We start from the raw sequence: 127,304 nt of genomic DNA on the forward strand, positions 1-127,304 counted from the left end.
CTGCTAATAACTCACTTGTTTTGATAGATAATTTAAATCGATTTGCACAAATAGCTAGAGCACACTCCCAGCTTTGTGATGCATGTAAAGAAGTTTGTCTGGAAGCGGTTTGAAACGCAGAAAAATGCGAAAATGGGAGAGACAGAAATTTTTGTCGTCGTTGTGCTCGAGTACTGGCGCTCTCGAGCTTGGAAACCGTTTCGAGGAAGAAGGCTGCAGGAAAAAAAAATGTTATGACATTTATTTTTCGAACAGTTTGAGTTTGGCTGGGCTTGTGATGTTCGTGTGGAAAAATGTCAAATGTACAGCCGGTTACCGTTTTTTCCAGTACATTTCTCATCCCTGGATTAGCGTGCAACACGTGCGGTCTGTTCCCGCCACCCGGCTGGAAGACGACCGTAGTGACAGTTGTTGCTCGCAACGCACATGTGAGGCAGCGATTGAATATGAACGTCGCTAACGCCATCTGTTCGCTGATTGCCACTTGGCAATTTGTGGCGGCCATGTTTTTTACACAAGCTGCTGAGTCAAACTTGAACGTCTGTCTGCGGGCATAGTATGTGACTATTGTCGAAACAACACTATTTTTAGTCATTGTCCAACCAAGCGCATAACTATGTTAGGGTCAAGATTAAGACTATTTTTGGTCATTGTCCACTAAGCGCATAACTTTGTAAGGGTCAAGATTAGGATGAAATCATTGGTAAAATATAATAACACTTTTTAGTTTGTGTAGTTAGTTGAACTAGTGTTAACTTTTTATTGGGATATTTTCTGTAGGTTTATTCTGGATTACAATGCATTATTTATTTATTTATTTATTTATTTACTGATCTCTTCAAACTTAAGACTGCTGTCTTTTATGTTTAAGTGCTGAGGACAAGAATTATTTGGTTGCTAGAAAAAAAAACTCATAAGAATTACAAAAAAAATCAATTTTTAAATTACTTATTTAACTAATTAACTAACTAAAATGCTCAATACACGCCCTTTTAAACCCGCCTGCTGAAACAATCGATTGAATTCCAGAAGGTAAATCATTCCAGAAATGTACACCTCTTACAAAAAATGAACTCCCATATTGTGATGTTCTATATCGGGGTATTTGAAACTTTCTGCCACGCTGACTTCTGAAAGGGACTAATTTGGAAAATAAATAAGGCGGGGCATTGGGTTTCAAAATGCTATGGAGAAGAACAGTGCTTCTCAATTTAATAGAACTATCCAATTTACAACCAATCAAGAAATGCTGTAAATGAGTCACGCTAGAATATCTGTTGAGATTAAAAATAAACCGGACACAACAATTTAATGCCACTTTGAAGCGGTTTATAATGTAAGCTGAAGCTTGTGGTAAAACAAAATCACAGAACAAAAAGTGTGGGTAGATTAGTGTTTTGAAGAGCATCAATTTGGTTTGGACATTAAGACATGCTGCTTTCATTCTTAGAGTTCGAAGAGATGCATATACTTTCCCGCATTGTTTCAGTAAGAATGAATCCCATTCAAAATTATTCTGAATGGTGATTCCTAAGCTAAGGACTTCATTCGAGAACTCTATTTTACGGCCATTCAAAATAATGTTTGGTTGATTGATGTTTCTACTACGTGTTATTAAAATGGCCTGAGTTTTGCTTGTATTTAGGATCAGAGAGTTTTCTTTGGCCCAACCGGCTACATCTGCAAGGCATTTATTTATAAGATTTTCAATTTCAAGCTGTTCTAAGTTAGAGCAATCGAAGAAGATTTGCACATCATTAGCTGCCCTTTAACTGAATTATTTTATAACAGTAAACAACATTATTCCTTCTTGATAAAAGATGTATGGACATATTGGGTTTCTCATTGATGTTTAGACTACTGTGATAATTCGATAATCCATTAGATCATCATTTTCCAGCGACATTTTACACTAATCAAACTTATTTTGTTTACTTGTTGTGCATCCGACGCCCAAGTCATGAAATCAACCGAAGTTGTGTACGCTAGCCGCTGCGAAGTCGTGTGCGAAATTGTGATGATAATGAATTCGGGCCGAGTCTAAATGGGTGCAAATGTCGCAATAGAATTGCCAAACTATACATCTGATCAGATATTTTTCCGGTATTAAATTTGGGGTAGAGAGTTAAACACCTACGGAAAATAGTTTTTCAATGTCAGACAAACATCACATGAACACAGCTACCAATGTACCAAACCTTCTCTACTGTCTTCTCATTGCGCCGCTTCCTATCCTCAATTGAACTTATCTGACACTAGTTAGGACTGCCTGTGGAAGATCCGGGTTTCTAATTCTGTGTAGGACTTGTTAAAACGGGATGCCTGATATGTACTGCGGATAAAAGGGCCCATATAGCCGAGGCGGTAAACGCACGGGTATTCAGCATGACCATGCTGAGGGTGACGGGTTCGATTCCCGGTTGGTCCAGGATCTTTTCGTAAAGGAAATTTCCTTGACTTCCTTGGGCATAGAGTATCTTCGTGCCTGCCACACGATATACACATGCAAAATGGTCATTGGCAGAGGAAGCTCTCAGTTAATAACTGTGGAAGTGCTCATAGAACACTAAGCTGAGCAGCAGGCTTTGTCCCAGTGAGGAGGTTGCGCCAAGAAGAGGAGAGGACAAATGGGCTGGAAGTACTGAGATCACAATTACTGTCGTAATCATATTAAATGCATGCTTTTCTACTTACATCCCGAACGTCGCCAACCGGCAAAGAGGACATGACGAAACGCGAGATGGCGTTAGCGTTAGCGTTAGCGTAGTTACGGTATACTTCGTAGATTGGATACTAACAACATTCATGTACCTTTTGCTAATCTTGCATGGATTGCTTTTCGGAACAAGGCTGGGGAGTTAACTTCGCTCCAATCTTATACAAGAATACCAAAAGCACAAATGTCATTATTCCCGGCCACGCCCATCTTTACCGTAACTTGGGATAGGGGAAGGAAATGTTGATGTAGCACTTATATAAGAGGCCTCCGACTCAGTGACACTCCCATAAGTACTACGGAGTGGGTGGTTGGGAGATGTATTATGTAGGTCAAGGATTCGCCTGAAAAGCTGGCGATGGACCCACGGCATTGGTTGTTTAGTTGGTTAAAATTTAATCTTTTGAAAGCCGGCAATCAAAAGAGATTTTTTTTCTATTTATTGTTTAAATAATTATGTTCCTGCTCAGTAAGAGGCTCAATCAGAACCGATCCCTCCAGGGTCATCGGAACATCACAGTAAATGTTTGAAACGCGTGAAAAAAAAACAAATTTGGCGATCCGGAAAAAAAAACTCAATTACACTGAAACCTCCATTTAAGTCGATGCATGGCTGATCGAAAATAATTTTTACCGTGCCGGCAATGACTAAACTATACAGTTTTATATTTTTTGACAAATCTCCTTTGTCATGCGAAGTGTTAAAAAATATAAAAGTCTATAGTTTTGTCATTGCTTGCACGGTAAAAAATATTTTCGATCAGCCATGCATCGACTTAAATGGAGGTTTCAGTGTATATAAAAAAAAACGCGAAAACAACGAAAAAAAAACATCTCAATTTATTAAAAAAAACGTAAAACGAGTTGAAGAAAATAAAATCAAAAGATATTTTTTCTATTTATTGTATAAACAAGTATGTTTCGGCTCAGTGCGAGGAACAAGCAGAACCGATCCCTCCAGGGTCATCGGAACTTTGCAATAAATGTTTAAAACGCAAGGAAAAAAAATTGGTGACTCGAAAAATAACAAAATAAAAGAATTTTTTTTTTTAAATCGCGTTACACAACAACAAAAAACATCTCAATTTATCTAAAAAAAATAAATTAAACAAGATCGCGTGAAACGAGTAAAAAAAACCATGGTTGGCAATCCGAAAAAAAAAATCAATTTTTCTAAAAAAAAAAAAAAAAAAAAAAAAAAAACGCGTCCACACCCGCGACATTACGACACTCGGCTCGAAGAAAAACGACGCGGATAACGTGGTCTACCCGCCACCGAATGATATGGCGATCTTGACCCTTAAAAAAATAAGAAGGATGTTTCGTCGTCCCGACTGCAGGGTTGCCCGCTTGTACATCTGAAATAGAAAATAGTATTAAAAGGTGATAGGCTCACAACAGTTACATAATTTTCGAAAATAAATCTCTCTGTGCATAGACAAAAAATACCTGAATCCTCCTGAAACAAATGGTTTATTAGCAATAGAAAAACATAATACAAAAAAAAAAAAAAAAAAGTAGAACAAATTATGATCTTGGATTTTTTTTTTGCATTTAAATTGACAAAGCTAAAAAATTACAAGATCAGAATTTGTTATGGTAGATCTTACACCGTAACGCACCATTATAAGGTGATCTACCCACGTTACGGGGCTATGACGAAACGCGAGATGGCTCTAACAAAAACTAGAAAGGCGATGAAAATGGTCACCGATGCAACGATATGGAAACAAAATAGATGAGAAATTATCGACCAAATCATAATCTATGAACTTATCGCTAATGTTCTTTATCATTCTTTCTTTTTCTCGTTTCAGGAACAAAATCGAAACCTCTCTACTATCTCTTCATTTTCTACCTCTTCCCATCCTATTCCCACATCTTCCTATATCCTCTACCCCATCTATTTAATGTATCTGACACTTGTTTTGGGACTGGTAACGCCAGCGCCTGCCTGTGGAAGATCCCGGTGTGCTAATTCGGTGTAGGACATGTTAAAGGGGGAGGCTTAGTAGGTCCACATCTGCCTACAAGCAGATGGGTTGACAGTTATCGGCCTGGGTGTGGACTGACCAATTACAATTACAATTACAATCTCTAAAGAAACATTTGCACGGATCCTTGAAACTTCTGAAGGAACTCCTGGACTAATTTTTGTAGGAACTCCTAGAATAATCTTCAAAGGACCTCCTGTAGGAATTCCTGATGGATCTCTTGCCGGTATCCAAAACTCCTCCTGAAAGAATCTCTGAAAAAAATTTCGGCAAGAATACCTGATGGAGCTTCTGTTGGAATACCTTAGGCAACCCGACGCGCGTCGTTGTACAAAGTACAACACCGCCAAAAAAACCTCGCTCGTCGTATACAGCGCGAGCGCGGTGCAGTTTCAGCTGCTTGATGACGCTCGTTCTGAAAGGTTAAGGAACCTATGGGGCAATCACTGAAAGAACTACTGTAGTACTGCAGAATGCTTCGAAGGAACTCCTTAAAAAATCCAATGAAAAAAACTACCGAAAGAATCTCTAAAAAATCTCTATGAGGCATCCTGAAGTACTTCCAAGAGGATTCCCTGAAGGAATTTCAGGATGGACCCTTGAAGAAATTCCACAAGGGATCCCCGAAGGAACTCCAGGGTAAATTTATGAAAAAAAATCCTAGAGGAATCCTTGAAGGTAGCCCTGCATAAATGCAGAACTCATGATATTCTCCTGAAAAAATCCCTGATGAAACTCCTACACCAATCCCTGAATCCTTCTTTGTGATTTTTTGAAGGAACTACTGGAGACATCCCTGAAGGAACTCCTAAAAACAGATCTCTAAAGTAACTGCTGGAGAAATCCCTGATTGGAATTTGAGAGGAATCTTTGCATGATTCTTAGGAATTATCTTTGAATGAATCCTGTAGAAATCTATGAAGAAACTCCCAACTAACATTTATTGTGAATGTACCTAAACGTCAACAAAGCGTCCTCAATCAGTTTGATGCTGAGTTACTGTGTTGTACATATGGACGGAAGCTTCTATGCAAGCCCTATACCAATGAATTCAACTTAATCCACATGTATATGCTGTGCGAGCAGCATCTATGTCACGAAGTCATTGCTCTTTTCTCGGTTCCTATGTAACCACTAACTGAATAACATCTTGAGAAGGTGCTTTTTCGACCTTTTCGCAGTTGTTAAATAATAGTTATACGGCATCTTCAAATTAATCTATTACATCTGGCGTTCGATTTGAATAGGTCGTATGTTTGCTGTGATTCCTATGTTCATACGACCTTATTCAAATCGAAAACCAGATATATAATTAGGTTATGGATACCGTCACGCAATACATGTGGAACTGGAACTATCGCTTTTAAAATTGAATAATTAACGTACTTGTCGCTACTTGGAATCTAACTCCCGAGTGTCATTTCATTTTTACTGAAAGTAGCTAACACAGGGTGTCTACTACCTGGAAAAACCTGGAAAACCGGGATTCCTCAGGGAATTTTATTTAACTGGGAAAACCCTGGAATACTCAGGGAATATTGTGAATACTCAGGGAAATTTTACACCGATAATAAAAATAAATAAAAAAATGGGTCGTAGGGTATTGTACCATTTGGGCAGGTGTACCTATTTTGGGCACTTGCCGCTATAACTAAGTCAATTTCAAACCGATTGATTTGAATTTTTGTACAGAGTTAGATACTGTACGTGCCTAACTCTATACAAAATTTCAAATCAATCGGTTTGAAATTGACTTAGTTATAGCGGCAAGTGCCCAAAATAGGTACACCTGCCCAAATGGTACAAGACCCTATGAATGAAAAGTAACGAATTTTATTAAAAGAGTCCACAGAGTTTACTACATCGTGGGTATGAATTAAATTTTTTTCGATTATGTAGTGTTAGTGTATCTAGAAAATCGGCTACAACGATTGCTCCAGAAATTCCGTTAAGATTTCTTTCTGGAATTTCTTTACATTTGCCTCCCAGGGTTTTTGACAAGATTCCTTCCGTATTTTTTCACGCCATTTGTTTTAATTCCTTCCGGAGGTTCTTCCGAATTCCTCCAGCATTTTTCCAAGGCTCGAAAATTTCTTTCCGAGATTCTTCATTGAGAATATTCCAGGTTTCCGGAACTCTAATCAATTGCTTCTGGAATTTTCACGGAGATCTTTTCTCTAGAAGTTTTTCCAGTATTGTTCCCAGAGTTCCCATAGGTTAATACCAGGATTTATCACGAGATCTCCACAAGAGTTTCTCACAGGAAACACCGTAGATGTTGTCACGGAATCTCTGTCGGGCTCTTGGGGGATTTCTACAAAAGCTCGTGCAAGTGTTTTAAAGAGTTGTTTATGCAGGAATTCTTTCCGAAACTTCTTCCAAAGTTTCTCCTGTGATTTCTTTTATACATTTCCGATGGCTTTCTTCGAGAGATTCTCCTTAGATTTCTACAGAAGTTTCAGCTGGTATGTTTCCCAAAGTTTCTTCAGGTGTTGGTCCTGGGATGTCTCTCAGAGTTTGTCAGAATTCATCCTGGACTTTCTCCTAAGATTTTTTGGAGACGCTTTTGGGATTTCTACAGAAGCTATGGGATTCGTCCCGTGATTTTTTTTCGGATATTTTTCATGACTTTTCTTTGTAGTTGACTATCTAATTTCTTGCAGTGATCCACCTGAGATTATTTTCTTACAGATTTTCTCGCGAATATTCTCAGAGCTCTTCCCGGAATTTCTACTAGAAACTACCACAAGAATCTAGATGCTCCTTTTTTGGGATTTATTTAAAAATTGATCCCAGAGTTCTTATAGGATTTCTTCAGAATTTTCTCTTATTGTCTCCTGGAATAATTTACGAGTTTTTTTTTTTGTAAGAAATTGCTGGAGAAATATCTGAGAGAATCCCGCTCCACTTTTGCGAAAATCTCCGCAAAGAGTTATTGGAGAAATCTCGAGAGGAAATTCGAAAGATATCCTGAGAGAAACTGGAACATCTCGGAAAAAAAATCTTAGACTAATCCCAGGAGGATATATTGAGGAAATTAAAGGAAGAACTCTAATAACCTCTAAAAGGAGTCCTGCAAGGAAACCCACGAGAAATATCAGAAAACTGTCTCTGGAAGAAATCCCCGGAAAAGCTTCTGCAAAAATCGCGAGAGAATAGTTTGTGGAATTTATACTGATTGAACTCTCGATTTTTTTTTTCTGATTTGGATGTCATTGTAGGTGGAAATGTCAAAGCAATTTCTTGAAATAACTCAAAAGAACTTTGGGAAAAATTTAGAAATATTCAATTACCGATTTTTCTATTATATTCGAAAGAGTTTTGTTAAACAGTTCTTGGAAGAATTTGGTGGAATCTCTTAGATAGTAAATCTTGCGATTTTTTCTTAAAATTTTTAACTTAAGTTTTGAGCACATTTTTGTACACTTTTTGAGAAGTATACAAATTTTATAAAATTTGGGCTATTTTTTAACTATTAACATTTCAAAATCACCCTGGAAAACTCAGGGAATTTTATTTTGTCTTATGAGTAGACACCCTGTACACCAGGTCTCCAGTTAGCCCAGTGGATAAGGCTATGGATCGCCAATCCGGAGACGGCGGGTTTCGATTCCCATTCCGGTCGGGAAAGTTTTCTCGACTTCCTGAACATAGAGTATCATTGTACTTGCCTCACAATATACAAATTCATGCAATGGCAGGCCTTTAATTAATAACTGTGGAAGTGCTCAAAGAACACTAAGTTGAAGAGAGGCAGGCCAAGTCCCAGTGCGGACGTAGAGCCATAAAGAAGAAGAAGCTAACACCAGGTCCACACGGTTACCTAGATACATAGAAGTTCCCCTTAAGCCTGGAGCACATAGCGTCCGTTACGTCGAGGTTTGCGTTTTTTTGACAGTTTTCCCATGCGAAATGTGTCAAACTACTGTCACGCACACGCAAACGTATGCATTGTGCGGGGCACTTTACGAAAGTAAGGTTCTAGAACTCTGTTGCTCCAGTTGTGTTGACCTTAATCATCCCTCGATAGTGCTATGTACAACGCCTTTACAAACCTGTTTCCATCCACTCAGTCTCCACACGAACCGCCTGCCGTAGAGGTCTCAATCCGACGAATTCACCTTTCACCGGTGCCCGTTCCAACGCCGGTACAATCCCATGGCATCCCCGTTTGATCGTCTCCGTATCTTCCTGCCGTGCCTCCAGCTCATAATCGTCAATCTGCTTTATTCCACCCATCGTAACACTTCCGGTGTTGGGAATAACGTAGGCCGAGTCGTTGCAGAACACGTGGAACATCCAGGGAGCTTCAATACGACGAACCTGACCTCGACTGGGACCGATTTTGCTGTCGTTGAGTAACTCACGCGATCCGATCCCCAAACAGTTGATCACGACGACATATGTGGAAGTTGATGCTTCCCGGGCTAGATCCTGAATGGATCCGATCTTCTGTTGACGGAAAGTAATACCGCGTGATTTGAGGACAGCGGTGTAGACTCGCATCAGCTTAGTTGGTTCGCAAGTGAACGTTATGAATTCCGTTCCGGACCTGCAAAATCAACATATGTCAGAACTGATCTAAAGAACAAATTGTTCAGGATTTTCAGAACTCGCACTCGAGTATACCTACTTGTACTCTTCGCCATGCTCTTGACTCAATTGCTCCAATCTTTCCCGCGTCAAGTCTCCGTAATGGAACACAAAATCCTTCCAAAAGATGTCATCTGGCTCTGGGCCTTTAGAGCATGAGATAAACGGTACCAAAGAAATCCCACATTCGTCAGCACGGCCAGCCTTCCACAACCGGTGGAAATATTCGTAAGTCTCGCGAGACCATTTTCTAGAAAAAAAATCTCATCAACTCGACATTGTGCCAAATCAACGAACATGCGCTGTGCTGTACACTCATACCTCAACATCTGCTTCGAAGTGTCCCCGCTGAGATAAGGTTCCCAAAGCCCTGCGGCAACATCGCTGGTTGTATTGGGACTGAATCGTTCGCTAATTATCTCAATGCGAGCGTCCGGATAGTGCTCCGCAAGACGGAAAGCACACGACAAACCATTGATGCCGGCACCCAGCACGATAAACTTCAGCTGCTGACGCTTCATGAAACTATTTTTAGCCGCGTCTGATTGGATGGATTTGAGCCGTGCGTCCTCCCAAGATGAGCGAGATGCGAAACGAAACTGATTGGTTGTGGACGATGCAAATTTACCGCAAGTAGGTAGGTAGATTGGCTTAGTTGAAGAGCTTGTGAATATCATTGTTATCAAATACGGGCAGTGATAAGACATATCTTTTTCCACTCTCGTATGGTCATTGTATGAATTGAATAAATGACTTATCGGCTCAAGTTAGCTCCAGGATTCTTTTCAGGAATTCCTCCGGCATTCTCTCATGCATTCCTTCAGAAATTGCTCTAGAAAATTCTCAGAAGATTCTTCAGGAAGTTCTTCCCAGGGGTTTCCCAGAAGATCATCAGGGCTCCTAGGGCTGCATCATAAACTTCTCTTGGGATTAATTGAAATTTGTCTTAAAGAAATTATTTCAGGGATCCCTTCAGAGATTCCAAGAGTTCTTTCAAGTATCACTTTAGGATTAATTTCTTGGTGTTACTTCAGAAATACATCAAGAAATTGTTCTTGAATTATTGCACAGCATACTTCAGTTTTCCAGGCTTTCTTTCAAAGTTTCCTTTAAAAATTCGTTTTCTTTAGAACTTTATTTTGATAATTCCTTCAAGAATTCTTCACGATTTGACACCTCCTCTAGCAGGGGTTATTTCAGAAATTGTTACAAAGCAGCCTAGGGCTGAAAATCTCTATAATAAAGAAATAATAATAATAATTGTTACAAAGATGTTTGTACACTAATAACTTTTAGTCATTTTGCAAGAAATTCTTTCAAAAAAATTCTCCAGAAGAATCTCCAGGAGTTCTTCCCGGAATTGCTACAGAATATCCTCCAAGAATCCCTCTAGAAATTTATTGAGAGATTTATTAAAGAAACCCTCAAGTCCTTTTGATTTTTTGCAATTTCTCGAATAACTCTCTCCAGAGAATTCTTAAGAAATTCCTCAATGGAACCCTTGAAGATTTTCTCCAGCCGTCTTTATGTAATTTCATAAAATACTCCTGTAAAATCCTAAAGAAATTCTGGAGGGATCTCAGGAGATATTTGGGAAGAACCGAGTGAGAAATTTAAAAAAAAACCTTCTAGAGATTCCTTCAATTATCTCTGACGAAGTTTATATGCCATTATTGGAGGAGCCCTTGGTAGAATTTTCACAAGAAGCGTTTAAAATTATAATAAATCTAGATGAATTTCTGAAAAAAGAGGGAAAATTTTCTGAAAAAAATCCTTTTTTGACGTTCATGAAGAAATCCTTAAACTACTGAAGGAGTCTCGAGAGATATTTCTTAGGAAATTCCTTAGAGAAATGTCTGAAGAAATCTTTGGAAGATTTTTTAGGAAATCTTCTGTTTAATTCCTGTTAAAATCCCTGGAGGAATACCTGAAAGAATCCAAGGAAAATTCCGTAAGGAATTCTAGAGACATTTACTGAAGTAATTCTTGAAGGAATACTTAGAAAAACCCTCCTATTAGAATTTATAATAAATCTTTTGTTTAAAATCCCTTACCAAAATTCAAGTATTCTGAAACAGTTCTCGAAGGAATTTGTGAACGTAGTTTTTAAGAAATTCATGGATGAATGTCTAGAGAAACACTTTAACGTCTGTAAAGATTTTCAGAAAAATCTCATGAGAAATTTCCAACGGCATATTCGAAATTAGTTCTGAAGAATTTCGTAACGAATCCGAGTAAAAACTCCTTAAGGTTTTTAAGGTATCCTTTGAATAAATCCTGGAGGAGTTTCTGAGGAAATATATGGAGGAATACCTGGAGGAACTTATGAAAGAATTCTTGTACGAATTTCTGCAGGAATCTCTGGAATACCTGCTGAAATCTGAAATCACTTAAAAAAAACATGAATGAACTTCTGAAGGAAATCCTTGGAGAAGTTTAGGAATTTTCGGAGCAGTTCGTGAAAAAATATATTATACGCATTACTGAAGCAATTCCAGGAAGATTTTTTGAAACAATCGCTGGGGGAATATCTGGAAGCAATACTGGAGGAACCCCTGAAGATATATCTGAAGAAATCCGTAGTGATTTTTCTGAAGAAACCTCTGGATATTAGGCCTGTCCACTTTTTCAAAAATGTTCTCTGATTCTCAAGTCCACCCCCCATATTTTGATTGGCATCCAAGAAGAAGTAACTGGTCAAAATTTCCAAATCTATTGAATGTATCAAATGTGGTGTAACAAATCAATTTTGTGTTTTTCGACTATTTTAGAACTTCAAAAAAACATAACTACACTAAAACTTGTCGAAACTCAATTTTTCCGGCAGAATTTGGAAGACATACTTGTTTGCTACAAGTTCTCCGAACAGGGTTAGAAGCAAAGGGGTGTAAGTGACGAAAACACACTTTCGAGTAAATGAGGTTTGAAGTTTTTGATCAATTTTGCATCCCATACAAAATATATGGAATTTCAAAATGAACCCAATTTTCTCCGATTTATTGTAATTTTTCCAATCATCGTAGAAACAATCTTTAAAAAATCATAAAAGCTTGAAATCTGAAGAATTTTATGATGTGCTCAGCTCAAAATCGACAAAATGGTCACTTACACCCCTATTGCATCTAGGCCCCTCATATGTAGTTATCACATTTGTAATCAGAAAAAACTTGAAAAGTTGAATTTTTGATAGATTTTGTTCTGGAACACCCGAATATACGTAATAAGTTGGATATTTTGAAAAGGTATTATATTCTCCATTGTTTTCAAAAATTATTAAAATTCGTGAAAGCCAAAAACATCCCAAAAACTAGTTTTTCGGGGGCAATCACGCTGTGGCGCGAAATTGTACCGAACGTAGTAGGTTTACTTCCTTGTAGTTTGCCTTAGCTACCCCTATAGGGCACTGCATGAAATTCTATCCTTCTCTTTCACTTTTACAGAAATTTTGTAAACAAAAAAACCACGAAACTTCAAAATCCCATACAACATCAAAACTGTGCAATGCCCTACCTTACCTTGCCTTACCTTGTTGGCTACAAAGTAACTTTACTCCAATGCCGAGCGTATAGTAGAGCACCATCTTCGTCGGTCTTGGGCGATGTTCCTCCAGTTTCCCCGAACGTGTAGGGATCGTAGATCTTCTTCAACCGCGTGCAGCCAGCGAGTTCGCGGCCGCCCACGAAGTCGCCTACCTCTACCGGGTTCTCTGCTGAATATTGTTTTCGCTATTCTTTCTTCCGACATTCGCACTACGTGTCCAGCCCACTGAAGTCTGCCGTATTTTATACGTTTCACAATATTCGCATCTTCGTACACTTGGTACAACTCGTGATTCATGCGTCTGCGCCACACTCCATTTTCTTGTTTCCCACCGAGAATTGTCCGCAGCACTTTGCGCTCAAAAACTCCAAAAGCTTTTCGGTCTACCTCCTTTAACGTCCACGCTTCGTGACCGTAGAGGGCAACCGGAAGAATCAGCGTCTTATACAGAGCGAATTTTGTTTGCGTTTGCAAGTTACGGGACCTAAGCTGGCTACGCAATCCGTAAAAGGCCCTATTCGCAGCTGCAATACGCCTTTTCACTTCACGGGAAACGTCATTGTCACATGTCACAAGTGTTCCAAGATAAACAAATTCTTCAACAACTTCAAACACTTCCCCATCAATCACTACCTCAGCACTAACACCACTAGGCCTGCTTCTGTCTCTACCCGCTATCATGTACTTCGTCTTGGTAGAGTTAATCGTCAAGCCTATCCTCGCTGTCTCTCTCTTCAGAGGAGCATAAGCTTCCTCCACTGCCCTACGATCGATGCCGATGAGATCAATATCGTCCGCAAAACCGAGGAGCATGTGCGACCGTGTGATGATAGAGCCATTCCTCTGCACGCCTGACCTCCTAATCGCTCCTTCGAGTGCAATGTTGAACAATAAATTTGAAAGAGCATCCCCCTGCTTCAATCCATCCAAGGTCACAAACGACGTAGACACTTCGTCCGCGATCCGAATACTTGATTTTGATCCATCCAGCGTTGCGCGTATCAGCCTAATTAGTTTCGCCGGAAAACCATGTTCTGACATTATCTGCCAAAGCTCATTTCTTTTCACTGAATCGTACGCTGCTTTAAAATCAATGAACAGATGGTGAGTCTGCAAGTTATATTCCCGAAATTTATCTAGGATCATCCGCAGGGTAAACATTTGATCCGTCGTTGATCGGCCCTCACGAAAACCAGCCTGGTATTCGCCGACGAAGGACTCCTCAAGAGGTCGCAGTCTGTTGAACAGGACACGCGACAGTATCTTATACGCCGAATTTAAAAGGGTAATCCCTCTGTAATTGGCACACTCCAGTCTGTGCCCTTTCTTGTAGATTGGGCATATGAGGCCATCCAACCAACTAGTGGGCAATTCTTCATCCTCCCAAATCTTTATAATAATCTGATGGATTGATTGATGTAGCTGCTCGCTTCCGTGCTTAAGAAGTTCGACCGGGATCTCGTCCTTCCCAGCAGCCTTGCTGTTTTTCAGCTCCTTAAGGGCCTTTTTAACCTCATCCAGTGTTGGTGGTTCCACTGCTTGACTGTCATCCATTATGTTAATCCTGTTCCTGGGTGCTCCTTCGCTGCTACCATTCAACAAATCTTCGAAGTGCTCCTTCCACCTGGCTGCCACCATTGTTTTGTCTGTCAGCAAATTTCCTTCCCGGTCATTGCACATGGCGGGCACTGGCGCAGTCTTGTGCCGCGCGCCATTGACAGTTGCATAAAATCTCCGCATATCGTTCCTGTCCATACTTTCCTGCGCTTCAGCAATAACACTCTCTTCGTGTTGTCGTTTTTTCCTGCGGTGGATTCGTTTCTCTTCTGCTCTTGCAACCCTGTACCGCTCTCTGTTCTGCCGGGTACCGGCCACTAGCATTCGACTTCTGGCGGCATTCTTTTCGTTCGTCGCTCGTTGGCAGTCCTCGTCAAACCAACCATTACGTTGGCGTCGCTGAGCGGTACCAATCACCTCTTGCGCTGTGGTTGTCACTGCTTCGTGGATACTTCCCCATAAGCTGTTGACATCTCCAGATCCGTTGGTCTCTCCTATCCTCTCGTCTAGCTTCTGATGGTACTGTGCAGCAACCCCTTCGGCTGACAAGCGCTGGATATTGAAACGCATCGTCCTGTTGTTTCTTGAACTCGTGACGCTGGATAATCGCGCCCGAATTTTAGCGGCTACAAGATAATGATCCGAGTCGATGTTCGGGCCTCTGTAGGACCTCACATCTATGACGTCCGAGAAATGTCGCCCGTCGACCAGCACGTGGTCTATCTGGGAGCAAGTGTCACCACTCGGGTGTCGCCAGGTGTGTTTTCGGATATTCTTACGTGCGAAGTAGGTACTGCTGATTGCCATCCCTCTAGCAGCAGCGAATGTCACAAGGCGCAGACCATTATCGTTGGTAACAGAATGAAGGCTTTCCGTTCCAATGACAGGCCGAAAGAAACTTTCTCTGCCGATCTGCGCATTTGCATCTCCGATGACTATTTTGACATCTTGTTTTGGGCACTCTCCGTAGGCCTTATCAAGGCTCTCATAGAACTCATCCTTCATGTCATCGGGTTTGTCGTTCGTTGGCGCATAGATGCTGATCAGGCTGTAGTTGAAGAACTTGCCCTTCATCCTCAACACACAGATTCGGTCGCTTATCGGCTTCCACCGAATAACTCGCTTCATCTGCTTCCCGATCACTATAAAGCCAACTCCGCGTTCTGCCTTATCGCCGCCGCTGTAGTAGATGTGGTGCAATGCCCTACAAGGTTTTTATATATTCTAAGGTTGTCTTAGATGTCAAAACTGGCTGAGCGACCCCCGCCTCCTCCAATTCCTTTGAAATTTCGCTTCCTCTACTTTTCTCCACAAACTAAACGTCATGCTCAACCTTACAATATATAAAAACCTTGATGCCCTATGGGGCACTGCATGAAATTCTCTCCTTCTCTTTCACTCTTACAGAAATTCTGTAAACAACAAGGCCAAGAAACGCCAAAATTCCATACAAAATCAAAATAGTGCAGAACCCTATCGTGGATGTCAACAAACAAGCTTGTTGGTCATCAATATCAGTGCTGACGCGATTCAACTTTCTGCGCACCAAAGCATGATTGCCCCCCCGAAAAGTTAGTTTTCGGCTTTCACGAATTTCAATATTGTTTGCTCAATGGATCATTGAAGCCGACTTTTTCGCTACTCACCGCATCAAAACAAAAGCGCCACCGTATATGGACGATAACACAGTGACAGCAGTCGAGTTACGTCAAACACACAAGGCTACGGTGGCGCCTTCTGTTCATTTCATAGCGGCCGTTTCAGTTATATTAGTGATCCATTGGGTTTTTTAATTTAGAAAAATTCACTGATTTTTTCAGATTTTTAGAACTTTATTTTGATACCTAAAATCAATTTCAAAGAGATTTTTTCAAATCACCTTTTGACAGCTGGGCAACTGCTTGACAGCTCCGCCCAGTACAAAATCCGACGAGGGGTGATTCATCAAATCGCTCCCATATAAACTTCAAATCAATTTTAAAATAAGTTCCCGGGCATCAAAATTCATGAAAATTTGGGTTTCGGCTCAGTTTGGCATGCAGATTCAGAATATGGAATTATCTCAACACCGCTAAAGAAGCCAATTCGTACAGCATTGATGCCAAAGAAGCAAATAACCACAAAACAATGGAGAATATAATGGAGAATATAATAATAACATCCAGCTTCTTACGTATATGAGGGTGTTCCAGAACAAAATCTATCAGAAAATCAACTTTTAAAGGTTTTTCTGATTACAAATGTGATAATTATAATAATTATAATAAAAATAATCAATGGAATTCCAAATGTTAACGCCATTGCTAAAATCAAAATCGTAAAACATAGCTTTGTTCCTTATACCGTGTATGTGACCCGCATACATTGGTGGGCTTTTGAATCATCTCTATAGGCATGGTACACAAATTACGTAACGCTAAAATTAGCCTTTTCAGACCCCCTCCCTCCCCCCATGTAACGCTTTTTGTATGAAAATGCAAAACTTTTTGTATGAATCGTAACGCTACGCTGGACTGTTTTTGTGTGCAAAATTCGGGCAGGATCGGTTATGTCTACGTTTTGCGCATCGCGTTTGAAGTTTGTATGGAGTTTTACATGGGAAAACACCCTTTTTTGCATTCCTCTCATAACAAGCTCGAATTTTTCTAAAACCATGTAACCGATAAAAGGTAAACATAGCCTAGGGTGTCTTGAAAAACCTTGTCGAAGACCGCGAAGGGATCTGATGCTTATGAAAAAAGTTATTGCGTTGGCATTGCTTGGCGAAACAGCATTAATTTGGTTGCTATTGTTATTCCTTTACATGTTAAAACATAAACACATGCATGCGGTTCGCTGGTTATAATTATTATAAGCATCGGATCGCTTTGCGGTCTTCAACAAAGTTTTTCAGAACATCCTAAACTATCATTTTACATTATTGGTTAAAAAGTGTCAGACAAACTTTTTCAACTCGTGCTCAAATTTTGCACAGAAACCCGAAACGTGACATTTGGAATTTTTCACAGGTAGTCCGTGACATTTACCTTAAAGATTCGAAAAATAGCAGTTTTTCCGTGACTAGCCGCACAAGTTTTTCATATACCATATTCTCAGGTTCAGTTTCTAAAATGAACTGTAGGTGATTGAATTTAGATTTGACGAAATGAAATTTTCAGCACTGATTATAACACAACTTTTATATCCTTCAAAAGAAGAATAATAAAGATGTTGACAAGTCCAAGGCTTGTGCAGTCTCTGCTCTGTGGTCCAATGACCGCCAGTATTTATACTACCTTAGGTAGACAAAATGAATCATACCTAGGCATTTAGGTACTGTACTACCTAAAGACTACCTCTGTTCACTAACAAAATTTGTAAATACAAAAATCACAAAAACAAAAGGACAATTTCGCTATCGCAACTTTACCAAAAAGTACACATAACACAATTTCATACACCATAACATAATATATGACAATTCCGCCACAAAAGAACAATTTCGTTCACCACAAAAAAATAACAATTCGTTATCACCAAAACAAAAAGACAATTCCGTCAATGCAACATCGGCCAAAAAAGAACATTCTGTTCACAACATAATGGCAATTCTACCATAAAAGAACAATTCCGTTCTCCACAAAATAACAATTCGTTATTACAACAACCTGAAAACCAAAAGGAAAAATCTCCGAATAACTCAATCACACGTTCCTTGATCCTCGTCGCCACTTTTATATCCTTCAAAAGAAGAATAATAAAGATGTTGACAAGTCCAAGGCTTGTGCAGTCTCTGCTCTGTGGTCCAATGACCGCCAGTATTTATACTACCTTAGGTAGACAAAATGAATCATACCTAGGCATTTAGGTACTGTCATGAAAAGTATTTCATGTAGGTAGATATTATATGTACACAAATTCGGTAGACACTACAAGAACAACAGAAGGAGAAATTCCTGAAAGGATCCTTGGATTACTTTATGAAGAAATTCTTAGATTTTTTCTGAAGGGGGGACGTTCATTAATGACGTTACGATTTGACTAGGGAGGAGGTTCAGCACGGTGTGAATACCCATGTAAACATTTCAGAGGTCCTATACAAAAAGTGTACGATTGAGACGAGTGGGGTTCAAAATGGACAATATTTGCGTGACGTAATTGATGGACTTTCTAATGAATCAATGGAGCCATTTATTAATGAATCTATAAAAGGTTCGCTTTGGAAGGTGTTTTGAAGAAATACTTGGAGAAATTTTTCAAAGAACTCTGTATTTTTGATACTCTACTAAAAAACTAAGAATTATTCTACGGGAATGAATGTGGTAGAATCACGGGAAGAATGACGAGCTCGAAACCTAACGTTCATTACAAGTCAACAAAAAGTACTAAATCCACCATAGAAAAACAAATCGTTTATTTTTTTCAAATATTACCTAGTAAAATGCAACACAGAAAAGCTTCGTCCAGGAGAAGTGTAGAAAATTAGCAGGAAAACTATGATGTTACAAAGGTGAATGGGCGTTCATTCAATAACTGAAAATAGTTTTACCCTTAACGACTTTTCCATTTATTCACAATTCTCTATTAATCCAGCAAGAACCTGCAATTACTCAATTCCCAACTTCTGCTTGATGATAAACTGCGGCAACCGTTTGCCCTTCCAGAAACGAGGAATTGGTGTATCGTTGGCTTGTCGCAGCTTCTCCGCTACATACATTTCCGCCGAGAACCGCTCCGCTTCCTTGATTTGACTGATTAGACCGGCTTGGAAGGCTTTCTCTTTACGCAGCTCCCTCCGTTGGCGGACCTGTATCAAGGTAAATGGAGAAAGTGTTGACAAAATGAATCAAATTAAATTTATCAGATATTCTTTTAGTCCTCTACTTTCCATGGTTTCACTATAGAATCAATGATTTTCGACAAACACGAGACAAACGGAATTAGATGATAATATCATATTATGATAATCATATTATGATAAGGTAAACGCACGGGTATTCAGCATGACCATGCTGAGGGTGACGGGTTCGATTCCCGGTCGGTCCAGGATCTTTTCGTAAAGGAAATTTCCTTGACTTCCTTGGGCATAGAGTATCTTCGTGCCTGCCACACGATATACGCATGCAAAATGGTCATTGGCAGAGGAAGCTCTCAGTTAATAACTGTGGAAGTGCTCATAGAACACTAAGCTGAGCAGCAGGCTTTGTCCCAATGAGGACGTTATGCCAAGAAGAGAGAGAGAGAGAGAGAGAGAGAGAGATCATATTATGATGGAATAGTAAAATAATAAAAATAAAAGAATAGGTAAACTCAACTGCCAACTACTTGTTTCAATAGTGAAATTGTTGATAAACAATCAAAAAACTATTAATCTTGTTTCGTTGATATCGAAAAAATTGCCCAAATTTTCAATAACTCTCGTTTAAGCACTTTTTTCTGCAGTAACGTGCTAAAAACATAGCAAATAGTCGTTCTAAGTCTTAACAGGAAAAGGGCTAAGAAAGATTTTTTTATAACTGATACATTTTATAATGCATCTCGGTCGCGACCCACAGTTTGAGAAACCATGTCCTAAGGAAGATCTAGAACCGTACCGTAAAACGGGGTGACCTGCAATATTTAGTTGTCTTTAATAATAAAAAGCCGACATTATTTAACATTTCAAGAGTAAAACATGAAATGCTCAAAAAACATTAAAATGTAGGTTTTGTCTCTTTGGGAACATCACGTCAAGAAGAATATCAAGTATGGTACCGAAACGCAAATGTCGTACAACATATTTGCTTTAAATCTCTGATTACCTGCTAAGTACCGGTTCCACCACTTACCTTAGCCCATTCATACTTCATCTTCTTCCGCAGCTTCTTCAGCTTGTGCTTCCGCATCTTCCGTCTTCGGATCACAATCAGTCGGGCAGCCTGGATGCCATTGTCGTCCACTTTCCCACTGCTGGTGGGGGGAAGGTCCACTGCCGGAACCCCCGTCGGCGAGCGATCACCGATTTCCGAAATGCGAGACTGATTGGGATTCTCAATGATCCGGCTGATCAGCGGAATGTCGATGATTTCCTTCCGTGGAAGGAACGGATTGATGCCATGAGGATGACCGATGTCCAAGGAAATTTCCCGCGGTAGGAAGTTGATCCGAAGGGGAGTGGCCGCTTTCGGTTGGCTTGATAGGGCTTTCGGCGAAACGACAACGGATACCTTAGTCGATTCTCGAATTGAAATGTTGGAGAAAGCTCGCACCAGGCTCGAGATGGCTGAAACATCGAAAATCAATGCCAATTCAGTTGGATTATCAACGCAATCTTATTCCCCTATACTTACCCTTTATGGGACGATGCGGCAGCATTTTTTAATTATTTTAAAACCCGGCCAAATTTACGAAAATTTAATTTCAAAGTGTAGGTCACAAAAAATCATGCATTCTCGATTATACAATGTTTTCATTCTGCAAAACAAAATAACCTCACTTCAGATTGAGCTGTCAGAAATTACGGAGCGTTTGAGAATGCATCATGTTGTCTGAAAGGCCTACACTGGACCAAAAATTCACGCCACGAAGCAGGGGTTTTCATCACGCAGAGATTATTTTTATAGGCCATTTCATGCAGGACCATGTACACTCAGAAATAAAAGAAGTCATTAATGCATATTTTTCATGCAAAATGTAGGTTCGGCTGGGTTCATGCATTATGTTACTAAATAGCGAAAAGTTACTGTCGTGTCCGAAACGAGCGGGATCTATTTTCAGGCCTCAAAACTGTCTGGGGTTGGTTCTTTCGGCCAATTTCCACCGCGAAATAAAACACGTTTGTTTCCGTCAAAATAATTCACAAGACTGATTTATTAGTTCTGTTTACCTGCCTTCTACCCTGCGTCCCCATGGCAACCCCGTTATTCTCTCTTTCAACTTCTACCTTTCTCGCATTTTTCAGTACCTCTTCTATTCTCTACATTATCTCTTTTTCCTACTCTTTACTGAAAAAATATTGTTCAAAACATGTCTATAAATTTCTGCAGTTTGCGAGTTCCCCTCGTTGGTCTCAGTGGTAATATTTTTTTTTTTAACTTAAAATTTTGAAAGAGGGAAAAGCCCCTTTGAGTGATTTCCTCAAATTCGAAATCTTTCTTAAAAAGGCACAGAACCTCTTTATCTTTTCTTAAAACATAACAATAATATCTTAAGACTAAATGCTCACACGTTAGTGACCCATAGCAGAGCCGTGATCTTGTGTAAAGACAGCGTACCATATCGTGAAACGTCCATCATCTCTAGAAATCCAAGGGTGTGGTTGGATCAGGGGGTCATGAAAATGAATCTTCAAGGCTGAAAATAAAGAATTCCAAACAAAACGAACAGTATCAAACAAAATAACAAATCTAATTTAGAAATTTGTATAAAAGTTTTAAATCAGGTTCATATTTTGAGCAAAAATATCCCGTATAGGTATATGAATAGGAAGACCTGCAGCGTTTATGCTATCCAATAATTTCTTCTTCGGTTCAATGAATCGAGATTCTCAATCTCCTGGATTCCTCGTTCGCGCGATGATTAATCATAATCCCATTTTCTGAAATTGAAAAAAAAAATTAATACCATTTTCAATCACTGGAAGTTCAAATGTTATTAGAAAAGACTGTTATAGTATCATCATCGTTATTGAGATTACCCAAACCTGCAGTTGCATTGTTTAAACTATCCATTCGAAGTTTATTGTTGATTCTACATTCGTTTCTCATTCTAAATTCTGATGCTTGTATCACGTCCTGGGTATAGATAGCGTGTGTATTCGCTCCAAATAATAACTTTTGCTCTTTGCGTCGTAAGAACGTTGAATCGTTCGTTTGAATACGTTGGACCAGTTTTTTTTTTGTTTTGGTATAACCACAACAACTTTATTTCCGGCTCTAATGGCTGAGGGTTGCTCCTCTGTGATTATCAACGTATTTTTGCTTAATAATTTTGATTCAGCGTCCTTGTTTCGATTTGATCACAATCAACAGCTTCCGACTCTTACAGGCTAGAGAAACTTCCTCGGTACTCAAATGGTGTGACTCCGTGTTTTGAATGTGGATTTGAAGTATTGTGGACATACCAATATCAAGTTTATTCTATTCTGCTTAGAACCAGAAGCTGCCTTTATCACACCTTTTTTTTAAGCTTTCTACTGAAAGGTTTAATTGAGGTCTATTTTCATAATACCATCTTGTTCTGCCAACACGCTAAGAGTTCATTACTTTTGAATGACGGGTCATTATCGCTCTTTGCAGGGCTAAAGTTAGTTCCCACTGATGGAAGATTTTGTTGCGATCTGTGTTTGTGGTTTTGGCATCCTCGCACCTCTTTTCTACAACTTTTATATATCTGGAGTAAGTGTCCACTATGAGTAAGAATTTGCCCGATTTATGGTTGGATTCTGAGGTATCAGTAGGTCGGCTCAAGAGGCACGTTCTCCTCTATTTGGGAAATTTGTGCCATTCTGAGGTGAAATCTATTAGTAAGATTTCTTGAGTTTGGTAATTGTCGGCAAGCTAATGGTATTGACGGATTACGCCCAAAAAATATCAGGCCAGAGTTCTTATTTTTAAGCAAAGGCTACGACATCATTTCTCATTATAGGCTCCCAAAAACTTTTCTCAGAATCACCAATGTGAGCCATTGGTAATTGTACCAGCAAGAGTACATGTCATCTCTTCTTCAGATGTGAACACATAAAGATGTTTGACTGATCCAGTAGTTACGCTATATATAATGGAATTGAGTTAATCATTGTTTGTTAGTAAATTGAACGTTTTTTTTTTGTATAGACAATCTTTCGCTCCTGAATCAATAAGGAATGCTACCGGTAACCCTGCATTATAACCCACAATGGAAACATTGGTAGCGGCACGTCGCTCAATTAGAAGAAATTACTATTTTAAATTCAGCATGTAAAAAAATAATAAGAACAATTCAAGTTTGATTATATAGCTCAGCGAATTGGTTTAACAAGAAAAAAATTTAAAAAAAAAATAAAACCCAGAACGCTTGAAATCAACGGATGAAATCAACATTTTTACAGGACATATTTATATTTCTGAATGCTGATATTTTGAAGTCGATAAAACATGAATAGGAAAATACTATGATTTTGAATATTTTATCACATGCTTAACCTACAAATTACCACACGGTCAATCCAATAGCAAAGCGATCTGATCGCAGCAAACGGATATCAATTTTGACCAATCAGCGACTGGTCCCCGTTTGACAGCAAAATGGTCTCAAATCGGCTGACTACGTGATGCATCCTATCCTAGCTTTCAATCTTCGTTTTTTTTCATCGGATACGGCATCCAGTTTACTGACTTTAGTCACTCCACCACTGTGTAATTTACTGCCTACGTCGGATGCATGATGAGTAACTAAAAGCATATTGAGTATGAGGATAACACAGAGCTCACGAGCGTGTTAGCAATTCATGGACAACACAGAATTAAAATAAAACCATGAAGAGTATGAGTGTAACGCGAAGTCACAAGTGTAGTGCCAATTAATGAACAACACAGAGTTCTTTAACATAGAGGCATAATGAGTATGAGGACGCATACCCAACAATCATTTTTGCTGCATAAGAGTGGAACAAACCATTCTCAAGCAAACTTTAGCTTAAGAAACTGCTGTTCAGCTAGTTCTGTTTCTTGGGTTGCTCATGAAGGTGATAGGGATTTATTATAAAACAAAGTATGTATGAACAATACAGATTTCATGTAGTGAGCAACTCAGCACTCAACTATCTTGGTTAATAAAAGTATAATGAGTATGAGGACAACACAGAATCAGCGAGTGTGACAGTAATTCATGAACAACACAGAGTTCTTGTGATGAGTAACTCAGAACTCAACTTTGATAGTAATTAATTAACAACATAGAGTTTACGAGTGTGATAGGAAATCACGAACAGAGTTCATTTCCACTTGGCTACTAGAAATATAAAGAGTATGAGAAAACACAGATTCCACGAGTGTGATAGAAAATCATGAACAACACCAAAGTTCGTGAAGTGAGTCACTTAGGACTCAACTATCTTGATGAACAACTCCGAGTTCATTTCCACTTGGTTACTAGAGGGCAACACAGAATCCACGAGAGTGATATGAACAACACAGGGTTCATGTAGTGAGTAACTCAGAACTCAACTGTTTTGATAAACAACTCATACATACAAAGTGTGAGGGCAACACAGAATCTACAAGTGTGATAGTAAATCATGAACAACTCAGAGTTCATGCAGTGAGTAACTCAGAACTCAACTATCTTGATGAACAACTCAGAGTTCATTTCCACTTGGTTACTAGAGGGCAACACAGAATCCACGAGTGTGATAGTAAATCATGAACAACACAGAGTTCATGTAGTCAGTAACTTAGATCTCAACTATCTTGATGAGCAACTTAGGGTTCATTTCCACTTATTTACTAGAGGGTAACACAGAATCCACAAGAATGATAGTAAATCATGAACAACTCAGAGTTCATGCAGTGAGTAACTCAGAACTCAACTATCTTGATGAACAACTCAGAGTTCATTTCCACTTATTTACTAAAGGGCAACACAGAATCTACGAGTGTAATAGTAAATCATGAACAACACAGAGTTCATGTAGTGAGTAACTCAGAACTCAGCTATCTTGATGAACAACTCAGAGTTCATTTCCACTTGACTACTAGAAGCATAATGAGTATGAGGACAACGCAGAGCCCACAAGTGTGATAGTAAATCATGAACAGCACAGAGTTCATGAAGTGAGTAACTCAGAACTCAACTATCTTGATGAACACCTCAGAGTTCATTTCCACTTCGTTACTAGAGGGCAACACAGAATTCACAAGTGTGATAGTAAATCATGAACAACACAGAGCTCATGTAGTGAGCAACTCAGAACTCAACTATCTTGATGAACAACTCAGAGTTCATTTCCACTTGGCTACTAGAAGCATAATGAGTATGAGGACAACGCAGAGCCCACGAGTGTGATAGTAAATCATGAACAACTCAGAGTTCATGTAGCCAGTCACTCAGAGCTCAGCTATCTTGATGAACAACTCAGAGTTCATTTCAACTTGGTTACTAGATGGCAACACAGAATCTACAAGAGTGATAGTAAATCATGAACAACTCAGAGTTCATTTCCACTTGGTTACTAGAGGGCAACACAGAATCCACGAGTGTGATAGTAAATCATGAACATCGCAGAGTTCATGCAGTGAGTAACTCAGAACTCAACTATCTTGATGAACAACTCAGAGTTTATTTCCACTTGGTTACTAGAGGGCAACACAGAATCCACGAGTGTGATAGTAAATCATGAACAACACAGAGTTCATGTAGTCAGTAACTCTGAACTCAACTATCTTGTTGAACAACTCAGAGTTCATTTCCACTTATTTACTAAAGGGCAACACAGAATCCACGAGTGTAATAGTAAATCATGAACAACACAGAGTTCATGTAGTGAGTAACTCAGAACTCAGCTATCTTGATGAACAACTCAGAGTTCATTTCCACTTGACTACTAGAAGCATAATGAGTATGAGGACAACGCAGAGCCCACAAGTGTGATAGTAAATCATGAACAGCACAGAGTTCATGAAGTGAGTAACTCAGAACTCAACTATCTTGATGAACAACTCAGAGTTCATTTCCACTTGGTTACTAGAGGGCAACACAGAATTCACAAGTGTGATAGTAAATCATGAACAACACAGAGCTCATGTAGTGAGCAACTCAGAACTCAACTATCTTGATGAACAACTCAGAGTTCATTTCCACTTGGCTACTAGAAGCATAATGAGTATGAGGACAACGCAGAGCCCACGAGTGTGATAGTAAATCATGAACAACTCAGAGTTCATGTAGCCAGTCACTCAGAGCTCAGCTATCTTGATGAACAACTCAGAGTTCATTTCAACTTGGTTACTAGATGGCAACACAGAATCTACAAGAGTGATAGTAAATCATGAACAACTCAGAGTTCATTTCCACTTGGTTACTAGAGGGCAACACAGAATCTACGAGTGTGATAGTAAATCATGAACATCGCAGAGTTCATGCAGTGAGTAACTCAGAACTCAACTATCTTGATGAACAACTCAGAGTTTATTTCCACTTGGTTACTAGAGGGCAACACAGAATCCACGAGTGTGATAGTAAATCATGAACAACACAGAGTTCATGTAGTCAGTAACTCTGAACTCAACTATCTTGTTGAACAACTCAGAGTTCATTTCCACTTATTTACTAAAGGGCAACACAGAATCCACGAGTGTAATAGTAAATCATGAACAACACAGAGTTCATGTAGTGAGTAAATTTAAATCGTTATGCAACTTGAGCTAGGGGGAATGATAAAAAAATGAAAAAAATATATATATTCAGACTCGAACCATGGACACTAAAAGCTACTGAAGTTACGCGTTACTTCATTGTACCGTCTTTGCCACAAGTTAGAAAGCTGTCAAAATGAAAAGACGCGCAAGTTTTCCGCAACACATTTTGAACCTAATCTGAACAAACAAACCAGAGTAAGATGTTTCATGTGTGTTACATAGCACATTTAATGCAAGCTGACCGTATTGCCACTTGTGAGGAATATGTGAGCTCCGCCTCCATAAATACGATGTTATTTGTAATTCCTATGAAACAAAGCTGCAATTTAACGATACTCGGAGTTTAAATGCAACTCAACTGACAAGATGGAAGTTGCGTGCGCTTTTATTGCAACTCTTTTAGACCAAACCATAGAAAACCACATTTTGAATGATGTTGCAAGTGCTGCTTGGGATACTGAGTATGAGGACAACGCAGAGCTCTCGAGTGTGATAGTAAATCATGAACAACACAGAGTTCATGTAGTCAGTAACTTAGAACTCAACTATCTTGATGAGCAACTTAGAGTTCATTTCCACTTATTTACTAGAGGGCAACACAGAATCCACAAGTGTGATAGTAAATCATGAACAACTCAGAGTTCATGCAGTGAGTAACTCAGAACTCATCTATCTTGATGAACAACTCAGAGTTCATTCCCACTTATTTACTAAAGGGCAACACAGAATCCACGAGTGTAATAGTAAATCATGAACAACACAGAGTTCATGTAGTGAGTAACTCAGAACTCAGCTATCTTGATGAACAACTCAGAGTTCATTTCCACTTGACTACTAGAAGCATAATGAGTATGAGGACAACGCAGAGCCCACAAGTGTGATAGTTAATCATGAACAGCACAGAGTTCATGAAGTGAGTAACTCAGAACTCAACTATCTTGATGAACAACTCAGAGTTCATTACCACTTGGTTACTAGAGGGCAACACAGAATTCACAAGTGTGATAGTAAATCATGAACAACACAGAGTTCATGTAGTGAGTAACTCAGAACTCAACTATCTTGATGAACCACTCAGAGTTCATTTCCACTTGGTTACTAGAGGGCAACACAGAATCCACGAGTGTGATAGTAAATCATGAACAACACAGAGTTCATGTAGTCAGTAACTCAGAATTCAACAATCTTGTTGAACAACTCAGAGTTCATTTCCACTTATTTACTAAAGGGCAACACAGAATCCACGAGTGTAATAGTAAATCATGAACAACACAGAGTTCATGTAGTGAGTAACTCAGAACTCAGCTATCTTGATGAACAACTCAGAGTTCATTTCCACTTGACTACTAGAAGCATAATGAGTATGAGGACAACGCAGAGCCCACAAGTGTGATAGTAAATCATGAACAGCACAGAGTTCATGTAGTGAGTAACTCAGAACTCAACTATCTTGATGAACAACTTAGAGTTCATTTCCACTTGGTTACTAGAGGGCAACACAGAATCCATGAGAGTAATAGTAAATCATGAACAATACAGAGCTCATGTAGTGAGTAACTCAGAACTCAACTATCTTGATGAACCACTCAGAGTTCATTTCCACTTGGCTACTAAAAGCATAATGAGTATGACGACAACGCAGAGCCCACGAGTGTGATAGTAAATCATGAACAACACAGAGTTCATGTAGTGAGTAACACAGAACTCAACTATCTTGTTGAGCAACTCAGAATTCATTTCCACTTGGTTACTAGATGGCAACACAGAATCCACAAGAGTGATAGTAAACCATGAACAACTCAGAGTTTATTTCCACTTGGCTACTAAAAGCATAATGAGTATGAGGACAACGCAGAGCCCACGAGTGTGATAGTAAATCATGAACAACACAGAGTTCCAGTAGTCAGTAACTCAGAACTCAGCTATCTTGATGAACAACTCAGAGTTCATTTAAACTTGGTTACTAGATGGCAACACAGAATCCACGAGAGTAATAGCAAACCATGAACAACATAGAGTTCATGTAGTGGATAACTCAGAACTCAACTATCTTGATAAACAATTCAGAGTTCATTTCCACTTGGTTACTAGATGGCAACAGAGAATCCATGAGAGTAATAGTAAATCATGAACATCACAGAGCTCATGTAGTGAGTAACTCGAAAGTCAACTATCTTGATGAACCACTCAGAGTTCATTTCCACTTGGCTATTAGAAGCATAATGAGCATATGAGGACAACGCATTGCCCACGAGTATGATAGTAAATCATGAACAACACAAAGTTCATGTAGTGAGTAACACAGAACTCAACTATCTTGTTGAACAACTCAGAATTCATTTCCATTTGGTTACTAGATGGCAACACAGAATCCACAAGAGTGATAGTAAACCATGAACAACTCAGAGTTCATTTCCACTTGGCTACTAATGAGTATGAGGACAACGTAGAGCCCACGAGTGTGATAGTAAATCATGAACAACACAGAGTTCAAGTAGTCAGTAACTCAGAACTCAGCTATCTTGATGAACAACTCAGAGTTCATTTAAACTTGGTTACTAGATGGCAACACAGAATCCACGAGAGTGATAGCAAACCATGAACAACATAGAGTTCATGTAGTGGATAACTCAGAACTCATCTATCTTGATGAACAATTCAGAGTTCATTTTCACTTGGTTACTAGAACCATAATCAGTATTGAGGAAGTAGGTAATAATGTGCAAAACTCTATAGTTTCTTAGGTTACGACCGCAAAAGCATTCTTATATTTTTTTTTACAGATAAAATAAAGATACTTTGTTGTAACACAGACATTATTGAACTATTCAATTTAACAATAAAACAAATAAATTGACGAATGGCACCTTACTGTAGTGGAAACTGTATGATAAATTCTTCGAAAATTCCAGCGCATAAGGAACTATACGTACTCGGAACGAGAAAGAGAAAGTCGCCGTACTATGTGCTATGCTTTCCAAAACGTGCCTTGGGCGTTGCGAGCGTTATTAAAGACAATTTTTAAAAGTTCTTAATTTTTTTTTTTAATTAGTTGTGCTTCCCATTTTTTAGTATTTGCTTGAACGCGCTTTGTATTTTTTAATGAATGATTGGGTGTGAGCTCCGTGCACACTTGCGATACTTGATTTGCAGCGCACTCAAACAAAAATAAAACACATCTTATTCCCTCCCGACATCTGATGCTGCGTGCAGTAGACAACATGAATGAAAATAAAACACACTTACTACGTCCGACCGATATCCTATCGGAAAATGTACTCCGATATCCAATTGGAAAACTAGTATATCATCTCTGTTTTATTCCAATAAGAGTTTTGTTTTTGAAAATTCCATTTGACAGAACGACTCGAACATGTGATGTGATATCTCCCAGGCATGGTTTTGCAGCACATGAAGCAAATATCAATAATGCAATAGGAAATTCTGCAACGATGAAAATACCAGCAACATTATCAAAACCGGTGGGGAAATAACCAAGCCAGTGTATGCATGTCCTCCATCGACTATCAAGACAAATAGCTTGATGAAAACAAAAAGTGATTTCAACTTGTTATGCTGCACATCAGTATGCATTCTTTTACCACTTTTGCCTCTATGTGTGTGTGTTGATTGACAAGTGGCAAATAACGGTTGCTAAGTTACAGTTATTTCCCACTTGCGAATGAAAACCGCAGTGAAATGTTTTTCTCTCTCCCACTCTCACACGGATAACTCTCGCAACTAAATGAATGTTGGAGAAAAAAAATGGAACATTCTTGAACAATAATTGTGTTTGACGAACTAGGCCAAATGAAAATCTGAACTTTTAAAGCATGAATACAAAATCTCACTGGCACTTCATGCATGAGCAGAATATGTGTGTGTACTTACTTTACTTGAAGGATAAATTCTCGTGTCTTTTTAGTCTCCAATCTCACCCCACGATGGGCATATTTCTTTATTCAGTCCCATCTGTGCACGATGCACGGCATTCCAACTTTCAATCAGCATTGAAATGCAAATGTACACCCGCGGAACTTACTTTTCGGGAGCTAATGCGCCAATGTCGTGTCCGAAACGAGCGGGATCTATTTTCAGGCCTCAAAACTGTCTGGGGTTGGTTCTTTCGGCCAATTTCCACCGCGAAATAAAACACGTTTGTTTCCGTCAAAATAATTCACAAGACTGATTTATTAGTTCTGTTTACCTGCCTTCTACCCTGCGTCCCCATGGCAACCCCGTTATTCTCTCTTTCAACTTCTACCTTTCTCGCATTTTTCAGTACCTCTTCTATTCTCTACAGTTACTAAAAACTAAATTTCATTTAGTATGCCAATGCATACTTTTTAGTATTTTTACTATTTTTGTGAAATTGACAGCTACTACAAATGCATGTTTTTATGCATTAATTTGACTAATTTAAGTAAATCTCAGGCTTCTTTAAAGGATTTACACCGTGTCCAATAAGTTCTCATACAAAATGCAAATTTAGAAAATATCATTTTATTTCTCACATGTGGTTCATATTTTCAAAATGAATACATGTATTGAAAGGCCACATAATCCTGAATAAATATTATGTTTCCAGTTCAAAACCGAATTAGCGACATTTTTTCTTTTACTTCCGCTGCTTTTGCCTTACGTTAAACACAATGTCGGAAGTGGGGCGCTGTATTGTACACCTGGTACTCTATACAGCGCCCCACTTCCGACATAGTGTTTAACGCAAGGCAAAAGCAGCGGAAGTAAAAGAAAAAATGTCGCTAATTCGATTTTGAACTGGAATCATAATAAAGCATACGGTTTAGAATAACTTTATTTTCTATTTGTTTTTGTAAGCCTAGCAGTACACTTCCGTTTTCTGAAATCCGTTTTCTCCGGCACGCAAGAAAAATATCCGAAAAGTTTTTCATTCTACGGTAGCAAAATAGAGTCCATATGGATAAATTTTGAGTTTGTATCCCAAGTGATGTACCAAATGGATAAACTAAGGCTAAAACAATACAGTTTTAGTGATGATATGGTAAAAAATTTGCAAGTAAGCTCAACTTGGGCTGATTTTCATGAAAATAACCGTGATTTCAAAGATAAACATAAAAAAACGTAAATTTTGGACAAAATTTACCACAATAGGAATACAAGCATGTTTTATAAGTGAGAATTACGTGATGCAACCAGATAAGATACACCCATGCTTCTTTAACCAGACAAATCTCATTGAAACAGATAAATGGACGTTTTTATTTAATTTACGTTTTATTTTGTACAAAATTAAACGGCTCAGTACATTACCGATACAGGATCTCATATTTTTTCTCTTCTGGTCATAGTTGCTACTAGCAATGGGGACGACAAGAATCTAATTTGTTTCACTTTAAATCCATTACTCGTTAAAATACGATGAAATACCAATGGAATGGCGTGCGTGCCAGCTGAAATTGACTAACGACACATAAGCGATCAGCAGAGAAGGATAAAGTACAGTTAGTTCCGAAACATATGCTGTATTTGGTGTATGTTAGTTGGCCTTTCAATAAATATATTTACTTTGAAAATTCTAATTACAGATGTGAAATGAAATGAATTTGATTTTGTATGAGAACTTATTGGACACGGTGTAAACCATTTATTTGCATTTATTATTTCATTTGTGTCTACTTCACAAGTTATAATATTGTTAATGGTGTTAATTCGTGCTTCTGCGAAATCCTTGACGAAGCCCGAAGACCGGAACTTAGACCCGAAGTCCTGTCTCGATGACGCAACATGGAATGAACCACACCAGAACTCCTAACCTGTCGATTTTAATTATATATTAAGAAGATTATTCTTTAAGATGAATAATATATTGAATATTTACCTCTGGAATGTCTAAAAAAAATCCATTCTTATGGAATGTACAAGTTCTTTTAATAATTTTCACTAAATCACTTGTTCAATCATGCACAATTGCTAATCCGAATTAAAGAAATTTGATAACTAAACTCTATTTACGCATTGAAATACTAAGTTCTCACAGTAAAACCGCTCAGCACTAAAATGTGTAAGCCCTACTCATATGTGCATAATTTCCAGACCACACAAAAATGTGTTACAGTTACACATTCTCAAAAAAAGCTCGTACACTCGTCTAGATGCGAAAAGTTGATATTTTTTTTTGTTTTCCAAGGTCACTAGTAAACCTAGCTAGATTGCTGAACAAAAATTTTTGCGAATTTAACGATTTTGCGGACACAGGAGCTGATTTTGTGAATGTGCAAGGGTTACACATTTTTGGTGTAGTCTGGAAATTATGCACTTTTGTGCTGAGCGGCGTTAGCGTGCTATTTTAATAGCGCGTAATTTTCAGCTATATGTATGCATAAACTCAATTTAGTTATCAAGTGAATAAAAAATAGTCATTCCATGACTTTCTCGTTTTCTGAGTGTATGCATTTGTTTACAAAGGTCGAACAACAATTGCTAACACGGACTTATCATCTTCTAATCTAATCTAATACAAACGCAGCCAGTACGAGAAAGCGTCCTGGAAAGTAATCAGGTTAGATTAAGCCAAACTACCCAACAAACATTTTTTGCTGAACAAGAATTGAACAAACGGCTCTCAAGCAAATTTCAGCTTACGCAGCTTAAGAAACTGTTGTTCAACCACTTATGTTACTTGGGTACTTTTCTTGCCAATATTTATTGAGGCTTGTAACATAGGGGTCGTGCATAAATTACGTCACGCTTTTAGGGGGGGATTTGCTGAACGTGACGACTCATACAAAAAATATTGAGGTTCCATACAAAAAGTGTGACTTATGGGGGAAGGGGGGGGGGGTGTTGAAAAAGGAAAGGAAAAAGGTCAATTTTTGCGTGACATAATTTGTGCATCACCCCATATCAGGGATATGATGCAAGTGCCAAAGCGGCCAGGCCTACTGCGTTGTATTTGCCGCAAAGATGATTCTTGGAATTGCCTCGAGTTTAAAAATAGAAATACACTAGAACTTCAATGGCGCTGTAGTCACATTTCGTATTTAATTAATTTAATAACTTTAATTTCAATAATTTACTATTTTCAAGTGTCCATCTTGTAGAGGACCTTTTGTTATTCTACTAGTTTAAACGATAGTTTTCCGTCGAAGCAATTCTAGAATCTACAGGGGAGGAAGGATGCGCGGACATACCGTACCAAACGCTCCAATGCATTAATGACTAATCCGATTCGCCTGGCTTCACTTTTTAGTTGGATGTACGTTTCCGCTATCGTCTCAAATTTACGAGCTATAACATCAATATCATCAGCGAAACCAAGCAGCTGAATGGACTTCGTGAAAATCATTCCACTCGTGTTTATCCCCGCTCTGCTTATTACACCTTCTAACGCAATATTAAACAGCAAGCACGAAAGACCATCACCTTGCCGTAACCCTCTGCGAGATTCAAAGGGACTCGAGAGTGTCCCTGATACTCGAACTACGCGCATCACTCGATCCATCGTCGTCTTCGTATCAGTTTATCCGGGAATCCGTATTCGTGCATAATCTGCCATAGCCACTGGCGTAGCCACGGGGTTGGTTTTGGGGTTAAACCCCCCCCCCCCCCCCCCCAGAGCCAAAATTTGTGGAACAAATTTTCAGTATAAAGCGTTTTGCGACGAAAAAATTTTTCGGCTGCGCCGCTATTTTCAAACTACGAATTCTATTGCTCATTACTGTTTATAAAATGTAAGTGTCAAATCAAAAAAGGTATCATTGACCGTTGAAAACCCCTCCCAGAGACAATTCCTGGCTACGCCACTGGCCATATCTGTTCTCGATCGATTGTATCATACGCCGATTTCAAATCGATGAACAAGTGATGTGTGGGCACGTTGTATTCGCGGCATTTCTGCAACACCTGGCGGATGGCGAACATCTGGTCCGTTGTAGCGCATTCACCCATAAATCCAGCCTGATATTGCCCCACGAACTCTCTTGCAATCGGTAATAGACGGTGGCATAAAATTTGAAAGAGTACCTTGTAGGCAGTGCTCAGTAGCGTGATCGCTCAATAGTTCCCGCAATCCAACTTATCGCCCTTTTTGTAGATGGGACACACGATACCTTCCATCCACTCCTCCGGTAATACTTCCTCCTCCCAAATCTTGGTAATGACCCAGTGTAGTGCTCTTACCAGTGCTTCTCCACCGTATATAGTAACTCCCTTGGTAGTTGATCTACTCCAGCGGCTTTGTTGTTTTTCAACCGGCTAACATCGTCTTCAATCTCTTGGTTGGGGCTAGAAATCTTTCGTCCTGCGCACGTACTCCAAGATCTGTCACCGCGCCCCCTTCGGTGCTTGCAACGTCGCCACTGAGGTGCTCATCGTAATGCTGCCGCCACCTCTCGATCACCTCACGCTCGCTCGTGAGAATATTCCCGTGATTATCTCGGCACATGTCGGCTTGTGGCACAAAGCCTCTGCACCTATCAAGTTCAACATAATTAGAAAACGCTTTGGGAATTCTCCAGAGCGTCTTGAACAACCCTTCATATATAGGATCGCCCTCGGGATCACCCATGCTAAGTCTGAGTAGTCTCTGAATGCCTTAACAGTTGAAGCTTGGGCTCCCATGTACCACCAGGCAGATAACCGGGTTTTGCAATCTAAGCATTATTTGTGGCAACACTTTGAGCGGCATGATGGAACTATGCCGAGCGCGCTAAGTGTTATTAGACCACTAATGTAGTTGCATGAAGTGGGTGACGAGGTACATAAGTATCATTACAGCGTGCTTAACCGTTATTGCAATATTGAGGCTCCTGTTTGACTAAAGTTTGAAATACATAACAACTCATGAGAAAACTGTCAAGTTCGATTCAAATATAATTTAGGTTAAAAAGCGAACCCGAACCCATATGTTACAGATGGCTCTACGTCAAAGATAAATTTCGTCAATTGCATTTCATTCGGTTGTGGTCGAAGGTAAGTTCACACTCGAGTTCACAATATAAGAGAAGGGGAGAAAACTCCCCTGAATGCAGATACAGAAAAAATAGTGTTGAAGTCATCCACTGATTTACGGTAATCTGACCTGCGTCTTTCCGGGTTGACCTACATACATATTCCTCTCATAGCACTCTACATACCTTGCCCGCCATATCTCTTGAATCTGCAGTCATTAGGACACCTGGTTCACCACTTATTTAAAAATTTTATTGACTTTCAATTGATGTTTCAACTTATTCACTTTTAACTCTTTCCTTTCCTTTGCATCAAAAAAGTCACGAACATCAACAAAACAAAACACGGAAAAAATCTAAAACTGAATGAATAATTAAAAATGCACGGAATAATAATATTTCGGAAAAGTAAATGGTTTAAACTTAAGAAAAACAGTATAATATATAGCTACATAAAGATCGGATGTAAATGTATAGCAGCTACAATAAGCAAAGCTTCTGGCGAACCATTCCATTACAATACACTTTATTGTAGCTGGTACACTGTATGGTTTTCACCAAACACCCTATGGTTAGTTTTTATCCGGGTTGCGCAACATACCCAGTCTTATCGTGCAAAGATTCAAATTCATAATAGTTTATTTATCATATAGGTATTACATAAAACAAAGTGTGAATTTCAAAAATTGATTTCTGAAAAAAGGTCAATTCTGTCACATAAGTAGGTAGTAAGACGTTTGTAAAAAATGTTTCTCATTTATACAAATATAAAAGTAAATTAAAAAAAAACATTGTTGATGATCAAGTTCATATTAACAGCTGTTGATACATATGGGCAAAGATGGTCTATCTCACTTTCGCCAGCTGCATGTCGTCGTTTCTCCAAATGAATACATTAAATCGCATTACGCGCGAAAACAACAACATTAGCAATCACTTTGCTTTAACCTTGTTTCTCCATAACCGCTGAGCTGAAACGCGTAGAATCTGTCTTGCAAGTGGCTGCGCCTATCTACAGGGGATACTCAAAATAACTGAGACAAGTAAAATTTTCACTTTTCAAAAAATATTCAACTCGCTGTAACTTTTTGAAAAAGGCATCAAATATGCTCAAATTTTTGCTGTAAGTTCACCAACTAGTTGTGTATCAGTGGTTCAAAGTTGGAAAACATCGGGCCATTCTACACGAAGTTATAAAGATTCTAGGAAAAAGGCATAATTATCCGATAGCCAACTTTGAGCTGTTATATCTCCGGATTCAATGAACCGAGTGCAATGAAATTTTGATCATTTATGACTTATATAATGAACTTTGAAAAACAGTTTACTTAATTTGAAATTATTAATGAGAAAAAAAGTTATGGCGGTTTAATTTATTCCATGTTTTTTTAGTAATTTTATCTATTTTTCATATGCATCCCATTACTTTTTCAATTTGATGCCGGTTATTTTGTTACTTCCTTTCAAAACATATTCATATTGAAGTCAATTAGAGGGAATTTAAATGAACTATAATTACTATCTCGAATTTTGAAACGATGATAAAGTTTTGGATAAATTGGTGGTATATTAGAAAAATAATCCAATCGTAATAATTTTCTTTCGTGTAAAGAATTTTAAGTTTAGTCAAAAGTTTTTGATAGCTCATTATATAAGTCATAAATGATCAAAATTTCATTGCATTCGGTTCATTGAATCCGGAGATATAACAGCTCAAAGTTGGCTGTCGGATAATTATAGCTTTTTCTAGAACCTTCATAACTTCGTGTAGAATGGCTCAATCTTTTCCAAATTTTGACCACTGATACACAACTAGTTGATGAACTTACAGTAAAAATTTGAGAATATTTGATGCTTTTTTTCGAAAAGTTATAGCGAGTTGAACAGTTTTTAAAAAGTGAAAATTTTACCTATCCCAGTTATTTTGAGTATCCCCTGTATGTATACTTGAACAACTTGATTCACTAACAAAACACAAACGGAAAGAATCCCTCCACTGAGCATTTTGTTTTCTCTAATCTGTTTGATAACAACAAGACATTCCCGACGTTCTCGCACACGAGAAATAACCCGACCCTTTCCGCGCTGCTCATCCTCTGGTGTGTGATGATAACCTAATCGAAAGCAGAGTGGCAGCGTGGCTCATCGGTATCAGTGAGATGAGTCTCAGAGTCTCTTGAATCTCTCGTTCTCAACCCATTGATTGATGCACCAAGCGGTAAGAAGAAAAATTTTGACATCCAAGCGGTGTGCCGTTTACATCCATCGACCAATCAGCGACGAGGATCTAATCGACGGCACACCGCTTGGATGTCAAAACTTCTTCTTCTTTTCGCTTGGTGCATCTATCAATACCCTCATTAAATCAACTTTGATTCTGTGTTTAGCTGAGTAACGGAAACTGGCGCATGGCAGAAGGATCGGTCTCTCCCACGCTCCGTCCATGGCGGCCCTATCGAAGATCTATATTTCCTATACGGGCCAACGCACGAACAACGAACGGAACGAGCGGCTGATAGACAGATGACATTCTAACCTGTTGAAGGATGTGTAGTTCTACGTAACAGACTGTCGGCGCGGTATGAACTGAGACACAGATGATACAGACCTGCTCCGCTCCACCAGCAATAAATCATACCAGAGGCGCGGTTGTTTGTTTGTTTCAGCGCGTTGTTCGGTGATAAAGTGGCAAACGATTCACGGAATTTTCCGGTTATTTTCTGCTCTGCTGATACATTTTGGTTTCTTTGTAATTGAGTTGTAATACCTAAGTAGATGTGATAATTATGTATACAAATGTTGCAGGGGTGAAATATAAACATTCAATTTCATTCAACTCTGTATATTTGAGTTCTTTGACGCAATGCTATGCTCTATGCACCTGGGTCAGTCAGGAAGTGAAGTGAGCTAATAAGAACCCTGTGAATATGAGAGCTACCATGCGTCTCCACTCCACAATTTTGACTATTTTTTTGAAGTTGTTGAAACTAAATGGCTCCATCGCTAATGGCCTCCACCCCAAATCATTCAGGAGATCGTTCGACAACGAAATTGTTTGTCGTGCACTGTAGTATAGCGCATTGAATTGAGAGTAGGATATGACTGGAAATTGACAGACTGAAGTATGAAATAAAGATTATTGTAATTTTGTGCTACATAAGAATGATGTTGCATCTCAACACTGTGGTTGCTGAACTGCACACTCTGAATGAAGTGAAGGTATGAACGATTCGAGGAAGGAGGCATCACAGTTCGGGTACGTTGTGGAGCAATCGCGACTTTAGCTATCATCGTTGGTGGAAACTAGTGGCAAAATACAGGGGATACTCAAAATAACTGGGACAGGTAAAAATTACACTTTTTATAAATGGTCAAGTCGCTGTAACTTTTCGAAACGGGCATCAAATATTCTCAATTTTTTACTGTGAGCTCATCAACTAGTTGTGTATCAATGGTTCAAGTTTGGAAAAGATCGGGCCATTCTACACGAAGTTATAAAGATTCTAGAAAAGGGTATAATTATTCGATAGCCAACTTTGAGCTGTTATATCTCTGGATTCAATGATCCGAATGCAATGAAATTTTGATCATTTATGACTAATATAATGAACTTTGAAAAACAGTTGAAGATGGCGATTTCATTTATTCCATATTTTTTCAGTAAATTTATCTATTTTTCATATGCATCCCATTACTTTTTCAATTTAATGAAGGCTATTTGGTTGCTTTCCTTTGAAACATAAATTTATTCAATTCAATAAGAGGAAATTTAAATGAACTATAATTACTATCTCGAATTTGAAACGATGATGAAGTTTTGGATAAATTGGTTTTATATTAGAAAAATAATCTAAACGAAATAATTTTCTTTCATGTGTAGAATTTTAAGTTTAGTCAAATGTTTTTGATAGCTCATTATATAAGACATAAATGATCAACATTTCATTGCATTCGGATCATTGAATCCGGAGATATAACAGCTCAAAATTGACTATCGGATAATTATACCTTTTTCTAGAACCTTTATAACTTAATGTAGAATGGCCCGATCTTTTCCAAATTGTGACCACTGGTACACAACTAGTTGATGAACTTACAGTAAACATTTGAGAATATTTGATGCCCTTTTCGAAAAGTTACAGCGATTTGAACATTTTTTGAAAAGTGAAAATTTTACCTGTCCCAGTTGTTTTGAGTACTTATCCCCTGTAGAGTAATCTCAGCAGTTTTTTTTTTCGAACCAATTCGATAAGATTCAGACCAATTTTCGACAATTCAAGGATGATATGGCAGCATTGAAGGCGAAGAATTGCAAATTTCGGAGTGAACTTGCAAGTTGCCAAACAAAACATACCAAGATCTGACAGCTGAGGTAGACTCCCTGGAGTTCGAACTGGATAAGGCAAACCGCCAACTATTAGCGAAGAATGCTGTTGTACTGGGCCTACCTATCCTAGGACCTACCTCTAATCGAATGCGAGAATATCATCAAGCTTGTCCATGAAATATGCTGCGCTGTTGGTTATTTGCTTCAGATATCACCTCTGAAAGACGGATGTCTGGAAAAACTGCGAACAAAACAGATGTCCCAATTCTGGTGTCATTCAGAGAAGAAAAATGCAAGGAAGATTTCTTCGAGCATAAGAAGAAACATGAAGTACTGGAAGCGTCCACCGTCTCGGGAGTGTTTAGTGGATCGCCTGACCGTGTATCAGTTCGAGATGAAATGACTGTCTTCGGACGCAATCTTCTGCGCTACACTAACCCAACAAACATTTTTGCTGCACACTATGATCAGTTCGGTATTTTTCCCAACTTTTTACTGAGTTCTCAACAGCAGATTTATCTCGAAACGCTCGGTTATTTCTTTTGCTGATATTCTGTAAATGAGTTACCGAGCTCAGCTAATTGACTGTCAAAAGTTACTGATACACGGTAAATATCATTACTGGTGAACGGTAAATACGATTACCGAGCGTACCGAGATAAATCTGCTGTTGAGAACTCAGTAAAAAGATGAAAAAAAAAACTAAACTCAGTGAAAAAAATACTGAGCTGGAACATCAGAATCTGTGTAAAGGAAGTCATGTTAGGATTTGACACAAAAAAAAACTCTCAAAAATACACCGGGCTGACAAGAGAAACATATTTACAAGTAGTGGTCTTACAGAAGCGGCTTCTTGTCTGAATCCTGCAGTGATCAGTGGAGATCGAAAATTGACAAAAAGACGATTCGAAAGCATGTTAACTAAACTGAGTGACAGTGGACGAATCGGCGGATCTACGGCAGATATGGCAGTGAAGCAATACCGTTCTGTCATCAAATCAACGAAGCACTCTGAAAAGTTTGATTAATATGACCGTAAAAGAGAACGACTTAACGTATTTTGGTGCAGTGTGTTGATTGGAGATGCTTATTCAGAGCTTCTATTCATCGTCAAAATGATCATGCGCGAGGAGTCCGTCGTAGCTCGACGACTGGTCTATGATGGTGTCTATTAGCGTGGGTCATACAGGTCGTTTTTTTCGATCAAGGTTTTTTTTTATTCCATTTCGGGTCCTGAGTGACTGTACAAAATTTGAGCACGATCAGTTATGCCTACACTTTGCGCATCACGAATCAAATTTGTATGGGATTTTACATGGGAAAACTCACTTTTTTGCATTTTGTTCAGAAATGAAGAATAAAATTATTCTGAAAGTACAGGGGATAGACAAAATGATCGGGACAGGCAAAATTTTCACTTTTCAAAAAATGTCCAATTAGCTGTAACTTTTCGAAAAGTGCATCAAATATTCTCAAATTTTCACTGTGAGTTGATCAGCTTATTGTGTATCAGTGGACAAAATTTGGAAAAGATCGGGCTATTCTGCACGAAGTTACAAGCATTTCAGAAAAAGGTAGAATTATCCGATAGCCAACTTTGAGCTGTTATATCTCCGGATACAATGAACCGAATGCAATGAAATTTTGTCCATTTATGACTTATATAATGTGCTCTGAAAAACGTATGACTAAACTTGTAATTATTAACAAGAGGAAAAGTTATAACGATTTCATTAATTTTATGATTTTTAAGTAAATTGGTTTATTTTTAATATGCATCTCATTACTTTTTCAATGAATTGCCGCCTATGTTGTTATTTTCTTTCAAAACATATCTGTATTCAAGACAATCGGAGGGAATTTAAATGAACTATAATTAGCATCTTGAAATTTGAAACGATTTTGAAATTTAAGAAAATTTGATGTTTTATTACAAAAATAATCTAATCGTTATAATTTTCTTCCGTGTTAAAAATTTTAAATTATGTCAAAAGTTTATCAAAGCACATTATATAAGTCATGAATGGTCAAAATTTCATTGCATTCGGTTCATTGAATCCGGAGATATAACAGCTCAAAGTTGGCTATTGGATAATTCTACCTATTCTATTTTTTAGAATCTTTATAACTTTGTGCAGAATAGTTCGATCTTTTCCAAATTTTGTCCACTGATACACAAATAGTTGATGAACTTACAGTAAAAATTTGAGAATATTTGTCGTATCCTGAACCCACCTTCGACTGGCGACCTCGTAGCAGAACTCGCCTGGGCTCCAGACAGCGACAGCCAAAATATAACTGGTCTCGACGGGACGTCAATTCTCCGCACCAAGCAATGCACCACCGGTCACACACAATTTTCTCGCAAATAGTAAGGGTAACTCGACCTTCCAACTGGTCTAGTCTACCGCGGCGAACTGGGTATTCTTCCGGAGAGTAATTAAAAACCCGAAGTCAACTTCACTTGACTTATATTAACTATAACTTAAATTACGAAAAACTTGGTGTGATGATCGACTTATCTCGTGGTATGGTTGTATTATACTGACTCTGATATTGCTCACCAGCTCAAGCCAACCCTCCTCCGTTCTCTGGTGAGCAATATCAGTGACGTCATTATGGGGATCAACGGTCGGATACGGAGCTGTGCTCTAACAGTACTCGAGCCGACCATCGTCCAGTGGTTGTTTGTTGATAGCCGTGCTCGTAGACTCGACGATAGTAGGTAGGCAGCATGGGTGCGGTGGAAGGCACCCTATTGTTTGTCCATCGTCAGCACCACCGTCCAGTATATAAGTTGCGTAATGCTTTCTGGCTAGACCTGTTTTGGCTGGGCAGCAATGGTATATCCAATCCACTGGTGTGTGCAGGGGTGAGTGGCCCAAACATTCTCACCCACCCTGAAATTATCCGAATTTCTGCAAGAGAAAAGAGAACTCCTCTTCGGCTGGGATAGGATGTGGATAGGGATTGGACAGGGTAAACTTAATTTTGAAAATGGGAGTAGAATTCGTGCTCCCTGATCGGTTCCGGTAGAAGGCAAACCTTTTCCACTGGTCGTTTGAGCTCCCCAGTAGCTGTCCGCAGAGTTACTACGCGAACTACACCATCTGCTCCGGGATGGATTTGCTCGATTCGGCCGAGCTTCCAGCGCATTGGGGGTAGATTATCGTCGCATATCACCACCATTCTGCCCGCTTCAATTTCAACCGGGGGCCGCCAACGTCTGTTCCGCCCTTGGAGCTGGCTCAAATACTCCTGTCTCCACCGTTTCCAAAAATCTTGGACCTTCCGTTGGACTAGTTCGAACTGAGTGAGTCGATTGGTAGGAGTTGTGGTAACATCGATCTCCGGGAGTGCTTGTAGTGACCCTCCCACAAGAAAATGCGCAGGTGTGAGAGGTTCGAGGTCTTCAGGGCTCTCTGAGAGCGTGGTGATGGGTCTGGAGTTTAGGCATCCCTCAATCTGAACAAACAGCGTAGTCATATCTTCGATTGAAACCGGGTTATCTCCAATGACTCTTTGGAGGTGGAATTTGGTGGAACGCACTGCAGCCTCCCAAAGTCCACCGAAATGAGGGCCACTTGGAGGACTAAAGTGCCAGCGTATGCCTTCGTCAAGACAGTAGTTGTTCACCTTCTCCTTATGGTCCTTATCCTTCAGCAGACGAAGCAAATCTTGCAGTCGATTTCGGGCACCGACGAAATTGGTGCCATTATCCGAAAATATATCAGCGCATCTTCCCCGCCTCGCCTCAAACCGCCTTAACGCCTGGATGAATCGATCTGTCGACAAGTCTGAGACTAGCTCGATATGAATTGCTTTGGTTGACAGGCATATAAAAATGGCTTCATAAGCTTTTACCGCCGTTCGTCTGGGACCTGGCCTAACGTAAAGTGGCCCGAAGAAGTCTATGCCCGTTCGGGAGAATGGGCGGGATACCGTTACTCTTTCCTTAGGTAATCTCCCATAAATTGCTTCACCGCAGACGGCTTCGCTCGGAAGCACCGGTAGCAACGCTGGACAACCTGTCGAGCGATGTTTCTCCCTCCTAATGGCCAGAATTTCTGCCGAATAGTGCTTAACAGCAACTGTGGTCCGGCGTGAAGTAGTCTAATGTAGTAGTGTGTCACAATCAAGTGGGTGAAACGATGACCCTTAGGTAGGACGATTGGATGTTTGAAGTCCTCAGGTTCCGCAGAGTGACCTAATCGTCCACCGAGCCGCATCAATCCCTCAGACGATATGTAGGGGTGGAACCAACGTAGCGGAGATTTCCGGGACACAGGTTTCCCTTCTGATAGATCCTTCCATTCATCGGTGAGCGATACCCTTTGCACCATCCGAATGATTGTATGCTCTGCTTCTTTGAGCTCTTCCGACGTAAGAAACCCACTTCTCCTTTCTGCTTTCGGTATCTTGAGAAGCTTGATAAGACGTTGCCAAATTGCTGTTGTCCGAATCAAGTCCGAGTATGTCGAAAATTTGGCGACGTATTCCTCAACGAACACGTCTGTGGTTGCCATTGTAGCCGCGGTTGCAGTGCGACGTCTTTCCTTCTCTACTTCTTCGCTGTTCCGCAGCTCTGCCAATTGTGGCCATTCTTCCGGATCTGATAGCAACCAGTCCGGCCCATGCCACCAAAAGTGATTAATCGCAATATTCGTCGGGGTTATTCCTCTAGAAATGAGATCAGCGGGATTCTGTGATCCAGGAACATGTCGCCACTGATAGCCCTCAGTTAGCCGCTGAATTTTTGCGCATCGATTCCCAATATACGTGCTCCACGTGTTGGGAGTAGCTGCTATCCAGCGCAGCACGCACGTAGAATCCGTCCAAAAGTGTACATTTACCGGTAATCTGATGGATTGTATAACCTTTCCGTACAGCTCCGCAGTCAAAAGTGCGCCACACAACTCTAACCTCGGAATGGATTGGCGATTCAACGGAGCCACCCTAGACTTCGAAGCAAACAGTCGAACTTGTACATTTCTGTCGGAATCCTCACTTCGTACATAAATGCATCCTCCGTAAGCCTTCTCCGAAGCATCCGAAAAGCAGTGAAGATCTATCCGCTGCGCCTCAGGAATTAAAACGCACCTTTTGATCCTCAGCTGGTTGAGAGTTGGAAGTTGCTGATGATATCCTTGCCACGTCTCACCCACCGTTTTGGGCAGTGGTTCGTCCCAACCGATCCGTTGTTCATCCTCGTTCTTCAGTGTCCACAATACCTGCATGAACACCTTGAACGTTGTGATTGCCGCTCCTATGAGGCCTAGCGGATCGAATAGAGTAGCGATTATCGAAAGAATCATGCGCTTGGTCAACAACTTCGTGTCTTGCAAGTTTGGAATGGTGAACTGGAAGCGTAGAGTGTCGGTTCCTGGCATCCAGGTTAATCCGAGCGTTTTTACTGACGGATCTGGATCCAAACTGATTTCCTGAGTTGACGGGATCGCTAAATCCTCTTCGAGGACTCCCATCAACGCGCCGGGATGCTTGGAAGCCCATTTGCGTAGTTTAAATCCTACAGCTGTCGTAAGCCGCTGCAACTGGACTCTCAATTTCAAAGCTTCGTCCACGTCGTCCGTGCCCGTTATAACATCGTCCATGTAGGTGTATTCTCTTACTGCCTTGGCACCAAGTGGAAACTTTCCTTCTTCGTCATCCGCCAACTGCTTCAGAACTCTCGTTGCTAGGAATGGTGCCGGTTTCGTGCCATACGTGACGGTGTTTAGCTCGAAGGTGTTGATTTCCTCCTCCGGTGACGATCGCCATAAGATGGACTGCAGTGGTCGGTCCTCCTCATTGATCCAGATTTGGCGGAACATTTTCTCAACGTTCGCTACCAACATTACTTGTTTAGTCCGACTCCTCATGATTATAGAACGAAGATCATCTTGGATGATCGGCCCAACCAACAGCGCATCGTTCAACGTCACCCTGGTAGTCGTTTCACTGGAAGCATTGAAGACAACGCGAACCTTTGTTGTGGTACTGGCTTCCTTCACAACTGGATGGTGGGGTAGATAGCAGTGATTCGATGGAACGGTGATGCTCTCGACCTTCCGCATATGGCCGAGCTGGAGATATTCTTCCATGAATGCGCAGTATTGACCACGAAGATCCTCGTTCTTCGCTAATCTGCGCTCCGTACTTTGAAGCCGACGAACGGCGATATCCCTTGACTCGCCAATTCGCTTCAAAACCTCTGTATCCTTTGGTAAAGAGACAGTGTAACGTCCGTCTTCTCCTCGACGAACGGTGCGAACAAAATGCTCCTCGCAACGCGCTTCTTGTGGCGAATAGTTTTCGGCAGACCCAATCTCCTCGCAGGACCAAAATCGGGCTACCAATTCCTCTAAACCTTCTGAAGTCGACACGTTGCAGCTGATGTTCAGCGACTGACTGGAAACCGATGATCCACCACATACTACCCAACCGAAAACGGATTCGTTGAGCGCCGGTAGTCGTTCTCCTAATGAAACCTGCCGTCCGTTTCTGAAGAATTGGAAGAACGACTGAATTCCCAAAACCATGTCCACGTTCATGGACACATTGAACGATGGGTCAGCCAATTCTATGCCCTCTGGGATGTTCCACTTTGCGATATTGATGGAAGACGTCGGTAGATGGACAGTCACCTTAGGTAGGACGAGGAAATTCATCCGTTGAGAGAACTCAGAAACTCGTGATCGAATGGTGGCTTCGATTTGCTGCTTAACATTGGTTACCGCTTGACCGATACCGTGAATCTTGACTTCTACCTTGTGGCGGGTTACCCTTAACCGCTGACTGAGTCTTTCAGTTACAAAGTTGCTCTCCGATCCCGAGTCCAGCAAAGCGCGCGCGGGATAGCGCTGCCCACTATTGTCCTCAACGATCACGATAGCCGTCGCCAGTAACACCTGGGAATGCTGGGCTGAACCATGTGCCACCACAGTGTCAGTGGACGCCATATTGGACACTTGGGGAGTTGATGAAGTGGGCTGAACCTGAGTGTTAGGAATTGATGCTTCCGTGGGGCTCGAAGGATTCGACGAATTTGCCGCAACCGCTGACTTCGAAGATTTATCCTTGCCAGGTCTGAAGCACACCAGCGAATGATGACGACTCTTGCAATGCCGACAAGAGAATTTGGACTGACAATCCTTCGCGTGATGTCCTGACTTGAAACAATTCCTGCAGAGAGAGTGACTTCTCAGGACTGCTTCCCTTTCCGATAGCGGCATCCTTTGGAACACACCGCACTGAAACAGTAGATGGCTTGCACTGCAAACGGCACAGCTTCCTCCGAGTGTTTGAGCAGTGTTGAAGCTGGACTTGACTGACGATGCCTTGTACTTCGTCGATAGCGGTTGAGCTGCGTTCCTGGAGTCTGCGATTTTCCCTGGAAGCGATTCCAGCATACGAATGCGACGCTGGAGGTACTCTGTCAACTCCTTCACCGTATCCTGTTGCTTTGTAGAAGATATTTCCTCCCACCCTCTGCGCGTCACAGGATCCAATCGCGCAGAGAGAATATTGACCAACAAGAGATCCTTGTAGTCACACGGCTGGACGATGTTGTCCAGGGTCTGCACTATTTTCTCGAAACCCTCCACGAGTGTGTGCAGATCCGATGAAGACTCCTTCACCAAATTAGGAAGCTTAAATAGCGCTTGAACTTGGAGCTTTTTCAAGTGTTTGCTGTTATCATATCGCTTTTGCAAGAGGTCCCAAGCGACCTTGTAATTGGCACTAGTAATTTGCAGAGAATCGATCAAAGTCTTCGGTTCTCCCTGAAGGCACCCCTTCAGGTAGTAGAATTTTTCTACCTCCGGAAGATCAGCCTTGCAATGAATGATAGAGGAGTAGAGATCTCGGAAACTGAGCCACTCCTCGATGTTCCCACCAAATGTTTGGAGTTTGATCTGTGGTAGACGCACATGATCAAGACTTCCAACACCGGAAGCGTTCGGGTCCCTAACCGATGTATTCAAATTCACTGGCTCCTGCTTGATTTTAATCCGATCCAGCAGGGTCGCCTTCGCTTCGTAAAAGCGATCGCTAAATTCCTTCCTCTCCCTCGTGTACGGGTTTGTTTCACTGTCATGGAGCTCGTGGGTTTTGATCTCGATAAGATACTCGGAAAATTTCTCCCACAAATCGTCGAGCCTATGCAGTCGTACCGTCATTTGACTAACGGTGGCATCTTCCGGTAAATCTTCAACGTAGTCCCAAATTTCGTTGAAAGTTTGTTGCACTTCGGACAGCTTCGCGACCAGCACCTTGTATGTTGCCCTCGACATGATGGATCTCGCAGCAATCAATCACTTGTTGAACGGATGAAAATAGTGGTGTAATATTCTGCGTATTTGCCTAGCTTCGGAAGGACATATAGCAATGTTCTAACTGACCTTAGGAAGTGTTAAGCGATTCCAACGCAGTCGGCAGTAAACGTCCACTCAATGTTATTCAACCAATGTTGATTGCTCGGGTTCACCAGGGTTGTTTGACGTTGAAAGAGGAGAAAATCGTTGCGGTAGTATCAAAAAGGTTTTGCTTCGGCTGCACATATACCGTTCGACTCACCTGACCGAGTGAACAGCGATACGGGTGCAGCAATAGGGTTAAATTCTCCGATTTCGTCGCAAAGTATAACCAGAAACCGATCAAAAGCTCGATAAATTCATCAATCGACGTGAAGAGGAGGGATAAATTATGTAGTTTCCAAATAATTAGCTTCGACGGGACATATACCGTGTAACTCACCCGGAGAAACCAACGGTGTGGCAAATGTCCGTGCAAAATAAGCTGACCGTATCCAAATCCAACTCCAAATGTGATTATGTAGCCTCAATAATCCGTTATTATACAGGGAGGGATATGTGAGTAGGAGTGCAAGCCAAGGAGGATGATTTTATTAAAATGGTGGAGTATCCAAAGTCCACGCTTCGGCGGACATACACTAAATGTTCACTAACCTGGACAACGATCCACGTTGCGGCCTCCTTGCTTGACGAGTCCACTCGAAGATAGGGAACGTTCACAAATTACGTCCAACGTTTGGGGGAGGGGGGGGGGTTAGAAAAGTGTGACAGTACGTGTATTGGGTATAGGAAAATTGCGTGACAGAGGGGGGAGGGGGGTCTAGAAATCCCGAAAAACCATGGACGTAATATTTGAATCTTCCCATAGCAGCGATCAAAATGCTTGGATGTTTCGATGTTGATCCCAATGCCGATCCGGAACGGTTGAAAATCTTCGCCGATCGCTTCGGGTAATTGAAGTCCTAACCAGAGCTCCGTATCTGATAGAACGGACGACGGATCCTCGTTGAGAGCGCCGATGGCTCCGTAATGGCGATGTGCAGTGCAAAGTGAATGAAAGGTGGTGTTAGCAGAGGGAAATGCCTAGCTTCGGCAAGACACACACTAAGTATCTATCTAATAATTACCTGGAAACCCACAGGCGGCGCTAACTTAGTGCTGTCCTCTGGTCCGATGCTAGCAGGAATCGCCCCAAATCTTCAGTACAGGATACCAACAGGGCGCGGTTGACCTCGCGGCTTGGCTTGATTGTGTGCCAACAGCCTTCCTTTGTCCACGAACTCTCTTTCATCCACGGCACGATGGCGACTCACTATTACAGCGTGATGTAACAAAGCGACACAAAGCGACGATCCGCGATAGTACAATGGCGGAATCCTAATCGACCTTATCCGTGACCAGTCCAGTTCTTTGGGTATCCGGCTCGAAGGACCATATGTCGTATCCTGAACCCACCTTCGACTGGCGACCTCGTAGCAGAACTCGCCTGGGCTCCAGACAGCGACAGCCAAAATATAACTGGTCTCGACGGGACGTCAATTCTCCGCACCAAGCAATGCACCACCGGTCACACACGATTTTATCGCAAATAGTAAGGGTAACTCGACCTTCCAACTGGTCTAGTCTACCGCGGCGAACTGGGTATTCTTCCGGAGAGTAATTAAAAACCCGAAGTCAACTTCACTTGACTTATATTAACTATAACTTAAATTACGAAAAACTTGGTGTGATGATCGACTTATCTCGTGGTATGGTTGTATTATACTGACTCTGATATTGCTCACCAGCTCAAGCCAACCCTCCTCCGTTCTCTGGTGAGCAATATCAGTGACGTCATTATGGGGATCAACGGTCGGATACGGAGCTGTGCTCTAACAGTACTCGAGCCGACCATCGTCCAGTGGTTGTTTGTTGATAGCCGTGCTCGTAGACTCGACGATAGTAGGTAGGCAGCATGGGTGCGGTGGAAGGCACCCTATTGTTTGTCCATCGTCAGCACCACCGTCCAGTATATAAGTTGCGTAATGCTTTCTGGCTAGACCTGTTTTGGCTGGGCAGCAATGGTATATCCACTGGTGTGTGCAGGGGTGAGTGGCCCAAACAATATTTGATGCACTTTTGAAAAAGTTACAACTATTTGATTTTTTTTTTTGAGAAGGGAAAATTTTGCCTGTCCCGATCATTTTGTCTATCCCCTGTATGCAACCGGTTATGTAAAAGTATGCCTCAGATGTCCTGAAATACTTTGTCGAAGCGATACGAGTCTTGTGACAAAAGTTATCACCTACTGATCGTCTAAGTGTGCTTAACATTTAACATGTAAAGGAATAGCATCAATAATGAAATCTCAAGTTTTGGCCAGAATTGCGAAGAGAAAAACCTTTTCACATGCATCGGATCGCTTTGCGGTCTTCGCCAAAGTTTTCGACACATCCTGGGCTATAGTTTTACATTAACGGTTGTATGGTATAGGACAGTTTTGAGCAACTTTTAACAAAAATATGAAAAAGTATGTTTTCGATGTAAAATCCCATACAAACTTCATCGTGATGCGCAAAATGAAGGCTAAACCAATCATGCCCAAAATTTTCTCAGTTGATTGGGACCTCAAAGGGTATCAAAAAAACTTTGATCTGATGAAATCTGATCAGTTTTAAATTTTCCCATACAACGTTGACCCGCCCTAGTGTCTATGTATTACGAAGGTGGATTAGAAAGCGTACAAATCTCGAACAAACTCATTCAGCGGGTTTGAAATTCACATGCGCTTTATCTCGAAGATAAAGACCGTCGTAGAAAGGAGGATTTGGATTCCGACAAAGCTAAGATGATGAAACGACAACGAGAAGCAGAGGTGAAGTCTCTCGAGAAAAAGCGAAGACAAATACTGGAAGATGCACAAAAGGAAGCCGTGAGTTTGCAGGAGAAGACATGCTTGAAGAGTTTCTGATTTCCAGTACCTACAAATAAATTTTGTAATGCGTCATGAAAATGTGAAATAAAGAATAAAACATATGTTTCGATAATATGACGCTGTTCTCATTCAGAAACAAATATAAATTGATGTATGTATATTTTTTAAATTGAGTTACTAGTTTGTGGAAAACACTTAGTGACATGATGAATAACTTTTGGGATATTTTCGTTGTTGTAATTATCATCATAATAAAGCTGATCGTAATTTGTTAACAAAATCAATTGAACAAAGTCCAAAAAGCCACGAAAGAGTCGTTGAAAATTAATTATTGAAAATTGAAATAGTCGTCATGGGTGCAGGTTTACTGTGCACACCAAACGCTTTCAGCAATATTTTGCTGAATTTTGCAGAGCTGAAGGGTCCAGCAAAATTATTATCGATTGGTTTTTGGTGTGTGCACACAGGCCCGGATTTGAGGGGGGGCATTGAGGGCAAATGCCCCGGGCCCCCCGGTTAGGGGGGTCCTCCAAGAATTCCGAAACATTATATACTTTTGCAACGAAACCGTATAAAAGGCACTTTAACAGACGTTTATATATTTTGCATATCTTTAATTGAGTTCTTTAAGGGTATCTGGACTATTTTTGGATGTTAATCTTGATTTCCACTTAAAATTAAATCAAAATCCAAAATTTGATAATTTTGGTTCAGTTTTCAATAACTATTACGCTTCCGCTGGACTTAAAATTGTTACACAAAAGCGTCTCTAAATAGAGTGCGGTAAAAATAATGTTTTGAGAGTAACTTAAACACTACTTTTACATCTCTAGAATTTTCAATTTTTCTTGTAGTTTCACAATTTAATAAAGTTTATCTATTGATCTCACGATTATATCGTGAAAACAACTGCTTATATAATACCGAATGCCCGTGTTAATATTCATCTCCATCAGTTTCCTAAAGACAGATGTTATTATAAGAAAAAGGAGGTAAGATATAGAGGTGTTTGGGGATTTGGGGCTGTTTTGAAAACCTAAAGTCCAATAACATCTCGAAACAGCGATTCAATATATTAGGCACTATCAAAGTTTATGAACTGTTTTCCTAACTCGCCACTTTTTTTTTCAAATGAAAAAATACGAATAACAAAAAAGTTAAAAAAAGATAATGCATGGTTTGTTTCATTTAAATTTTGGTTTAGGGGCCCCACTTTACAGGGTTTGCCCCGGGCCCCCCGAAGCCTAAATCCGGTACTATGTGCACAACAATCTTAATGAGGCAGTTTGAAAAAAAATATATATATTTATTTGGTCTAGAATTTTTCTGGAAAATGTCTGGAAAGTCAGGGAATTTATTTTTCTAAATTGAGTCGACACCCTGAATTGGCTCCGGCTCTCTACATGATAAATCCTTATAAAGATGGAGACGCTTGGTTGTTGATACCTATTTTACCAACTGATCAATGGCGTTCTAAGACGATGCCCACCAATGCGTGAGTAAACCCAAATTGGCAACCGCCTTCATAACGCACGTACCCTACCAAGCGTTGCCAAATCGGTTTTAAAATGACAACCTACCTTACCGGTGAACAGTGGATTCATATATTTAGCAACCAGACCCAACCGTTGCTATCGCGGTTGATATCACTTTCTTCATGATTTCAATCTGACTAACTTACAAAGCGAGACAGTTTTCTACAAGTAAAATATAATAAAGTGATTATCTTTGTTAATTTTTGAAACAGTTGTTCTTTCATGCATTTATGATTGCGTTTGTCACTTGGTTTGTCACAAATGGACACATATTGAAGATAAAGCTTAATGCTAGGCGAGGTTTGATGTGCCGAAAGACTCGATTTTCCAAACGAACCGAAGAACGGTGATTTTTTATAACTATTATATACGAAAACTTCCTTAAAATTTCCAATGGGAACGTGCAAATGGCTTCGGCAATCCGCAAGCCCCGAGTGGAATAAAAAATAGGTGACTTTCAATTAATAAAAGCGTCAGCTAATTTACTGACTGCATGGCTCCAATCAACACTCGTTCGCAAACAAGAATTCCTTGGTGAATTTCTCCAGGTGTTCCTTAAGGTTCCTTGAGATTCTTCCATTCCATTCTTGGATTACAATGGGAGTTCCTTCCGAGAATTCGTCAGGAGTTCCCTCTGAAGTTTCCTAGTCATTTCACCAGGAAAGCTTTATCCGTCCGTTTATATCCATCCGTTAGAAGTTCTATCTGGGGTTCCTCCTGAAGATTTTTCAAGGACTTTTCTAGAAATTTCGTCAGGAATACCTTCGGAGCATCTTCTAGTATTTATTTTTCGGAAAATCCTCAAGAAATTCGTTGGAAGAATCCTCCAGGAATTTCCCCGGGGAGTCTTCTAGGAATCTAGCAAAACTTCTGGAATTCCCTCAGGGATTCCTCCGAGAATGTCCTCGGGGATTCATCCAGCAGATTCTTCCGGGATTCCCCTTAGATTTCCTACCGGGATTTCTCCGGGAATTTCTGCCGAGATTCCTTCGGTAATTCTTTCCGGGATTGCTCCGGGAATTCCTTCCGAGATTCACCGAGAATTCCTTCCGAGATTTCCCGGGAATCCTTCCGAGATTCCTCGGGAATTCCTTCCGAGATTCCCCGGTAATTCCTTCCGAGATTCCGCGGTAATTCCTTCCGAGATTCACCGGTAATTCCTTCCGAGATTCCACGGGAATTCCTTCCGAGATTCCCCGGGAATTCCCCGGTAATTCCTTCCGAGATTCTCCGGAAATTCCTTCCGAGATTCCACGGGAATTCCTTCCGAGATTCCCTGGGAATTCCTTCCGAGATTCCCTGGGAATTCCTTCCGAGATTCCCTGGGAATTCCTTCCGAGATTCCCTGGGAATTCCTTCCGAGATTCCCTGGGAATTCCTTCCGAGATTCCCTGGAAATTCCTTCCGAGATTCCCTGGGAATTCCTTCTGAGATTCCCTGGGAATTCCTTCCGAGATTCCCTGGGAATTCCTTCCGAAATTCCCTGGGAATCCCTTCCGAGATTTCCTGGGAATTCCTTCCGAGATTTCCTGGGAATTCCTTCCGAGATTCCCTGGAAATTCCTTCCGAGATTCCCTGGAAATTCCTTCCAAGATTCCCCGGGAATTCCTTCCAAGATTCCCCCTGAATTCCTTCCGAGATTCCCCGGGAATCCTTCCTAGATTCCCCGGGAATTCCCCGGTAATTCCTTCCGAGATTCCCCGGTAATTCCTTCCGAGATTCCCCCGGGAATTCCTTCCGAGATTCCCCCGGGAATTCCTTCCGAGATTCCCCCGGGAATTCCTTCCGAGATTCCCCCGGGAATTCCTTCCGAGATTCCCCCGGGAATTCCTTCCGAGATTCCCCCGGGAATTCCTTCCGAGATTCCCCCGGGAATTCCTTCCGAGATTCCCCCGGGAATTCCTTCCGAGATTCCCCCGGGAATTCCTTCCGAGATTCCCCCGGGAATTCCTTCCGAGATTCCCCCGGGAATTCCTTCCGAGATTCCCCCGGGAATTCCTTCCGAGATTCCCCCGGGAATTCCTTCCGAGATTCCCCCGGGAATTCCTTCCGAGATTCCCCGGGAATTCCTTCCGAGTTTCTGGGATTTACCCGGGCATTTCTTTTGGGATTTCCCCGGAAATTCCTTCTGGGATTTCCCCGGAAATTCCTTCTGGGATTTCCCGGAAATTTTTTCCGGGATTGCCATGGGAATACTTTCTGGGACTTCCCCGGCAGTTTCTTCAGAGATATCTTCTGAAATGCATTCAGGGATTTCTCCAGATTTTCTTTCAGGGATTCATCAATGAGTTCATTCAAGGATTTATCTAGTTCCTTTAAAAAAGAGTTATATCATGAATTCTTCTAGGCGTTTTTTCAGGAATTCCTTCAAAGATCCCTCCTGGAATACCATCAGAGATTCCTCAAAGAATTTCTTCAGGGATTACTCTTGAAATTTCTCCAAGGGTTTAAAAAATTGAACGAAATACTTGAGGAATTAATTATCCACATTCTAGAACTTTCGTACAATCGAATATTGCTGTGTGCATTCGAAATGCAAATATCAAATGCGGGAACACCTAATGCGGTAAGATTTTCTAACAAGTAACCCGATGTCAGTGGGAGCTTTTGAATCCTAGGTTGGCGGTGGTTTTGACTATGGTTGCAACATACTTTGGTAACATTGTGTTACCGCGTTTGGAGCGCATTTGGCCACCGTTTGCATCTTGAACGCACACAGCAATATGATAATATAAGGAACAAAAAAATGATGTTGTCATTTATTTGCTTATCTGTACTTTGTTTACGATATGAAGTACTACTACCTACCAGCGGTGGGGAGATGAGGTAGTATTTTACCAACGATGATGTGAACGCACGGTGCGAAAACGGGTGGGTATCAGAAATAGAACCGATTTGCGCACCTCTACTACTCACCGACTTACTACGCATTGGTGGGGATAGTCTAAGTAAGTCAATTGTTGTTGTTCTGAAGATCACTTTTGATCGTTTAACATTTCATAGTACTTAACACACTCATTATGACTATGTGTTGATCATTCTACATGTGATTTCTGATTAAAATCAATAATACTTCAATGGAAAAATAAATACATCATGCTAATTCACCGTATGGCAATAGTCAAAAGTTAATCAAACAACGCATGTAAGACGCATTTGATTTTCCTTTTAAGCATTCAACAATCGAACACCAAAAATATCGTTTTCCACAGCGCATTAAGACTCCGTATTGCGTCTCCATCCCAAAGCGGAGTGCTATTCGTTTCGTTCGTTACTCATCAATGGGAAACCCGCTGGCAACGCTGGCTGCTGCGCTGTTGTTGACTGTTCCGTTCCCTTATATCTGTTATCAGCTCAGTCGTTTTAGCTCTTACTTGATTATTATTGGTGATCGTAACCCAATATGCATGCGGCCCCATACTGAGCCGCTTGCTGTCGCTCGCACCATGGGATAGGTCGTAAACTTCTTCTCTGCTCTGCTGCTACCATTTTCCCCGAGAACCGCGTGCACACACTTTTCCACCATCGATTTTTCCCTTTATCACGGAGATGCTCTTCTCGCGCGGGCTCTCTCCTTATATCATTATCGCTCTTGTTCCACGTTCATGTGATGATGTTTGAGAACGTTGGCTGCGGTGGAGACGAAATGAGGGGCAGTCGGTGTGAAATGCGCAATTTGGTGTAAATTGGCGTATATACTTGAATGTTTTGTTCACACTATTGACAAAGCATTTCATAGATCCAATGAGTTTATCGAAAAGCGAATTGAAGCGTTTTTATTAACTTCCAAGAATTACCAAACCAAATTCTTTATTTAAATTCCCGGAAATATTCATCAAGAATGATGCATTTCATCTCGCTCGCCCCTTTCATACACCACCATACAAAACAATTGGGGAGCATCCAGAGCGCCAGACATCGTTGTTACATGGAAAGTACGACGACACCCACCGACCATCGTCGTTGTCGCCGCGCCACCACCGTGCTCGATTATTATAGGGAAAAATCTCCGGAAAGACGTACTCAGTTCGCGTTAGAATTCCGTACCATGAGCATCGTAACGAACTGTATGCATCTGGGACACACGACTAGCTCTGGCTGAGAAGTTTCCATTTGAAAGTGAATGTCGCGTTAACTATAGTACTGTTGAATCGCCAGTGAGTGACGAAACCCCGTGAAGTGTGACAGGATTGGGCCCTTTAAGGACATTGTGTGGTCTCAAGGATTTTCAGTGGGAAATGACACGTCGCGCGTGTGATTATTAGTGGTGGATTGATTTTTCTTGATTGGAAACTACATTCGTTATTAACAGTGAGTGACGACGTGAAAAGGGTGAATATTTGGTAAACAGTGTACCTACCTCCTCCTTGGTGGATGAAAAGGATAATCGAGAAGCTATGCCCAAATACGGAGAAGGGGGTGGTGTTGACCATGTTTTAGACTAGGAGACGGTCTCGTCAACATCGACGACGACGACGACAACGGCTACAGCTCCGGGTAACTAACGGGTGGCGAAAAGTGGCAGTGTTTGACACATAATTATACATGTACGTTAGGGTGCGGCTTAATTTGCGTGTGAAGCATCAAATTACGTGTTATTGTTGATATGAAGGGAAATGTGTGTAGCTACAAAATAAAGTTTCTTCTAAAGAAGATACTAGTGGGTAACTTCAAATTTAACTGATAGTTGAAGATCGTGCTTCCAGATGTATCCGGATGAACATTTAGCATTGCTTTGGTAACATTGGCATCAACAACCAAGCGTCTCCATTTGTTTCGCCATCTCCTTGAAAACGAATGATTGATTATAACAAGCATCAAGAAAAGGCAACCCTTTGATTGCGCATCAAAGTTATAAAACGATCCATGCAAAAAATGCCAAACTAATCATTGATAACTTTTTTAATATTACATAGAATAGTGTAGAATTAGCGTTATGTTAAAATACACATAAAAAAATATTATATAGAATCATACCAGAAATCCAAAAAGCTGTAATTAGTATTTATATTAAAAATATCACCTTTTTTAAATATCGATATCAAATTAAAAAAAAGCTTTATAAACTGTCAGCTGATTCGTAAAATTTTGGAAATGATCCAATAAATGTAGAAAAGGTTCCATAGAATCTTTATTGATTTTATCGGTTATTCTTCAGTGGTTTGATGAACTGTTTCCGATATTTCATGCATCATATCTCATATAATTGATTATTGATTTCATACACTACATGCATCCCCAGCTCCTAAAATAAATGTACAGTATCCACCTGGTGGCTTTTGTGCACTTGAGAATGTGTTTATTATCCCGCTTCAAGTAATGCAATCAAAATGCAATAAATTATTTAAAAAAAACTCAAGTGCCTTTGAAAGGCAGTGAGATAAAGGCAGAGAATGCATTTTGGCATTAGCACGCTTAAACCGCTAAACACTTAATAAGTGTATAGTTATACTACAGAAAAACAGACTTAAAACTTAGAACAAATTTCATTAATAAATATCGTCACAAAAACGTAATCGCCCAATGCTAAATGTATTGTACTATGTCGGGCCTCCACTAGATGGCTGTAGTGAGCAAACATCAAGCAGGAGTTAAAACGATACCTGCGCCGCGAGTGGCCAATCGACCTACTACTGAATATTTGAATCAACCGTTAAAAAGGTGATCGATGGGAAGTGATGATAGTGTGATGTCTGTTTCTCTGTGGTTATACCGTCGCACAGTGATGCGAGGACGGAAAAAAGTCGAAAAACAAATTGTGTATTTTGATTCAAACGTATTTTCTTATTTCTTTCTCAACGTTTGAATAGTCTATTTTCAAAATTTTGTGCTGATTGAACGAAAATTGAGGCTCAAAGTGTGTGTTCATCATGCTTGAAATTTAAGCTGAATGCATGGGCAAACTAAAATATACGTCCATTAAGTTTACAAATATTAGCACACCTTCGCATACATTTAGCACTATATTCGTTTTAAAGATTTTTTTGTCAGCTTTCAGGAAACCTAGGGGTTATTTTGCGGAAACTTGCGCAACATTGTTTTCTTGTTTGGCAAAAAAATAAGTACATAGAAAGTCCTTATGCTGTATGCCATTTTACCTTCTGCGTATAATTAGTGCATTTTTTTCTAATTTTATGAATAAAAAGATGCAAGGATGGGAACATTCACTTGCAAAGGGTTACACTCACTTGCTAATTTCTGACCTCAGAAGCGTGCAATCGAGAAACGATGTATGGACGACTTTTGCCTTGTGGTTTGTCTACAAGTTTGCCGAATAGAGTAGAGGTCGCACACACATGCCAAAATCGTGAGGGAGCTGCGAAAACAACTCTCCACGAGGTGAGTGTAAATTACACTCACCTCGTGGAGAGTCGCTTTCACCGCTCTGTCACGACTTTGGTATGCGTGTGCGACCTTCACTCTATTCGGCAAACTTTTAGACAAAACCACAAAGCAAAAGTCGTCCATACATCGTTTCTTGATTGCACGCTTCTGAGCTGAGAAAATAGCAAGTGAGTGTTCCCAATCCATTCCTGAAAGGAGGTACACTTTTATCTTCAAATTATTTGGATTATATTGGTTCTATTGTTTATGTTTATCTTTTTTATCGATCAATTTTTGTTTTATGTTCAAGGCTCAGTCGTCATAAAGCAGGGCCGGCTCACGAGGTCTTTTTGAGCGGCCCGCGGAACGAATGAAAAAAAAAAGAATTTTACTCGAGGAGTTAAAATTCCTAATATACTTATTCCATTTTGCACATGATGTATATGCAATTAACAAAAATACAGTTTGGACATTACTAAAGTGTATTTTGAAAGGTTTACACCAGCTTTAATAATTATTGTCACACTTATTTCCTACAGATTATGTAAATGCATTAGATTCTCAGCATGAATTATAAAGCTTTGGCGAAATTTTGAAAAGTCTTGCCGATATTGTAAAATTACGTTAAAAAAATTGAAAAACAACTTCGAGTCAACAAAAAAAAGTTAACCACAATTGTTCTAGCGAATGCCATTGAATTGTTGTTCAAAAATATTAATATAATCTGGGAAAAGGATTTTGTCATCAATAATGAGTTTTAAAAAAAGTTTTACAATAGTCTTACATGCACTATATTAAACTAATCTATAATCGAACTATCAAAGCACTATGTAAATTAACCTGTACACTATCTACAGTATGACCCATAAAAATATGCAACAGTTTTCAAAGTCACCGTTCCCCTACTTCGAACTGATTAACCTTGTATGTATCTATTGGATAGTATAGTAGAGCCACTTATCTGATAATGGCAAAGGAACATAGACTGATTTCATTCACATACCTTTGGAAATATAACGTTAACATATGGATGTCGTTTTTTAACGATATAATTTTCTTTCAATTGCTTTCAGTCACATTCAATCAAATTTTATTTTCAAAATAGTACTTTTATGGCTGGATAAGGTCTTCAGGGGTTTGTTGGTTCATCGGACAAGAACGAAAAAAATATTAACTTATGAATTAAGAGACATTTTCTGAAAATTGAATTATTTGACAAATGTTAATTTTTAGAAAATATTATGTTTTAGGCATGAAATTGTTTTTAAGTACTTAGTATTTGTACCTATCATAAAGGTAGGTTTATATGCCTTCATCGACAAAAAATTGTTTTAAAAAATGTTCAAACAGTGCTAAGTTTTTTATTAATTAATCTTAACCCACGAGCGATCGCGCTGTTGTATTTTGTACAACACGTTGAAAAAATCTCGCTTTTTGTACTCAGCATTAGCGTGGTGCTGACGCAGGTAGTCGACCGCGCGAATTACGGAAGGTTAAATACGGTTTTTAATATGTAGCACCTTTTTTAGTTTTTGTTTCCTAAACATTTGAAATTATTTTAAAATATTCTTCAAACATGGGCGTATTACAGAGTACATATTTCTTCATGGTTTCCATGTGTTTAAAAGTTTTTATCTTATTAGAGGATTAGAGGAAAACTTGATTTTATTTAGAAATTTTTAACAATTATAAGGTATCCCATATACGTAACCAATGAATATTTTGACAAGAAAAATTAGAGATCCTTTATGACAATGACCTCCTTATTGTATTCTAATCCAAAAAAGTTTAATTCATTAGGATTATTTCATTAAAAATCATCATAAACCGCAAAAAAAATGGAATGTCGCATTTTTTTATGGGTCATACTGTATACCGTGGAGAGAAAGAGGCCGAGCCGCATGGCGTGAGCCCCTTTTATAACTTAAAACTGCTTACACAGCAGTACTATGTGGCAATATGGCGTGATACCAGCAGTGGTTGTATTGAAATAAGGTGTTATCCCAAGGAAAAGAACTAGCTGAAAAACAGTTTCTTAAGTTAAAGTTAGCTTAAGAGTGGTTTGTGCAATTATTGTACAGCAAAACGTTTTGCATCTTGGGGTGAAACTGGATGCACTTCCTCATTTCTGGTCTCAAATTTCTTCACCAAATAGCGAAGCAATACTCTCCAAATCAGCATCCACACACAGCTAGAAGAAGGATCACGGCATCTAATGCATTTTTTCCTGGTGAAAAACGTTTACCAGCTTTACAAAAGCCAGTTCAAAAGAAATTTTGGAAAAAATGGTATGATCAACCGAAAAACACCTTCCTTTCTTCTGTTCACGGAAACCGTCCCAGAAAACACTGCTTCGTTACTAAAAAAAATCAGAAACAAAAAAATAATTCCAGCTTCGAACTGCAATGTTCAAAGATTTTGATAAAAAAAAAACAAGTAAGATTTTCGAATTCCAATGTCTAGTCCGTCAACTGGTATGGAGTATCAGCAGTGGCCCGCGGCCATAAAAGGTTGGGCAAGCCTGTCATAAAGCTTTACAGAGTCATGCATGCAACTCATATATAGACGAGTGGGAATGAGAATAAAATATTACATTTACGAAATTTTTGTTTGTTTTAATTGCTTATTTTCAGGGCTCAGATACCATAGAGCATAACAGAGCCGATCCCTGTATTAGCATGTTTACATTTTTAATGTATGGAAAGTATAGGAAGATAAGGATAAATAACCCAAGAAACACAGACAACATTTTTGAAAATGACATTTGAAAAAGATTTTGTACTACAGTACTATAATCATATCTGTACCCATCTTATGTTGAAATGCTTAGCAATAACAAGGTATTGAAAAATCTTTTCAACCTCACCACAAGTTACAGTAACGTAAATTCAACGTTGGTTACACTCAAGGATGGGAACACTCAATTGCAAAGAGTTACACTCACTTGCAGTTTTCGCAGCTCAGAAGCGTGCAATCAAAAAACGATGTATGGACGACTTTTGCATGGTGATTTTGTCTAAAAGTTTGCCGAATAGAGTAGGGGTCGCACACGCATATCGAAGTCGTGAGAAAGCTGCGGAGGCAACTCTCCACGAGGTGAGTGTAAATTACACTCACCTCGTGGAGAGCAGAGATGTCCATATCCTCAGTGTGGGAAAGAGAAATAGAAAATACACCACTCACGCTGTGCATCTGAACAGGAGCCCTTCTCTTATATGTGGATCCACCACTGCGATTCGGATGCGCGCAAGCTTGGTGGGTAGAAATAAATCTCTTAGCCACCTGAGCACTAGGCCACACAACAGTGCGGCGAGAGCGATTTAAAATTCTCTTCGGTGAAAGTGTAAAAAATCACCCGGGCGCGCGCTCCAGTGAGATTTTTGCGCCAGAGTGCGCGCTGCGGTGAAACACCGGAGAGTTCTCGCCCCGGCGACACCATGGTGATAATTCGGTGACTGCTGGGTGAAAACACGGGAGAGCGCCGGAGAGCGATGCGCGCGAAAGAGTGAGCCACACTCGGTCCAAGGCGGACGAGCAAGAGCACTCACTAGCGCTTGGTCTACCTACCACCCAAAACAAGAGAAACTGGCTTCTTGGTGTGGTGAAAAATGTTCCTATCCCCAGTGTGGTCGATAAACTGACGCCGCAGTGAATCGCTACGGTGAAATGCCATCCACTGGAGAGTTGCTTTCGCAGCTCTGTAACGACTTTGGGATTCGTGTGCGACCCCTACTCTATTCGGCAAAGTTTTAGACAAAACCACATGGAAAAAGTCATCCATACAGCGTTTCTTGATTGTACGCTTCTGAGCTGAGAAAATAGCAAGTGAGTGTAACTCTTTGCAAGTGAGTGTTCCCATCCCTGGTTACACTACATCTTTATCATTATCTTCTTTCGATTATAGATGATATGTAAAACATCAGTTGCACATAGGTATAACCCTTGGGCTCTAATATGTTATATAATTATGTTAGAGCAAATCTGAGCCCGGATTCGGATTCAGCGGCCCAAAATCCTTCGGAGACACATAAGTTTGCTCTTGAGACAAAAAAATGTTGCGCTGTGTAATCGTTATTTTTTACATATTCAGTACGTTAATAATGTATACGTTTATCAGATCGCTGCCTCTCCTCACTCACTGTAACATTATTCATGAAACATCTCTTGCACGCGAGAGCCAAAACTACAAGGAAATCCAACTATGATAGCATTCAGCACTTTATGCTTTGCAATTGTCCGGACTTGATATTTCATTGTTTATTGCTTAACAGGTAATCACATAGGAACATTAATATGCTCTAAAAAGCTTGGCGGCTGTGGAATTCACTTTAGGCCTAAATGACTCGGAAGAAAGTAGCCACCTTTGAACTTCACTTGATTGGCAGGCCTCCTGTTATTTAATAATCACTTTGGGTACTTAGGCGGCGGACAAATATCACTTAGAAAGGGTCCCGTACCGCTGTAAATTCGTTGCTTGCTACCAATCTTTCGACATGGCTGAAGCAATGAGCGGCATTGGAAAAGGTAGAATGACGGAATGTGGGAAGATTAGAATTTTAGCGGCCATTGCCTTAATGCGGCAGCTATTTTAATCAGGCGTCCGTGTGCTGTAGATCAGTTTTGTGCAGTGGAGAAAATTTTACATTTTGATAAACTAACCGGGAACGGTTCCCGCGCCTAACCGTCAAGGAACCTCAGTCCTCATAGGAGGACGTACAGCTCGGGCCGAAGGCCCTAATTACCAAGGAGCTTTCCCCTCTCGACTTCCACAGTGACAGTTATCCACTGGATAACTGACACTGAGGAAGATTACAAGTGGTAGTCGAAATACGCGTATCTGTCAAAGGATAAGCAACATAGGGCGGAATTAAAAAACGAAAACTGATACGAAACTGATTACACTCATTCGAAGAGAGTATTCTGCTTAGAGGGTTCGAAAAGTCGGTACAAGATAAGCCTTTGGTTTAACACTTTTTGTTAGGTCAAGAAACAAACATACAGAAAAAAAAATAGTGGATAACTAAATGATACTACTTATAACATTACTTATAAAAAGAAACGCAAAAATTACTCGTCTTGAAATCGTAAGTATGGTAAGGTAGTCTAGCGTTCGTTTAAATTAAAACTTCAGTCAGCTGTTTTTTGAAAGAATTTAGAGTAGGTTGTTGTTTTGCTGCTAGTGGCAATCCATTCCACATAATTGCTCCACCGATCAGCAGGCTCTTCCGTGATAAAGTTGAATGGCGGGGGATGATGAAGAACCGAGAGTGCCCATGTTGACCTTTTTGATTTATCTGGGCAGTTTAACGTAGTTGCCTTTTCGTACACAAATGTTACAGTCAAAATAACATCGTTGATACAATATAATTAAAAATAGCATTCTAAAACTAAGAACAGCTATGGCAGATTATGCACGAAAACGGATTCCCGGATAAACTGATACGATTGATCAAAGCGACGATGGATCGAGTGATGTGCGTAGTTCGAGTATCAGGGACACTCCCGATTCGAGCCCCTTCGAATCTCGCAAAGGGTTACGGCAAGGTGATGGTCTTTCGGCTTGCTGTTCAACATTGCTTTAGAGGGTGTAATAAGGAGAGCGGGGATAAACACGAAGTCCGTTCAGCTATTTGGTTTCGCTGATGACATTGATATTATTGCTTGTAAATTTGAGACGATGGCGGAAACGCACATCCGACTAAAGAGTGAAGCCAGGCGAATCGGATTCAGTTTCAAGGTTTCAAGTTAAAAAGGTGTAGTTTTTACTCAAAAAGATTAATTTTATCACTGGTTTCCGTTTATCATCAAACTCTTTCTAACGTGGATTGCATTGCCGACTTTAGTCCGAAACTTGTTCATTACAATTAGCGGACAATGATTTTTCCTCGTTTTATTCAATATCGATTATCTAATCTCTTTTACGGACCATCTCAATATCTTCCAAATAGTTCTGTTTAAGGTCCACCTCCTGTTTTAGGATCATCTAATTCATTGCCTCTCGAATAGCTGAAAACCATGCATGAGTTGTTCGATAAGGATTTTGTTCTGTGTTGCCTGCTAAGGACTTTGTTTTCTCTTGCCTTCTCCGAGCCAACACTTTGCCGTTAAGAACTTTAATTATGCCTTCTCAGGACCAACGTGTTGGCAGCACGTTGTCAGCAAAGGTCTTTGACACGTCGTACCGAGCCAATACGTTTCTAACATGTTGCTCGTTAAGGATTTTGTTGCGTGCCTTCTCTAGACCAACGCAGCACCACGTTGTCTTTTAAGGACTTCAGTTGTCGTCTTATTTATATTTACCTATTCTCGAAGCAAAGATACCTCAAAGCGTACTTCAACTGCAAAAGCTCCCTTTTCTGCTCTTCTTGGTTTTCTCCAATCATTGGCATTGTGTAGTAGGTCTGTTCCTAGATTGCGACATCTTAAACTTCTCATTCTTTGTAATTTGATAGCTTAGTGGCCTGATTTTTTCCGCATTGCTATTATTGGTCTCCAAACAGTCTTGTAAACAGTTGACACTTTTCAATACCTTCATTTCGTTGCCGCGGTCGGATGTCAGCTTGCTTTGTTACATTGGTGTGCTATGGATTACTGCACGAATTTATTCTGCACAGAAAAAAATAATTAAGGGCTGTTTGCAGTTCAGAAGGAATTTCCCAGCCTATCTTGATGCATGGGAAATTCCTTGCCTGAATTGCTCAAGAAACCAGTTTTTCTTCGATCGCAGTACGCAGTAGCGAAGAAATGACAATTCAAATGGCAGTCACCGAAGAAAGCTTCTGCCAGGAATCACTCAAGAAGTTTCTTGTGCGATTCCTTTAGAACTCGAAACTGCGCTTTAAATTTAAGCGAGATGTAAATCATGTGAGCTGTGAAATTAAACGAATTTAAACAAGCAAATGATTTAAAATTGAGTTTAAATTGATGCACAAAATTGGAGCATTGAAAAACACACAATATTACATTTTTATCTGCTCAATATTCCATCACAATGTATTTACAGCTTATATTGTAAAAAGAAATTGAATGACACCCGATTTTCCGTTAACGAAACTACAAATTGAAACCGTCGTGTAAATTTACAGCATTTTTCGATTTACAAATGGCGTCACTGTTTCAGTTTTGTTTTGCTAGCGACCGGAAAAGTTGTTCGTACGAAAAGCATTGGAAGACACATAGTTTGTTCGGTTTATTACATGGTGTTTCTTATTAATAATGAACTATCTTCAATACGCGAGTGCATTAAAGGACATAAATGGAATATGTGGTATCAGAGTGAATATAATTTCTGATACAAATTTGTCGAATCACACAGAAACATCTTCTTCAGCGGCATCTCCAGCTCCAATCGCCCGTGTGTCTTTCGATGCTCCTTTTTCGTACGGCTGCGTTAAGTACGGCTTTGGGTTAACTGCAAAACAAACGGCAAACAGTTTGGACAGCTTCTACAGATACTACAATGACAGTGCCATAGCAGAGCGATGATTTTTTATAAATTTAAATGAAAACAGGCAATTGCGGAATTATTTGGCCGGAGAAAAACAAACATTCGTGTAAAAATACAGCGGCGCTAGAAACAAATGCATCGTTTAATTTTAAACGAATTTAATTTTACACGACTCGAGTTTCAAGTCGTGTAATTTTAAAATCAAACCTAATTTTGCATTTATTTATATGCTCCAAATATGTGCATCGAATTAAATGAAAAATTACACGAAAATTTTAACTGTGTGACCTGCTTACTCTTACAGAAAATTTGACGTTTGGGAGGTGCCGGCACCGCTCAAACGTCAGATTTTCAGTGAGAGTAAGCAGGCTAGCATAAATTCATGCAGCGGACCATCGTTACCGATTACATGCAACACGAGCGGTAGAACGAAGGTCAATAAACATAAGAAAGAGACATAAATGCACCCTTGGTGTAAAATGTCGTTAATAAATAAAATAAAAATGAAGACAAAAATAAAATAAAAAAAACATAAGAAATGATCAAATCAATAAGGAAATTCACTAAACAGCGTAAATTGATTAATCTAATTAAGCGTCGCAATGACCAAGGCAACTTTTGATTTTTTAATTCGCAATTTCATGAAACATCCCAAGTAACACAACTTGTTCCATAATTGTTAATAATTCACTTTTAATACTTAATCAGAAGTATTTTTCTGGTTATATTTACTTAAAATCAAACACCTATATATTTAAAACAGCGCAAAAAATGGCGGCTTATAAAACATCTTACAAGTTATATAACATGTATTCAAATACACTTATTGTGCTAAAATTGACATCCACGGTACGCACAATTCAACGTTTTAGTAAGTATTGGTTATACACTAAATTCTGTTTTTACGCGATGGATGCGTTCGCGCAAAAAAAGATCGTGTAAAAAAAGTTCGTGTAACTTCGACAAATCGCGCAAAAAAAATCCAAAGGAAATTTTTTTTACGCGATTTGCCCTCCGCAAATGACCAAAATCGCGTAAAAAAAAGTCGCGTAACTTTGAGAAAATCGCGTAAAAAAAATCGTGCAAAATAAAATCGCGTAAAAAAAGTCGTGTAAAAAAAGAATTCAGTGTATTTATGTTATTCGTCTGTAATAAAAACTTGGAAAACATGCTCATAATACAATCATATTTGTGAGTTGAAATTAAGCAGCTTTTAAGTTATTTAACCTAAAGAATACACTTATATATCATACCATATGCAGATGTTGAAATCAAGCTAATTCTAAGTTATATTACTTTATTTCAACGTGCCATGAAAAGAACCACTGTGAATTGTTGAAGCTGTCAGAAAAAAAAAACAAATCAAAACAAATTGGTTTTATAACTATACATAATCTCTTCAACCCGAAAAATATCTTCCAACTGATGGATTCAATGGGTTTTAAAGATTTATTCAGATAACAAATTCTGAAATGGGCTTTACTCAGTAGTAGTAGAGATTTATCGTGAAACCACTGATTTTACTCGCCCGTAAATTAGGCGCCATTGAATTGAATTGAAAGCGTTGCATGAATCAACCAAATAATACTGCTTTGTGGAAATTATTTGCAAATCCACGTGATGATTCAATATGGCTGCTTCCCAAAAGAGTGACAGTGCTGTTCAAAATGTTATGAACTATTACGATCACAATTTTATTTAATCTGAGTCCTAACAATTATTATTACTGATAATAACTCAAATGAAATTCGATTTGCAAAAACAATGTCAACCTATTTAACATTTTTGTTTATATAAATTATACGTATGCATGTTTATGAACGGTACTGTTATGTTAAACATTTCTTTGAAGAATCTAGCCATTTTTACAATCTTTGATTTGAACTTGTTGTAATAACGTTAAAAATTAATCATTCTGACAACAATCCAACAATGGATTGTGATTGTGTTTCATTAAAGTTCATTATATGTCTCGATAACATTTCTCAAACATGCACACATGGAAAATATTACTTTTGTCTTTGGACAATCTGTACAACATTGAAATAACTTTATTACAACTTCTTCTTGAGTGAGACTAGATCTGTCAAATGTCAAAGTCGTATTGTCAAAATTCACGATGTTTACTTATTTGATGATCTAAACCCTCGTCGGTTTTTAAGTTTTCACTGGATTTCGAATGCTTTTTACATAGCAATCGATGATAAATGGTCAGGAAACTGTCTAATAGCTTAAGGGCGCTTAGTATGACGATAGAGCATCGGATGTCTGTGACAGGAAAAGTTCACATCTGCCGGCGGATGAATTGTGTAGAACTATCGGCAATCAGAATTGTTAGCAGTGGAAACCAAATGCTGAGGTGAGAAAATGTCCACATGATCTGGAAGCTGACAAATCCACGGATTATCGGGATGTGAGGCGGTGTCACTAAAACTAGTTGGTTCCATGGTGAGAGGCACAAATACAAAATTAATGATAAACGAAGCTAGTTTGTGGCATTGAGTGGAACTTCGGATGACGCGGGTGGATTGCCGATTGGTTTCTTGCGGTTCTTACTGCCACTGATTTGGCATTTCGATTGAGCAAAGTGTTGAGTGTGTTCATTGAACTAATGTAAAAGTTGGTCGGTAACACGATTACCTCTTGTTTCAAAGCTCGAATATTGTTATTGATTAGTATAAAAACCATATTTTATACATGGTGAAGCCTATGAGCGAAAAAACAAATATTCTTGATGTTTGTAATTAAAAAACATAATTATAGCTTCATAATTACACAAGATGTATTCTGGAACTCATATATGCCTTTTATAATGCATCTTTGGAACAGTTGATTTGAAAAGATGTTTTCTGTGTTACTTGGGATTTCAATAGCATGAGCATAATCATGAGCATAGATGACCGCACAATTCGTAGTTGCTACTCCGTGATTGACCACAGAGCAATCGAAATTGCACAAGGAATCAATGAATAGGGCTTGGGACTAGCTTACTATTCTCAATGTGCACAGTTCGAGAACTCATAAGTAATGTCAATAACGGCGCTGGCCACGTCCTTACGGTCATCGAGGAGGGAAGGGAATGTTAGTAAAACAACCGTTGTTATAGAGACCGGGAATCCCAGTGTTTGTCTTGGGAAGGATTTTTTGTTAGTAGAGTAGGGTACATGGTCAGGTCTAGGAGTCACCTGTGGTTGGTGATGTTATCTGACAATGGATCAATAAACACTAACTTTCGCGCACAACCGACCACTTTTCTATACGAGAACATGTCTAATAAAAGGAATCGTGTCGCACGTCTCCACCCCATTAGGGAGCAGAAGCTTTAAGCCCATCCACACAGGAATGAACTGAACGCTACAAAGGACAAACCAATGGTCCAAATCATATGCATTCACAGCAAAGAACAACACAATAATAAACACCCGCGCATCTATTGTTTTCGTTTCCGCGCGAGACAATGGCGAATGCGATCGATTATGCTGCAATATTTACTCACCCCATTAGGAGTGATGCATGCACAGCAAGGAACAACCAAGGGAACAACACAATACTCGCAATTTCATGAAACATTTCAATAGTCAGATAATCATGGCTTACGCAGTCATTCGTTCTGTTTAGTTAATACCCCTAATGTAGTCTGACACGATGACAATCTAATCCTAGCTTTTCACATAGATTTTAGACAATTCTGATTAGGAATGTTAATATTATAATATTAATTATAATTATAATAATATAATTATAATATAATAACTATAGTTTATTCTTCCTAGAATACGACACACATATGGCCGAAACAGCTCTTATTACGGAAGAAGACAGGAATAACAAAAGCCGAACCGTCTCCCAAAGACGCTATCGTGATCGAGCGCATTCGTTGGACATTTTTGTTTCGTACAGTAGTTTTATTGTTGGTGGTGCGAATATCGGAGACAAAAGCAACCGAATATCGACGAAAATGTGTCAAAGACTGTGATCTCTAACAAGACTGATCCCCAATTTGATCCCTTGTTGGCTGCTTAGTTGTATTATTCTACCCTAGGTATGTTCTAGTACTATAACTCTTAAGCTTTAGGATTCCTGCAGCATAGATTCCTACTCCACCCTGCGCCCTACTAACCGTGTAGTGCCCGAGTATGGCCAGAGTATAGTGTTTAATATGGTGGAGCCGCATGGTTGATGGTAAAATTCCCCATAAAAAGTATAATAAGCGGACGTACCGCTAAGGCCACCTAGCCACCATTACCGCCGATTTCAGAGTTTATATGCATTTTACCTGTCACATATCGACAATTCTTCGAGGCTCTGGCCAGTAGTGGCCTCACAATCATTGGTTCGCTGCAATTCGAAACTCCAAGAAAAAAAAGAACTAATCAGATTACATGCTTCCATGAACCTTTAGCAACATTACAAGCCGCACCCTAACGTACATAAGCCGTATCTACGGGTGGTACTACTACTGGATACATACTTTCGACTTGGTAAAAAGCATTTGGGTTGGGCAAGGAGAGGCGAACAATCTCAGTCGGTGCGTCGTCGCCGTGGAAGAAAACATATCCCAATGTTTGTTTGTTATAGTTTCTGTTTTGCGTATCCGTAGCTATAGTTGTTCATCGCAGTGAGATGGTTCATATCTTCAAATTACTAACAGTGGAAAAGTTTGACTAGTTAAAAATAAACGCATTCGGTTTGTGAACTGCGACACAGCAGCGACGACGCGGTTTACATTGTGTGGAGAAGTGGACATATCCGAAGATTGATCGGTTACAAAGTTACAAAGCGGCGTAATTTTGGAGGTGGTAGAGAAATGGAGTAAAAAACAATTCAGAACCAAGTGGAAAGTTCCCACAGTCGATGGGAAAAGTTTAATCGGAAAAAGTGAAAACAATTTAGGACAAAAGAAAAGCAAAAATTTGATGTAATACACTCGGTTTTTCCTTTTCCCTCGATGCCTTTGTATGGTGCACCACCCGGAATAAGGTGGGGGCACTCGTCGTCAACGGGACGTGCCCTTGTGTTGGTGTTTGTCGGAAAAGTCGGAAAAAGGATCCTCATGTAAAGTAGTGACTACGTGTCTGTAGATGAATACTCATATCTCCGCGTGTGCATCTGTGTTAGTGAGTAGAATCCAATATTCAGCGTTTATCCTTTGTCATTGCTCTGTTTAGTGCTCTCCTGAGTATTGCTACTGAGTCTCCATCGCAGTGTTGGTAAAAAATTGTAATTCAATGAAAGTACACCTTCTGCATTATACATAACACTGCGTGTCTCGGAGGAAAGCCAAGTCGTAAAAACCCAATATACGCGCGCTTGAAACGCACATCGGGCGCTCCCCAGAACCCACGTCGTCATCGGCAGCCACTACATATTCGGAAAAGCGGCGCAACCACGTATATTGACAGACAGCTGAGCAAACTCTTCTCTGACTGGAGAGTACATACCCGTGCAACAGCTTTCCCCAGTCGTCCTTGGTGACGTGGTTTTGCGAGCATTTATTTTTTGCGTTTGTGTTGGCCAACAGCCATCAGGCAACGGTAGTGCGCGAGGAGAGAAGGCTAAACGATCGCGTGCCAGCAACAACAACGGCAACGACGACCACAACGTCTCAGCTGTAACCAGCTAACAGGTACGTTGACTGTCAACATGCTATCGTCTATTTCATAATCATTAGTGTATTCTGCATATAGGTATGAAATGGGAGTTGGTTTATATGTTTAAGGATAAATCACGAGGAAACTTAAATTATTAGTGCAAGATTTTTAAAAACACGATAAATCATTTTTGGAATTCTTCCAGAATTTCGGGAGTTTTCGTAAAAACCCTTCAGATATATCGCAAAGATTTTTACCAGTCATTCCTCCTGAGCTAATCGAAAAGTATGTATTCACATTTTCTAAGAAACTCATGCTGTATAAACTCAAATTCCTCTAGAATTTCTTGCCGGTCTACGTACTAGACGTTTTCCCAGGTATTTATACTAAAATTACGCTATGGCTGTGTCCATATATTTCTGCATCGTTTTTTGCAATGAATACTTCTAGCCAGTGTGTAATAAATTCGAAGGTTGAAAGTGAAGATTGACATTCTCATTTTTTCATTCGTGTTTGGCCTCATTCATTGTCAGCGCTGAATGCCTCTCTTTTTTTATTCAATTCTCTGTCACGAATATTTTTTCGCACGTTGTAAAATGTCCAATTTCTGTTAACAGACGCACAATCCGACTTAATGGACAAATAGAGCAGTTATTTATGCCGTTTTTCTTTATTATCCAGTTCCAACCTGGGTTGGAACTGGATCAGATCACAGTTTCAACCCCAACCCGACTTCGGTTTCGCTTGTACTAAAGTTTGTTAGACGTTGTTTGTTTACACATTTTCCGCCAATCCAGTTCCAACCCAGGTTAAAAAAGAAAAACGGCATTAGTGTTCCAATTAACTACTATACACAAGTTTTGAGATGATTGGGAGAATAATCGGGAGTTACGGTCTACTTATATTTCTCAGTGAAAATAGTCAGTGACAGACAAATGAATGAATAAGTGAGAAAAATCATTCATCAAAATGAATTTTATTTTGATCCCTCAGTTGAGTATTTTCAAGATTCATGTTGAATTTCACTCATTGAAAATGAAAATTTTAAACTCTGCTTCTAGCATTACTTTAAGGGTTTCTATCAGAATTTCCTTTAAGTATTTCTTCGGAGATCCCTCAAGCGATTTGAAAACAAAAAATAAGAATGCCTTTGGTTATTTCCCCAGAGTTACCCAAACAACTAATGCATGAGTTTCTCAGAGGATTTTTCCAGGATTACTCTTAAAATGTTCTCGTAAGGCTTCTTCTATGGATTTCTCGGGTGTTCTCGCGGGAATAAGATTTGGTGGTTACACTGTAAATGTAAAGAAAACCCTGAATCATCCATCTAGTGGTGATGGTGCCTTTCTCGTACCTTCTTGAAACCATATCAACCAAGCTCAAAGGAATATCGCACTTTTATCCATTCGAAAAACCCTGTTCATGGTACAAGCAATCGATTAACTGGTTTCTGTCTTCGGTGATAATCTTTAACATTATCACAGGCACTTAAAAATTGTGCATATGGAATGAGGCGCGGAATGATAAAACATTCTTCGATTTCATCGATTGTCACAGTAATATATTAGGCTTATGCTGCTTCTCCATATTTGCAAGATCCAATTCAATTACTTTCTCAGTGAACTGTAAGCTGAACGTTGCTTGTTAAGATTACCCTCATGGTGGCTTTGATCTGTTTTTCTGTTTATTTGACCTGCGCATTAACGTTAAGGTATTTTATACACTGCTCATGTTCATATAGTCGACTTAACCACCAATGACAAAGTCAGCATATATTGGCTAATATTTAACGCATGGGCATATTTGTGACAGATTTTATTCAATAGAGTACAACATCTAACCATTGGGTTTCAGTTAACGTGGAAAAAATCTTTAACCTCTAACTATTTCATTGTTAAAATTTAAAAAAAGTGAGCTGAAAACTACAGTGGCGGTTACGTCAACTATGTGAATATGGGCAGTACAGTCCACCTTTGTCCACTAGACTTTAACAAAACAAAAAAGCAACAATGCAGCTGTTTTTCAAAACCACGCAATATGGGTACATTTGATTCAAAATATAAAATACAAAACGCTTCCTTGAATTTTAAGCTAACATCTTGGATTTTTTATCATAAGTTTCGAGCTTTTCAAAAATGTTTTCAAACATTGTACAACACTTTTACTGCCGTTCTAAGCATATCTGTACCATGTTCAAAAATGTGCAACTGAGAAAACTGCGACTGAAGTTAATAATGCATTTTTCTAATTGACCAACAACTACAGTACCACAACGGCACACGCAGCCGTATTGCTATTAAAATGGATTACAGGTCGGACTCGATTATCCGGAGACTCGATTATCCGGAGACTCGATTATCCGGGGTTCGATTATCCGGAATTTTAGACTCGATTATCCGGAGAATTTTTATAGAGATTTATTTTTATATTGTTATGCATAAATTTGAAATTATTTAGTATTTGTATTATAATAAGGTCCGGAACTAAGGCAGGGGGACCTATTTTGGGCACTTGCTGCTATAACTCAGTTAATTTTGAATCGATTGACTTCAATTTTTGAACATAATTCGATACTGTACGTACCTGATCGTGTTCCAAAAATGAAGTCAATCGATTCAAAATTAACTGAGTTATAGCAGCAAGTGCTCAAAATAGGTCCCCCTGCCCAAATGGTATCAGCCCTACTATGCTGCCCCGATTTCTAGGCCGATTATGTTTAACACCAAAGTGTTTTACACTAGACATGACCATTTCACAATCAATCTTAACAGCAGTTGATATATTTTGGCATCATATACAAATTACGTAACAAACAAATCTCGCGTTATATTTAAAAAGGGCCAATCTATTTTAAATTTTGTTTCAGCGAAAAATAAATGAAAAATTTGATGCAATGAATGATATACGGCATCCTTTGAAAACAGACGCAAATCAAGGCATTTTTCAAAGGACGCATTGGATGGATTTCTTCGGATATTACTTCTGAGAATCCTCCAGAATTTTCAAGGGCAAATACTCCAGAGATTTTGTTCAATGATGGATTACCAGTACTACAAACTCCGAGTAGTCGAAAGCTTCCAAGTTTGATAAATTCGGTGTCCGGCCATTTGGCCGAATGCCATTTGGCCAAATCATGATCAAAAGAATTCAGAGGATGTTTTTGACACTCTAACTGCCAATATGATCATCAGAAGTATCTCCTACTTTTAATCATAAGCTATTCTTTATAGTTTTTAAATTCAGGAATTAGATGGCGTTAAAACTGCCAATATTTTCCCTTCCTAAAATCAATGGCTGTTCTTTAGAGTTATACTGAGACGGCGGACATTGGCATGGCCACTTAAGTTCATCATTCATTTTTCGGCCAAGCGGCATTCGGCCAATCGACACTTTCGGCTCCATGGCGTTCGGCCAAATGAACCAGAACCGATGAATTGCTGGGTATTTCTCCTAGAATTTCGTCTGGGACTCCTTCAGTTCTTCTGGGATATCTTCAGAAATTTCTTCTTCAGATTTTTCCCGAGGAGTTTTAACAAAAAATTCTCCAGAAATTCTTGTTGGGATTGCATCAGGAATTTCTACTGGTATAAGGGGATCGACTGTGATTGGTATTATGCTAGCGGGGATTTTCTGCTTCCAGTCTCTATGTAATCGGATATCCGTTTATGATCACATAGAGACTGGAAGCCGAAAATCCTCGCTAGCATTTCTACTGGTATTCATGCACGGATTTTTCCTCCGAAGAATCTCTATGGATTCCTCCTAGGATTTATCGTTGAATTTTACCTTAATTAAGATTTCACCATGGATTTCTTTAAAATTTCCTCCAGAATTTTCTATTGATATTCCACCAGAAGTCCTTTAGAGAGGAAGTCCCAAAACTACTGCTGGTATTTCTCCAAGGATTCTTCCGTGAATTTCTTTTCCTTAAATTTCTGCAGAAACTCTTGGATTTCTTCAGAAATTCTTCTAGACATTCCTCAGGATATTTTTAAGGAGTTCTGCAGGAACTCCTACATATAGCCGAAACTTGGCTTAGCGATAATACTGTATCAAGTCAGTTGTTCGACAATTCGTTCACAGTCCATCGTCATGACCGTTCAGCCTCTAACAGCAGCAAAAGCTCTGGCGGTGGCGTTCTTCTAGCAGTTCGTTCCTCTTATAAATCTCGTATGCTGTATCCTCCAGAACACTCGTCCGTTGAACAATTATGGGTAGCTGTAAGTGGAAGTGACAAAACCACCTTTTTCTGTGTTGCTTACTTTCCACCTGACCTGGTGAATGATAGATCCTTAATTGACAAACATCTCCTCTCACTTGATTGGATAGTTGCTCAAATGAATGCGAATGACAACATCATCATACTTGGCGATTTCAATCTTCGTGCTGTTACATGGCTAAGAGACTCCAGTGGGACGTATTTCCCGGATGCATCTCGCTCCTCGATATCATCAGCATCGCTTGCTCTGTTGGACGCATATAGCACTGCCGGTCTCAGGCAGATAAATTCGGTTCATAATGATAACAACCGGATACTCGATCTGTGCTTCATAAGTGAAGATTTGCGTACAGATTGTTCTGCAACTCGTGCACCATCGCCATTAGTGAAGGACATACAACATCATCCACCTTTGCTTGTTGCATTAAACAACGGACCTCGGCCACGTTTTGTCGAACCTATGGACCGCGTCTCGTACGACTTTGGTAGGGGCGATTTTGACAGTATGAACGAATTTCTACAAAACCTCGACTGGGCAGGAATTTTTCATGGCAGTGATTGCAATCATGCTGCTTCGACGATGTCAAACATTTTGCTGTATTCGATTGATCAATATGTACCAAAAAATACCACAGGGCACCTGCAAGCCCAGTCTGGTCAAACTCGGAACTTCGTCATTTGAAGAGTGCAAAAAGAGCCGCTCTGAAGAAGCACAGCAAATATCGTACAGATTCGACAAGAGCCGCCTATTCAAGGATCAACGAGCAGTATTCCAGGCTGAACAACCAGCTGTACCTAGCGCATTTGGTGGAAACTCAAAATCGTCTTCGATCCGACCCTAGAAGCTTCTGGCGCTACGTGAATGACCAACGAAAACAATCAGGACTACCCACCACCATGACCAACGGCGTATTGGAAGTCAATTCAACACCAGAAATTGCTGAGTTGTTTCGGTCTCAGTTTAGTAGCGTTTTCTCCAACGAGGTAGTTGATAACTCCGACATTGCCGCGGCTGTTCAAAATGTTCCACATGTCTCCTCTACTGCTTCACAACTTACAGTTACTCCTGACACAGTGCTTTCAGCGTTGGTGAGTTTGAAATCTTCGACGGGATGTGGCCCGGATAATATTCCATCCTTGGTATTGAAGCGATGTGCCAGCGCGATCGCAGCACCACTAGCTACGGTTTTCGATATCTCACTATCAACAGGCGTTTTTCCTGACTGCTGGAAGGACTCTTTTGTATTCCCCGTCCATAAAAAAGGTTGCAAACAAACAGTATCTAACTATAGGGGAATCGCTGCTTTGAGTGCTACGTCCAAGCTATTTGAAATCGTTGTCCTGGAGCATTTGACCCAATCCCTCAGCCAGCATATATCGCCCAATCAACACGGGTTCATGGCCAAACGGTCTACAAGCACTAACTTGGTAACATTCACTTCGTTTATCACACAAGAAATTGAAAAGGGGCACCAAGTTGATGCGATATATACAGATCTCTCTGCTGCGTTCGATAAAATGAATCACGAAATTGCTCTTGCCAAATTCGACAAGCTAGGCATTAAGAACAACGTACTTGCCTGGTTACGTTCGTATCTAGTTGGTCGCACAATGTCCGTCAAGATAGGTGATCACGAATCATCTCCCTTTACCGTTACCTCTGGTGTTCCTCAGGGCAGCCATCTAGGTCCGTTCTTGTTCCTTCTGTACATGAACGACGTCAACTCTATCTTGGAATGCTTCAATCTATCATATGCTGATGACCTGAAGCTTTACTACGTTATCCACGGACATCGGGACACCAGTTATCTTCAGCAACAACTTGAAGCATTCGCTGACTGGTGCCGCCTAAACCGGATGGTGTTGAATGTAACGAAATGCTCAGTCATCTCGTTTGGACGAAAACGATCACTTTTACATCATGACTACTGCCTGGATGACACCTATTTAAAGCGGCAAACTACTGTAAAGGATCTGGGTGTTATGATGGATGCTAAACTTGATTTCAAGGATCATGTCGCTTATATCGTTTCTAAGGCATCCTCACAGTTGGGCTTTGTATTTAGGTTTGCAAAAAAGTTCAAAGACGTATATTGTCTGAAGTCACTTTATTGTTCGCTGGTTCGACCGATCCTTGAATATTGTTCTGTTGTATGGGCCCCTTTTTACCAGAACGAAATTCTGCGTATTGAGGCTATTCAGCGCAAATTTATCCGCTTTGCGCTACGGCACCTAGGTTGGCAGGATCCTTACAATCTCCCTAGCTACGAAAGTCGTTGCAAGTTGATTCGTCTTGAGCTACTTCAATCTAGAAGAAGTGTTGCGAAAGCTTGCTTCATAGCCGACCTATTACAAGGTGATGTTAGTTGTGCTTCTCTTCTTGAACAAGTTGGAATTCATGTCCCTAGTCGTAGTCTTCGTTTTCATAATTTTCTGTACATTCGTCCCGCTAGAACTAATTATGGACAAAATGAGCCTTTACAGAGTATGTGCCGCGTTTTTAATCAATGTTACGATGTTTTCGACTTTAGTGTTTCTCGTGTAGTAAATAAGAATAGATTTAAGAATGTATTGTGTTAAAGTAAGATGGGCGTACATGTCATTGGGGTTTGTATTTTAACCTGTTGACGAATAAATAAATAAATAAATAAATAGTCCTTTAGGATATTTTCCATTGATTCCTCTAGGGATTTCTCAAAATTTTTTTAAAGAAATCTTTTATGAATTACAGTGATTTCTGTAGTGATTCAGGAACCTTTTTCAAAACTCTTTCAGTGGCTCTTTTAGGGATTTCTTCAAAAATTTCCCCAGGGGCAAATCTAGGAATTCTTTTAGAGATTTCTACAAGGATCCCTCTACCACTCCCAGTACCACGTGTTTATTATAGACACAGCGCAGAGGCTGTTCCTGGATTAGAATACGTTCAGCCTGTGCAACCTCTGGTTGAAGACGGTGTAGTCATAGTGTCTTTTCAAAATAATGCGGAAAGGAAACGGAAACGGATCCTGCTCAGGTAGTAAGAGCCAAACTTGTTGATCAGACCCGTTACACTTCACTTATCCACTATCTGTTTTTCGGGACGCAAAACTGATAAGAGAAGGCTGTGTTGTAGAAGAGATATCTTGCCAACAAAAAGTAGAAACAGCAAAAGTACATTGTTTTTACTACTGCCTCATTCATTACATTTTTTCGTCCATACACACTGACACAAATTTACATAAACCACACTCCTTCCCCTTCACCATCCCTCATCAACTGTATATTTTGTTTGTTTTATAGAATCAGAACCTTTTTTTTATTTAGCTCAAAATTCACAAAAAAAACTGTGCCGATTTTGTCAGCCCAAAATACTATCAGGGGCCCACTGTATACAATATTCTGAGAAAACGTCCATAAATTGCGTTACGTTTTGAGAGGAGAGGGAGAATTCAACATAGGTGACCAATACAAAAACTTCAGAAGTCTTATGCGAAAAGTATGACTATGGGGGAAGGGATTTTTTTGCATTACGTAATTTATGGACGTTTCCTAATTCAAGTTTCAGTCTACGCCACTGCTTCATACACATAAGCATAGGGAGAAAATCCGTTTTAATACATTTTTAAATTCCGATCTAATTTTTTTTTTCGTGATTCGATTATCCGGAGAATTCGATTATCCGGAGTGAAATAAAAATCAATACTCCGGATAATCGAGTCCGACCTGTATATCTGAAGTGGAATCAGTGGAGTTGCCTTTTTTAACGCAAATAAACATATTTTACTTTTGAATAAATACTTCCCAGTGGGACAGTTATGCTGTGAAACACAACGCAATTTTGAAATTTCTGCGCTTACTTTGCGCAGTTTTTGACTGTAATTCTTGTAGTGGGACAGATATGCTTGGAAATGCAACAATGGGACAATATGGCTTGGTATTTATTTATGAAATTTCAGAACAAACTAAGGACTTTTACAAGTTTACATAAAAATACACATAAAATTATACTGATAGGAGGAAAAAAGTGAAAAATGCTGAAAATCAACATGGGACAGATATGCTTAGAACGGCAGTTTAGTGCTGCAAATCGCGATTTGAATATTTATCTTAAAGAAGAATAGGGGCAGATATCTTCAAATGTAAGAAAATTATTTGAAAATTAAGATCTGTCGCGCAAAGGCAATGATTAAATCGGAACATTTATGTGTACATTACATGGTAATTTTTCATTTATTTAGTTCACATCAAATTCATGATAATACTGAATCAACAATTTGCCGCCATATTACTCGATTTGCAGCTGCAGCTCTCCATCCTCGGTCACGCCCAACACTCGCCAGATCACGCTCCACCTGGTCCGCCCATCGTGCTCTCTGCGCTCCACGCCTCCTTGTACCAACCGGATGGTTAGCAAACACCAACTTTGCAGGGTTGTTGTCCGGCATTCTTGCAACATGCCCTGCCCACCGTATCCTTTCAGCTTTGGCCACTTTCTGGATACTGTGTTCGCCGTAAAGTGCAGCGAGCTCGTGGTTCATCCTTCTCCGCCACACACCGTTCTCCTGCACACCGCCGAAGATCGTCCTTAGCACCCGTCGCTCGAAAACTCCGAGTGCTTGCAGGTCCTCCTCGAGCATCGTCCATGTCTCGTGTCCGTAGAGAACCACCGGTCTTATTAACGTCTTGTACATGGTACATTTGGTGCGGGGGTGAATCTTTTTTGACCGCAGTTTCTTCTGGAGCCCATAGTAGGCACGACTTCCACTGATGATGCGCCTTCGTATTTCACGGCTCACGTTATTGTCAGCCGTTAGCAAGGAACCGAGGTAGACGAATTCTTCTACCACCTCGAAAGTATCCCCGTCTATCGTAACATTGCTGCCAAGGCTTGTCCTGTCTCGCTCAGTCCCACCTACCAGCATGTACTTTGTCTTAGCCGCATTCACCACCAGTCCGACCTTTGCTGCTTCACGTTTCAGGCGGGTGTACTGTTCTGCCACCGTTCCAAATGTTCTGGCAATAATATCCATGTCATCCGCAAAACAGACAAATTGGCTGGATTTCGTGAAGATCGTACCCCGGCTGTTGAGCCCGGCTCGTCGCATAACACCTTCCAGGGCGATGTTGAATAGTAGGCAGGAAAGTCCATCACCTTGTCGTAGTCCCCGTCGAGATTCAAATGAACTGGATAGTTCACCCGAAATCCTTACGCTGTTCTGCACACCGTCCATCGTTGCTCTTATCAGTCTAGTCAGCTTCCCGGGAAAGCTGTTCTCGTCCATAATTTTCCATAGCTCTGTGCGGTCGATACTGTCGTATGCCGCTTTGAAGTCGATGAACAGGTGATGCGTTGGGACCTGGTATTCACGGCATTTCTGGAGGATTTGCCGTACGGTGAAGATCTGGTCCGGTTACATGGTATTAGAGATTAAAATTCCTTGAAACAGCCACCATTTAGGATATTTTGGTCGCAATCTTAGATTGGTCGCCAGTTTTGGACTCATACGTTTTCCCCATACCAAATTATCCCAATACCGCACAATTTTAGAGCCCAAAACTCCTTGAAACAGTTCCCATCATGAAATTTTGGCCGCCATCTTGGATATTATGGTCCCCATGCCAAATATACCCATTAAGGTGGCCCACACTTATATGAAAAAAAAAAAATATATGTCGAAAAATACCAAGTCTTACCTCCTAAATCAGTAGTTTTGGACTCCCAGAAGCTACGTTTTGCCGCTAGATGGCGCTGTAAGCGTCCAGCAATTAAACCCTTTGATGTTATTGTAGGTGACTATATACAAAATAACTTTGTCGAAGACCGCAAAGTGATCTGACGTCTATGAAAAAGGCTATACCCTGAGCAAAGTGAGGCTAAATATTGAGATTTCATTATTGATATTATTCCTTTACATCTATTGGAAAAAAACAGCAATAATGTTTTGCCTCACTTTACCTAGAGTATAACTTTTACACAAACGTCGGATCACTTTGCGGTCTTCGACAAAGTTGTTTGGCATATAGTCACCTACAATAATACCAAATGGTTTAATTAGTGAACGCTTATACCGCCACCTAGCGGAAAAATTCGAAAACATAAGATTTCTGCATCCATTTGGCCAAATTTTCCCATACAAACTTCAAGCTTGTTGAGCACCCCCTTAGGCTTCAACGATTTTGCTCGAATTTCGAACGTAGCTTCTGGGAGTCCAAAACAACTGATTTAGGAGGTAAGTACTTGTAGAGGTTCGACTGGGAAGTTGACTTATTTCTCGGGGATTTCGGCTTTCAGCCAAAGAAAAGCGTTGATTTTCTTATCTCATCGCCAACGTTTCGAGCCCTGAAGAAGATCCCAACATCTGGATCGAAACGTTGGCGATGAGATAAGAAAATCAACTTTGACTGAAAACCGAAATCCCCGAGAAATTAGGAGGTAAGACTTGGTATTTTTCGAAATGTTTGTTTTGCATATAAATGTGGGCCACCCTAATACTCATATTGCATGGTTTTAAATTCCTTAAGCCAACTTCCATCTCGAATTGTTGGCCACCTTCTTCTGGTCACCATTTTTGAACTCCGTACATCTTCCTCTTACCAAATATTCCCAAATTGTATGTTTTAGCCTCTAAACTCCGCCATCTTGAATGTTGAGCCGCCATTTTGGGTCGTCATCTTAGATATTCTGGTTGCCATTTTTGGACTCCGGCCATTTTCTCTCTACCCAGTATACCCACATTGTGTGTGGCTTTTGAGTCTTAAACTTTATAAAATAGATGTGACGGGCTTGGAGGTCGTTTTTGCTCGACATCGCTTATTCGATTCATAACCAGATTCTAAGCCTTCTCCCAAAAAATGAGCTGATTTGGTTGAAAATTGAGAGTGCACAAGCCCTTCAAAGTTTGTATGGGAATTACTATGGGAAAAGGACGTTTTTCATTCAATTGACCGTAGCATTTCCTCAAGTGACCTAGAGTGTTAGTTGACCCTTAGTACTCCTAGGCTTCTTTATCTGCTACAACTTTGCCGAAGGCCACATTCAAATCGAACGCCTCATTAATTAGTTATAGTTTTTTATCCAACTGCAGAAACTTTAACAGTGATCGTTCAGCTTTCCAACAGGCAACATTGCTGCACATGGCGCCAAAGATAGCACACATAAATCATGGCTGCTATGCTTCAAGGCAAATTGCAATGATGCCCATCGAATAGTGTAATCATCATGATCGAAGATTTTCATTCTGGATAAAAATAAAAAAAATAATGAGGCGTCCGATTTGAATGTGGTCTTCGGCTGTAGCTGATAAAGAAGCCTAGGAGTACCAAGGGTCAACTAACATTCTTGGGCACTTGGGGAAATGCTACGGTCAATTGAATGAAAAACGTCCTTTTCTCATAGTAATTCCCATACAAACTTTGAAGGGCTTGTGCACTCTCAATTTTCAACCAAATCAGCTCATTTTTTGGGAGAAGGCTTAGAATCTGGTTATAAATCGAATAAGTGGTGTGGAGTTTTCAAAAAAAAAAAACGATTTTTTGAACCACGCTAGTGGCTACCGCTTCTGATTCGTATGCAGAAGGTCCTGGGTTCAATCCCAGGCCCGTCGAGTTCCTTCTACTATCGTATCTATCTATATACTTTCTCTCCTGTCAACACATGCAACTCATGTATAATCATCGTTCATAGCCATCGTTAGAATCAGAACCTAATAAAAAGCCGTTTCTTCATAGTAATAATAACACAAATCTATCATCTTACGCCTGGCATCCACGCACCAATGTGTGAACCCTCTGCCGACCGTATCCAACCAACAGTCCGACATCCGCATGAATTTGTGCAGACGCAGAGGTCTGCTGTGGTTACAAACTACCAGTAACACAGGTAGTGTTCGGGTAATGTAACGTGCGCGTACATGCAACACCACTAAAAGCAGAAACCATTATGCAATTCGAAATAGATGCCCATAAATGATGGGAAGTAATTTTATTCATTAAGGTTAAATATGGAAACCCATATTCCTTGAAAAAAGAGCGGAATACTGTCATTTGAAACTCCAATCATTACAATGATTCAATAAAGCCAAACAGTCTATAAATTAGAAAAGGACAAATCTCTGGGTATTATAGGGGTGATCCATGAGGTACGACACAATGATAGGGATTTGGGGTGGGGGGTGGTGGGTTTGCAAAAGGGGATCGAAAATTCTCAATTTTTGGCGTAACGCCTGTATAAGCAATCCAAATGAAATTATTTACTTATACAGTATAAATATTAGGATCTACCTATCAATCTAAGAGGGGATGATCACTAAGCACAAGTAATCAATGAATATTTCTGCAGTGCAGTTAGAAAGAACAGCTATTGAAAAGAAGAAGGCAAAGTAACTGATTGAAAAATAAGTCCCTAAGGAGTCAATAGTTATTCCAGCAACAAAAGTTAAAAGAACAATTAAAGAATTAAAAATTCCCGAACAACAAATCAAACAAAACTGTCATTAACCTTCCTTTTGCATCAACTTAGGAGCAGCTCGCTGGCGTAGTGTACGGTTTGGGTCAAAAATGACCCTAATGCCAAAGGAGGGTTAAATAAATACTACATTAACCCAACTTGAAAGAACAGCCTATAAACAAAAGAAGGAAAAATTTCCTGTAGAAATGTTAGTGGCTGAAATGCATATGATTTCTATAACAGCACTACAACGTTTTCCTCAATGAGCGGCAACAAAAACTTCTCAAAAAATTTTGTCTTATGAGCGATACACACCAGCTGATGAATTGGTATACTAATTTTTTTGTTCATTCGGCCTTTTGTCCCATCCGACTTTTTCTCCCTTTCGGCCTTTTGTCCCATTCGCACTTTTGTCACATTCGACTTTTTGTCCCATTCAACATTTTGTCCCTATGACCTTTTGTTTATTCGACCTTTTGTCCTTCGACCTTCTGTCCCAAAGCCGTACTGCCTGCCTACTGTGTTTTTTGACATACAGCTCCATAGGGACGTCATCCGCAAAGTCATCTGTATGGGAGCCCCCCGTTCCAGGGACCGGAGAGATTTCACACTAAGCTAAGAACCTTCCCCGGTCACAAAAATACCCACATACAAAATTTCGCACCGATCGGTTCAGTAGTTTCCGAATACATAAGGGCCAGACAGACAGACAGACAGACAGACAGACAGAGATAGACAGATTAGCGGTCTCGGCAAACTTTGTCTTGCCAAGATGTGGTAATTTAACTACTGTTGGGGTCATCGTATCACCGCACTCTAGATTGGTTTCATTTTGATCCTGCTGAATATCTTCCTGGCTCATAGAAAATCAATATTTTCACAATTTTCATCGTTTTTCAGATGATTTTCGTAACTTTTTCTACTTATAGACACAGCCACCATGTATACGAACCGAACCGTGAAGTTTCTAAATAGTATACATAGTGTGTTGTATACTCGAGGATACAGACGAAAAAAAAATCTAGATGTTCAACTTATTGTAATGCATACAAAACTGAGTAGAGGAGTTCAATTAACGTCCAATCGTATACAAGATAATTTATTTTGTTTATTTGCTGATAGCAAGATGCAAGATAGTTAATTTGCCTTGAAATATAAATATTCAAGGTTTAACGGTTAAACTGATCGTTTTCAAAACATATGAATTAAACTGTTTTTGTTGTTCATTCATAAAATACGTACCGTATTGATGCATCCTAAAAAAACGGCTGAGTAGAGAGCTGGTATCCTCAGCAATAACATTTGTATTGAAGTTATCTGCAACTATACTTCCAGTCGCAATTGCAATCGTGACTATTGATCTCAATTAGTATCACACTGTTGCTGACTTTCTGTTTTATGTAAATGTTTTTACAGCTGAGCATTTTTTTATTACCGTACGGAATTGGGCCGAAGGGTCTCAGATTTTCATGAAACTTTTTCCACAGGCAGGGCTCATGGATATATGAACAAAAAAAAATTGAGAAAAATTCAGGGTCGCCTATTTTCCCGGAAAACTCAGGTGGAAATTCTTTGTTTTTCCCTGACACTACTTTCTTTGAACAATCATAGCTCAAGAACGAGGCATCATAGAAACAAAGTTGTTTTTTGAGAAAATGAAAGCAAGAAAATGAAATTCGAAAAAAATATAAACTGGAAAAAGTTTTCCAAAAAATTTTCCATCATTGAGGAAATTCATGAAGAAAAGCCGAAAAAACTATGCCCGAACTCGCGAGAAATTTTCAAAAAAATATTTTTGCAAGGTAGTTTCATAAGCTTTAATGGCAGAAATTAAATGACCATAATATATGCGTACACGTATTTTTCACAAAATTGACCATAACTCAAGAACGAAAAAAAGTCTATTCCAAAAAGTTCAGCGATCAAAGCTTATGAAATTTCCTTCTCAAAAATATTTTTTTGAAATTTTTCCGCGAGTTCGGGAATAGTTTTTCCGGCTTTTTAATAAATTTTCTCAACAGTGAAAAATTTTGCGGAAAACTTTTTCCACTTCATATTTTTTTTGTTTCCTGAGAAAATTTTGTTTCATTTTCATTTAAAAAAAACTTTGTTTATTTTTTTTGGATTTCTGAGTATATTTGCTTTCATTACCTAAAAAAACTTTGTTTCTATGATGCTTCGTTCTTGAGTTATGATTTTTTAATGTAAGTAGTGTCAGGGAAAAACAAAGAATTTCCACCTGAGTTTTCCGGAAAAATAGGCGACCCTGAATTTTTCTCATTTTTTTTGTTCATGAGCCCTGCCTGTGGACCCTTCGGCCCAATTTGTACGATAAAAAAAAATCCAGCTGGCTCATAGAGCCAGACTAATGGAACCAGTTGACCAGTTGACATATACATTTGCGCAGCAAACACTATTATAGAACCGAGTAATCACGTGTCTGTTATTTAGCAAACATGGACATTCCTTTTTCGCTATCACGTTTTTCTTTTACCCAGTCCCAACAACTGCAAAACTACGGCTCCCAAGTTCTTCGATAGTGACTTCACTCTCTATACTTATGAACGGTTGTATAATATTACAGCACTGCTCGCCTGTACGCCCCATGGCCCATTCAAATTGTTTATTGATTTTGTATTATGCTATGGTTTTCCATTTTCCTCCGGCTCTGGCTGGAGTCGCGTCAACCTTGCCACACCTCCACAGCCCCAGCGCAACGAGTTCACCTATTTATCTTAATGCATACATCCAATTTGTTTAGTTATCAATGGCTTCGGGCGGCCGGCTTTGGCTAGCGCTGGCTGGCTGTTGGTGGGCCCATTAGTACACTACAGGTCGCCCGTGTCTCTATGTCAATACTTCACTGGAGGAGCCTACACCTAATACATACATTATCACAAAGTGTCCGTTAGTGATGCCTATCATTTGGAACTCACCGCAACTCTATTGACCGCACACTGTGCATTGATGACGATGATGAACGACGGCGACGCAACCGAAGCGTTGTCGTCGTCGTCGGGATGATGCGATGCGGTGGTGGGATACAGGAGGATGTCTGACACTCTGATGGAAAGGAGCACATTAGGCAAATTACTGATAATTACATTCGGTTTTAGCACTGCCAAGCGAATGCCATGTCGCTCTTCACGTTTATAAATACGTAGGGCATAAGTGCACTGCTCGCAGATTCATCTTATTTGAAAATAGACGATTACGGCACCGATTGTTTTCACATTTTTTGTTATCAACCGTGGTCAGTCCTAACAAAAACTACAAAAAAAACAAAACAAATATGCACATTTTTTTGGTTTTAATTCTTTCTGGATACGACTGAGGTTATGTACTGTTACGGTTTGGCTTCGCAGGTTTTAATATTAGAAAAGAAGTACCATGCTAAAAAACGAAATGGTCACCCTAGCTAGCAGCAGTATGAAGTTACTACCTCAACACATAACTGGCGAAAAGCTTTGTTGTGTTTGTTTTTAATTCACTCGCTCGCTGTCTCCACTTGGTTCCAACGAATGTAGGTCAAGTAGATGATTGATTCGATTATAATTTATTATGCGGGCGGAAGAGATAGGGAATGTCTTGCATATCCTGGTGGTGCCGTTTTCCTATTAGGGATAAACCGCTGCTCTAGATTATGGAAAATTTACGATTTCCATTATATTAGTTATGCCACATGCTTGGGTTAGACCAATGTTTTTATATATTGTAAGGTTGAGCATGACGTTTAGTAGTTTGTGGAGAAAAGCAGAGGAAGCGAAATTTCAAAGAAATTGGTGGAGGCGGGGGATTTGTTTTCAGAATTTCTCACGGTGAAAAAATAATGGCCGCTCAGCCAGTTTTGACATCTAAGACAACCTTAGAATATATAAAAACCTTGGGTTATACATTGCAAATTTGTTTTGAAATTTTTAACTTTGAACTAGACAGACATATCGCTCAGTTTTGTTTTACAAAGTTCTACATATATTGAAAGCAGGTATGATGAACCATGCGTCTCCTTCAATGTTTGGCAAGGGCTTCCAAACCTCTGGAAAAAAACCCTCGGCATTTCTACAAAGCAGATAATATTATGAACATCCCAGGATCCTCTGCCATAGCTACTTATAAGACCAAGTTCGGAACTCCGTCCGGACCTAGGGCCTACGCAAAGGGATTTTGCAATTCCCGTTAGCTCCTAATCGGTAACCCTTCTCTTATCGCTAGGCCCAGTCCAAAGCGATTTCATGAAAGAAGGCCAAAAATTACGATCATAACGTGGATGGAAAGAGCTTGGGAAAGAGCCATTGGCGTAGCTAGGGGAGGTTCCAGGGGTGCCTGGCACCCCCTAGAATAAATTTGGCACCCCCTAGGATCTTTTCTTGACAGACACCTTAAATTTAAAACACAATAATTCTAATATTTATTAATGGCACATTTCAACAAAACTTAAGCACACTCAGAATTACTTAAATACTTGTTGTACGTTTTGGCGTTTAGGATATTCAGGCCAAACATTTCTGTTGGATTTGGTCCAACGTGAGGGATTTTCCGGAATTATGATTCTCCACCGGAAGTGAAATAAGAACACGCGATCCGGTTTGTGGTAATAACGTAGAGAATATAATTTTCCTAAAGGGAAATACGGATCATCTTAGAATTACAATCATTCGATTTTAGGAATAACTAACAATATTGAACAAATGCTACGTGAAGATTGATTTGTGAACCCCTGTCTAGCAACATACAGGCAGTCCAATATATGGTAACAGTGAATTAAATTGATTATCATTTTTACTTACGTTTAGTTCCCTTATGTGTCGTGATCTAGACGAGTTTTGTTACAGATCTATTAATTGTAAGATAATTCAGTTACATGTTTTGGAAGATGTTCTATAGTTTATCTTACCGGGATCGATAGTGATTTGGTTGCTCTGGGCGAAATTCAATGGGAGGGAGATGTTGTGTGATTTAGGTTACCTAATACAAGTCAATATTAGAACTGATGTAAAGCACTTTTAACGGAACTAATCTTACCAATTCAGCGTTGAAATTATGGATGGGGAAAATAGTATTTAAAATTCACTTATTTTAGGTTCTAATTCAAGGGGCATAATAGAAATAAGCTAATTTTAGGGAGATATTTATCACTACACATCTGCATAACACAGTTCGTTTTTGTCATCTCTTCGTAGACTCACCCGGTGACAGGTCGTATACCTGTCACTCCCATGTCATCCATCGCAGCGCTCGTGTGGTAACGAACAGTGTAGATACCGTGTCTATAGATGTGCGCGCTGGCCTAATGGGGTAGGCCAACAATTTCTATAGGTCCTAAGTGCATATGAGAGGCTCTCTTTAAGTCACCTCTCTTTCGATTATAACGTGCTTGAATTTATAAAATTTGATTTACTTCTTGCATCGGAAGGTAGATTAAACAATCCTTTGCCGATCTTTACATCACAAATTGTCAAAATGTTCACAGTGACATCGTAATAATTTAAAGAGAACCGAAACAAAGAGAGCCTCTCTTTTGTAAATTGGACCTTTAGATACGTTTTTCGCCTATTGGTCAGAATCAACAGACTCTCTATGGATTTCTCCAGAAATACCTCTATCTATTTATACAGTGATTTCTCTAGGTTTTCTTATGGATTCCTAAAGGTTTTTCTTTCAATAAACTTTCCTAAGGATTCTCCAATCAGTCCTGATGGGGTTGTACAGAGGGTTCAAAATTTCATTCAATTCGGTTCACTGGTTTCCGAGATATAACAGCTCAAAAATTAGTTGGCTTAAAAATAGTGTTTTAACGGAACGGTTCCAACTTTGTGGAAGATTCATCAATTGAGCCCAAATTTGTACCGTAAACCGGGGTCAAATTGATCTTCGGGTCGAAATTGATCACACGTTTTTCGGTTAGGTTTAGCATATTTTAAATAATTTCCTTTCAACTATCGTGCAGTTGGGAACCGATACCAAACGATATTTGCTTGAAAACCATTTGAAGTATGTTTTATCTAACGGAAAATCGTCTGATCAATTTCGACCCGGAGATCAATTTGACCCCGGTTTACGGTACCAATGATGCACATATAATAGGTTGACAAACTGTCAAAATTTGAGATTTTTCGATGCACTCTATGAAAAATTATGGCATGTTGAGCTTTATTGTGAGAAAAAAAAAGTTGCCTATCCCAAACATTTTGGCCACCCCCTGTACATACTAGAAATTTCTGCAGAGATGGGCCAGCATTGTCTCCTAGGATTTCCTAGGAAATTCTCGGAATTCTTCTAGGGAATCCTCTAAAAACTTCTATTGGGAAGACAATCTTCTTGGGATCCTTTCGGAAATTTCTCCGGTGATTCTTTCAGGAATTTCTTTAGAGATTTTATTCAGATATTCTTCCAGAAATTTCTCATGGAATTCCTCCAGGAGCCTATATTGGCCTTCCTCCGGGAATTGTGGCTAGGATTCCTCGAGCAACTCGTGCTGCGATTCTTGCAGCAATTTCTCTTAGAACTCCTCCAAAAATTCTCAATATGGTACCTTCAGGTATTCTACAAGGGAAATTCCAGAAATTCTTCCGGAAAATCTCCCTTGGATTTTTCTAAAAATCCCTTCGGTGATTCTTCCAGAGATTTCTTCAAGGATTTATCCAGGACTTCCTCCAGAGTTTCTTCCAGAAATTCCACAGAAGATTTCTCCAAGAACTTCTATTGACCTTCCTCCATGAATTCCAGCTGGAGTTCTTTAAGCAATCCCCATTAGAACTCCTTCAGAAATACTTCTAGGGAATTCTCCTGGCATACTTACTTGCTGCAATACTTTCAGGAAATCCTCCTGAGATTTCCAGGCATCCTCCAGGCATTTTAAGGGGAACTACTTTTAGGATACACCCGGTATTCCTGATTCTAAGAATTCCTCCAGATATTCCAGCTGGGATTCCTCAAGCTATTGCTGCGGTTATTCCAGCTATTCTTCCTACAGAAATTCTAACTGTGGAACTTTAGAAATTATGCTACGGATTCTTCTAGAGCTTTCTCCTGTTTTTTTTTGCCGGGATCTTTCCAGGCAAACTTCCTGGAATTCTTGCAGAAATTTCTTCGATTGTTGTACCACGGATTTCTCCAAGCACTCATCCAGGAATTCCTTCAGAGATTTTATCCAAAGATTCCTCCAGAAATTCCTGCATAAACTCCTTTTGGCCTTCCTTCAAGCATGCCTCAAACAATTTTTCCTGCGTTTCTTCCTGCAATTCCTCCATAAATTCGTACTAGAATACGTCCAGAAATTCTTCTAGTGATTCCTATACGAATTTATCCTAGCATTGTGGCTGAAATTCTTCCGGAAAATCTTCCTGAGATTCCTTCAGAAATTCCTTATGCGATTCAATCAGGGCCTTCGTTCTTTTAAAATACTTTTACCTGTTCTTGCAGGGACTTCTCTAGGTATTCCAAGGATTTTTTTCTTTGGATTCTCCCAGGCATTTCCTGTGTAGTTTCCCTCAGCAATTACTCCTAGGATTTATGCTGAGATTTCTACAATGGTACATCCCAGAATCCTGCAAATAATACCTCTTGAGATTTTTCCTGTGATTTCTTCAGAAGCTCTCCGGTGATTCCTCCAGGAATTTTTAACCAAGGATTCTCTCATAAGCTTCTCATGATCTTCTTCCAGGAATTTCAGCAGGATTTCTCAAGATATTCCTGCTGTGGTTCTTCCAGCAATTCCTCCTAGGACTCCTCCTGAAATACTTACTGAAATATCTCACGGAATTCTTCTGGGGATTCTTCTAAGAATTTCTCCAGGGATTCCTCCAAAATCTTGCTGGGATTATTCAAGGCAATCTTCATAGGAGCATTGCCTTCAGTGTTTCTTCCTGGAAATGTTAAAAGGATTTTTTTTCCTGGGATTTCTCCTAATATTTGTCATTGGATTCCTCCATGAAGCCCTCTTGACTTTCATCCAGGAACTCCTCCTGGGATTCCATAAGCGATTTCTGCTGCCTCTAATGTGTCAGCAATGCCTCCTAGGTCTCCTCCAGAAATTCTTATTGTGATACCTGCAGGAATCCCTCTAGGGATTTCTTCTGGTATTCTTGCTGGGATTCTTTTAGGCAATTTTCCTTGGATACTTTCAGAAATGCCTTTGATTCTTCCAGGGATTTTTCTTAAGACTCATCCAGGAGATCCTCTAGAGTTTTTATCCATGGATTGCTCTAGAAATTAATCATGGTATAACTCCTGGAACTCCGCTTGATCTTCTTCAAGGAATTCCAGCTGAAGAAATTCCAATATAAATCTCTAGAGGATTCCCTAAACGAATTTCGGGAATAGTTGGAATTTCCAGAGAAATTCCAGGAGGTATTACTAGAAAAATCTCTAGTGAAATCGTTTAGGGATGTACGGGAAGAACTTATAATTAATTAGAAGGCACAGATTATAGCTAATTGACAAATTGAGAGATGGGTGGGATTCGAACCTACGACTCCGTGTTCGCTAGACCACAGTATGGCCAATTCTTTGCAAGTTCCCTCAGCATCACACACGAGACGCGCCATGAGACAAGACATAACACTTATCGTTCTTACAATCATCAAGAAAAGATTAAAATAGCCGGTTTCGGGCGTGATCTAGCCCATCTACAGGACAATGTGCGTTGATTTTCGTACGTTGTTCGTACACGTCCAAAAACGAAGAGTTCATTTCGGGACCCATGCTTTACTTCCCTTCCGAAGGAAGAACTCACATTGTTTTGTGAGTTTGTCGATCCCAGGTCCACGGCGTAATAGTCAAGTGATCTAACCATCACACCAGGTCCACTCCACAACTTCGAAATTTCAAAGGTAATTTTGATGGAAATTTTTCCAGTAATTTCTTTTGGAATTTGTCGGGAAGTTTTCCGTGAATTTCATAGAATTTTCTTCAAGCAAGCCCAGTTTAGAATTTCTGATTTTTCAATTCAGCAATTTTCAGAAGCAATAGATATAACTAGAATTAAATCATAAAGAATTGCAAAAGTAATCACGATGAAATTGCCTGAGAAATTTGCAAAACAACTTGAAAAAAATTGCTAAAATAATTTCAGAAGAAAAGCTATTGAAATTATAAAAAACAAAAGATATTAAATAAATTAAATTCCAATGAAACTACCACAGAAATTAGAAAAAGTGCTAAAAATCTCGTTAATACAGATAAAAAAAAGTCTTTCAAAGTAGTTACAAAGGAATTCATAACCGGTGGAATTCCTAAAGAAAACATCAAGGCTTTTTTTTTAATTGGCTAAATGCAATCTCAAAATAAATTGCCGAAATATATTCTTTAAAAATTGTCACAAACATTCACAAAAAAAAATCCAAATGAATTACCGAAGAAGTTTCCACAGTAATAATCGAAGTTACCAAAATTTCCAAGGAAATTGCTGATGAAATTCCCCAATAAATTTTCAATGCAAGTAATATCGGGATTTCCGAAGGTATTCCAAAACTATCTGCTGCAGGAATACCTTAAAAAATTACAGAAGAAATCTAGAAGAAATTTTCTAAAGAATTTTCATTACAATTATTAGAGCGATTTATAAAAGAATTTCCCAATAAATTTTCAAAGCTATTGCCGATAAAATTTTCAAAAGATGCGTGAAAAGTGTTTAGTGTCAACTTCTAAACATATTACCAAATAAATTCTTAAAGAAATTGCCGAAGGGGATCCAAAGATATTTCCGAATAAATTTGCCAAATCCAAAGGAATTTCTGAGAGATTTGCAAAAGAAGTCTTAATTGAAATAAATTGCAAAACAATTTCTAAAATACATATTCCATGTATTATACGCAATCAAGTTGTCAAGTTTCCATACCTCACATCAGTACAACGGCTTGGATTTTCTAAAAAAAAAACAGTTCTTTAAAATATAGCGCGTTTAAATTTACGTTCTATTTTTTTCCGCGACGCAGTGTATCATTATACTAAGAAATTGGGAGTGGATCGGTACTTCCTTTTACAAAAAAAGCAAAATAACCTAGAAGCCACTGAAACTGGCACCCCCTAGGCACCCCCTGGGAAAAAATCCTAGATACGCCAATGGAAAGAGCCTCTCGATAATCCTCTGCAACACCTCTGGTCTTGGCGGCTATCACGATCCTGTAGGTAGGCATCACCCCACGGGTTTGCATTGGCACTCTGATAGACAGCATCAAAGTAGGCCTTTTGTCTTGCCCTTGTGTCGATTTTCAGCGCAATGGCGAGCACCACCCATCGCTAATTTCACTCCTCATCGGTACGCCTGGCTCGTAGGCAGGCATGGCGCTGGTCCGCAATCGCTAGAGTCCACCAGTACGCCAGTGGTCTCTCATTCCTAGGGTGGTCGCATCGCATGTACGCGACAGCACCGCTACCAGCTCGTCCGCGCTTTGACTGAATAAACTTTGATCACGGCGGAGCGCCTCTCTAAATACTCCTACATACATCATGCAGGGGCTTGGCCTTGGCATACCCGCCGCTTTCTCTACCGATGCCTGCTGTTGTTGAAGTCGATACTGTAGCTAGCCTCCAGGTGATTGCTGTGAGTGTAGCCATTGTCTACCCTCCAGTACGAACAACTTGTTAGGCCAGGAATATAAAAGTAACGCCAGTGCCTCTAGCTTGATCAGACCCAGCTGGTTCGTGAAATGGCTTCCCCATTCCATGGCCCAGACATTGACCCGCTAATAACACCGGCCTTCACCCTGTCCTATCGACCAACGCGGAGGCACATAGCAGCTACAGAAGAAGTCCCCGTTTACCTTAACGACTACGAAGCCCTCGTAAGATGTAGACACCAACTCCTGGACGGAGTTTTTGCTGTTCACGAATTTCCCGGAACAAATCAAACACTTGGGAGGATTCGTGCAGCCTTGTGTCTCTACTTCGTGTACACAGCTTACTCATGTCAGGGCCTTTATTGCAGTCCCATGACTTGTATGCAGGTTCTTGACACCTGAAGCAATCTTCTGGTGGCATACTCAGTTGGTATACTTACCAGCCCACCTTGAACTTGCCTTTTTTACCGGACTTATTAGTGTCCGACACGACGAGCTCTTCTACATCGGTGATCTAGTCTAGATGCTTCACCTTCAGAGTCACCTCCACTGTGAGCCCTTATCTCGACACTCTCGCCAAGGATCTATTCTGCCAGACACTTGTGGGCAGCGCCCTTGCGCGCATTGTCACACTTGATCGCGATGATCATTTCACCTGTACCGGTATGTCTGGTACAGCGTACGTTGGCTCTCAGATCCACGAGCTTGGCATTGGTCCTCATCGCCTTCCAGACTTCCGAGTACTTAGAATTGTCAGTCTTATCAGGTATCAGGTATCAGCTAGTCGGCTCCAGAGGCACGTTCTCCTTCATTTGGGAACACTTCGATATCGGAATAGCTGGGCATACAAGGTGAATAGCGTTTGCCGAATTCAGCTCCTCGATTTGAGTTCGACAATCAATAACTATCTCTGACCTGGAGTTGGCCGAAGCAAGTGCTTTAATAGCAGCCTGGCAGCCTGAACAGAAGTATATCACTTTGCCCGTTAGGTGCTGCTGAAGTGCTGATTGCACTCCGCCCATAAGAGCAGAGGTTTCAGCCTGAAAAACGTTGCAGTGTCAACCAAGTGAGTAAGACTAATGTAGTCTTAGCTCACGAGAGTGGACTCCAGCACCTGCTCGATCTTCGGTAAGGGAACCATCAGTGTAACATACGAGGCCTCTGAAATGCTTCTCTCCAGATAACCACGTGACCTGGGAACAGCTAGGCGACATGCAAAGGCGCGTGATCAATTGGTGGCCGATCGACGAAGGAATCTGCAGGTTGAGGATCAAGGGCCGATTCTTTAACATCAGCATAATAAACGTGCACAGTCCTCACTCCGGAAGCCCTGATGATGACAAAGACGCATTTTACGCGCAGCTCGAACGCGTGTACAACCGCTGCCCAAACCACGACATCAAGATCATTATAGGAGACCTAAACGCTCAGGTAGGCCAGGCGGAGGTACTCAGACCGACGATTGGAATGTTCAGCGCCCACCAGCTGACGAACGAAAATGACCTACGCCTCATCGATTTCGCCGCCTCCAAGAACATGGTCATTCCTAGCACCTTCTTCCAACACAGCCTCCCGTATCGTTTCACCTGGAGATCACCATAACAAACGGAATCGCAAATCGATCACGTTCTGATTGATGGACGGCACTTCTCCGACATTTTCGACGTCAGGACCTATCGTGGCGCTAATATCGACTCTGATCACTTCCTGGTGGTACAGTACTGGCCGCCGCCCCGGTACGATCTAGAGCGTCTGAAGCAACCGGATGTCGCCACCGCATACGCGCAGAATCTCGAGGCAGCGTTGCCGGACGAGGATGTGCTCGATGTGGCCCCTCTAGAGGACTACTGGAGTACAGTCAAAGCAGCCATCAACAACTCAACCGAGAACACTATCGGGCATGTAGAACGGTGTCGACGAAACGATTGGTTCGACGAGGAGTGCATAGCGGTTCTTGAAAAAAGGACGCAGCGCGGGCGGTAATGGAACCCGACAGAATGTGGAGCGATACAGACAGAAGCGGAATCAACAGACCCATCTCTTCCGGGAGAAAAAGCGCCGCCTGGAAGAAGCGGAGTGCGAGGAAATGGAAATGCTGTGCCGTACACAAAAAACACGTAAGTTCTACCAGAAGCTCAACGCATCCCGCAAAGGCTACGTGCCCGCAAGCCGAAATCTGCAGGGATAAGGACGGGTGCCTCCTGACGGACAAACGTGAGGTCATCGAAAGGTGGAAGCAGCACTTCGTCGAGCACCCGAATACAATCTTAACATAATGCAGACTGGATTCGTTTCATGAACGTCGGGATCGCGAGCTCGCGTTTAACCCTTATGTGGCCGGCAGGGTACCCGGGTACCCAGCACCCATTTAAAATACACGGTGTAGAAAAAAGCAAAAAGTTTGCCGGCCACATAACGGTTAATCCACTCGACTACCGACGCTTGTAAATATCACGTTGCTATACGTATATAAAAACCAAGCTGTGAGACGATTCTACGTCATAGAGCGACCTTATGAAATTCGTTCGAATCATTATGAATTATTAAAAGTCCGTTGCATAAGTTTGGTCTTATGGAAATCTTAAGTCTATTTGGCTGAGTGTAGGGCAACAAACATATTTTTTCTCCGAAGAAGCCAAACCTGGTGTCGAAGCGTCGGACAAAGTTAAATACTTAGTTCTATCAAAGCAAGACTGCAAAGCCGAAACTATCTCTAATCTCCAATCTCCTATCTTACAGAAAAATGTTCGATTATTTTTGACCCGGTGATCAATGAACCCTGGTTTACGATACCAGCTAATAAACACAATTTGTGAATGACATAAACCGAACTCAACAGGTTCAAACTTCCAACAAATTCTCATTTCGTTGTCCAACCCAAGGTTCATCCCAAGATAACACACCGTTCCATCTAAAAGATTGACCATCGGAAAGGCAAAACCTTTGTGTCCGAAAAAGATACGCCTTGGATATATTTAACCTTTCCATCACCCCAACCCTACAACCTATCACAACATGTCGGTCCAGTCTGTCTTGAATGTGTCTAGATTTTTGATGAAGGATTCCTATCTACCAGTTTCTACGCATCCAAAAGACAAGTTTCGCTTCAAGTTCGTTTGGTAAAATGTCTCAATACAAACCGACACCCCCGCATATTCATCAAATGATACCGAATATCAATGGCAACCCAACAACAACAACAACAACAACAACAACAACAACGGCAGAAGAACAATGAATCAATCCAAGGCCTGACCAACGGCGGCGCGCCGGTCCAACTAATCGCATAAGTGGACCCTCGATAGAAGATATTCACACACAGACATAGTTCGCCCGACGACATTCTCCGAAGGACTCGTCTTTCGCGGAACGGGACATTATCATTCCAAATTTAGATTTGCAAATCAGATTCGATTCTGCAAACCGGCAGCATCGCTCTGCTCCCATTTTCTGTGCCGTACGTGGCCTCGAATCAAAAGTTGTTGTTGTTAGTTTTGGCTTCCCATTGCACTCACTGGTTTGGATCTCGAACGCGTGCGTTCGGTTTCGATTTTTCTTCTCAATGGGGATAAATGACGCGCCAGCCATTCTGGCATACCTAGGTATATAGGTGGAAAAAGTTTACCGTTTCCGTCGTTTGTCACACGTCGGCGATTCTGGATGCAACGGCATATTAGTCGGAATGCATAGAAAATTGAGGTCAAAAATCCAACTAATCAAATTGCGAATTTTGATAATTATTTTTAGTTATAAAAATAATTTGTTATAAGCATTTATGAAGCAAATCGTTGTTCAATCAAATCAAATGCCTTTGTAACCAAAGGAACTTCCCAACTAACAATCGCAAGCCAAAAACAAGCATGCATGCTGAATTGTTGCTTTATATAATTAATGATAGCTGAACTACAATTATGCTGTACACTGTACAAATGTCTTTTTAATTGAAACAGTAGCCAATGTTCATGCCAATGTTTCGTATCGGTATTGACAATGATTGTTAAAAACGCTTTCAAGAGTTTAATAAGATTTCTATTCGACTTGCAGTAATTCCTTTACAACAAGCTTAACAAGACTTCTTGCTTCTTGTAAGCCTATGTATCTGTAAAATGTGTTTTTAACGACTCAAAAAAGCGCTTTCGCTTCGTCATACTTCGACTCAAGGTTACCAATAGGATACTGCAAGATGACGTCACGAGGCCGTGCACTGACAGTTCAGCGAGCTTGTTTACATGGACTTAGTCTCTGGCGGAGATCCGGCAAAACTGTTTTTCGATACAATTTCAGTAAAACGGTAATTAGACGATTGGTTTTGTACTAGTAGAGATGAAAATGATCGATATTTCCGTATCATAATGGATTCGGGACGGAAAACGTAAATCCAATTTTCGCCGCTCGTTAAAATTTCTAACACCTTGTAAACAAGCTCGCTGAACTGTCAGACAAAGTGAGGTTAGATCAGGTGCTTGCAGTACCCTATAATCGTATCGTGGAGCACTCATTATGATTTTTTAGCCGATAAGCATTCCCAAGCTCACCGTGCATATTTTGATCGCTAATGCAATGAACTCAGCTGTCACTGTCTAGCTGAGGAAAACTCTCGCTGGTTCCAGTGGCGCTTGTAAACAAAGATACTCACGCTCTCGAAGTGGTGTTCATTCATCGATCACAACTCTCGCACCGCTGCTCGAAAGTGAACGATTCGAAGGAAGCGAAAACTGAAGCAGTTATTATCGCGGGTGATAATTTTCACTGCGATTGATAATAATTTATCACCACGAGTGCCGATTCAAAGGAAAAGCAGCGTGGTATCGATACCGTGTCTTTAAATAATGCTCACCAAAGATGCAAATTTTTATACCTTGAAGCATTTACATATTTGAGACACATATTTTGCGCTACAGTAAAATGAGCTTGATAAGCAACTCTAACGGTATTTTAAACCTAACTGATGAACCGGAAGATGTGTGCCTTTGGCAAGGTCATTTCATCGAGCGTGGATTGGTCGTTCTTGTATTACAAGTTAAACTTGTGTAATACAAAATGCACTGGTAAGAGCACAAGATGATGGTGTTTTCTGCAATGTTTGCTTGAAGAGTAAAAAAAGATGTAGTTTTAGGGAGCGTGGACTCCCTCTACGATTATGGGTCGGACCGCATACATATTACATAGTTAAAAAACATGCTTCTCTGAGGGAGAAGGGGGGAATCAAAAATTGTTCAAGCATACTAAAATTTAATACATCACATATCATGATCCTGACCATTTAGATAGAGATAATGTAATTGGACAAAATTGTTTGCTTTTTTGTGCCTTCTTCTGTAAATCCTTGAATTATTTTATAACTTTACCGGATACACCATTTGTCCAATAAATGTCCCTTGAGCAGTCGCGGCTTTGACTACCTGCAGCGATGCCGCGCTCACGCGGTGTACAACATGCGTGCATTTTTCATGATGCGTGTCTCAGTACACGACGCAACCGCTCCCGCTCGGGATATTTATCCATTGATCAATTCCGAGATTTAAAATCTTCATGCACTTGAGTGCTAGTTGATGACACATTTGCTAATCAATCGAAAGGAAAGCAACATTTGACAATTTCAGCCCCCCAAAACCCCCAACTACGAAACAACTTTTGTATTTTCAAATTTTTAAAATTTTGCATGAAGAGCGTTACGCGCTAGGTTTCCTTCCTCCCCGTTATGTAATTTTTGAACGAACCCTTGCATGTCAGTCCTCGATCTACCAAACAAATTTATAACTTTATTTCTGACTAATTCCGAACCCTAATGCTCACAAACGGGCTTCTGATGAAATCTTCCCCATGCTCCTGCCGATTCCGATGATATTATCGCCGTGAGTGGGAATCGGAATGAAAGCTGAGAATCAGCACGATATTTTCGAGCAGATTATCTTTCGCAGCTGAATGGAAAATAGTTCGAGAGCGCTCTCGCAATTTTCATTCCAGTTAGTTGGCGGGCAACACACTCACGCAGGATGAGTTCATTCACGCCTTTGTGAGTAAATGAACGAGTTGTTGTTTCTATGATGAACATTTGGGACGATACACACTGAAATTAATTGTTTGGCTTTCGCGAGAATTTTCGGCTATCAGTAACCTTGCTTCGACTCAGAGTACAAGATAAAAATCTTGAGGATGGTCTAACAATAACTGATAATTTATTTCTAATTCATTACATACTAATGTCATGGCATGCTTTGCATCGCACTTGTGCCTACTTCAACAAAAAACACGTGTTTTATTTTACTGAATTGCAGCTAAACTGATGTGCTGTTCATTTGTTAACCATAATCTCCTCCATCTTCTTGGATTTCCTTCAAGAACTCTCAATAGATTTTCTTAGAATTTTCTCAACAGATTCCCCGAAGAATTATTTTAAGTGTTCCTTCAGGAATTGCTCCAGACACTTTATCAGGATTTCTTCCGCGGATTCTCCTTGTCATTTCCCCCAAGATTATCTCAGCAATTCCTCCAAGGATTCTCAATGGATATAAATCAGTTATTTTCCATGAACTCCTTCAAAGATTTCCCTGCGGTTTCTTCAGGGATTTCCCTGAAGTTGTTCCAGGGATTCCCCTGGAAATTTTTCAGCAAATACCCTACAGCTTCTCTGGAATTTCCCTCGGACATTCTTCAGAAATTACCCCAGGATTTCTTCAGGGATTCCCCTGGAATTCCTCCAGGGATTCCGCTGGAGTTCCTCCAGGGATTCCGCTGGAATTCCTCCAGGGATTCCGCTGGAGTTCCTTCAGGGATTCCGCTGCAATTCTTCCAGGGATTCCGCTGGAACTCATCCAGGGCTGAAATTCCTCCAGGGTTCCCGCTGCAATTCCTCCAGGGATTCCGCTAGAGCTTCTCCAGGGATTCTTCTGGAATTCCTCCTGGGATTCTGCTGGAATTCCGCAAGGGATTATGCTGGAATTCCTCCAAGTATTCTGCTGGAATTCCTCCAGGGATTCCGCTGGAATTCCTCCAGGGATTCCGCTGGAATTCCTCCAGGGATTCCGCTGGAATTCCTCCAGGGATTCCGCTGGAATTCCTCCAGGGATTCCGCTGGAATTCCTCCAGGGATTCCGCTGGAATTCCTCCAGGGATTCCGCTGGAATTCCTCCAGGGATTCCGCTGGAATTCCTCCAGGGATTCCGCTGGAATTCCTCCAGGGATTCCACTGGAATTCCTCCAGGGATTCCGCTGGAATTCCTCCAGGGATTCCGCTGGAATTCCTCCAGGGATTCCGCTGGAATTCCTCCAGGGATTCCGCTGGAATTCCTCCAGGGATTCCGCTGGAATTCCTCCAGGGATTCCGCTGGAATTCCTCCAGGGATTCCGCTGGAATTCCTCCGGGGATTCCGCTGGAATTCCTCCAGGGATTCCGCTGGAATTCCTCCAGGAATTCCGCTGGAATTCCTCCAAGGATTCCGCTGGAATTCCTCCAGGGATTCCGTTGGAATTCCTCCAGGGATTCCGCTGGAATTCCTCCAGGGATTCCGCAAGAACTCCTCCAAGGATTCCCCCGGAACTGTTCCAGGGATTCTCCTGGAATTCATCCAGGAATTCCTCCTGGAATTCCTCCAGGAATTCTTCCTGGAATTCCTCATGGAATTCCTCCTGAAATTTCTCCAGAAATTTCCCTAAAATTTCTCCAGGATATTTCATGCAATTTTTTCAGGAATTTTCCTGGAATATCTCCAGGAATTTTTCTGGAATATGTCCAGGAATTCCCCTGGAATTTCTCTAGGAATTTCACTGGAGTTTCTCCAGGAATTCTCCTGGAATTTATCTAGGAATTTCCCTAGAAATTCTACTGGATTTTATCTTGAATATTTAAAAATTAATTAGGAACTGTTCTGGAATTTCTCCAGGATTTTTTTCTGGAATTTCTCCAGGAATTTCCCTGAAATTTACCCAGGAATTTCCTTGGAATTTCTCCAGGAATTTCCTTGACATTTCTCCAGGCATTTCCCTGTAATTTCTCCAGGAATTCTCCTGGAATTTAACCAGGAATTGCTCTGGGATTTTGACGTTACGCCAAGAAGAGGAGAAAAGGCTCTGGGATTTCTCCAGGAATTTCTCCACGAATTTCTCTGGAATTTCTCCAAGAATTTTTCTGAATATTATCCACGAATTTTCCTGGAATTTAACCAGGAATAGCTCTGGGGGTTTTCCAGGAATTTCTCCAGGAATTTCTCCACGAATTTCTCTGGAGTTTCTCCAGGAATTTCCCTAGAATTTCTCAACTAATATCAAGACAATTTCTCCAGGAATACCCCTGAAAGTTTTCCAAGGTTTTCCCTGGATTTCTCAAGGATTTTTTTCTGAAATTTAACCAAGAATTTATCTAGAATTTCTCCAGAAATTTCTCCAGGAATTTCTCTAGAATTTGTCAAGGAATATCCATGTAAATTCTCCAGGAACTTCCCTGGAATTTCTCCATGAATTTCCTTGGAATTTCTCCAAGAATTTCTCTGGAATTTAACCAGGAATTTCTCTGGAATTTCCCTGGAGTTTCTCAAGGAATTAACCTGGAATTTAATTAAGGATTTCTCTGGAATTTCCCTGCAATTTATCCAGGAATTTCCCTGGAATTTGTCCAGAAATTTCCTAGAATTTATCAAGAAATATCCATGCAACTTTTCCCCAGGAATTTCCCTTAAATTTCTCCAAGAATTTTCTTGAAATTTCTCCAGGAATTTCCCTGGAATTTCTCCAAAAATTTCTCTGGATTTCTTCAGGTATTTCGCTGGAATTCAACCAGGAATTTCCTTAGATTTTCTCTAGGAATCTCCATGAAATTTCTCTAGGAATTTACCTGGAATATCTCAAGGAAGTTTCCTTGAAATGCTCCAAAAATTTCTCTGAAATTTCTCTAGGAATTTCCCTGGAATTTCTCCAGGAATATCCTTGCAATATTTCCAGGAATTTGCCTGGAATTTCTCTAGGAATTTCCCTGGAATTTCTGCAGGAATTTCTCTGGAATTCATCCAGGAATTTCACTGATTTTTTTCCTGGAATTTCTCTAGAATTTTACCAGGAATTTCTCCAGGAATTTCCCTGGAATTTCTCTTGAGTTTTTCAAGGAATTTCTCTGGAATTTATCCTGGAATTTCTCCAGGAATTTCCCTGGAATTTCTCTAGGAATTTCCCTAAAATTTCTTCAGGAATATTCTTACAATATTTCCAGGAATTTTCCTGAAATATCTCTAGGAATTTTTCTGGAATTTCTCATGGAATTTCCCTGGATATTAATTAGGAATTTCTCTGGAATTTTTCCAAAAACTTCTCTGGATTTTTTTCAGGAATTTCCTTGAAATTTCTCTGGATTTTCCCTGGAATTTTTGCAGGAATTTCCCTGGAATTTTTCCAGAAATTTTCCAAGAATTTATCCAGGAATTTCCCTGAAGTTTCTCAAGGAATTTTCCTTGAATTTTTCCAAGAATTTCTCTGGAATTTGTCGAGGAATTTTCCTAGAATTTTGCCAGGAACTTCCCTGGAATTTCTCCAGGAATTTCCCAGGAATTTCTCCAGGAATATTTTTAGGATTCCTTTTCAGGGTTTCCCGTCGAAAGCTTAAAATTAAACACATATTTTAGGGATTCTCCCGGAGTTTCTCCAGAGATTCTTCTGGAGTTCCTGCAGAGATTCCTCTGGAGTTCCTCCAGAAATTTTTCTGGAGTTTCTCCAGGAAATCCCATGGAGTTCCTCCAGGGTTTTCTTTAGAGTTCCTTCAAGGGTTCCCATAGAGTTCGTCCTGGGATTCCTCTGTAGTTCCTCCCTGTAATTCTTCCAGGAGATCCCTTGGAAGTCCTCCGGGAATTCCCTTGGATTCCCACCGAACTGACTGATTTTTCGGAGTTTTTCTGAAACTGTTCATGGAGAAAGGGTCCTTGATGATCTCAAGTCACAAACCCAATCTTCGCCAAAATTATTTTCCATCGACCATAGTCCCCGTACCTGAAAGTTGCTCAACAAATGAATAAGCATAGTTATGTTTTTCATTTCAACTAAGTTGACACCCCGTTGACAGCGGGCAATTCATGACATCGTTTGACCATATCTCCCGGCCTCACAGCAGGAGCATTGCCAGTATGTATGGTGTCAGTGTGTCGCCGTTGCTCTCTCGCCTCTTGCACAAACGGCAAACTAACTTGAATATCTCGCATAGGTATCGTGCATTTGTGGAAATCGCACAAAAGTCAGAGAATTACAGCGCAAACCTGACTGACTGTTTTGCGGTGTGAGTTATGAAAACTGCGGGTTGTTCACGTGGTTACGTTCTGCTCTTTGTGTGCGGTGCGGTGCAGTGGTTTCGATATTCCTGGGATAGTGCCGGTGGAAGATGGGATTGTCAGGGGTGGGTACCTATGTCATCGAAAGAAGAGTGCAACTGCTGCTGATAAGGCTGACGACGACACGTCGGATGCACTTTGCGATGTTTGACTGTGCAGTGGCAGCTGATGCAGAAAAGTTTTCCACGTCGTCGTCGGCAGGGGAATTATGCACTATTTTAATTAACGATGATAACATGCTCGAGCTTGTAACTTTTAATAGGGTGATGAACTTATTAAGCCGATCTGAAGTTAGTATAAAAAGTTCTGATTTATTGTGCTGCCATTCGATTGCAGAATCATTATCCATTGCCCTCAATTCAGTTATACTACTAGATCATACCAAGGCTGATATCGGTGGAACCTGCATATTATGGGTGCAGTTTCACAATGACCTGATAGTATTCTGAAGCTGCTTTGAGCCCAACTGTTATTGAAACTTGATTCAAATGTTTGTTATTTCTACTTTCATATACATAATACTAGCAAAATTGCTCTTATTCACTTGGCGCACTACAATTCTATTTTTCTGATACATTCTTAGATAAAAAAACATCAAAATGGCGTTTATTACTAGCTAGTTTCTGACAAACCTTCCAGTCGAATCAAACATCTGCTCATGTTGCCTCGTGGTTTATTTATTCACTCGCCCGTAATTGATATTTTATCAAACATAATCCGACACAAGCTTGGAGTAACTACACACTAATGGGTACTTGTAGCCATCATTGTCGCCCAGTAATAATTATAATCCGTACACCTGTCAGCGTTGGTCGATTATTACCGGTCGTCAGTCGGTCACTCCCACCGGTATGTAGGTAGTTGTCCACACCGACGACTGGTACAAACGTACTTATTTACGTCATGAATGGACTGGAAAAGCAAGTACTCTACAAACTGATTCATAAAGATATGTCATCAATGAAATTAGATCCTACTTATTTCGAGTCCAAGCACTCACCCACAGAATGACATAGTGACCCTCACAAACTGAAATGCACATAAAAATACACATTTAGTTGAGTCCTTCAATCACTGGATCAGTACACATTGTCGTCACTCGTACGGACGAAGTGACGACTAATTTAATTAAAACGGATTAGCGCAGTAGTGTGTCGGCTCCGAATGGGCTTTTTATTTTTTGCCCAACAGTAGAACGAGGTAATGTTGGTCAGTTCGATAACGTGTGGAAAGTAAATGAAAATTGATGGACCGTCCGTAGTTGCTACTCCAGTATCGCCAGACTAGCTACAGTCACACAAGGAATCAATGAGATAGCTGTTTGGGACGAACAGACATCTTCAGTGTGTGTGTGAGTATTGATGATTTTCCACTTTAAAGGTGGGCATGGCGCTTGCTACGTCAAGATGCAGATCAATGTGGGAACGAAGAGGAAAGTGATGATTGCAATCGCTTGTTGCCAACAGACCGTGGGTACAAGCAAACAGACGCTACACTCTTCAGAAAGGCTTGGCACATGCATTTAACGATGGATTTAAATTTCAAATGATTTGCGCGATCCTTCCATCAGAGGTGCTAGTGTTCACTGTTCGATCGCTTTGACGTTTGCTAGTGCTCCGTATGGAATAAAAAAAACATCAAGCACATACGTTGAGAGTTACGATCCTCAGAAAGTTAATGTCACTCCGTTGATGAACGTCTTCCTGGGTTGGGGCATAGGGATTTACCCCTTCTGCGCTAATACTCACTCTCTGAAAAGATAAGAAATATGATGGGGATCCCTTCCCGATTATACAATGAAAAAAAAATAATAATAGAAGATTTCATTAGTTTCTCGGGTAATCCACGGAATTTCAGCATCTCAATTCACTAACAATATCACCTCTAGCATGTCTGTAGCATGTCTTCGATTGCATTCCTTGTGCGTTGTTATAATCTACAAAACGTTGAACGCATAATCGCTTGTGGATTGATTCTGTAATGCACTTTTTTCAAATAATGATTGCCGAATCGGGCATCCATCACTTTTCATTAACATGAGTGTTTCTCTATCGAACTTCAACAACCGGAACCACGATTTTCTTCTTAATCCATGTAATTTTCTTTAATTTTAAGACTTCTACAAACACATATACATATTGTCACTTCTAGGGATAATACACGCTCTTGTTTGTTTCTAGTTTTGTTTTCAGGCGCTGTCTTGAAATAATCTAACAAAGATGATGATTATGAACCTGGGCTCAGGGGAATATCTGTAAGTAAAAAGAAAATCGTGTTAAGCATTGTCGACAGTCGAGTCAAGTACAAGATACTGAAGTCGACCTTACAGTTGAGGTCGAAATACGTATCTGTCAACGGATGCAAATTCTTAATGGAATTCAAAGGAACAGTATTTAACACGATTTTCTTTTTACTAACAAAGAAGTTTACCTAACCTCTTAAAAGATATTCCTGCAAAATAAAGCTACGAATTAATTCTAATAACAGCGGCTTATTCATCTGTTGTACAGCGATAATTGTGATATTACAGATACGGCAGCACAAGTTTTTATTCTATAGAAGTTAGTTTGACGTTATTCTAACACAATGCTAGAATTAGGTCAAATTAACTTATATACAACCAAAACTTACGCTACCGTAGCTCTTACATGACATGTGTGTTGCTTGAGTAGGTAGTGCGGGGTTAGGGCAGTATTCTACAACAAAAGTAAATGCCAGGACTGCTCTCTCCTCGACCCACTGAAGTCCTTGTGATACCGAAATCATCTGGAAATATCCAGAAGTCCTTCTCTGTCACCAAATTTCTCAAATATTAGTCGAGCACCTGTGCGTAGCAGCTAGTTACCGTAGATTTACGAAACCCTCAGTCGCGTGATACATAACATCTTATAGGGGAGGTCTTCGTAGATTGCCACAGCAATTGCTGCACGGTATCACAGCGATGGAAGTTAATTTGTATTACCTCCATTGCACTATAGGGTATCAGGCGGAAAAAAAAATCAGAAAAGTGACTTTCATGAATGCTTGTTCTGAAATTTTCTATCAATAACAAACATATAAACTAAGAGAAATCCAGAATTTCAAGTTTCTGGCTGATGTAGTTACAAAGATATTGTGCATCAAAGTTAAGTAAAACTAAAACAATTGATTTCCGCTAAAAAACGACATGTAAATTCAAATCGATATTTTCTAATTAATTTCATCATTATCTATTGGTTTCAATAAATCAATGGTAAGGTAATGAAACAAGCTTTCCAATAAACAGGTGTGAAATAGTTAAACAATTGTAAGAAAAAACGGTAAAAGAAGAAGAAGAAGAAGTTGAAAAAGGCATGAAATTCAGCATCTTTTTCTTCCCACACATTCCCAGACCCAAAATCAGTCGGAAATGAACCAACTCCCACGCTGAACTTCCCTCAGGATGCCATTCTCCAGCTCAAAACCAACAAAGCAGCTAGTAAGAATGGTATCACAGCTGAACTCATCAAGATGGGCTCAGAAAAGTTGGCCACCTGTCTGCATCGGCTGATAGTTAGGAACTGGGAAATCGAACAGTTACCGGAGGAGTGGAAGGAAGGGGTAATCTGCCCCATTCACAAGAAAGGCGACCATTTGGAATGTGAGAATTTCAGGGCGATCACTATTTTGAATGCTGCCTTACACAGTGCTAAGGTACACCGGGGAAAGTTGAAACGAGTGGGCAAGGTGAAACACGATGTTTTGAAATAGATTTCAATACAATTTGGAAATTTATCCATCGCTAAAATATTGTTTGAATCAAAAACTATGTGTTATGGCGATCAAACTGTTTATCATCATTGAAAAACATCATGTTAAGCCGCTGTTTCATCTTGCCCCATCCGTTTCAACTTGCCCCGGTGTACCTTATCCCAGATCATCTTCCGTCGTCTGTCACCTAAAACGAATGAGTTCGTGGGAAGTTACCAAGCCGGTTTCATCGACGGCTGGTCGACAACGGACCAGATCTTCACCGTACGGCAAATCCTCCAGAAATGCCGTGAATACCAGGTCCCAATGCACCACCTGTTCATCGACTTCAAAGCGGCATACGACAGTATCGACCGCACAGAGCTATGGAAAATTATGGACGAGAACAGCTTTCCCGGGAAGCTTACCAGACTGATAAGAGCAACGATGGACGGTGTCCAGAACAGCGTAAGGATTTCGGGTGAACTATCCAGTTCATTCGAATCTCGACGGGGACTACGACAAGGTGATGGACTTTCCTGCCTACTATTCAACATCGCCCTGGAAGGTGTTATGCGACGAGCCGGGCTCAACAGCCGGGGTACATCCTTCACGAAATCCGGCCTTCACGAAATCTGTTTTGCAGATGACATGGATATTATTGCTAGAACATTTGGAACGGTGGCAGAACTGTACACCCGCTTGAAACGTGAAGCAGCAAAGGTCGGACTGGTAATGAACGCGGCTAAGACAAAGTACATGCTGGTAGGTGGGACTGAGCGAGACAGAACAAGCCTTGGCAGCAATGTTACGATAGACGGGGATACTTTCGAGGTGGTAGAAGAATTCGTCTACGTCGGTTCCTTGCTAACGGCGGACAATAACGTGAGCCGTGAAATACGAAGGCACATCTTCAGTGGAAGTCGTGCCTACTATGGGCTCCAGAAGAAACTGCGGTCAAAAAAGATTCACTCCCGCACCAAATGTACCATGTACAATACGTTAATAAGACCGTTGGTTCTCTATGGACACGAGACATGGACGATGCTCGAGGAGGACCTGCAAGCACTCGAAGTTTTCGAGCGACGGGTGCTAAGGACGATCTTCGGCGGCGTGCAGGAGAACGGTGTGTGGCGGAGAAGGATGAACCCCGAGCTCGCTGCACTTTACGGCGAACCCAGCATCCAGAAAGTGACTAAAGCCGGTAGGATACGATGGGCCGGGCATGTTGCAAGAATGCCGGACAACAACCCTGCAAAGTTGGTGTTTGCTAACCATCCGGTTGGTACAAGAAGGCGTGGAGCGCAGAGAGCACGATGGGCGAACCAAGTGGAGCGTGAACTGGTGAGTGTTGGGCGTGACCGATGTTGGAGAGCTGCAGCTGCAAATCGAGTATTATGGCGGCAAATTGTTGATTCAGTATTATCATGAATTTGATGTTAACTAAATAAATGAAATGAATGTCAAGGCAAATAATGATATTTTCTGTTGGGAAATGATTGCTGCCCATGCAGAGTAATCTAATCTTGCGAATGATTCTACAAGTCTTCGTCATCTCTCCATTCAATCTGTGAAAGGCTTGGTACCCGAGCAAAGGCGGATAACAAAATGATAACAAGTTCTGTTGCCTGGTTATCATTCGTTTGATGATTGAGTTTGTTATCTTTTAGAATGAATTAAGAACCAACATAAAAAAATAGGAAAACTCAAATTTACTCCACGAATACTAAAATAATAAGAAGTTAAGTTATCATTGAGTTCAAGTTGATAAGGAGTATATCGGAAAGTAGTTGAAAATGTTCAGAATGCTCTATCTCGAAGCTGGGTTGGTCTTTTCATTTCGGTTCTTCTATGAAATCTTCACAATATAGTTAAGTTTAGAGTACATTGGAAACATATGGAAAATGTTTTGTGTTACTGAAAATATGGTTAAATGAATACACCTCACAAAATAAAAATCTGCACAAAATGAAATTTTGTTAAATTTTTTCAACATTTCAAAAATCTGTAGCGAGTAAAATTTGTACGATAAAAAATCTGAAAAATATTGGTGTTTGTTAACAGTTATGTACACATAACATATCATTCAACACCGACTTTCAAAATTCATATTTTCGATAGAAAAATCTCCTATATCTACAAAATGGTCCACTTCAAAAAAACGTCTATTTTTTAATCATACTTTAAAGCTCTGCTTTAAATATCTTAAAAAGTTATAAAATTCTATTTTTTGCTCTAACTTACTCGTCCATAAATTAAAAAACATACCCTATTTAAAAAAAATGCGAATTTTTCATTTTATGTATTTTTTATTTGCGTAAACATGATTTGGAGGAGCATAGAAAAAAGGGGTTAATCAAAAATGGCTTTTTTTTCATTTTTAAGAATTGCGCTTAAATGCAGTGGAGATTTTTCTTGAAAAAAATAATTTGCCTATATCATGAGGATTCTGGAGCTTATCCTATTTGCACAAAAAAGTTAACAATTTTCGAACATTATCGAACTTTTTTCACAATTTCAATTTTTTAGGAGGTGTGCAAAAATTTAAAAACATGCGTTCAGTAATCTAGGTTAAAAACCCAGTTAAAAGAACATATTTGAAAAATCATAATAGCCATTTCTTTTTTTCAAGTATTTATACAGTATCTCCAAAAATAAAATTACTCAAAAGTTGCATTAAACTATTTTTGAGGCTAGTTTAAACATTTTCAACTTCTTTACGATACACTCCTTATGACAACGATAACAGGTTTTGTTATCGCTTAGTTATCATTCAGAGCTATTTTACCGACAAAAATAGTAAAAATCTACTTCACCGATATAGATACCAGTTGAAAAAAGTTTCTTATAATTATAATTCATGTTTTTTCGAACCATGATCGAGTGATTACCGGTCGCAGGTGATACCCCTATACCAACGGGACTCAATGAGAGGTAGAGTAGTTGAAGGCTATGCTTTCGTACTGCAATCGTATTGAAGATGGAAAGCGGAATCTATTTTTAGATTTGAAGTTTCTTTTAAATCATGTTCAAAGTTTCTTTGACTTATTATCTTTTGAATGAAACCTAGGGTTTTGAAATCGGACGCAAATTGGCGGAGATATGGGCCTAAAAAAATGACATGTTTTTTAGGGGGTGACCCCAAACTTTTGAACGGGAGTGTATGTTTCGGCTATAAAATTGTTGATAGTGCATCGATTTTTTTGAAATTTAGCCTATGCAAGGGATGTATATTGAGAGGTTTGTGTTCAAAATTTCAGCCATTTCTTTTGTCAAATTCAAAAGTTACAGCGCTGACAAGCTAAACCAGGGGCTGTACAAAATTCAATTGCTCGCGTTCTACTGTTTCATTGCTACAACAAAAGGTACTACACCGATTCAGTTGAAATTCTGCAAGTGAAATAAACACATCTTGAGATATTATCAGGCACAATTTGAGCAATTTTAATGTATATATTGCAGAGTTGCAGTCATATTTCTGTGTCCCGAATATTGCGGATACAGGCTTTATGAGGCGAGGGTCTAAATTGTATTGGTTACCCTAGCGTTGTGGTAAGCGCTCGGGTATTCAGCGTGATCATACTGAGGATGACAGGTTTGTTTCCCGGTCTATCCAGGAACTTTTCGTAAAGGAAATTTCCTTGACTTCCTTTGGCATAGAGTATCTTTGTTCGTGTTGCATGACGATATACATATATGCAAAATAATCATTGACAGAGAAAGCGCCTTTATTTATTATACATATTCTACTATATCGAACTGATCTTTGTTCTGCATTTTTTTTTTGCTTTGTTCATGGTAGAATGATAAACATGCAGATGTTGATATTTCAGGCCAAACATGTCTAAAGGTCCAATCTGCAGAAGAGAGGCTCTCTTTGGTTTCCCTCTCTTTCGTTAATTTCTCAGGTGTTTATTTGTACTATGATTCTCTCCTTGCATTGAACGATAGTCAAAACAATCGTCTTTTGATTTGTACTGCAAAAATAGTTGAAAAGTGTACCATTATATTGCAATAATTGAATGAGAACGTGAACAAAGAGAGCCTCTCAAATGCAGATAGGACCTTTTGAAATGTTCGGCCTGATTTGGTCGTTGTTCCTTTTCCAGCCCGATTGAGGGTCCGTTATGAGTTGGCGAGCAATGAGCTCAAAAGAGGGTCAGTGCTCGCTGCTCTCGTTGGGGAGAGAAATGGTGCCGGAGCTGGGAATCCAACCCAAGACCATTCACTTATGAATGAAGCGAATTTGTGACAAACTATGCCACGGGCCCCGGCTGAATTAATGATAATAAAACTTTTTTTTTACAAAAGTGCGACAAAATGATTCATACAACCTCTTGCTACGGTACCATTGTTGGTATCTACCCTTCTGTATTTACTGCAGTCAATACAAGCATGATAGACACTGTTGATTGTGGCTGGAGTGTAGCCTATATGTACACATATAAAAATTGATAAATTTAAATTTAAATTTAAATTTAAATTTGAAGCATTACTCGCAAAAGAAAATAAGCATATGTAATACTAAATGTATTATATATTTTTTTCGCAGTGCTCAGGTATGTGACGTACATAACCGTGTCCCCCTAGAGGGACAGTGCATTCATGCATTCCGAGTGTGGGATAACAGGGACAGGGTTGATGTGCTTTTAAAAATCCATTCCACCCGAATGCATTCGGATCGGACCGTTGTCCGTTGTGATGGAAAATATATTTAATTTTCATTGGAAATATTCTTTGTTGTGGTTGTGCTTTGCTCTGGAAATGAAATTAAATATAACCCGTACGGTTGACCGTGGATGCATTATGGTCCACCGGTTCGGGATTAGATTGTGGTAAGCTCTATTGGCTGAAAATGTTTTTCGCAAAATTGGATTGGAGATTTTAATACAATCTACTTTTTTGCAATAGTGCTTTTAGTGTGATGTATGCAAACTACTATTCATTTTGTGAAAAAAGAAGTCCAACAGCCTAATGGAAAATTTTAAAGGCTTTTTAAAAGGCAAAGGTTTAATAGGGAAAAAAAAAACTATGTATTCGCACAGCAATCACGAAACTCAAATTTCACTCCCTTACGGTTTGGTGGAAAACGGACGGTATCATCAGTCAGTGCTACACCAGATGCCGCAGGTGGTACCTTCAGGGAGCTACTTAATTAAATTGTTTTACGACCGAAAGGGTCAATCAGCACAGTAGGACTGAAGGTGATTGGTTTCTAGCGCAAACCGTCTGCTCATTGTGTAAATTTACAAATACCTACTTTTTTTTTGTTTTAGATTGAATCTTATTAAAACAGACGAAAAAGCTAAACATGTAAGTCTTTTAAACTTTTCTCTGAAAGTTGCTGAACCGATTGGATCCGCCTGATTTAGAAAATAGGTAATAAGTCAATGAAATTTGGATGATTTGGCCTACATTTTCATTCGGCTAGCTGCTGCTTTGGTGCGGCTGCCTACGTCAAACGCAAAATCTAAAAAAAAAAATAACTAGTAGGTAAGTGAAGTGAAATTGAAATGTGAAATTTCTCGTAATTATTCGATTTGCAGTGATATAGAGCCTGGTTTTGATAGTCCACATCTTGTTGCTTCCATCTGATGTGCCTTTGGCAAAGGTAAGTTATAATTTATGTTATTATTGGATGTTTTCCGTCTTGTATGACGGGAATTAGCGCATATGACGAAGTAGGTTCCTATCCTATCTGCAACAAATTCTTTCAAATTCGGGATCAACCGTTGTTGGTTGAATCGAATTTGAGCTGGATTCAACTCGATTCATTCAGTTCATCACTGATACTGGAATGACGAGAATTCTCACTTGCCCACTCACGGCCTACGTAAACGTAACGTCGATCGCTGCTGATTGGAAGGGGCCATAGCTCCACCGGTTGGTACGCGATGAGTGCATTATTTGCACGTAGGGAGGTAGTTGCAAAAAAGTTAACCCTTTGCGTTGCAGGGAGGCTTCTCTTTGCTTTTTGCGCTTGAAATGGGGCAAATATGAATTAGCATCTAGCTAACTCGGAATGGGGGTACGTCGTCGGTGGTCGGAGCAAATATTGCACTTGGGCCCGGTTGGTTGGTGAGCGATTTGAATTTGTACTTAGGTAGGTAGGCAGGCATGCTGCTGCTGGTGAAGGTGACGATGGAACAAACGATGCTATGCATCCATCTGCGCTGCATCGTTGCATTGATAGAGCCGGCAGACATCGTGTACCTATGTAGATAGTGAATTGATGAAGGGCTACGAAGCGGAGGAGAAACAAACAGGGAAAGCGAGAATAAGTGTGTTGTTGCATCGCGTAAACAATGCCAAGTGAGTCAATATTGTCGGTGAATTTGTAACACAAATAAAAGTGTAGGAACTGCGAGAATGGTACAAAAATCTTAGATTGATAGTGGTTTATGGCATAGGATTTCATTGTTTACAACGTGCAACTCAAATATACATATCTGCATATTTTTATAGGAATGTTCAAGTACCATTTTATATCATCCATTGAATAAGCACATCATTTCAAATCACTAATCCACATTTTAAACTTTCTGCTTTTTCCACAGGTAAATCTCAAACTGCTAGGAATCCAAATTATTCCAGGATCAGGTAATCATATTTGGCAATATCGAAAATCGGGAATCGAAAAATAACTCTTTTGAACATATCTAGTATATGTTCTGTCTAAGTATTTTTAGAGATTATTGATTTTTTTTTTGGTGGTTGCAACACACTAAGGGCCGAATTCTTCACCTCGGCTCAACCGGTAAGCCAGGCTTACCCATACAGTTAAACCTGGTTTAACGCTTAAGCGCGCCTGGTTTAACGGCTCAAGCCCGGGTGAAGAAATCACCCATAAAACACTAAAGTAGTAAAGCCACACTGGTGGCAAGAACATCGATTTATGCAATCACCGAAAAAAAAAATCAACAATCCCGGATAAAAAGTTACCATTCATTACATGGTAAATATTATTAACATATGACTGGTTTTATTGTTCATAATAAAACACATAGTAGATATATTGTTACTTTTTACAATAGAAATCAAGCCCATATAGTTCGTACAATAAGTGAACATTAACTTTATTAGTGACTAATTGATTCGATTGTTTTTCAATAGTTCTGTAATAATTTAAAGTTACTATCAGTAAAAATGAATCTAAGTTGTTTTTATATAGTTGCAAAATTGCCTGCAAAGTTCTCCTGGACTTTTTATTAAAAAAGAGTGTATTTCTCAATTACATTTAAAAACAATTCGTTACAAATAAATAACAATAAATATTATTGTCATGTTTATATAATCAAATACAAAATCACTTGACATATTTTTTTATAGTTTTTGTTTTAAATTTGAGTACAGTAGATGTTTCGGTTATCGAATGTTATTCGCTAAAACTTCAACGACTGACAGACGTCAAGCCGTGTTGGCAGAGGAAGCTCTCAATGAATAACTGAGGAAGTACTTATAGAAAACTAGCTGAAAAGCAGGTTTTAGCCAAGTGAGGACGTTACGACAAGAAAACGATGAACAATGATTTTTCTAATGTTTTCCAATAAATTAAAGGAATCTAGTAAATCGTAAACTACCATTGATAACAATACAAATACAATTTGTTTAATGGGGTCAATTGAACCGATGTTAAAATAAATATGCAATAATATTTTGTCCCCTTAATGCTAGAACTAGGTAACTGGTTTGGCGAAATCGCGAGCAATTTGTTTATATCTGAACGTACAGGACAATAAACAAAAGTTTGTCGATTGAAACTACAAAAACGCATAATGGTTCATCTTTTAAGACCAACAAAGGGTTTGTTTTATAGCAGGATGAGTTTTACCAGCCATTTTCACCCGCACTTCCCAAAACGAGTTACCTAGTTCTAGCATTAAGGGGGCGATTTGTTGTTACGTAAAGAGATTTCGTCTTTTAGAAACCATAGAATTCATATTTCTCGGTAACATTTTTCTTCAGCATTTGCAGATACTAATGGCCACATGAATTGTGAACGATTTATGGTATGGATCATACGACCTGAGGTCTGACTTGTGATATTTGGCAGTTATTATGTTTCCAGTTCAAAACCGAATTAGCGACATTTTTTCTTTGACTTCCGCTGCTTTTGCCTTGCGTTAAACACTATGTCGGAAGTGGGGCGCTGTATAGAGCACCAGGTGTACAATACAGCGCCCCACTTCCGACATTGTGTTTAACGCAAGGCAAAAGCAGCGGAAGTCAAAGAAAAAATGTCGCTAATTCGGTTTTGAACTGGAAACATAATATTTGAAAAGATTGTTGATAGATCTTATCAACAGCCGCCAAGCAACACATACCAGACAGACATCAGAGTGTTTGAATCTTATCATGAAATGTGCATATCATTCTGGCGGCCGTTAGTGCTCGTAAATGCTGGATATAAATGTTAGCGGGAAATATAAATTCTACGGATTTTCAAAAGCGAAAACTGCTCACAAATAACAACAAATATTATAGTATTTTTATTACAACAACGGTTCATTTGACGCCATTCAATTATTTGTATTTGTATTGTAAGAACAATGAAAAAACATTAAGATATATTGTTTTCTTTTGAAAATTACCCTAAAAATGTCTCATAAAAACACAATACATTCTATTGTTTTTCGCGAAAAAGTGTATGAAAATTTTCTCAAAATTTTATGGTTAAGATACATAACGACCACCATTTTTTATTGTAAAAGTGCCATTTACCATTCGCCGAATGGTATAGAACAATAGGGGTGATGGTGAGTGTACAGTGTAAATTACAATACGTTAAATGGAGAATATTTTTCGAAAAAATGGTGTTGTAACAATAAAATTTATCGAATTTTTATGATATTTTTTATCAGGGATCCCTAAATATACAACTCAATGGGGACCAAAGCCCTGAGGAATATCTATGACCCATACAATTTTTCGAAGCACAAAGCCATTTATACATTTGCAGCTGCAATAAGCCTTTACACTTTACGGGAAGCGTCATGGTCACATGTCCCAAGTGTTCCAAGGTAAACAAATTCTCCGACAACTTCCAACACATCCCCATTAAGGCGAAACTGGAAGCATTTCCTCACTTTTTGGTTTTTGATTTTTTATTAAACAACGAAGCAATATTTTCAAAATCGGTTTTCGTGCACATGTAGAGTATGGATCAAGTTCCACCTCAAAAAAAATCAGAGTATACCTTGATCCATACTCGACATGTGTACGAAAACCGATTTTGAAAACATTGCTTCGTTGTTTAATAAAAAAATCAAAAACCAAAAAAATGAGGAAATGCTTCCAGTTTCGCCTTAATCACTACGTCCTCACCAGCACTGACAGGCTAGCCCCTGTCTCAACCTGCAATCATGTACTTCGTCTTGGCGAGTCTTTCCTCGCTGTTTCCCTCTTCAGAGGAACATAAACTTCTTACACTGTCCTCCGGTCGATGCTGATGTGATCAATATCCTTCCGTTGACTACTTTAACATCGTGCTGTGGGCACTCTTCGTAGACCTCATCAAAGCTCTCATGGAACTCATCCAAGTCTTGTGAAGTGGACCTAGTGGGGGTTAAAGAACGCCGTGTCCAATAAGTCATGGAACAAAAGTTCATTAAAATCTCACGTGCGCTGTTATGAACTCTGTAATGATATCAAACAAATAAACTATTTTAAATTGTTAAAAAAAAGTCCGTTTTCGATTGTGGTTTCCAGGCTAATTTCTGTTTTCTTCTCGTAATGCTAATCATACATTTCGAGTTTACATGATTTTTTTCTAATGATGATAAACAGTTTGATCGTCATAACACATAGTTTTTGATTCAAACAATCTTTTAGCGAAGGAAAAATTTCCAAATTGTATCAAACTCTATTTGAAAACTTCGTGTTTCATCTTCGTGTTTCATTCACGGGTGGGCCGTTTCAACTTGCCCCGGTGTACCTTAATTTCTCTAGAGATTCTCGCAGGAAATTCTGAAAAGCTTCCTTCAGAACAGCTATGGCAGATTATGCACGAATACGGATTCCCGGATAAACTGATACGGTTGATCAAGGCGACGATGGATCGAGTGATGTGCGTAGTTCGAGTATCAGGGACACTCTCGAGTTCCTTCGAATCTCGCAGAGGGTTACGGCAAGATGATGGTCTTTCGTGCTTGCTGTTCAACATTGCTTTGGAGGGTGTAATAAGAAGAGCGGGGATAAACATGAGTGGGACGATTTTCACGAAGTCCGTTCAGCTGCTTGGTTTCGCCGATGATATTGATATTATTGCTCGTAAATTTGAGACGATGGCGGAAACGTACATCCGACTAAGGGGTTGTCCATAAATGACGTAGCTTTTTAGGGGGAGGGGGGTGTTTGTGATTTTGTGACGAAGTGTGACGATAGGGGGGTAGGGGTTTATGATATGCTACGTAGCTTTCTACTAAGCCTATTGGAAAAAGTATTTCGTATTTAATAAAATTTATACTTGCATTAAGTATCATTATCCAGTAAATCGAAAAAAATATAAAATAAATATAATATAATATAAAAATATATTAAATATTGCATGAACTATTTTTTGTTTCGTTCACATCAATGTAAATAACCAATAATGAAGATTAAAGGCAGCCTCATTTAATAGGACTCGCAGCTATCGGAAGCAACAACTGTATCTGAAAAAATGGTTTTGAAATCCTGCGTAAAGAATAATGTATTGTGTTTGCAGACAAAAATCAATTTTACTCAAATGCTTCTAATGACCAATAGTTTGTTGCTTGCTATAGAGCACTGCACGCCGCTAAGGTTGCAAAGGAAAAATTTTCTAAGTTTTTGGCATTACAGTAATGTTCCGATTTTATCACGCCCTCCGCGCGTCAGTCCTTTATTTTTCATTGATTTGCTGTTACATTTTAGGGCAAGTGTTTCCCCTCTTCTTAAAAATGAATGTTGAAGGCGTGTTTTGCAACGTTAAAACTATTGAAATTGCGTATAGATTTTGTAGAATATTTAAAAGCATTTTTGAAAATGGGCGTGATAAAAACGGAACAATACTGTATGGCATTATTTCAGGAGCTCTTTTCTACAGAACTTCCTCGAAGAATTCCTCCAACAATTTCTTAAGGAGCTCCTTTAGCAGCTTTGTAATGAATTTCTCATGGTGTTTTTTATAGGTTTCCCCAACAGGAGAAGGATAGCATTTCCACAGTAATTCATACTGGGAGTCCCAGAAAAAAAAGACTTCTGTAAACATTCCAAAAGGATCTGGAGGAATCTCAGAAGGGACTTCCAGAAGAATTTCAGAAGGAACTCCTGGAGGAATTTGGAAAGGAAATCATAGAGAAATTTCAAAAGAAACTCCGTGAGGAGTACCTTGAGCAGTTCTAGATGAAACATTCGGAAAAATCTTGAATAAACTCCTGGAAGAGTCTCAGAAAGAGATATTTTTAGATTCTCAGAAGGAACTCCTGGTTCCACGGAAGAAATTTTTGAAAGAATCCCGGAAGGAATCTCTGAAAGAATCTCGAATGTAACTTTAGGGGAATCCCGGAAGACATAACTTCTGGTGAAATATAAGAAAGAAAATCCTGGAGGAATTCCAGAAGGAACAATGGGAGGAATTCGTAAAGGGATTCCTCGCGGAATTCTAAGAGAATGGGAAGATGCCGGAAAAAGTTCCTGGAGAAGTCCCGGTAATACAAATCCTGGATAAATCCTAGAAGGAAGTCCATGAGAAATTTCAGAAGTATCCAAAAAGGAATTCCTGCAGAAATCCGAAAAAGAACCCCTGGAAGAATCCCAGAAGGAATTCTTGGGAGGGCTTTTAAAGACCGGTGGGGTTTCCTGCCGAGATCTCGGAATGAATATCTAAGTGAATTACTGAAGAATATCAAGAAGGAATTCCTGGAGGAATCCCGAAAGGAACTTCTTTGGGAAACACAGAAAGAAGTTATTATGGAATCTCAAAAAAAAAAAAAATCCGGTTAAAATCCCTGAAGAGCTGTCCGAAGGAACTGCTGGTGGAAGAAAGGAGAAGAAAACCTTGGAAGAGCTCTTGAAGGAAACCATGGATAAACTTTTAGAAAAACATTATAAAACAAACTGCTGGATAAATCTCAGAAGGAACGTTTGGGAGGAATCTTAGAATGAACTCCGGAAGGAAATATTGGAGGGATCTCTGAAGGAACCCCTGAAGGAATATAATAAGGATGGTTTTCTGAAAGAAACTCCGGTCATATTTCTAAAGTAATCCTTGGTGGAATGGGGGATGAAAGGTGTTCTAGACGAATTCTCGGTGAAATTTCTAAAGGTTTCTCCAAAGGAATTTGCAAAATTTTCAAGGCATTCCGTGGGTATTCTTTCATTGTTATCATTCAACAAATTTTCGAAGTGCTCATTCCACCTGGCACTTCCACCATTATCGTTTTGTCTATCAGCAAATCTCCTTCCTGATCATTGCATGGTGCAGTCTTGTGCTGCGTGTCATTCATTGCTATATAAAACCTCTGCATATCGTTCCTGTCCGTGCTCTCCTGCGCTTCGTTTCTCTTCCTCCCTTTTGAGCCGGGCACTGGCCACTAGCGTTCAATTTCGATAAACTATTGGCATCATCATATCCGTTAGTGTCCCCTACTACCATCTATTCTAGTTTCTGATGGTACTTCGCAGCATCCCCATACGCTAACAAGCGTTACATATGGAAACGCATGGTTCTATAGTTTCTAGGACATCCGAAAATGTCAACTGTCGTCTATTTGAGAGCAAGTGTCACCACTCGGGTGTCACCAGGTGTTTTTTCAGATATTCTTACGTGCAAAATAGGAACTGGCTGCTGATTGCCATTCCTCTTGCAGCAGCGGTTGTCACATTATCGTTGGTAACGGAATGAAGGTAAAATTAAATCAGAAACAGCTTTGACAATTCCTTCAGGAGTTAAATTTGATATTATTTTAGCAATTTCATCTGTAAATTCTTCGGAAATTATACCGGCAGTTTTTTCGCTAATTATTTTGAGAATTTCCCAAGCAATATTTTAGGAATTGCTTCAGCAGCTCCTTTGGTATTTTTTAAATGTTATTTACTGAAATTACTCAGCACTTCCTCCGGCAATTAGTTTAAGAATTCCTTCGGTTATTCATTAAGAAACTATTTCGGTATTACCTCTGCGAATTTCTTAGAGAGAGACAAAAATCTCTGGAAATTTCTTTAACAATTGAGTTGTTAAGTGAGTAACATTTTACTATTTTCTATAGACTCATCAAAATAGCTAATTTTCTAGGCATAACGCGATTTTATTGCGTTTCTATGCCTTTGTATTAATAATTAACCCTAAAAGGGATACCTTCATGACCTCAGTTTCGTCACCTCGCTGAGTGTGTTCCATCAAAGACGAGTTCTGAAAGGTGCCTGGGGTCCAATGGACCCCAGGTATCCCTTTTAGGGTTAAATAAGCAAAACAGTTTGGATTTTCGTGGATAGAACGACAGTTTAATCGATAAAATGACAGGTCGCCCCGAACATTTTTTTGTATACAATCTTTAAATGCATTTTAAAAACAGTTCCGGGGCATCAATATTGATGAAGTTTTGGATGTCGACCAATTTTTGGGTGGAGACTCCGATTATGAGATAATCCAAACACCCCTGAAGAGCCCAAGTACTTCGGAAGTCCCTCAGCAATTTCTTTTAGGAATCTTTCGACAAATACTTCGTTGCGGAAGGAATTTTAAAAGTTCTTTCGTGAATTCATTCTACAATTCCTAGGAATCCATCAGAAAATTTCGTTGTGAATTATTTAGTAATACTTTTGGAAATTTCTGTGTCGTTTCTTTGGGAATGTCATCGGTAGTTTCTTTGAAAACTTTCAAAACTTTCTTTAGGGGTTTTTAGCAATTTCTTTGAAAATTTCTCATGAAAATATCTGTGTTTTTCGGAAATTTTTTTGAAAAATTCTTTGGCAATTCCTTCAGAACTCCTTCAGCATTTCTTTCGGAAATTGCTACGGGAAACTCCTTCGGCATTTCTTTCAAAATTTTTCGGAAACTGCTTCAATCTTCGGAAATTCCTCAATTTCATTGAGAAGTGCTTTAGCATTACTGAATTTCTCTGGAATTGTCTTGGAAAAATCGTTTGGTAGTTCCTTTGGAAAATCCTCGAGCAATTATTTTGGTAACTCTTCCAATGTTCTTTCAGCATATTCTTTGAGATTTCCTTCAGAAATTTCTTTGTGAATTCTTGAGGTAATTTCTACTGAAACAACTCCATTGAAATCGTTTGCGGCAATTTCTTTGGAGTTCCTTTTATGGGAATAAGTAAATCCTTCGGCAATTTCATTGGGAGCTGCTCAGGAAGTTCGTCGGATTTGTTTTGTGACAGTTCTATACACGAATTAGTTTCCAGATTCCTTCGGCCATTCTTAAAAAAAATCAATTCCTTTGTGAATATTGTCTGAAATTCCTTCGAAAATGTTTGCTTCAATTCCATTTGAAAACTTCTGAATTTGGAATTGTTTGTGGAATTTTCAAAGGAATTTTCATAACAATTCACAAAACAGTTGCCGAAGGAATTCTGAAAAAAATGTCTTTCAGTCTTCCGGTCTTTGTGGAAAGAATTCGTAGCATAAGTAAGTGCCTGTAAATTTTCCGAATAAATGGCCGAAAGAGTCCCTAGTGAAATTACCATAAGCCTAGAAAATGTTTGAAGACAATTTGAAAGGAATTACCGGAAGACTTTCTTAAAAAATGCCACAGAAATATATAAAGAAATTGCCGAAGGAATTTCCAATGACTTGCTGTATGAATTTTAGTAATAAAGCACTCCGAAAACATTTTTTTGGAGAAATATCAAAAGAAATTTCCTTAGAAATTGCCGAAAGAGTCCCTAAAGCTGAATGGGTTTTCGGAGAGATGAATAAAAATGCAATCAAATACAGAAGTAATCCTAATAAAAATCCTGATGAAATTTCCTAAGGCATAACAAAATGAAATCTTAAAAAATCCACAAGAACTTACAATGGAATTTGCTTAAATCATTTTCATATAAATTGTATTTGAAATTTCCAAAAAAACTCACAGAAAAAAATTGCTGAAAAAATTCAATAAAAATTCCGAATTAATTTTAAAAGATACCGAATTCCACAGGAATTACTTTTCTCTAGTAATTGAATTAACAATGTTCTCGACAATTTATTTGAATATTACTTTGCAATTTTTTACGCAATTTGATTATGATTTCTTTGATCTGTAAAGTGTCATTAATTATTAAAAAAAAATATGATTTCTTTGGAAATTTAGGTGGCAATGACTTTGAGAATTACTTATGTGATTTCAGAAATTTGTTTTTGAATTTGCGCAAAAATCTTTCGACACATTCTTATAGAACGCTTTAGGGGTTACTTTGACAATTATTCAAGCAATTTCATCAGCAAACTCTTTGGAAGTTGTAACATGATTTTTTTAGCCAATCTTTTTGAAAATTTAGATTTCAAGCTTCAAGTATTTTTTTAAGTTGGTTTTTAAGATGATTAGAGAAATTACAATAAATCGGAGAAAATTGGGTCGATTTTATACATTTTATATGAGATGAAAAATTGGTGCAAAATTTTAAACCTCAAAGTGGGTTATTGTCACTTACACCGCTTTGCTTCCAAACGATTACAGAGGAAATTCACACAGGGACTGCCAAAAGAAATCTAAAAAAAAAAAATGCCGAAGGAATTCGTAAAGTAATTGTTCAAGGATTTTTATAGGACTAATCGAATCAATTCATAAATTGCCAAGAAAAAATTTTGACACACAAATTTTTTTAAGATTCGCGAAACCTGAAATATCTGACTGAATACTGGAACACAAAAAAAAGATAATCACATTTTTCGTTTTCATACTTGCCAATAGCTTACGCAAATATTCACCTCCAACTAAATTCGCTTTCCTCATTTTGATCAGCACGGTTATTCAACAACAAAATCATCCGTGCAAAACTCAGTTACGAGAGCATAAAACAATCTCCAACTTTTGTCCGGAGCAGTTTCTTTTTACGATTTCCCTTTCGGAAAACAAGTGTCCGTTAAGTATCATCACAAAGCACTGCTGCTTCCCTGACATTCCCATCGCTTTGAAATCATGTATAGCACGTTCCACTTCACCAGCTGGATACCGTCCAACAATATACGCAAACGAATGAATCGCTTCTTCTACGTCCCCGGAGACCATCCCAGCCCAGTCCAGTATCAAACTTTCGGAAAGCAACCGACCATATTAATGCTGAAATGAAAGAAGCCATGTTTTGGGGGACAGAAGACTAAAAAAACGACGAGATGAAAAAACGATGAACATAATCAAGTTTTTCAACAACAAAAAAGTAATCACAATAAGTAGTTCAAAAAGCTTTCCACGGAGTTTCTGTTAAAGACCAAAGAAAGCGAAGAAGTAAAAGGTACACAACACTCTACTAACGTACATTACCACCGTGTCGTTCTCCCATACTTAAAAGGGAATATGTGAAACAAAACGAAGTTATTTGGGATCGAAGTAAACTAAAGCATAGCGCACCTTTGGCATTACCATCTTCATCAATGGGATAGAGATGTAGCGGATAACGATAATGATGGTAGCGAACAGAAAGCACTCAATATTTATGTAATCTTTTGTACATGGGAGAATTTTCGATACTGAATAGCATATTCACAGAAACTAGCTTGTTACAGGGGGTTTCAACATGTTAACTGGAAACAGTCAATTGACAAAAACATGATTAGCGTGATGACTCAAAAAATTGAAGTAAAACAAAAAAAAAACAAAAAATGAGGAAAAATTGTAGTCAGTAGTATAGTGGATAATATTGTCTAGATTTCAGCAGTAAATAATGATATTCAAAAAACTCTGAAAAAAAATCGCAGCAATAGAATTCTAAATTGTCTAATTGACATTTGAGAACCACGGAGTTCCCCTTCTCCACAAAGGTGGATGCCAAGACAGTTTTCAAGCTCCAGAAGTTTGATTTGCATCGATTTTGGGTACATCCTCGAGCTATTTCGGGATCGAACGTGTCTCCACGAACGAACTATAGGTAGTATGGAAACACAATAGCATCATACTTACATCTCATCGGATGGCCTACTTTCCGATTCCATAGTATTCACGTTGATGTCGCCGGTGAGGAATGACAATGGACACAAAAGTTCTGATGAAGTCGGTGGTGGTGTTTGATAAGGTAAACTTTTGGGAGCACATTTCTGATGTATGGGTTTTGAATGGTGTGGTTTTTATTGCATGCCGTCAGTTTGAACAAGCATTGTTCAGTAATATAGATGAAGGAAATACAGGATTGTATACATTACTGGCAAAGGTGGGTTATTTATGTTTCACACAAACAATGAAAACAAAATCCTGAGGCGAAGGGTTCTTCCATAAATTATTCCGATATTTTTTTTTCATAAAATTTTCAAGAAAATCTTTTAGCAATTCGGACAAATCTGTCTTCAAGAAGTTCAACAGGGATTTGTTCAGCAATTGCTTTAGGGATTCCTTTGGAAATTCCCGCATGAATGGTATTGAAACTCCTTGATTAATTCCATGATTTAAGTCTTTTCCTTTTGAGATTCCTGTATTAGTTCATACAAATATTCCTTCCCGATATTCGTCCATGTGTTTCTCCGTCACTCCTTCTAAAGATAACTCTAAGAGATTCTCCACGGATTCTTTAAGGAATTTATTCAGAAACGTTTCCTTAGTATCCTTTGGAGATACAAGAATTCTTTGAAAGTTTTCTGGAGGGATTCCTGGAAATAAATTCCTTAATTCCTGCATGAAAGCCTGAGAGAATGCTAAGGAATCTGGGAGTAATATCAAAGAATAATTGCTGTAGAAATTCCTGGAAACATTCCTGGAGAAATTCTTAGAAACTTTTATAGGGGAATCTCCCATAAAATTTGATCAAAACCCCTTACCAATGTTCTGGTGGAATTCTGGAAGAAATTC

General features: G+C 39.7%; 4 protein-coding genes and 2 long non-coding RNA genes across 6 annotated transcripts in view; 2 read left to right on the forward strand and 4 right to left on the reverse strand.

The window, feature by feature from the left end:
- LOC134290253 (uncharacterized) overlaps positions 1-3,756 on the forward strand; it is a 145,406-nt gene extending 141,650 nt beyond the window's left edge. Inside the window, exon 2 of the long non-coding RNA XR_009998882.1 lies at positions 1-3,756. This exon is cut by the window's left edge and continues 601 nt beyond it. This is a non-coding gene — a long non-coding RNA (uncharacterized LOC134290253).
- The window catches only part of LOC109423387 (D-amino-acid oxidase), a 13,835-nt gene extending 3,840 nt beyond the window's left edge, over positions 1-9,995 (reverse strand). The window contains exons 1-3 of the mRNA XM_029876087.2: positions 9,625-9,995; positions 9,344-9,553; positions 8,766-9,262 (exon numbers count right to left, since the gene is read on the reverse strand). Coding sequence (XP_029731947.2) covers positions 8,766-9,262; positions 9,344-9,553; positions 9,625-9,980 — 1,063 coding nt within the window. The 5' untranslated portion in view covers positions 9,981-9,995. The remainder of the gene's footprint in view (positions 1-8,765; positions 9,263-9,343; positions 9,554-9,624) is intronic.
- Positions 9,996-18,922: 8,927 nt separating this feature from the next.
- Positions 18,923-20,867, reverse strand: LOC115268075 (uncharacterized). The gene is made up of 3 exons (XM_062856077.1): positions 20,709-20,867; positions 20,208-20,641; positions 18,923-19,186 (listed from the first exon to the last, which is right to left on the reverse strand). The coding sequence occupies exons 1-3, from the start codon at positions 20,731-20,733 to the stop codon at positions 18,986-18,988; spliced, it is 660 nt and encodes a 219-aa protein (XP_062712061.1). The 5' UTR covers positions 20,734-20,867; the 3' UTR covers positions 18,923-18,985.
- A 23,087-nt stretch (positions 20,868-43,954) lies between these two features.
- On the reverse strand, positions 43,955-46,969 carry LOC134290322 (uncharacterized). The gene has a single exon (XM_062857436.1). It carries the CDS (start codon positions 46,967-46,969, stop codon positions 43,955-43,957), a length of 3,015 nt encoding a protein of 1,004 aa, XP_062713420.1.
- A 242-nt stretch (positions 46,970-47,211) lies between these two features.
- LOC134290323 (uncharacterized) lies at positions 47,212-48,301 on the reverse strand. The gene is made up of 2 exons (XM_062857437.1): positions 47,459-48,301; positions 47,212-47,400 (listed from the first exon to the last, which is right to left on the reverse strand). The coding sequence occupies exons 1-2, from the start codon at positions 48,299-48,301 to the stop codon at positions 47,212-47,214; spliced, it is 1,032 nt and encodes a 343-aa protein (XP_062713421.1).
- An 8,418-nt stretch (positions 48,302-56,719) lies between these two features.
- Positions 56,720-116,033, forward strand: LOC134292246 (uncharacterized). Its single transcript, XR_009999536.1, has 3 exons — positions 56,720-57,268; positions 71,143-72,168; positions 115,909-116,033. It is a non-coding gene; the product is annotated as an uncharacterized LOC134292246 (long non-coding RNA).
- Positions 116,034-127,304: the final 11,271 nt, after the last annotated feature.

This window comes from Aedes albopictus, chromosome 3 (genome assembly GCF_035046485.1).
Source record: "Aedes albopictus strain Foshan chromosome 3, AalbF5, whole genome shotgun sequence".
Lineage (NCBI taxonomy): Eukaryota > Metazoa > Arthropoda > Insecta > Diptera > Culicidae > Aedes > Aedes albopictus.

What these genes read in the sequence shown, in the direction of transcription:
- LOC115268075 (XM_062856077.1), bottom strand. Translation starts at nt 20,733, where the DNA reads ATGCTGCCGCATCGTCCCATAAAGG. An exon ending in GCCGCATCGTCCCATAAAGG is followed by an intron (nt 20,642 to 20,708) that starts GTAAGTATAGGG and finishes TCGATGTTTCAG; the next exon opens with CCATCTCGAGCCTGGTGCGA. An exon ending in TGAAGTATGAATGGGCTAAG is followed by an intron (nt 19,187 to 20,207) that starts GTAAGTGGTGGA and finishes ACCTTGATACAG; the next exon opens with GTCCGCCAACGGAGGGAGCT.
- LOC134290322 (XM_062857436.1), bottom strand. Translation starts at nt 46,969, where the DNA reads ATGGCGTCCACTGACACTGTGGTGGCACATGGTTCAGCCCAGCATTCC.
- LOC134290323 (XM_062857437.1), bottom strand. Translation starts at nt 48,301, where the DNA reads ATGTCGAGGGCAACATACAAGGTGCTGGTCGCGAAGCTGTCCGAAGTG. An exon ending in CTACAAAGCAACAGGATACG is followed by an intron (nt 47,401 to 47,458) that starts GTGAAGGAGTTG and finishes AATCGCTTCCAG; the next exon opens with GGAAAATCGCAGACTCCAGG.